The sequence below is a fragment of the Mobula birostris genome, chromosome 12 (genome assembly GCF_030028105.1).
Source record: "Mobula birostris isolate sMobBir1 chromosome 12, sMobBir1.hap1, whole genome shotgun sequence".
NCBI lineage: Eukaryota > Metazoa > Chordata > Chondrichthyes > Myliobatiformes > Myliobatidae > Mobula > Mobula birostris.
The window spans coordinates 73360640-73504818 of record NC_092381.1 but is presented as its reverse complement, the minus strand read 5'-3'; the positions used below and the strand labels follow the sequence as shown (position 1 = coordinate 73504818).

Sequence of the window (144179 nt, the reverse complement as noted above, 5' to 3'; positions counted from 1 at the left end):
CTGAGAAAATTGCAATCAGGAACCTAAAGGGATAATTATACAGCAAAAAATTGTATTTAAATTGTCAACCTTACTCAGAAAAGATACCAGATGGGAAAAATAGAACACTATTGCTGTCAGACTGTTTCATTGAGGACGAGGATAAAGCATGTTGCTCTAATATTGCTATTCCTATATTTTGTTGACAGCAATTTGTGGCATCTGCACATAACAGTTAAACATTGAAAGCTGAACATTGCTGCTAATGGTGCCGTGCTCCTCCATAATGTGCACTTTACAGTTTTCCTTAATACAGTCAGCACAGATTTCACTGTTAAGATGTGAGCTTAAACAATTATCCACTAACACTACGTGAAAATATGATGAATAATTCCTAATCTTAACATGAGTAACTGACAAATAAACTCTCCTCGAGCTTCCAGCCAATACAGTTATTGATTATAACCAACGTTTCGATGACAAACTCTGCCATCTTCACCAGGGATAATGCTTGGGCGTGGTATTTATACCCCCCATGTCCATCCCTTCTGATTAATTAGCCCTCATCCAATCAAGTTTCTGCTTTCCCACCTTGTTTACAATTGAATTCCAGTTCTTACTTAGAGTAAGAACTCTAACTTACTGCCACCATCATGACTCTTAATGTAGAGTGGTTCTTTCTACTTTGATTAACCGTGCAAAACCTATTATGGACTCAGAGAGTCTCCCCGAGGAAATAAGACAATTACACACAACATTCCTACAGAATGGCTGCAAGATGAAGGAAATGAATGGGGCTCTTAGAAGGGCCGATGGAAAAACCAGGAACCCTAACAGCGAGGAGGAACCTGTCACTACTGCCTATAGTCCCTATATTTCCACTGTTTCTGGAAGGATGGCCAGGATCCTGAAGAAATACCAGATTAATACCATCTACAAACCAGTAAGGAAGCTCAAATCACACATCAAAGTTGCTGGTGAACGCAGCAGGCCAGGCAGCATCTCTAGGGAGAGGTACAGTCGACGTTTCGGGCCGAGACGTTGACTGTACCTCTTCCTAGAGGTGCTGCCTGGCCTGCTGTGTTCACCAGCAACTTTGATGTGTGTTGCTTGAATTTCCAGCATCTGCAGAATTCCTCGTGTTTAGGAAGCTCAAATCGCTGCTTATGCGGGTCAAAGATGACCTGGGACTCAGGTTAGCTGGCGTTTACAGGGTTTCCTGTGAATGCAGAGCAGCGTATATCAGTCAGACAGGCCACAAATGGAAATGTGCATCAAGGAGCACAGGAAGTGTATCCATTTGGGTTTCCCAGAAAATTCGGCTATAGCAGAAATGGCTACAGGATTGACTTTGACGGCACAAAACTACTGTGCAGCGCCATTGGCTTTTGATACCACCTGGTAAAGGAAGCCATTGAAATAAAACTAGAGGAAAGGGATTTTAATGAAAACAAAGGTCTCACTCTAGGTAAGAACTGGAATTCAGTTGTAAACAAGGTGAGACAGCAGAAACCTGATTGGGTGGGACGAATCAATCAGGAGGGATGGTCAACAGGAGTATAAATACCACTGGACGAGACATGCCTAGGTATATTCCCTAATGAAGATGGTAGAGTTTTTCATTAAAACATCAGTTATGATTGATATCTGTGCCTGGCTGGAGTTTAGTCCTCATACACGCCGGGAAAGCACTAGGTTCTTTATCATGAGTAATGAGTTTATTAAAAAACTGGCATGGACTATTTTTCTGGGCCTGAAAAAATGATTTTGCAAAGAGTTGAGTCTCAGTACACTATAAAAAAATATAAATATTGAATACCAACAAAAAAGCATTAAAATTTTATTTGTTATATTTAAATTTATCTTTTCCACGTATATGCCCGAAATTTGAATTCACAGCATAAATGATTTAAGTATAATTTATTTTTCTTGTTCTTGTTTCCTGTGTCACCCACTCTAAAGATTCTTACTGTGATTCAATTCCGCTCTGCTGCAGATTGCCTATGGATGACACAAAGTTCAAATTTATATTGGAAAAGTGGAAGGTTGCCCTGTAGAAATTATAAAATTTTGAGATAGATGGCAATGATCATATATTACAGTACTCTGTGTGAGGATCATTTTTAGAGCAGTGTCGTCTGTTTTGTTTTTGCCCTGAATTTGGCTGTTCTGGGAATACTCTGTGTGCTTCACAATGATTCTTATGTTGAAATTAAGAGAAATGTAATTTTTCAAAATTCCAATAGATTAATGCAACTTTTCTGTAATCTTCAGAGAAATTGAAGGAGAAATATTTAGAATAGGAATGGCGCTGGAAAATATAAAAGAGCAAATTGATGAGGATATTTGTAATCAATCAAGCCTACCCAGTTCCTTCTTTACATCTGCTCCACACTCCATTCCTGAGCTGTCTTCGAGTCTTGCAGTTTATTCTGAGGTAAATATATTAAAACATTATTATTATTAGAAGGTATTATTCAGAAGGTGAGGAACTCAAATACGTCCCTACAAATTATATAAATAAGATTAGAACAGTAGCATGTATTAATATATTAAAAATAGCTGTGACTTTTTTTGAAAAGATAATTTCGGCTCTCAAATGCCCGAGTTTATTTATTAAATAAGTAATGCAAACGATGGAGACACAAGGGACTTCAGATGTTGGAATCTGAAACAGCACACAAAATGAGCTCGGGGAGCTCAGCCGATCAGAGGGAAATGGGCAATCAACATTTCAGTTTGGGATCTTTTATCTGTACTAGGCAGACCAGATGAAGAGTTTCAACCTGAAGTATTGACAGTCCATTTCCCTTCGTAGATACCCTATGATCTGAGTTCCTCCAGATCTTTTTGATGGGCCCTGTGACTTCATGACTGCTCATTTTTTAAAAGAGCATGAAAGCCTGTAAAGTTTTCAAGTTTGCATAACATTTGAGTCATTGTAAATACTGCAATTCATTTTCTTGACTAAAGATTATGCATTTTACATTTTCTTTAACATTAAAGAGTTCCATGACTACCATTACACAAGAAGGACTAAGGGAAGTACATGAGGGCAGCTTACTCAATGATGGAAGTGAAACACAGACCATTTTTCAAATGCAGATGATGACAAATGAGAACAATAATTCAACCTTATTAAAAGATGCATACAATCACATCCCACAAAGGTAAATAATAGTTTTTGTGTTAAAATGCAATATGCCATTTGTGACATTAATATGGTTATTAATTAAAGCAAGAATGAAGTCATGGACAAAAGATATGGAAGAGGTGTTGAGTTTGCAGAGAGTACGATTAGGATATGTGTAACCTTAGTGGAAATATAGTTAAAGTTTTCTAAAGGGGTTGGATGGGCACTTGTGGAAAAATGATCTGCAGGACTGTAGCGAATAAGTTGGGGAATGAGACATTTTCTCTGCTGTAATGATGTGATGATCGTAGATATCATTGTAAAAGGAAGCACAAAAATGCACAGAGCCATTAGTTAATTAAGTAAATGGGCAGAACTAGTAAATGGTTGCCAGTATAAAAAGATCTAAAATAAATGATGCTAAGCTAGAAACAGTGGTAATGTGAAAAGATTTTAGGATCAATATACTATGTCACGAATCAAAAAGTTAGTAGGCAGCAAATACAATAAAATGTGAATAAATTGCTATCTGATTGTTCAGAAATCCCAATGTCTGAGCATCTGGCTCACTGGATGCTGATTCTCACAGTACCTTGAACTGACAAAGACCCAATTTTCATGCTCCCTTTAAACTCTGTGGGGCTGTGTTCCCCAGTTTTGCTAGAAAATGTATTATACTACTCTGCCATGTCTTAAAGAAGTCAAATTAGAAGTGTGATCAGGTTCTAATTGCAACGACATCCAATAGTGTGGAAAATTTACCACTACAGCACCACCAAAATTCTGAAAATTATACTTTTACTGTGGTCAGGAAAGCAAATGGCGGATTACCCTTTCTTGCACAGAGGCTGGAGTTTTGAAATAGGCAAGAATTGTCATAATGAGCGGTGTGCTAGTGAGACAACATCTGGAGTATTGTGCAACGTTTTGGTATCCTTATTTTAAAAAGGATATACAATCATTGGTGCAAGTCCAAAATAGATACACTAAGCTCATTTCAAACAAGAGAAAATCTGCAGAAGCTGGAAATCCAAGCAACGCCTACAAAATGCTGGAGGAACTCAGCAGGCCAGGCAGCATCTATGGAAAAAAAGTACAGTTAACTTTTCAGACTGAGATCCTTCGGCAGGACTGGAGAAAAAAAGATGAGGAATAGAGTTAGAAGGTGGGAAGAGGGGCAAGAGAAACACAAGGTGAGAGGTGAAACCGGGAGGGGGAGGGATGAAGTTAAGAGCTAGGAAGTTGATTGGTGAAAGAGGTATAGGACTGGAGAAGGGGGTGCCTGATACGAGAGGATAGAAGGCCATGGAAGAACAAAAAGGGGGGAGGAGCACCAGAGGGAGGCAATGGGCAGCCAAGCAGATAAGGTGAGATAGGGAATAGGGGATGGGGAATGGTGAAGTGGGGAGGGCATTACCGGAAGTTCAAAAAATCGATGTTCATGCCATCATGTTGGAGGCTACCCAAACATGATGTAGACAGGAATAAGGTGTTCCTCCAGTTTGAGTGTGGCCTCATCATGAAAGTAAAGGAGGCCATGGATTGACATATTGGAATGGGATTCGGAAGTAGAACTAAAATGGGTGGACACAGGGAGATCCCACATCTTCTGGCCGCTGAAGTGTAGGTGCTCAGTGAAGCGGTCTTCCAACCTATGTCGGGTCTCACCAGTATACAGGAGGCCACACCGCGAGCACCGTACATGGTATATGACTCCAACAGACCCACAGGTGAAGTGTCGCCTCACCTGCGAGACTGTTTGGGGCCCTGAATGGTAGTAGGGGCAGATGTAGCATTTGTTCCGATTGCAAGGATAAGTGCCGGAAGGGAGATCAGTGGGGAAGAATGAATGGACAAGGGAGTTGCGCAGGGAGCAATCCCTGGGGAAAGCAGAAAGTGGGGGGAGGGGAAGAGACGTGCTTGGCAGTGGAATCACGTTGGAGATGGCGCAATTTCTGGAGAGTTATGTGCTGGACATGAAGGCCTGTGAGGTGGTAGGTGAGGCCAAAAGGAACCCTATCCCTGGTAGGGTGGCAGGAGGATGGGGTAGGAGCAGAAGTGTTCATGAAATGGAAGAGATGTGGTTGAGGGCAGCATTGATGGTGGAGGAAGGGATGCCCCTTTCTTTATAAAAGGAGGACATCTGCCTCATTCTGGAATGAAAAACTTCATCCCGAGAGCAGATGCGACGGAGGCAGAGGAATTGCGAGAAGGGGGTGGCAATCTTACAAGTAACAGGGTGGGAAGAGGTATAGTCCAGGTAGCTGTGAGAGTCCGTGGACTAGGTATGTCCATTATTCAGGCTTTTGTAACCCAGAGACGCCCTATATATAGATAGCAAATATTTTAGTCATCCAGTGTCATGTTTGATAATCTTTCTTTGTCCATTATAGGCAAGCTGCTATTGTATCAACAAAGGCAGAGAATAATATTCATTCTTCAGTGAACATTGCTGATTTATCTTTGAATAAAACATCAGAATTACAAAACATCTCATTCCAGGGACAGGAATTATTGAATGAACTTAAGGTGTGTATGACACAGTATGCCATTTTTTTCATGAGCATTTAAGGCTAAACTCAGTAATCTTGTGCACAGGGGGAAACTTTGCTGAACAACAGTGAAGATGTCAGAATGCAGAGTTTGTCACAGAATGCAGGGAATACATATTTCCCTCATGACTTTCATGCGTTCTGTTTATCCTCATTTTAGGCTATAGCACAGAGCAGAATTAGGCCATTCAGCCCATTGAATTAGCTCTGTCATTCAATCATGGCTGACTCATTCTCCCTCTCAATCCCATTCTCCTGTGACCTTTGCTTTGAGTAATCAAGAACCTATCAACGTCTGGATTAAATATACCCAATGACCTGACCTCCAAAGCTGCCTGTGGCGATGTGGGCATGTTATGTTGATGCCAGAATGTGTGATGACACTAGCAGGCTTTCTCCCGCACATCCTCAGGTTAACATAAACAACACATTTCATTGTATGTTTTGATGTACATATGATAAATGCAGATTCACCACCCCCGGCTAAAGAAATTCCTCCTCATCTCTGTTCTAAAAAAACTTCTGAGACTCACCAACTAATGGCCAAGAATCTTGTTAAAAATAAATTCTTAGAGGCCTTGCAGCCATGAATAGCTTGCACAAAAACAATGGAGATCTGTGAACTCTATAGTGTTAGAGTTATACTGCGTGGGAATGTGCCCTTTGAACCAACTGGTTCAGCTTGACCAAGACTCCCATGTGTTACTCCCATTTGTCCCACCTCCCTCTAAACCTTTCCTATCTAAGTACCTGTCCAAATATCTTTTAAACGTTGTTAGTTTCTCTACCTCAGCCACCTCCCCTGACAACTCATTCCACATGCTGACCGCTCTAGGTGAAAAGTGCCCCACAGGTTCCTATTAAATCTCTCCCCTCTCTATTCTGTATGAATACGTGTAAATTATTAAACACAAGCAGAAAATATAGCAAGCAGCAGCTGAAGGAGCCCCTATGAAGAGAATAGACAAGTTATTATTTCAACTGTTGAGTCACTATCTGGACTGTTATTAAAGATGAATAGCACTTAAATAAATGTAGATAGACAACTGACCATAACTGAGGAAGCAGGTGAATGACATGCATTAGTGATTTCTAGATTCCTTTGAAGGATCTATTAGAAAATTACAAATTTACCATGCTTTGTTTATGGTCTTTGTTCAAAATTTCAAATTGTGAGAGAATCTGCCAATGATCAGCTATTGCATGTGTAGGCTCCAGTTCTCATTAAATGCATTCCTTGAGATTTATTGGCCTCACTCCTTTTGTTTGTGTCTAATTTAATGCACACTCCCTTCTCACAGGCAAAATCAATGACATGTTAATGATAATCTTCTCATCAATTGTGACCTACTTTCCACTGATGTCTTATAAAATAAAATAAATTTTAAGTAGTTCTTGTGTTTAACCCATATATAATTTTATATATTCCACTGATAGCAGCAGATGCTCATCCCTGACAGAGGGGCTGGTACATTGGAAGGCAGCAGACGTACCATTACACACACATTGAATTCTGAGCAACCACAAACGGAAAGGTATTTATACAATCATCGTATCTACAACCACCAAATAAAATGCAACTATGTGTTTGATGTACAATGAAATAATCAAACTTTCTGTAAATGCTATTATTTCTAGCACTTTTGATTAAATTTTAGTTTTCTGCTTTCTTCAATACTTCACATTTATATTAGCATTGAATATACTTTGGATAAAGCTTGTATTTTACTCTGGCAAGGTATAAATCAAGATTTCTAGTTTTCCAAAATTTAGAAAATGTTCACTATGGTTTTAATGTGATATAATTTCTTGGTTAAAATGATAATTATTAATGACAATTAGAATTTATCTCTCTAGTTTTATTACTCAACTCGGTTAGAACACCAGATATCCAAGAAATTTATTAAGTGACCCAAACCCCCGCCATCCAGGACCTGCTATCTTCCTGCTGCTGCCTTCAGGTAGGAGGTACAGGAGCCTCAGGACTCACACCACCATATTCAGGAACAGTTATTACCCTCAACCATCAGGCTCTTGAACCAGATGAGATAACTTCACTCAGTTTCACTTACCCATCACTGAACTGTTCCTACAACCTATAGACTCACTTTCAAGGACCCTTCATCTCATCTTCTCGATAGTTATTGCTTGTTTATTTATTATTATTATTATTATTTCTTTATTTTGTACTTGCTCAGTTTACACATTGGTTATCTCTTTACCCGGTTGGGTGCGGTCTTTCATCGGTTCTATTGTGTTTCTTGTACTTACTGAAAATGCCCCAAGAAAATGAACCTTAGTGTTCCATATGGTGACATGTATTATGTACTTTGAAAACATTATGTGTAAATGTAGAAGACTAACAAGAAGTTTTGAAGAGTATTTCCACTGTGAAGAAATCATCTGCAATTGCCAATATTCCACATAACATTGTATTTTTAAAGAGTCAATCTGACCCAGTCGATTACTGACTACAGAATCAGAGTCAGATTTATTAACATCAACAGTGATCGAAATCATGATCATTAATTTGCAGAATATATTATGTTAACAATTTAACAAAATTACTGCCTGCATTGATTTCAAAGTTAAACGATCTTCCTGACAACCTCCCTTACTTTCCTGAGCACTTCTGGAAAGATTTTGAGGTCTCAGATGCAATACAATTATGAATAATACCAAGAAAAACAGAACATATATGTGATTGGAATATTTTTATTAATAATTGAGAAAATTATTGTAGTTGTGAGAGACAAGATTGATTCCTGAGACGGCAGCTGTGTTGTTTAGGAGATTAATCAAACTGGACATTCTTTATTTTAGAAGCATGAAAGATGATCTTGTTAAAATGTGCTTATTTTCTCTGACTGGGTTGCCTGGAACTAGAGATACAAATCAAGGTATTAGCCATTAAAGATTGAAATAAGGAAAAATATTTAGTAATCCAGAGGGTAGTGTATCTTAGAAATTCTTGTCCAAAGGGCACTGTGAATGTTTAGTTATTGAACATATTCAAGTCAGAGGTCCATAGAATTTTATGTATGAAAGGTATCAAAGGTGAGTGAATTATTTCTTTTCCTATTTCTAAAGGTAGGATGAACAGTCTTTGCAGTTTGTTCAATTTCATAATCAGATAGTGTCACATCGTTAATGGAATTCCATTCACTCTTCTTTGTTCAATATAAATACTAGTATCTAACAAACATCTTTCAGTCACTATTTGAATATATTAATTGGTCTAGGATCCTCTGATTTGAGGAAAGTGAGATCTGATCGTCATTACTATTTGCTAACAATGTGCTTCTTGTTGCATTACTGCATTACAGCTCAAATTGTAACATAATACCTTTTAAACTAGTTGCCACCTGAAGAGGAGATACTTTTCCAATTAGCACCTTTTGAGTTGTTCTGTCATTTTATAAACAACCTAAATTGATCATATTTTGACCTGTCCTCAATAGAACATAATGCACGTTTATTTAACCAAATAAACCCTGCTAGCATCCAAAGGAGTTTGCAGAGCTAATACATTTTTCCTGAGGCTACGTCCACAATCAAAGACTGTACTCCAGATGAGCTCTGGCCAAAAAACTGAAAGTAGCAACTTTTTAAAATTAATAACTTTTTGGATTTTTGTTTAGATTTTATGTCTTTGCACAGTACTGCAGCCACAAAACAACAAATTTCACATTATATGTCAGCGATAATAAATCTGATTCCAATTCTGTTTCCTCTGAATTAAAGTCAACATTTGATTAACATTTTCATTACTTGTACGTTTGTAATTTTGCGTCACCTTTTAGTGATTTATACTCCTCTAAAGATTCCAAACTGTCACTATCAATTAAACGTTCTGAAGGGCAGTGAGTGCCGGATGAAGTCCTGGCCTTGTATTTAAGATTAAAACTGATATGCTGCCTGTCAGAAGCCAAATAGTATCAATTTCTTCCAAATTTCAAGCATGATCGAATTCTACTCTTCTGAACTGGCATGTCAATCTTTCTGAGGTAGCTCATTGGTCCTTTGGATCAGCTTGGTGTTGCTGAATGCTGTGTCACAGGAGATAGAAAAAGCAAGACTAGAGTCATAGAGACGTAGAACACTACAGCACAGAAACAGGCCCTTCGGTCCATCTAGTCCATGCTAAGAAGAATTTCAGAGTTGTATACTTCGATAATAAATTAACCTTTGAACCTTTTGAACTATTAATCTTCCTGGTCCTATCAATCTGCACCTGGACGCAGCTCCACGTACCTCTCCCATTCATGTATCTATCCAAATTTCTAATGGAAGGAAAAGATTTGGCAGGACAAGACCAACCTTCATGGATGTGGGGCCATAAGCAATGCTGATAACTGACTTTGTGATTCGGAAAGGATAGTCCAGTTGAGATTGCTTTGCATTGCAAGAACATTACCTTGCCTCAATCCAGTTTAGAACTGGCAAAGAGCCAAGAATATAGAAAAATGTAGGTTTCACAGATAACAGTAAAATAAGCCTTTTCTTAAGTAAAATAATTGGAAGGTCTAGATTAATGTATAATGCACAATAAGGTTTTTAGTAGTATGAAATCAATTACATGCTAAACTTTTTAAAACACCCTTTCATATTCTATTCAGAAACTCAGGCCTCGGTGAACATATGCTTTCCTCTAAATCAAAATTGCATAATGCAAATGAGGAGCCTCCATCCTTGCAAACAGATGAAAATATAAATGAATTGGGCGATAATAGAGTGAGGCAGTTACTTCAGATGGCTGATCCTTTGGGTTGTGGTACTCCATTCAACTGGCATAAATCCATCACTGGTGTGGCTGAATCTCCAACACAACCAGGTAATAAGGCAAAAAAGGTTAATGTTTTAATTTGATGATCAAAACTTGCTAACATTTTTAATGTATTGTTAATTAGTCTGCTGATGTTGTTGGGTACACAGTTTAAATTGATTTAATATAACTTCAACAGATCCATAAAACCCTGACTGTAAATGTTTAAAAAAATAGCACTCTAGCAGGCTGCATCAAGAAAACTATGTAATGAAATTTGTCAGTGGTAAACAATTAAGTTTCCTTATTAATTTCTACAAAATACAATGAAACAGAATTCCCTGTTGTTTTTTTTTGCATTTTTTCTTTTACGAGGATTTTACAAGTATGAATTTTTAAAACTTTAATATGTTAACACTGCAAAATGTAGCTATTTAATGTTAAATAATTTTCATTATTGCATTAGCAAATATACTCCAGTTATTTGTAATATTTTCATTTTTGTGATGGAACTCTACTCTAATCCCACTTTTGTTTGAAAGAAGCTGTTGATTTTCAAGCTAAATGAATGAAACTAACATAACAAAAACAAGTAGTGAATGAATCATATTCACCACTATGGCAGCATAGACAATTAGATTATTTGACCTTCTACATAATACAAGAACGGTAATATAAGGAGTGGAAAAGTCCTAACGGTCATTAGCAACAACATTTTCACATCCTTTGTGTATGCCAGCTTTTTTCAGTATTATATTAGCTAGCATTAAAAAAACTTTTATTGCATTTCTGAACTGGAAATCAGTTTCATTGTATTTTAAATTATTACTGTAGGAGAAGCATTCCTACAACTGGATTTTCTTACTGAGTGCTCAGACGATCACATACCATTGCCAGACCCTCAACAGTGCACACCTAGAATAACTCTACAGCAGACTACCTGTGACACAGATGAAAATGAAAGTTTATCTCAGCCATGTTCTGCAAGAAAGTAAGTGGGATTTTATCAGAACTTAAAATTCAACTTGATCAACTATGTTTACCCTTGAACTGTAAAAGGCATGATATAAAATATATTTACCAATACATTTGTACTATGCCAAATAAATAAAAATATCAGCTACTTCAATTTTCATTTGCTGTAAGGATTCCTGGATTAGTGATTCAGTGGCCCAATAAAGTTGTTATAGTAGAAGTAATTAAATTAAGGTGGAAAATTTTAATTGCTTGATTAAATGAATATAATTAACTTGCTGTTGTGATTTTCAAATACAAATTCATATTGAATAGTCACATTTACTTATAGTTATGCAAAACTGAAGCATTCTCTATTGATTACTAGCTAAACTATAAAAACAGGAATCTAAATGCAATTATTATCTAGAATTTAATGCACACAAGGACTCTACAAATCACATCAACAGGTATATGTCCTTTCACAGAAAAGTAAATGTGTTAGTATTGTATCAATTTATACATTACATAAATTAGTTTGAGCATAGCATTGTTTGAGGAAACATTGAACTGGATGAATGTGCTGTGCACAAGTTGAAACTATGTGTATTTGAGTAACTATTTTTGTATTTATTTTCATGTGCAAAAATAATTAACACTTAATCCAGAGTCTAAGTACAGCCTCTAACAAGAGAACACATTGAAATTTAGCTCGCTGTGGGTATTGTGAAATTTAGCTCCCTGTGGGTATTGTAAATTCAATGAAAAGCCAAGAATGCATGATAGATTGCTTGGAGAGAGAAAAAGGAGCCATGTGGAGAGGAACACGTGGAGAACTGTGTGTAAGATTCAGCAGTGGGAATACTGGTATTTGTATTGAACAACAATAACCTCAAATAGTCAATGCAAAGTGATCAAATTGGCACCAAGTTAAGCAGAATAGTACTTTATAGGCTTTTAAAAACAATTGGATGAATTAAATAAGATATGTAGGTGGGGTTGAACAATTACAGATAAAATATATTGCAGACAAAAGGGATTGAAAATTTGGAAGCATATACTCTATGAACATTGTTAAAATATATTAAGATGCTAAAGACTCAAGTTGATTAAACGTTTAATATGTCAACTAAAGTGAAATAGCAACCTTTAAAACAAACGGATATTGACCAAATGGTTTCAGTAGTGTCTGCTTAATTTTCAATAATGGATTTTGAGGGGCATGGGAACCACTCAAACATTAAAAGTTGTGTGTATAGGATCAGTCACTATTACAAAAGATTGAAAAGACTCAGGATCTCAGCCTGGTACAGAGATATAGAAGAAGTTATTATATTGAAATGAAAATTCTTGAAGGAAATGGATAAATCTAATTGTGTACATTGGGTAAAGAAGATACCCATTTAATAGAGCAATTTAGGATTTGATTCAGAAAAGTTGCTTTTAATTCCTGCATTAAGTTACTGACAGCAAGAATAGATCGAAGCTGAGCTGTAAGAAGAAACAAGAATCATTTAAGAATTAATTAAATTTTACTGAATGAATGAAATAAGAAGGGTCCAATAATCTTTGTGATGCTTACCTTATGATTTTGCATTTCTGCTGTGCTAAATGCAAATCTTGTAGATGAGTTCATTTTACTTTCTTAGTTGAGCACAAACAGGTTAGCCTAACGTCGGTGGTGGGGAAACTGCTGGAGTCAGTTATCAAGGATGTGATAACAGCACATTTGGAAAGCGGTGAAATGATCGGACAAAGTCAGCATGGATTTGTGAAAGGAAAATCATGTCTGACGAATCTCATAGAATTTTTTGAGGATGTAACTAGTAGAGTGGATAGGGGAGAACCAGTGGATGTGGTATATTTGGATTTTCAGAAGGCTTTTGACAAGGTCCCACACAGGAGATTAGTGTGCAAACTTAAAGCACACGGTATTGGGGGTAAGGCATTGGTGTGGGTGGAGAATTGGTTAGCAGACAGGAAGCAAAGAGTGGGAATAAATGGGACCTTTTCAGAATGGCAGGCGGTGACTAGTGGGGTACCGCAAGGCTCAGTGCTGGGACCCCAGTTGTTTACAATATATATTAATGACTTGGATGAGGGAATTAAATGCAGCATCTCCAAGTTTGCGGATGACACGAAGCTGGGTGGCAGTGTTAGCTGTGAGGAGGATGCTAAGAGGATGCAGGATGACTTGGATAGGTTGGGTGAGTGGGCAAATTCATGGCAGATGCAATTTAATGTGGATAAATGTGAAGTTATCCACTTTGGTGGCAAAAATAGGAAAACAGATTATTATCTGAATGGTGGCTGATTAGGAAAAGGGGAGGTGCAACGAGACCTGGGTGTCATTATACACCAGTCATTGAAAGTGGGCATGCAGGTACAGCAGGCGGTGAAAAAGGCGAATGGTATGCTGGCATTTATAGCGAGAGGATTTGAGTACAGGAGCAGGGAGGTACTACTGCAGTTGTACAAGGCCTTGGTGAGACCACACCTGGAGTATTGTGTGCAGTTTTGGTCCCCTAATCTGAGGAAAGACATCCTTGCCATAGAGGGAGTACAAAGAAGGTTCACCAGATTGATTCCTGGGATGGCAGGACTTTCATATGAAGAAAGACTGGATGAACTGGGCTTGTACTCGTTGGAATTTAGAAGATTGAGGGAGGATCTGATTGAAACGTATAAGATCCTAAAGGGATTGGACAGGCTAGATGCAGGAAGATTGTTCCCAATGTTGGGGAAGTCCAGAACGAGGGGTCACAGTTTGAGGATAGAGGGGAAGCCTTTTAGGACTGAGATTAGGAAAAACTTCTTCACACAGAGAGTGGTGAATCTGTGGAATTCTCTGCCACAGGAAACAGTTGAGGCCAGTTCATTGGCTATATTTAAGAGGGAGTTAGATATGGCCCTTGTGGCTACGGGGATCAGGGGGTATGGAGGGAAGGCTAGGGCGGGGTTCTGAGTTGGATGATCAGCCATGATCATAATAAATGGCGGTGCAGGCTCGAAGGGCCGAATGGCCTACTCCTGCACCTATTTTCTATGTTTCTATGTAACACAGTTAAGGTGGACAAAAGTTTACAAATGAAACAGTTTTCGAATATACATAAGTTGTATGAAGTATAGTGCCTTTAATGAGGTCTCGCAAGGACTACATTTAGATATACTGATTTACTTCTTATTCTGTTTAAGTGAAGAAATCATGGAACTGCAACTTGAAGTTGCAGAACTCAAGCAAAAATTGGAGGAAAATCCCTCTCAGTTTTCCAATGATCCCAAGACAAAAAAGGCTTTTGATTCTGTGTTACAGAAACAAAGCTACAGCATCACATCATGTCATAGAAAGAAAACTTCATCCAGAAGGTAAAATCATTATTCATATTTCTTTGTTTTTATTAAAAAATATAATTTCATATCAACAGTCCAAAGATTAAAATTATTGATACAATGGAATAGTTTTAGGATAGTTTTTGGTTAATATTTTGATTATTAAATGTTTAATATTAAGATTTATATTAAGTTCTTTACTTCTGTTTTATGTTCATGTTCTTTTTCTTTCAATAGCGAAAGTGTGGAACATGTTAAATTAATGAACAATAGTTTAAAAGACCATAAAAGAAGGCATTCTACTTGGCTACAATCAGGTGATGATGCTTCAGATGCTGAACTATGTAAGTGTTAAAAATTTAAAAACTGCAATGCCAGAAAAATAAATTAAAAGTGAAAACAGAAAATAATGAAAACACTTAGCAGATCCAGCAGGATCTGTGAAAAGAGCAAGAGAATTAATGGTTCAGGTTCAAGACAAGGAGTCTTTAATCTGGAATGTTAATTTGGTTTTCTTATCCACAGATGCTGTTTGATCTTCTCATTGTTTTCAGCTTTTTCTTCTGTTATTTTAGTGCTTAAATATGCTATTTTTTATCACATAAGAGTCATAAAACACCACATCCCAGTCCATGCTGAACAATTATTTTGCCTAGTCCCATTGACCTGCACCTGGACTATATCCTTCCATACCTCTTATTCAAACTTCTTCTCTTAAATGTTGAAATCGAACCCACATCCACCACTTCCGCTGGTAGCTTGTTTCACATTTTCACCATCTTCTGAATGAAGTAGTTCCTCCTCATGTTGCCCTTAAACATTTCACCTTTCACCCTTAACCTCTAGTTCTAGTGTCACCCAGCTTTAGTGGAAAAAGCCTGCTTGGATTTACCCTATCTATACCTCTCATATTTTTGTATACCTCTATCAAATGTCCCCTCATTTTCCTAAACTCTAGGGAATAAAATACGAACCTTTTCAAACTCTCCCTTTATCTCAGGTTCTCAAATCCCAGCAACATCCTTGTAAATTTTCTTTGCGCTCTTTCAATTTTATTGATATCTTTCCTGTAGGTAGGTGACCAGAATTGGACACAATACTCCAAATTAGGCCTCGCGAATGTCTTATACAACTTCAAGATAACATCCTAACTCCTGTACTCAATAAACACACTCAATAAAGGGTCTCGGCCCGAAATGTCGACTGTACCTCTTCCAATAGATGCTGCCTGGCCTGCTGCGTTCATCAGCATTTTTTGTGTGTGTTGCTTGAATTTCCAGCATCTGCAGATTTCCTTGTGTTTGCGTCCTGTACTCAGTATATTGATTTATGAAGGCCAATGTGCCAAAAGCTTCCTTTACAACCCTATTTCCTTGTGATGCCACTTTAAAGGAATTTTGGATCTTTATTCCCTATTCGCTCTGTTGTACACACTCCTCAGTGTCCTGCTGTTCACTGTGTAAGATCTGCCCTGGTTTGTCCTCCCAGGGTACCACTCCTCACATTTGACTCTGCGTATTTCTGAATATATGATAAAACGCATTCCAAAAATCTCAGAAAGTAGTAATTTAATGAAAATCAGTATTATGTTTACTTAATTATTTCTCAACATTGTGAAGAACTTGATGGCATTTTAGGAGAACTGATTGATTTCAGGCACTTATTTAGTAATTTCAACCTTGTTAAAGTATTCACTCTTAAGACTAAAAGGCCAGAATTTCTGTTTATATGCAGTTAAAAGTAGTGCATTTCTGATGTAAAAGATTATAATTTATTGCATGTGAAAAAGAAGTTACGCCCATTCTAAAACACATAATAAGTTACTTTATTATTATCTAATTTATATGTGAGCAGTAAAATGATCTTTTATTTTCAATAAAGGCAATGGAATGGATTATTTTTCTGACGCAGAAACATCTGTGCACTCAAAACCAAGTTTCATAAAGGCATCAAGAACTGCACACCATAAACAAATTTACTCCAGAAACCACAAGTCAAACAGCACCTGGTCAGATGAAGGTAATATTTACTCAGAACTTACAACTACCTTTGATAAAGGCAGACAACATACAATATAAGATATTCATTTTAATAGGCTGAGTGCAGTGTCAGCCAATCGATTCTTTTTAATCTTTTAATTGAGCAAAAACACAATTAATGTGGGCAGGTGTAAAAATGAGTCCACAAACTATATGTTTTTAAGTTGTACTTTCATTTTGTGAAGTGTAGTAGCTTTAATGAAGTCATGTAATGTGTATTTAGATACTGCATGCTGATTTGCTTATTCTGCTTGTGAATAAGTCATGGATCTGCAACAAGAAATAGCAAATCTCAAGCAAAATTGGATGAAGATTTTAAGAGTAAGCAAAAACTGTAAAGAAGATAGTGTGGGAATTCCAAATGTAAAGGGCTTAGTCACTGAAGGTACAGCTGCCAAGTGTTGTAGTAGTGTACAGATTAAAGTTGGGTTGCTTAAGAGGCCAAAACTGGGGAAACAAAGATTTGGAAGAAAACATTTCATTGAATAAATGTCAAATGTACAGCTCATCATCAAGTATTTGTAAATGTTCTATTCTTTTTCAGTTATCTGAAAAACAATTATGGATACTTTATATATGGTATCCTGGCATACAAGGAAGCAAAAATTAGTGGGAAGACAGAGGATTGGGAAGTTTTTAAAACCTTACAAAAGGAAACTAAGAAGGTCATTAAGAAGGAAAAGATTAACTATGAAAGGAAGCTAGCAAATAATATCAAAGAGGATACTAAAAGCTTTTTCAAGTATATAAAGAGTAAAAGACACGTGAGAGTAGATATAGGACCGATAGAAAATGATGCTGGAGAAATTGTAATGGGAGATGGCAGAGGAACTGAACGTGTATTTTGCATCAGTCTTCACTGAGGAAGACATCAGCAGTATACCGGACACTCAAGGGTGGCAGGAAAGAGAAGTGTGCGCAGTCACAATTACGACAGAGAAAGTACTCAGGAAGCTGATTAGTCTAAAGGTAGATAAACCTCCCGGACCAGATGGAATGCACCCACGTGTTCTGAAGGAAGTAGCTGTGGAGATTGCGGAGGCACTAGCGATGATCTTTCAAAAAGTGGATAGATTCTGGCATGGTTCTGGAGGACTGGAAGATTGCAAATGTCACTCCACTATTTAAGAAGGGGGCAAGGAAGTAAAAAGGAAATTATAGACCTGTTAGCTTGACATCAGTGGTTGGGAAGTTGTTGGAGTCAATTGTCAAGGATGAGGTTACAGAGTACCTGGAGGCATATGACAAAATAGGCAAAACTCAGCATGGATTTCTTAAAGGAAAATCCTGCCTGACAAACCTATTACAATTTTTTGAGGAAATTACCAGTAGGCTAGACAAGGGAGATGCAGTGGATGTTGTGTATTTGAATTTTCAGAAGGCCTTTGACAAGGTGCTACACATGAGGCTACTTAACAAGATAAGAGCCCATGGAATTATGGGAAAGTTACATACGTGGATAGAGCGTTGGCTGATTGACAGGAAACAGAGAGTGGGAATAAAGGGATCCTATTCTGGTTGGTTGCCGGTTACCAGTGGTGTTCCACAGGGGTCCGTGTTGGGGCCGCGTCTTTTTACATTGTACATCAACAATTTGGATTATGGAATAGATGGCTTTGTGGCTAAGTTTGCTGACGATATGAAGATAGGTGGAGGGGCCGGTAGTGCAGAGGAAACGGAGAGTCTGCAGAGAGACTTGGAGACTTGGATAGATTGGAAGAATGGGCAAAGAAGTGGCAAATGAAGTACAATGTTGGAAAGTGTATGGTTATGCACTTTGGCAGAAGTAATAAATGGGCAGACTATTATATAAATGGAGAAAGAATTCAAAGTTCTGAGATGCAACGGGACTTGGGAGTCCTTGTACAGGATACCCTTAAGATTAACCTCCTGGTTGAGTTGGTAGTGAAGAAGGCGAATGCAATGTTGGCATTCGTTTCTAGAGGAATAGAGTATAGGAGCAGGGATGTGATGTTGAGGCTCTATAAGGTGCTGGTGAGACCTCACTTGGAGTACTGTGGGCAGTTTTGGTCTCCTTATTTAAGAAAGGATGTGCTGATGTTGGAGAGGGTACAGAGAAGATTCACTAGAATGATTCTGGGAATGAGAGGGTTAACATATGAGGACTATTTGTCCGTTCTTGGACTGTATTCCTTGGAGTTTAGAAGAATGAGGGGAGACCTCATAGAAACATTTCGAATGTTGAAAGGCATGGACAGAGTGGATGTGGCAAAGTTGTTTCCCGTGATGGGGGAGTCTAGTACGAGAGGGCATGACTTAAGGATTGAAGGGCGCCCATTCAGAACAGAAATGCGAAGAAATTTTTTTAGCCAGAGGGTGGTGAATCTATGGAATTTGTTGCCACAGGCGGCAGTGGAGGCAAAGTCATTGGGTGTATTTAAGGCAGAGATTGATAGGTATCTGAGTAGCCAGGGCATCAAAGGTTACGGTGAGAAGGTGGGGGAGTGGGTCTAAATGGGAGAATGGATCAGCTCATGATAAAATGGCGGAGCAGACTCGATGGGCCGAATGGCCGACTTCTGCTCCTTTGTCTTATGGTCTTATGGTCTATAGAGAAAAAAACAAGAAGGTAATAATTGTTCTCATTCTTTCAATCTTATTGATACCTTAATAGGGTTATAGACTACCAAGGTTGAACAAGTGCTTGACAAAGCAATCCCTTATCTGTGTCAGTTCTCACCAGTGAAGAGGAGGCTGTACTGGGAGCACAAGATGCAATAAGTTACACTGATGGACTCACAAGGAGTGTGTAGGGCCTGAATGTTCATGAGGGAGGAGGTTGTAGTTGTAGTTTCAGGTCAGAATCAGGATCAGATTTACTATCACTGGCATGTGTCGTGAAATTTGTTAACTTAGCAGCAGCAGCAGTACAATGGAATACATGATAGTATAGAAATTAAAAAAAAATAAATCGGTAGAACATTTTTCCAGTCTGAAAGCAATATATTCCTTGGAGCCACCTGCTGTCAACTCTCCCATGGTGCAGCAGAAACTGATGAAACCGATACTGCTCACATGGAGACAGAGGCCTTCCTAAGTCTTTATGCCTTGGTGGACCATCAGGCCATTCTAGTTAGAGCTCAGCTAGTTGTCCCCCTTCATCGGGCTGCTCTTATACATGAGTAGAGAGATATTTCTTGGAAAATGATTGTTGCCAAGGGAAGCAGGTGACTTTTCTATGAAAACAAATGAATAAGGACTGTGGGAACAGTTATCTTCATAAATAAGACCACAACAATAAAGGAGTTGAGTTGGATTTATTGCCCTTATCTGGTCTGCTTCAGATTTTACAGATATTTAGTTCATTGTGTACCAAGTCCCAAATTGTTCCAATAGAATTGTAAGGCTAGAAAGAGCCATTTCCCCTCAAGTTATCTGGATCATTCCTCTAGTTTTCTGGCATTCCCCTCTTATATATCCCAGACTGCAGCCTGTCAGCATAAGACAGTGCAATACCACATAGTTTTTATTGTGGCTAATTGCAGTGACCCCACTGAAAGCGGTCCTTACAAAATGCTGGAAGAAGCCACAAGGGATCATTGTACAGTATAGAATTGGTAGGGCCAGCCAACCAAGATGTAAGCTATTCACTAAGGGAAAATATTATCCCATAGTTAGAATGCTTCCTTTAGCATTATTAGGTTTAGATATACGTTCACCTGAAATGTTTTCAGTATTTTCCATCCTAACCTTATAAATGAAATTTGCAGATGCAATGACAAAAGAAACTTCATAAATTTGGGCACTGCTGGTGCAATGGTCTTTGTTAGTGTAACAAGTGACATTTAAAGATTAAATATGTGAAAAGTTAGACCCATCATGGAGGGCATTGTTCTGTTCAACTTTGATTAGCATCTTGGTATACCCCCAACAAGAAGATGGAAATGGGGCTGGTATAGTGAATTTTCTTGCAGATGTGTTTAAAGCTGTCTGTGTGCTTCTCAGTCACCATTACTCACATAATTGTATTACCTGAAGCAATCCTGCCCTGTGTTCTCAGGGTATAATTCTTAATGTTTCCCATGGGAAGCATACGTTGCAAAGAAGGAGAATGAATATTTATTTCACATGCGTCAACAATACACAGTGTATGAGTATGAGAAAGAATAACATTGCAGACATGAAACAACTTGAAATAGCTATTTAATAGAAATGGGATTATTACTTTTCGCTATAATACAATGAATTTGAGCCTGAATGAAGCCATCAGATTTTCAAGAGAAATTTCATTTCAGATTAACCACATGATATTTATATATTTATACATTTTTTAGAATTATTACTGTTTGTTGAAAGAACTTTACCACCACGCCCAAAATGCTTGAAATGTGCCACTTGCATCTTGCATCTAAACTACAAAAAGGCTTGTTTGGAATATAAGACCTAGAGAGTAATGAAATGGAGTTCTAGGGATTAAACTAGTTGAACTGCTAGGCAGGCTGCATTATTGTGCAGAGCTGAAGCAATTAGGATAGCGTACATACTTTCATGAGCCTGATCACTGTTGTTCGATCTGCTTTATCTACCTAAATTGTCTTGGTCTGTAGGCATACCTTCTATCAGATATATTTATATCTTATGAGTTGGAACTGAATACAGACTCAAATTTTAACAGTAGAAAGGAGATACCTTATTCCAGCAAACAGATTGCAGCAATTTTTCCTGGTCAAGAAATTATTAATATATATTTCTTTGCATGCACAGGCTTGTCCTCTTCATCAACTGGACAGAATTTGCAGAGAAGGAGAAGGAACACAAGTTCTTTGAATAACAAAATCATACCCTTTAGTGAGTACACAAAAGAATAACGTTGTGGAAATGTCAACCCTACCAATTAGATTATGTTGTTACAGCACAAGTGTCTATTTAATATTACTGGGATTAATGATTTTTTTCACCATAAACTACTGAATTTGAGCCATAATTAAGTGATCAATTTTTTAAAGAAATGTTTCAGGTGGATTAGCCACACGAGACCTTCAAGTGCATATGGCAGGAATACACATAGCTCGACGTAAATGGCAAAAGGATTGTATCATCTCCTAAACTATTCATGAACCTGCCCCATCTGGAGCAGAGTTTGTGACAACCCATAGTGGGAGCTCCAGAACGCCAGAAGCCACAGAACTAAAGCAGAAGCACATTATCCTCAACACAAATTCTGTAATTTACAGTGGTGTATATTTAGCTAGTCTAAGTTCGGTTTGTCTTTAACTCCCAAGATCATTCTTGATAGCTGGATTGAAAAATTAATTAAAACCTTATACACATACATAATTAAATGAATCTTAGTCTTTTGGATCCATTTAAAAAGGCAATTATTTAATATAAAAATTATTTTAAACACAACTAACTGTATTTATAGCTGTTGGCCTTGCAGCTGGTATAATGATGGGAAACTATATGATCAAAGTCAATGTAGAACACAGATTTGATTAAGGTACACCTAGCTGATACCTTTTACATTAACAAATCCAAGTACCATGAAAAATATTGAAAAAATAAACCTTTAAAAGATTTTAAAAAATAAATATTCAATATTAGAGTCAGATATTTAGAGCACATCTATTGAAATGATTATTTGAACAATATTGAGACTATTTAGAAGTACAAATGGAGATATCATCTTTATATTTATTACACAGAACACTTCTCCGAGAGTTCCTCACGACGAAGTAGGAGTAATTGCAGTTCTAGTGACAGTATTTCATCTTCTGCAGCAAATGAATATTCTGAAATGTTAAAATCTATTTTGCCAGTAAGGTGAGTGTATTTTTGTAAGTTATAGTATTGTTTTGTCTTTTATGTACTGCTGCCACAAAAAAACAAATTTCACATTAAATAAGACAGTGATAATACATCTGATTCTGACTCTGTCATAGGTTAATGCATAAACAATATGAATAGCTTTATTTTCATTAACAATCTAGTTGACCAATATAATTTTCTCCATGAGCAGACTATCATAAACTTTACAAATTGAATTTACCTTTCTTGCAGATCTACCATTGATTATTCACCAATGTCAAGGGTTTCTAAAAATTACTATGTACCATCATATGAAATAATCAAAAAAGGATTACAGTGTTTACCAAACCAAAACTATAGCACTAAGTATTTTTGGAGAAATTGCACTGATAAAAGCATCAGTATTCCAGAGGTAAGTAATGTACTACTACTGTATAGGGTCCATGACCTCGCTGTTGCATTGCATCACATAGAGATTGTCATCTCCCGAGTAAATACAGATGCAAATAATCCATTTACGATCTCCTCTATCTCTTTCAGTTCCACACATAGATTACCACTCTGATCTTCCAGAGGACCAATTTTGTCCCTTGCTATCCTTTGGCATTTAATGTATCTGAAAGAGCTCTTAGGACTCTACTTCCCCTTGTCTGTGAGAGGAACTCATGTCTTGGTTTAGACTTCCTGATTTCCTTCTTAAATGTTCTCTTGCATTTATTATGCTCCTCAAGTACCTCATTTGTTCCTGCCTGCCTATACCTGCTATACACCTCCTTCAATTTCTTAACAGGGCCTCAATATCTCTTGCAAAGCAAGGTTCCGTAAAACTGTTATCCTTGCCTTTTATTCTGACAGGTACATACAAACTCTGTATTCTTAAAATTTCACTTTTGAAGGCCTCCCAGTTACCAAGTACACTTTTGCCAGAAAAAAATCCACACTTGCCAGATGATTTCTAATACCATTAAAATTGGCCTTTCTCCAATTTAGAATTTCAACCTGAGAACTAGACCTGTCCTTTTCCATAATTACCTTGAAACAAATGACATTATAATCACTAGATGCAAGGTTTTCCCCTACACAAACTTCTGTCACCTGCCCTGTTTCATTCCCTAATAGGAGATCTAGAATCACACTCTAGTTGGGTCCTCTAGGTACTGATTAAGGAAACTTTTCTGAACACATTTGACAAACTTTTTCCAATTCAGCCTTCTTACAGTACGGGAGTCCCAGTCAATATGTGGAAAGTTAAAATCACCTACTATCAGAACCATGTGTTTCTTCCAACAGTCTGTGACCTCTCTTTGAACTTGCTCCTCTAAATCTTCTTGACTGTTGGGTGGTCTATAATATAAACCCATTAATATGCCCTGACTGAGTACTGCTGTGCCATTTTCCTGTCTAGTAATGCCATCCCTCCTGCTCACTCATATCTAAAACAACGGAACTCCGGAACATTGAACTCCAGTCCTGCTCCTTCTGCATCCAAGTCTCACTAATGGCTACATTGTCATAATTTCACTTGCTGATCCATGCCCTAAGCTCACCCGCCTTCCCTACAATACATTGGCATATATGCAGCTCAGAACATTAGTGCTGCTATGCTCAACCTTTTGATTCCTGACCTTGCATGTAGGCTTAACCACATCATGTGTTTAGAACATAGGACATAGAAGTCTACAGCACATTACAGACCCTTTGGCCAACAATGTTGTGCCAACCATGTAACCTACTATAGAAACTGCCTAGGATTTCCCTACCGCATAGCCCTCTATTTTTCTAAGCTCCATGTACCTATCTAAAAGTCACTTAAAAGACCCGATTGTAACTACCTCCAGCACCCTCGCTGGCAGTGCATTTCACGCACCCACCATTCTCAGTGTGAAAAACTTACCCTTGACATCCCCTCTGTACCTACTACCAAGCACCTTAAAACTATGCCCCTTCATGTTATCCATTTCAGCCCTGGGAAAAAGCCTCTGGTTATCCAAATGATCAATGCCTCTCATCATCTTATACACCTCTATCAGGTCACCTCTCATCCTCTGTCGCTCCAAGGAGAAAAGGCCAAGTTCACTCAACCTATTCTCATAAGGCACGCTCTCTAATCCAGGCAACATCCTTGTAAGTTTCCTCTGCACGCTCAATAGTAAATGTATCCTTCCTGTAGTGAGGCGACCAGAACTGAGCACAGTACTCCAAATGGGGTCTGACTAAGGTTTTGTATAGCTGTGACATAACCTCACGGCTCTTGAACTCGATCCCATGGTTGATGAATGCCAACACACCATATGCCTTCTTAACAACATCTATATATGTTTAATGATCCATTTGAAGAAGCCTTGTTTCTGTAAAGATATCAGGCTTCCACTCTAATATTTGTGCTATTTCTTTGTGGCTCGACTCGTTTGCATGAGTGTTCCTTTCAGTTTTGCTGTAACTTCCTTGCTTGTTTCTCATTGTCTTTCATACCACATTTCACCAGTCATCTGCTATGAGCAACAACCAGAGGGTTCCTCAAGCAGAATTTCAGTGGCATTACACTCCACTGATAGGATAGCATGTATATGTTTTATACTTCCAGCATTTTATATTCAAGCAAAATTTTTGAGTACCTCTTGGCAACCACCTTTGAAAGGAACAGCTCACTTGTCATCCCTCAATGACCCAATTAGCTCCCAGAGGCCAGTTCCCCGATTAGTCTCCGAGTCATATCTCTTAATTAGCATGTTATTGGCATTGTTATTACTACCTAAACTCTACTGATGTGAACAGTCGCCTATGTAATTGACTTGGGTTGTGTACTAGTTCTGTTATTTACCATTGACTTGGACTTGAGAGTCCTAATCAGTGTCACACTGTACATAACTAAATAACCCAGTAAATGTCAATATATTTTTTGTTTCAAGCTCTTATGGTAATATGTTGTATATTCTTACCATCTTTGGGTGAAGAAGTTTTCTTTATTTGATTTCTAGTGGCTATCTTACCATTATGTCGAGTGATAAATATGGCTCATGGATGGAATGTTTTCCTTACGCTTACCTTGCTAAGCCCTTTCATTAGCTTAAATGCTAAAGTTAATTCCTTTATTTTCTCCTTTCTATAGAAAAGGTCCCTCCCTCTTCCATGATAAATTAATCTCAGTTTTGATAACATTCTTTTGAATATTCTTTGTACCATCTCCTATGCCGTTATGTCCTTTCATTACTAAGTGGATCAGAACTATCCAGTACTCAACTGTGCTCTAACCAAAGTTTAATACAATCTCAATGTACATATGTGCTACTCAATAGCATCTCTCTAGAAATGAACCACATAACTTGGGTTGTTTTAATTAAGACCTTAGTATCCGGTGCCATTACTTTTAGTGACTATTGTCATTCGTATCTGAAGATTTGCTCCCTTGCACCCTTTGAACTCCAGTTATCTGGCAGCCTTATTCTAACCATCAAAATGCATCATACATTTCTCTATACTTAACTTCATTTGCTAAAAATACAACCACGTTGCCAGCTTATTTAAAACTAGTATTTTGTCACCTTCTTCCTTTGTATCAAATTAATAGTAGACTCAACTAGATCACAATCTTGATATACTAAAGAGAGAAACAAGTAGTGAATTGGATGGCCTAGCTTTATTCTGCAGATTCTTTCTTGCACAAAATGCAGGTCGGGCAGCATCTATGGAAACAAATAAACAGTCAATGTTTTGGTCTGAGACCCTTCTTCAGGACTGAAGAAAGGTCTTGGCCCGAGGTGTCGACTATTAAAGTTGTAAGTTGGAAATAGACGTGGATCCAGCTCATTGCTATCTCCCTCTCCTTTCCTTCTGGATGTAGCACTACATGCTGAGCTCACAATCAATTGCTGATTGAGTCATACCTTTCACTCTCAATGTGACAACATAGCCTGTAAGCATAACTCTTGGCTTGATCACGAGAGGGAAAGCAGCCAGAAGTTGTGATACATGTTGGTACCAACGACATAGGCAGGAAGAGGGATGAGGTCCTGAAGTGTGAGTTTCGGGAACTAGGCAGAACGCTGAAGAACAGGACCTCAAGGGTGGCGTTCTCAGGATTGCTGCCAGTGCTACATGACAGTGATGGTAAGAGTTGGAGGAGATGGCAGTTGAATGCGTGGCTGAGGAGTTGGTGCAGGGAGCAGGGTTTTAGATGTTTGGATCATTGGGATCTCTTCTGGGGAAGGTGGGACCTGTACAGATTGGATGGGTTGCACCTGAGCCCAAGGGGGAGCAATATCCTTGCAGGTAGGTTTGCTAGCATGGTTTGGGAGGGTTTAAACTAATTTGCAAGGGGGATGGGACCCGGAGCGATAGAGCAGTGAAAGAAGTGCATGGAGTAAAGCCAGATCTAACATATAGAGAGGCTTTGAGGAAAGAGAAGCAGAATAAATGGTGTAAAGGTAGTAAGGCAGGAGGGCTGAAGTGTGTGTACCTCAATGCAAGAAGCATCAGGAAGAAAGGTGATGAACTGAGAGCTTGGATACATACATGGAATTATGATGTAGTGGCCATTACAGAGAATTGGCTGGCACCAGGGCAGGAACGGATTCTCAATATTCCTGGATTTCAGTGCTTTAAAAGGGATAGAGAGGGGGGAAAAGGGGAGGAGGGGTGGCATTACTGGTCAGGGATACTATTACAGCTACAGAAATGGTGGATAATGTAGCAGGATCCTCAACAAAGTCAGTATGCATGGAAATCAGGAACAGGAAGGGAGCAGTTACTCTATTGGGGGTATTCTATAGGCCCCTTGGTAGCAGTAGAGATACAGAGGAGCAGATTGGGAGGCAGATTTTGGAAAGGTGCAGAAATAACAGGGTTGTTATCATGGGTGACTTTAACTTCCCCAATATTGATTGGCACCTGATTAGTTCCAAGGGTTTGGATGGGGCAGAGTTTGTTAAGTGTGTTCAGGATGGATTCCTGTCACAGTATGTGGGCAGGCCAACTAGGGGGAAAGCCATACTAGATCTAGTACTAGGTAATGAACCGGGTCAGGTCACAGATCTCTCAGTGGGTGAGCATCTGGGGGACAGTGACCACCGCTCCCTGGCATTTAGCATTATCATGGAAAAGGATAGAATCAGAGAGACAGGAAAATTTTTAATTGGGGAAGGGCAAATATGTGAGAAAAGCAAGAAGGGGGCATGAGAAGGCTTTGACGAGTAGGGTAAAGGAAAACCCCAAAGCATTCTTCAATTATGTGAAGAACAAAAGGATGACAGGAGTGAAGGTAGGACCGATTAGAGATAAAGGTGGGAAGATTTGCCTGGAGGCTGCAGAAGTGAGCGAGGTCTTCAATGAATACTTCTCTTTGGTATTCACCAATGAGAGGGAACTTGACGATGGTGAGGACAATATGAGTGAGGTTGATGTTCTGGAGCATGTTGATATTAAGGGAGAGGAGGTGTTGGAGTTGTTAAAATACATTAGGATGGATAAATCCCCGGGGCCTGACAGAATATTCCCCAGGCTGCTCCATGAGGCGAGGGAAGAGATTGCTGAGCCTCTGGCTAGGATCCTTATGTCCTCGTTGTCCACGGGAATGGTGCTGGAGGATTGGAGGGAGGCCAATGTTGTTCCCTCATTCAAAAAAGGTTGTAGGGATAGTCCGGGTAATTATAGACCAGTGAGCCTTACGTCTGTGGTGGGAAAGCTGTTGGAAAAGATTCTTAGAGATGGGTCTATGGGCATTTAGAGAATCATGGTCTAATCAGGGACAGTCAGCATGGCTTTGTGAAGGGCAGATTGTGTCTAACAAGCCTGATACAGTTCTTTGAGGAGGTGACCAGGCATATAGATGAGGGTAGTGCAGTGGATGTGATCTATATGGATTTTAGTAAGGCATTTGACAAGGTTCCACACGATAGGCTTATTCAGAAAGTCAGAAGGCATGGGATCCAGGGAGTTTGGCCAGGTGGATTCAGAATTAGCTTGCCTGTAGAAGGCAGAGGGTCGTGATGGAGGGAGTGCATTCAGATTGGAGGATTGTGACTAGTGGTGTCCCACAAGGATCTGTTCTGGGACCTCTACTTTTCGTGATTTTTATTAACAACCTGGATGTGGGGGTAGAAGGGTGGGAAGGCAAGTTTGCAGACGACACAAAGGTTGGTGGTGTTGTAGATAGTGTAGAGGATTGTGGAAGATTGCAGAGAGACATTGATAGGATGCAGGAGTGGGCTGAGAAGTGGTAGATGGAGTTCAACATGGAGAAGTGTGAGGTGGTACACTTTGTAAGGACAATCTCCAAGGCAGAGTACAAAGTAAATGGCAGGATACTTGGTAGTGTGGAGGAGCAGAGGGATCTGGGGGTACATGTCCACAGATCCCTGAAAGTTGCCTCACAGGTAGGTAGGGTAGTTAAGAAAGCTTATGGGGTGTTAGCTTTCATAAGTCGAGGGATAGAGTTTAAGAGTCGCTACGTAATGATGCAGCTCTATAAAACTCTGGTTAGGCCACACTTGGAGTACTGTGTCCAGTTCTGGTTGCCTCACTATAGGAAGGATGTGGAAGCATTGGAAAGGGTACAGAGGAGATTTACCAGGATGCTGCCTGGTTTAGAGAGTATGCATTATGATCAGAGATTAAGGGAGCTAGGGCTTTACTCTTTGGAGAGAAGAAGGATGAGAGGAGACATGATAGAGGTGTACAAGATAATAAGAGGAATAGATAGAGTGGATAGCCAGCGCCTCTTCCCCAGGGCACCACTGATCAATACAAGAGGACATGGCTTTAAGGTAAGGGGTGGGAAGTTCAAGGGGGATATTAGAGGAAGGTTTTTTACTCAGAGAGTGGTTGGTGTGTGGAATGCACTGCCTGAGTCAGTGGTGGAGGCAGATACACTAGTGAAGTTTAAGAGACTACTAGACAGGTATATGGAGGAATTTAAGGTGGGGGGTTATATGGGAGGCAGGGTTTGAGGGTCAGCGCAACATTGTGGGCCGAAGGACCTGTATGTGCTGTAATAAGGTGGATGAATTGAAAGTGCAGATTGTTATTAATGATTATGATATAGTTGGGATCACAGAGACATGGCTCCAGGGCGACCAGGGATGGGAGCTTAACGTTCAGGGATATTCAATATTCAGGAGGGATAGACATGAAGGAAGGGGAGGTGGGGTGGCGTTGCTGGTTAAAGAAGAGATTAACGCAATAGAAAGGAGGGACATAAGCCGGGAAGATGTGGAATCGATATGGGTAGAGCTGCATAACACTAAGGGGCAGAAGACGCTGGTGGGAGTTGTGTACAGGCCACCTAACAGTAGTAGTGCGGTCGGAGATGGTATTAAACAGGAAATTAGAAATGTGTGCAATAAAGGAACAGCAGTTATAATGGTTGACTTCAATCTACATGTAGATTGGGTGAACCAAATTGGTAAAGGTGCTGAGGAAGAGGATTTCTTGGAATGTATGCGGGATGGTTTTTTGAACCAACATGTCAAGGAACCAACTAGAGAGCAGGCTATTCTGGACTGGGTTTTGAGCAATGAGGAAGGGTTAATTAGCAATCATGTCGTGAGAGGCTCCTTGCGTAAGAGTGACCATAATATGGTGGAATTCTTCGTTAAGATGGAGAGTGACATAGTTAATTCAGAAACAAAGGTTCTGAACTTAAAGAGGGGTAACTTTGAAGGTATGAGACGTGAATTAGCTAAGATAGACTGGCAAATGACACTTAAAGGATTGACGGTGGATATGCAATGGCAGGCATTTAAAGGTTGCATGGATGAACTTCAACAATTGTTCATCCCAGTTTGGCAAAAGAATAAATCAAGGAAGGTAGTGCACCTGTGGCTGACCAGAGAAATTAGGGATAGTATCAATTCCAAAGAAGAAGCATACAAATTAGGCAGAGAAAGTGGCTCACCTGAGAACTAGGAGAAATTCAGAGTTCAGCAGAGGAGGACAAAGGGCTTAATTAGGAAGGGAAAAAAGATTATGAGAGAAAACTGGCAGGGAACATAAAAACAGACTGTAAAAGCTTTTATAGATATGTAAAAAGGAAAAGACTGGTAAAGACAAATGTAGGTTCCCTGCAGACAGAAACAGGTGAATTGATTATGGGGAGCAAGGACATGGCAGACCAAATGAATAATTACTTTGGTTCTGTCTTCACTAAGGAGGACATAAATAATCTTCCAGAAATAGTAGGGGACAGAGGGTCCAGTGAGATGGAGGAACTGAGCGAAATACATGTTAGTAGGGAAGTGGTGTTAGGTAAATTGAAGGGATTGAAGGCAGATAAATCCCCAGGGCCAGATGGTCTGCATCCTAGAGTGCTTAAGGAAGTAGCCCAAGAAATAGTGGATGCATTAGTGATAATTTTTCAAAACTCATTAGATTCTGGACTAGTTCCTGAGGATTGGAGGGTGGCTAATGTAACTCCACTTTTTAAAAAAGGAGGGAGAGAGAAACCAGGGAATTATAGACCGGTTAGCCTAACGTCGGTGGTGGGGAAACTGCTGGAGTCAGTTATCAAGGATGTGATAACAGCACATTTGGAAAGCGGTGAAATGATCGGACAAAGTCAGCATGGATTTGTGAAAGGAAAATCATGTCTGACGAATCTCATAGAATTTTTTGAGGATGTAACTAGTAGAGTGGATAGGGGAGAACCAGTGGATGTGGTATATTTGGATTTTCAGAAGGCTTTTGACAAGGTCCCACACAGGAGATTAGTGTGCAAACTTAAAGCACACGGTATTGGGGGTAAGGCATTGGTGTGGGTGGAGAATTGGTTAGCAGACAGGAAGCAAAGAGTGGGAATAAACGGGACCTTTTCAGAATGGCAGGCGGTGACTAGTGGGGTACCGCAAGGCTCAGTGCTGGGACCCCAGTTGTTTACAATATATATTAATGACTTGGATGAGGGAATTAAATGCAGCATCTCCAAGTTTGCGGATGACACGAAGCTGGGTGGCAGTGTTAGCTGTGAGGAGGATGCTAAGAGGATGCAGGGTGACTTGGATAGGTTGGGTGAGTGGGCAAATTCATGGCAGATGCAATTTAATGTGGATAAATGTGAAGTTATCCACTTTGGTGGCAAAAATAGGAAAACAGATTATTATCTTGATGGTGGCCGATTAGGAAAAGGGGAGGTGCAACGAGACCTGGGTGTCATTATACACCAGTCATTGAAAGTGGGCATGCAGGTACAGCAGGCGGTGAAAAAGGCGAATGGTATGCTGGCATTTATAGCGAGAGGATTCGAGTACAGGAGCAGGGAGGTACTACTGCAGTTGTACAAGGCCTTGGTGAGACCACACCTGGAATATTGTGTGCAGTTTTGGTCCCCTAATCTGAGGAAAGACATCCTTGCCATAGAGGGAGTACAAAGAAGGTTCACCAGATTGATTCCTGGGATGGCAGGACTTTCATATGAAGAAAGACTGGATGAACTGGGCTTGTACTCGTTGGAATTTAGAAGATTGAGGGGGGATCTGATTGAAACGTATAAAATCCTAAAGGGATTGGACAGGCTAGATGCAGGAAGATTGTTCCCGATGTTGGGGAAGTCCAGAACGAGGGGTCACAGTTTGAGGATAGAGGGGAAACCTTTTAGGACTGAGATTAGGAAAAACTTCTTCACACAGAGAGTGGTGAATCTGTGGAATTCTCTGCCACAGGAAACAGTTGAGGCCAGTTCATTGGCTATATTTAAGAGGGAGTTAGATATGGCCCTTGTGGCTACGGGGATCAGGGGGTATGGAGGGAAGGCTGGGGCAGGGTTCTGAGTTTGATGATCAGCCATGATCATAATAAATGGCGTGCAGGCTCGAATGGCCAAATGGCCTACTCCTGCACCTATTTTCTATGTTTCTATGTTTCTATTCTATGTTCTATCACTTGCTCCAGAACTTTTATTTTCTCATTTAACTTGCTTATTACCACATAAAAGGAATCCATGTTGAAAATTTTAAGTACATGCTTAATTTCTAAATTCAGAAATTTATTTGAAATTTCAGTTCTTTAATTGGCAGTCTTTTCTTTATCCAGATTTCACATCTGAACACAAATCTGGACCGAGCAATCGAGGCTGCGCGTAAGATGAAGAAAACAACCAGGAGAATGGTTAACATTTTGTCTGCTGACTTGGCTAGGACTGAGCACTATAAATATTTGTATGATTTTTAGTATTTTCTTTGTAGTGCAGACTTTCCTTGTGCAATGATGTGCAATATTATGTATCAAAATCTTGTAATATATAGAGTAAGAATATATCACCTTGATGAAATAATTTTCAGTATTCAAGGCTATTATGCAATTTTGGACTTTTTCCATTATTGTTTCAGTGATTTCTGATAATCATATAAGTACTAATATGCATCTACTTGTGCCTGCGTCTCTATAGCATTGGTAACTAGAGAAGGCACTACAACTAGACTTTGGGAGAGTTGTTGTAATTACCATAGTCAATAGGTGCAGGAGTAGGCCATTCGGCCCTTCGAGCCAACATCGCCATTCACTGTGATCATGGCTGATCATCCACAATCAGTATCCAGTTCCTGCCTGATCCCCATAACCTTTGATTCTGCTATCTTTAAGAGCTCTATCCATCTCTTTCTTGAAAGCATCCAGAGACTTGGCCTCCACAGCCTTCTGGGGCAGAGCATTCCATATATCCACCACTCTCTGGGTGAAAAAGTTTTTCCTCAACTCTGTTCTAAATGGCCTACCCCTTATTCTTAAACTGTGGGCCTCTGGTTCTGGACTCACCCATCAGCGGGAACATACTTCCTGCCTCCAGCGTGTCCAATCCCTTAATAATCTTAACTGTTTCAATCAGATCCCCTCTCAGCCTTCTAAATTCCAGAGTATACAAGCCCAGTCGCTCCAATCTTTCGACATATGACAGTCCCGCCATTCCGGGAATTAACCTTGTGAACCTCAATAGCAAGAATGTCCTTCCTCAAATTTGGAGACCAAAACTGCACACAATACTCCAGGTCTGGTCTCACCAGGGCTCTGTACAGCTGCAGAAGGACCTCTTTGCTCCTATACTCAATTCCCCTTGTTATGAAGGCCAGCATGCCATTAGCTTTCTTCACTGCCTCTAGCAAACTCTTTGATGAGGATAGCTGACATGGCTTAGGACAAACTTGTCAAAAAAAGATTACGTGCTTGGCAATTGTGTCTTTTGCAGATCAAATCACCCCAGAATGCCAATGTCCTTTTGCTGTTCCACCACAGGATTATCCAAAATGTTACTGAATGTTAACCTGCACTATACTGTAGAATATGATAAGTGTCCATTGCAAATGAAGCAAACTCTTTGATGAGGATAGCTGACAAATCTGTCAAAAAAAGATTATTAGCCATCATTGCCAATAATGAGGAAGTCAATCTAAATGTGATTGTGCAAGTTAGTACTATTAACCATTCTTAATAAGGGAAAGCTCACGTTTGGCCTCCATGGCACAATGAAAGTATTTTTCTAGCAAAAGTCATGTTATATGTGATTAACACAGCTCAATTCCCACCTTTCTCATCAGTTCTGTTCAAATCCCTTTAATTGGATTTCTGCCCTCTCCTTTGCACAAAGGATGCCCAGTTTAGTACTCTTCTGTGAAGTACTTGTTGTGTTATCCTGCCTTGCCCTTTTCAGTATCCTTCAGATGATTGACAATGTCATCCTTTCTGACTATGTAAAGTACCTCAATTATGCATTACAGTCCAGCTCCATTACATTACCCTCAACTTTACTCCTTATTTTATCTCTGCCAACCATGGTCTCTCAACATGTGGTTACCTTAAGAATGCACTCAAGTCATCATTGAGATTTTCCTCATTTACGTCATCACTGCCTCTGACTCTACTTACCTGTGGGTGCCAGAACATCACTGCCTTAGATAATGTTTAATATTTTTTTAGATTATGAGAACACTCAGTCCTTGTTTATTGTCGTTTAGAAATGCATGCATTAAGAAATGATACAATGTTCCTCCAGAGTAATATCACAGAAAAACAGCACAAACCAAAGACTAAAACTGACAGAACCACATAATTATAACATATAGTTACAGCAGTGCAAAACAATACCATAATTTGATGAAGAACAGACCATGGGCACGGTAAAAAAAAGTCTCAAAGTCCTCAGTCGATTGACTCCTGAGTCCCTGATAGCAGGTGACAAAGGGAGAAACTCCCTGCCATAAACCTCCACGCACTGACAACTGCCGATGCATTGGAAGCACCCGACTACAGTCAGTCCGAGAACTTCGAACCTCTGACCAGCCCCTCCGATACAGCCTCCCGAGCACCTTCGACCTCACCTGGCTGCCAAAACAAGCAAAGCTGAGGATTCGGGGCCTTCTTGTCCGGAGATTCCGGACCACACAGTAACAGCAGCAACAAAGCGGGCATTTCAGAAGTTTCTCCAGATGTTCCTCCGTACTCTCACGTTTGTCTCCATCAAATCAGAATTATGTACGGTCCCCTACTTGACAAATAACAGACATCACCACCGAAGTGGCCGCACGCGCTGCGTTGAGCCGCCATCTTCTCCTCCTCCTTATTTAAAATAGTAAATAGCTATAGGAACCCTCTTTGGAATTACCATCAACAAGTTCAAGAGACCCATGTTCGGTTCTGACCTACAGAAAGTTTGCACTTTCTCCCTGTGGGGTGGTTGTCCTCTGGGTGTTCCAGTTTCCTCCCACATCCCAAAGACTTGTGGGTTAGTAGGTTCAATGGCCACTTTAAATTGCCTTCAGTGTATACATGAGTGATAGAATATGGAGAGAAATAGATAGGATTAATGTAGAATTGGCGTAACTAGGTATTGATGGTTGGTGTAGCCTTCATTAGCTGAAGGGCCTGCTTCCACTCTGCATGATTCCTTTTGATTCTAAGCTGCAATAAATGAACTAAATTTTATACGAAAACTAAAATAATAAAAGAACATTTTTATAATCTCTGAAAAAACGTGTATTGAAAATAAATCTTAAAGGTGTTCTGTGGTGAAGAAATCTATGGAAGACTGCATGATTAACGATTACCTTTATTTGTCACATGTACATCAAAACCTCGAAATATCCAGTGAATGGCATCGTTTGCACCAACAACAAATACAGTTCAAGGATATGCTGGGGGCAGCCCGCAAGATCGCCATCCTTCCGACATCAGCGGAGTGTGCCCTCAACTTACTAACCCTCACCATATGTCTTTAGTTTGTGGGAGGAAACTGGAGTACCAGAAAAAACTCACGTGGTCACGGGGAGAACGTACAAACTCCTTACAGACAGTGTCTGTAATTGAACCTGGGCAGTGTAATAACATTACATTAGCCTGTACTGTACACTAACATGCTTCCCCAGAAACAATAATAAGATTTTCTACCTTAACTTCTACTAAACTGAGCAGTATCTACACAAAGTGACAGAACACACAGAATATGACACTGCGATAAAACTTTATTTTTAATTACATGATAAACATTCAGGACTAAGACCTCTTTTTAGGTGTTTTGTAATTATTAAATAATTTGGTAACATTTTCTTTTGTTAGATTAGATTATGAGGACACGCAGTCCTCCTTTATTGTCATTTAGTAATGCATGCATTAAGAAATGATATAATGTTCCTCCAATATGATATCACAAAAACACAAGACAAATCCAGACTGAAAAACTGACAAAAACCACATAATTATAACATATAGTTACAACAGTGCAAAGCAATAACATAATTTGGTAAAGAGCAGATCATGGGCACAGTAAAAAAAAAGTCTCAAAGTCTCTCGAAGGTCCCATCATCTCAAGCAGATGGTAGAAGGGAGAAACTCTCCCTGCCATGAACCTCCAGCGCTGCAAACTTGCTGATGCGGCACCCTGGAGGCACCCGACCACAGCCGACTCTTGAGTCCGTCCAAAAACTTCGAGCCTCCAACCAGCCCTCCGACACTGAGCACCATCTCGGCCGAGCACTTTGACCCCGGCCCCGGCAATAGGCAAAGCTGAGGATTTGTGGCCTTCCCCTCCAGAGATTCTGGATCGCACCCTAGCAGCAGCAGTGAAGCAGGCATTTCAGAAGTTTCTCCAGGTGTTCCTCTGTGCTCTCACGTCTGTCTCCATCAAATCAGGATTGTGCACAGTACCTACTTACAAATACCGATATCATTTCGGAGCAGCCGCGCGCGCTGCATTGCGCCGCCATCTTCTCCCCTCCCCTTTAATGTTAATATATTAATAGCTGGTTTGTTCTATAGATTTGTCTTTGTAGATTTAAGACTCATTTGGAATAAACAATATTGGTAAGGTTATTATTAGTATCTAGATTAATTTTTGTGTCATAAATTACACCAGGTCAATCTTGATTTGAGAGGCTTTATATGCAAAAGTTACCTGCCTAGTCAAGTTATATAATGGAGCATTCAGCATGAAGGATTGGAATATCCTGTTAGAGAACCTGAGGAACATGCTTCCCTCTAAGTTACTTCCACATGACTTAAAGATGAAAGGTGAGAAGTTTAGGAGGAACATGAAGAGAAACTTCTTCACTCAGAGGGTCATGAGAGTGTAGAGCGAGTTGCCAGCACAAGTGGTCCATGTAAGCTTGACTTCAATGTTTAAGAAAAGTTTGGATAGATACATGGATAGTAGGGATATTGTGGGCTATGGTCCAGGTGCAAGTCATTGGGAGTAGGCAGTTTAAATGGTTAGGACCAACCTGACATAGCTTTGGACAAAACTGTCAAAAAAAGATTATTAGCCATCATTGCCAATAATGAGGAAGCCAATCTAAATGTGACTGTGCAAGTTAGTACTATTAACCATTCTTAATAAGGGAAAGCTCACGTTTGGCCTCCATGGCACAATGAAAGTATTTTTCTATCAAAAGTCATGTTATATGTGATTAACACAGCTCAATTCCCACCTTTCTCATCAGTTCTGTTCAAATCCCTTTAATTGGATTTCTGCCCTCTCCTTTGCACAAAGGATGCCCAGTTTAGTACTCTTCTGTGAAGTACTTGTTGTGTTATCCTGCCTTGCCCTTTTCAGTATCCTTCAGATGATTGACAATGTCATCCTTTCTGACTATGTAAAGTATCTCAATTATGCATTACAGTCCAGCTCCATTACATTACCCTCAACTTTACTCCTTATTTTATCTCTGCCAACAACGGTCTCTTAACATGTGGTTACCTTAAGAATGCACTCAAGTCGTCATTAAGATTTTCCTTATTTACATCATCACTGCCTCTGACTGTACTTACCTGTGGGTGCCAGAACATCACTGCCTTAGATAATGTTTAATATTTTTTTAGATTATGAGAACACTCAGTCCTTGTTTATTGTCGTTTAGAAATGCATGCATTAAGAAATGATACAATGTTCCTCCAGAGTAATATCACAGAAAAACAGGACAAACCAAAGACTAACACTGACAGAACCACATAATTATAACATATAGTTACAACAATGCAAAACAATACCATAATTTGATAAAGAACAGACCATGGGCACGGTAAAAAAAAAGTCTCAAAGTCCCGAGTCGATCAACTCCTGAGTCCCCAATAGCAGGTGGCAAAGGGAGAAACTCTCTGCCATAAACCTCCACGCACCGACAACTGCCAATGCATTGGAAGCACCCGACCACAGTCCATCCGAAAACTTCGAGTCTCTGACCAGCCCCTCCGATACAGCCTCCCGAGCATCTTCGACCTTGCCCGGCTGTCGAAACAAGCAAAGCTGAGGATTCGGGGCCTTCTTGTCCGGAGATTCCGGACAACGCAGTAACAGCGGCAGTGAAGCGGGCATTTCAGAAATTTCTCCAGCTGTTCCTCCATACTCTCACATCTGTCTCCATCAAATCAGAATTGTGCATGGTCCCCTACTTGACAAATAACAGACATCACCACCGAAGTGGCCGTGCACGCTGCGTCGCGCCACATCTTCTCCTCCTCCTGCTCCTTATTTAAAATAGTAAATAGCTATAGGAACCCTCTTTGGAATTACCACCAAGTTCAAGAGACCTATGTTCAGTTCTGACCTACAGAAAGTTTGCACTTTCTCCCTGTGGGGTGGTTGTCCTCTGGGTGTTCCAGTTTCCTCCCACATCCCAAAGACTTGTGGGTTAGTAGGTTCATTGGCCACTTTAAATTGCCTTCAGTGTATACATGAGTGATAGAATATGGAGAGAAATAAAATGGGATTAATGTAGGATTGGCGTAACTAGGTATTGATGGTTGGTGTAGTCTTTATTAACTGAAGGGCCTGCTTCCGCTCTGCATGATTCCTTTTGATTCTAAGCTGCAATAAATGAACTAAATTTTATGCGGTGTCTTAATTATACAAGTACTCAACACGAAATTCCAAAGATTATCCACATTTCTATGTTTAGAAATATCTTCAAATCGCCTTCCTGAATGGTTACCCCTTTATTTTGAAAATAAACACCATAGTCAAGACACATAGCAAACTTGCATTGCCCTTTCAAGCCCAAAACAATCGTATACAATTAAAAGAGATCACCTTTCGTTCTTCTAAATTCAATCTGCTTGATCTCTCCTTGTAGGACAACTCGTAACTATTGCAGGAAATGTTTGGTGTATGATATAATTTATATCTTTTCTTATTCTGGGAGACTGAACTGCACAATCCATTACAGATGCAATCTCACCAGGGATTTATACAGCGTCTTCTATTCAAATCTTCTTGTAATATAGGCCAGTATACTATTTCCCTTCATAATTGTTTCTCATGCATGCTTATTAACTTTAAGTGATCCCTTTACAAGAAAACTTGGGGCCCTCTGAAACAAATACCTTTCAATCTCTCATTTTTCAAAAATATACATACATCACCTTCCTATGTTTTTCTACAAAAGTAGATGACCTTGCATCTTTTCATATTATATTTCATTTACTGCGTGCTTGGTCATTCATTCATTTCTCCATAAAACTACCTAACTTTAATCCTCTCATCTAAATCAGCGATATAAATTGTAACTGGTTAGGTCACTGCACTGGTCCTGACAGCACCCTACTAATTCAGCCTCCCAACTCAAAAAATTTAGTCCTATTCTTTCTTTTCTACCCATCTGTGAACAGTGAAGAAGCTAACTCTAAGTCTAACCATACAAATTAGCATTATCAGCTTCTTTAGTAACAGATCCTTCTCCGTGGATTGTCACCTTGTCGCGGTGGAGAAGCTTGTGTGGTCCTGTGATCCAGAGAGCAATGCTGCAACAAATCCATCAGCTCCAGTCGTTGTGGTTTCCATGCCATTGGAATCAGTTGGTTGATGTGTGAAGTATCATGTGCTTCTTGGAGTACAATATCAAGTACATGTTAAACAAATACATGCACAGGCGTCTTCACTTTGTGAGCCACTTCTTCAGAACGAAGACCATCATCCTCAACCTCGAGGGATAGCCACGACGATGACGAGTGATAGACACCACCACATTACCACCAATAAATATCACGTGCTCTCATTTAATATCAGTGGAACTTTTCCGGCTCCTGTCTTTATCCTATTCTCTACTCTTCTAAAATGTAAATATTGTGGCATACTTAACTTCCAAACTTTCTCACTTTACACCTGACCATGAATACCTGATCTGTGTGCCTTATCCAGCATTTTAAGGATCTTTTGCTGTTGCTGCATATTAATACCCAATGGAGGAAGTAGGCAATTGTTGACTCTTGTGCAGTTACACTCAGTAGCCACTTTATTAGGTGTTCTTCTACAGTATCCCATAGCCAGCGCAGTGGGGATTGGGTTAAATAGGATATTTTTGAGCCAGGGATTGGGCTAAAGTGCAACCTATTGGACTGTGTTGTTCGATGATAATACATTTATCAGGAGTTGTCATAAACTGATGCTAAACTTTTGTCAGAATATTACAGAAGAGAAAGATTTAAATTTCCATTCACACAATGGAGACATGAGATTGCAAATGCTTGAATCTGGAGCAACACACAATCTGCTTGAAGAACTCAGCAGGTTGAGCAGCATCAGTGTGCTAAAAGAAACTGTTGATGTTTCAAGTTGAAACCCAGCCCTAGGTAATTAGAATCAGAATCAGGTGAAATTTATTATTATGTGGCAGCAGTACATTACGATACATAATAAAAAAAAACATGTACACACATTAAACAGTTAAATTAAGTGGGGAAGTGTTCATGGGTTCAGTGTCCGTTCAGAAATCTGATGGCAGAGGGGAAGAAGCTTCCCTGAATCATTGAGCAATTTTGTTCCTCCCACTGATATAGCTCGATCTGCTGAGTTCTTCCAGCAGATTGTGTGTTGTCCCATTCACATAGTTTGAAGAAAAAAATGCACTGCGATTATGGAGTCTGAGCAGTAGATGGTGCAGCAATTCTGCTAACATTATCCAATTCAGGAATATCTGTTAGGTCTTTCTTTTGTTAAGCATGTAAACTTTAGAATGGGTTTAATTAAAAATAATGTTAAGGATAATGGCACCATCACTTTAAAGACACAAGAAAATACAAGAATCCTTCAGATTTCAAAAATAGCTCGAACCAAATTATATTTATACAAGAATGGTATCAAAATTCAAACTTATTAAGTTACTGATATTCCCATCTCAGTCTTCAGAAACTTTTGTAACCAAGTTGGCTTGACTTCCAACATTAGTTTGCAATGAATAAACATAATGCTACCTGTAACTCTATTCAAGTACTTTTCCAGTCAAATCAAGACAATAATTTTTTTGTACTTTAACATCTTTTAATACTTATCAGGTTTCCATAATCTTTTATGTGTCCATCATAAAATGAATGCAGTTATTCATGGGACTAATAACTCTATTGCTAATAGAATGTACAATGACTCATCCCACTTGCGCAATGAATTCAAAGACAACTAGGCCAGAAGAAGATTCCAATTATCACCTCTCATCTCTGATATTGCATCTCCAAGCCAACAACATGCTTTGGACACTTAAACAACATAAGTGTTCAAAAAGTGTCATTGCACATTGTGGGTCACATACCTTTATTTTTAAAGAGTGAAAAGAAAAGGACGGTGTAAATGATTATATTAGAAGTACATGAGATGATTTATCATGCAGCTTGTATAGTGTAAAAATTAATTACAGAGCCATCTAAGCTGCTCCCAGAATCATTTCAATACAGTTGTCAATATGAACAATGGCCCAATAATACCCTTTCATTAAAAGGTAGGACTAAATCTAATCTGGTTAATCACTATGCAATCAGCCTATATCACCAACAAATTGGTGGAAGGTGCCAATAATGGTGCCTTTGAAGAGCACCCACTCACCAGCTGGTTCACCAACACAGGATCATCCACCTCCATATCTCATAATACAAACATGGACCTAAAAGCTAAATTCCAGAAGAGAGATGGGAGTCACTGTCCTTGACATGAAGATAACATTTGACCAAGTGTGGCATCAAGGAACCCTGGTAAAATTGAAGTCAATAGTTATTGAGAGGAAAATATTCCACTGGCTGGAGTCATAACATGCACAGAGGAACAGGGTTGTCTTCTTCAGGATTCCATCTTCTCAGCCTCATGACATCATTGAAGAGTTCCTCGGGTCAATGTTTGAGGTCCAGCCATTTTTAGCTGCTTCAACAGTAACATTCCTTCCACCACTAGATCAGAAATCGGGATACTTACTGATGATCACTCAGAAGTTTTATCTTATTCACATCGACTCAGCAAATGAAGCAGCCCACGGCTGCATGCAGAAAGCCCGAGACAACACTTAGATATGCTGAAAATGTCCCTGCTATACAACTGCCAGCCAATGACCATCTCCAGCAAGAGAAAATCTAATCACTGACACTTGAAGTTCAGTATCTTTGCCAAAGTTGCCATTATCAAAATCCTGAGAGGGTCACCACTGACCAGTGACTCAACTGGGCCTCTTCTGACCTGCTATATAAAAATATGGCTACACTAGTAGGTCAGGAGTTGGGCTTCTTGCGATGATTATCTCACCTCTTGACTCTCTCTAAACCTTTGTTTCTACCATATTCAAGGCCAAAGTCAGAAGTATGAAATACTCTGCAAGTGTTCTGCCAATGCAGTATTAAATTAATTAATTAACCACTGAACGAAGGCATATCTAAGGCAGTATTTCCTTTCATATCAAAATAACCACCACTAATTTATATGCAAAAAATGACATTTAAAATTCATATAGTCTTCTCTCATAGTGGCGATCAATCATGAGATAAAAATTGGGACATGAACCCTGCCTAAATATTCAACCTTTCTCGATGTAATTTTAATTTTCAATGTGGTTTGGATTTATTATATGACTGATGTTTCTGCTGAGATTTGCTGGGTTCAGGGCTAACCAGAATGTCTTTGATGATTTGAGAAAATATACATTTTAAAATTAAAATAACAAATTTGATTCATAAAATATACTTAATTTATAATCACCAATAATCCACTGATTATTTGAAATCCTCATGGTTTGGCATGTCTAGCAGGTGGCATTTGGCATGTTCTGTTCAAACTCACTAGGACCCTATTTTCTGTACTCCTTTTAAACTCACCAAGGTCCCAGTTCCCAGACTTTCTTCAAATTCACTAGAGTCTCATATCTTGCACTCCCTTGAAACCTTTGGTTTCACTGTAAAAATTATTATAATAGTGTAAGATCTTAAAAAAACAAGTGACTTACAAGTTTGTTGCAGTATTAATAAGGATTGAATAACAGTCCAGAAAATCTGCCAGTCCAGCACCAAAGTCAAAGTTTTACTGCAATTTTTATTAATGTACACATTTTGAAGTATGTAAAACTAGCGAAACACTTGCCTTTTTAACTGAAGATTTACTATATCATTGAGGTAAACAGGACTGTGTTGGATTTACCAAACGTGGCTTGTATAATGTTGACAAACTAGGCCCAATGCACACAGTTCCTGGGCTTTTGCAAATAATTCACATTTGCACACTGCAGTCCACAGGCATGCAAGCCCAGATACATGTTCGCAGATCTATTTATTTACTATGTTATTATGATGGGTTACTATATTATTATTATGGATTTTTATTTAGTATTTGCAGTTTGTCTTCTTTTGCACATTGGTTGCTTGTTCAGTCTTTGTGTGTACTTTTTCATTGTATTTCTTTTTCCTCATGTGAATGTCTTGTTCCTTTTCACACCTAGTGGCCACCATTTCTGTAGCACTTGACACTTTTTTTTAACGAGACCAAGTTGCTAGCTCCACGCTCAACTCAGCACAGATGGAAAGTGTTCAAGGAACCAGCCGGATTTGAACTCGGGACCTTTCACCTCGGTTGGTGCCGATGCCACTACACCGTCACCTGGCACTGTGAGTGCCCACAGGAAAATAAATGTCAGGGTTCCATATGGCGATATACATACATACTTTGATAATAAATTCAATTTGAACTTTGTACAGATGAAACCTGGTGGGGGAGAGGGGAGATGAAGATAGTGGCAGAGGCTGAGATGTGATTGGTGGAGACAACGAAAGGGCTGCAGATTATAGAATGTAATAAGAAAGGAAGGTGGTGAATGAAACCAAATAAGAGAGGGATGGTAGTCAAATGTGAACAGTGGAGAAGAGGTGACAGGGAGAGAGGTGGCGGAGTGTGCGGGTGATTGGTGGAGCCGGTGAGGGAGACGGAACCAAGGGTTGGGTGGAGTGGGGGTAGTTTGAAGAAGGGGTATGTAAAAGGACTTGGAGACAGAAAGGAACACAACGTAGTTACTTAAGATCGGACATTTCAATATTCATGCCATTGAGTTGCAGACCACACAGGCAGACTATAACTTGCTGTTCCTCTACTTTGCTTTGGGCTTCATCCTTGTAATGGAGGATGCAGAGAACAAACAGTCTGGTGTGATAACGTGGAGGCGAATTGATCCGGCTTTCAAATGTTCAGCATGGCCACTGCAGACAGAGTACAGTGCTCGTGATGCAGCATAACAGTCTGCACTTTGATTCACCGATTACAGCCGGCCACATCAAGTGCACCAGATACAATTAGCAATGATGGAGTAGGTGCTCATGAATCCCTGCATTCCCTGGAAGGATTGTGGTGATGGAGGAGGTGCAGAAACATGTTCTGCACCTCCTACAGTTTATCTTGAACTTTGTTCTGTAAGCAGTCTGTAGTGTGATATCTAGGCACACCTGCGGTCATGGGTCTCGCTTTTGAAAAAAGGATAAATATATTTGCATGTTACTGAGAATTGGCAAAGATGGAACTTCAAATGCTCCTGCAACGTGACAATAAGAACAACGAGTTGTCTTTAAATATTTCTGTGGCTGGAGAATATTTAAAATCTTGTCCAAATGCAGGGTTGAACAAAATGGCCCCTTTCTTACCAGTTATTTACCATATAATAACTTGAACTGTAAGATTGACTTTAATAAAAATCTCCCAAACTAGACAACACTTTCTGAGAAATACAAATGTTTGTAGAAGACAGTCAAGTACCACCTATGCTTTTAACGCATATCACTTCTCAAATTAAATCAGGAACAGTGCCTTTGATAACTTCTCTTTAAGCTTTCTGTCTGTAAAAACCATTCATCCACTTCTCAGCATCTTCCAACATTGCTAGAATACAGAACTCAGTATACAGGGATTAAGTCACAATTTTATGTAACACTACATCCTAGCACAATACTAAACCCATCAATACTTTTTGTTGTTCAATTCAAATATTTCTAGTTCACCAAAATATGCCCTCTTGATACACCTCATTAAATATTTAAAGACTTGCTTGTGTTCTATTCAATTTTTTGGGTTCAGTTTTTCAGAAGGTATTTGTAGCATTACAAAACACAGTTGCCTCTTTGCAGCATTTAATTTATTAGCTTGTCAGAAGACATACAGTGCTTGGTAGTTGGCATTCTGTACAACAAAATGCTGAAAATATTCCAGTTACATACATTTCATAGCTAAACAAAAAATGGCAGTTGAAACATGCCTATGCAAATCGTCTCAATACACAGCCAGTATCTTTTCCGCCCTCTTATTTTGGCTCTACACACAAGTGACACTAGTACAGCTCAGAGAAGGAAAACTGCACACATTGGTAGACATCTTCCTGGATTAGCACCTGATGGGTAAGATTTGCATTGCACCATACAGGAACATAATGGCACACCTTTATTGATTACAGTGAAGTATTTCAGAATGCAACTGCACTTTAAGTGGCAAATTTGTTTAATATAATTCTTTTCAAAAATGTTTATCTAAAGTACATTCCTAGTTTTGATAAGGCGTAAATGCTTTTGCAAAAACATTTACAATGCAATATTAGATAGGATATAAGATTTTATTTAATAACAGTAAGTTGAAAATGTTACAACCCTATGTTAGACATATACAGCATATTATGGGCAATATATTCAAAACATAGCTACAAAATGTACAAAGCCTATAAGCAACATTACTCTGAAAAGACTCCTATATAGTCAACATTTTAAAAATACAAACGCGTTACTAGTGATCACCAATTACGGGTCAGAGTATGGTATCCTCATTGACTTACAGGCAATAAGTCAAAGCAGAAATAATTTACCAATATTGACTCTCCCAAAAGATTCATTACAGTATTAATAGTGTAACTAAATTAGAGTCCTTGAACTGGTCAATACATGCTGTGTACTTTGTTTACCAAAATACTTTAAACAAAGTTTCATTACGTGGATGTTAAGCTCTTGTTATTCACGTTAAGTGCAGTTGATACAAGTGGCCAACTTTAACTCGTATGTGGCACTTTTACTTGTTCAGTTTCTTGAGATCATCAAGTAATCTTGTGGGTGTAAGAATATGAGTTGACCCTAGAATATGAATAAGAAAGATAATTTCAGTAACATTTAACTGCATCTGTTATATCTAAGTCCACTGATTTTAAAATAGTATCATACTTTACTCAAGGTAAGGTTACTCTTTCATATGTATCCAATATGATAAATTAAATCATTATGAATCAAACATAAATTATATAATCATTTGATCAACATTTGAATGAACTGAATTGAATTGTGATGAATAAGTACTTACCAATAATGACATCACAAAGCTTATTGGCCTTAGAAACTTCATAAGCACAGCGTATTTCTGAATACGTTATACCTCCTATTACAAATACAATTAGTTTTAAACCACCTTTGCGGTCATCATGGAGATTGCTTTTGTTCCCCTGTCGAGCACTAAACAGGAAAGATAAGTTAATATCTAGTGTCTGAGTCTAGACAATTTGTAGAATTTATGTAATTCATACAGAAAGAGAAAAAAAAGTGTCCTGAACTTTAACAACCTAATGAAAAATAGTTACAAGTACTGTTCACAAAAAAACCCAAAGACCTCGAGGTAATTACATCCAGATATTTCCACTTACAAATGACCTAATTTATTTCTTTTTCTTAAATAAACTCTGACAAGAAATTGAAATTCAAAAATAAGTGCTGCAAAGGGCAATGTAAATAACAGGTTTCTAATTTTACTAAATTTAGGCGGCACAGTCAACTGCAAAGTCATCATCATCATGAGATAGATTTGGTAAGAAAATAAGATTACTTCTTTATTACATCCAACCCTTTAAAGGCTTTCTGTTCAAGATGATCAGAAAACATCAATAGTTTGAGATGTTGCAAGTTTTATGTTATTCTTGAGTCATTGTTTCTTGTAAATTTTATAGTGCTGTATTACAAGATTTCACCATACAGCTAAGAACACCTGTTCAGACATTCTATGGCATATTTCCAATTCTTTCACAATACACAAAAAAAAACAAAATACTGCAAAACGTGTATTTCTATTTTAATAGTCTAGAACAGAATATATTCCTATAGGCTCACCTGAAACAATATTAGTTGCATAATATAGGCAGGCACTGAGTAGAGTTAAGACATTTTTGAACACTAAAATATAGCAGCCTAATTATATTGGTAAATTTGGATAAAGACATAATCGGTTATTGTATGTGTTACTTACATTTGTGTTAATTTGATTTATGTCACAAAAAGATTGAGAGCACAGTTGAAGAAAAAGTGTACCTTACAGCCCCTGAGCCATTCCACGCAGCACTGCAGCCCGAGCAGTGAGGCCAGTCATGGGAATCAAGCTTGTTGGCAATGGAATCCTGTACAAAATATAATAAACAAATACTGCTATGTACACAACAATGTTTAAAGATCTTGTGTATTAAACAGGCGCTAAAACATGCACTTGTCCAGCTGGTGGTGTAGTGGCATCAGCACTGGATTTCGAGGCAATTGGTCCCGGGTTCAAATCCAGCTGGCTCCTTACATGCTTCCCATCTGTGCTGGGTCGAAGGTCAAGCTAGCAACTCGGTCTCATAAAAAACAGACAAAATGCTAAAGGGATAACAATGTTGCTGCCCGATGTGCTAAATTTAAATCTGAATTGAAAATATGCATTAAAAGTAACTGGAAAAGTTTGATACAGTAGAAATTAAGATTATATTTGAAACAAGTATTATATTTGAGCCACTTTGACAATGGACTAGTGCAGTGATTTAGGCTCATCTCTTCATCTTACTTTTAATGTCAGTTGTTTGGAGGTAAATTGGCAGGAAGGATGCATAGGTCTATTGGGAAATTCAAAGATAACCTGTTGTAAAACAAGTATGTCCATTTTAAGCCCAGGGACATAACGTTTCCCTCTACATTCAACATAGGATTCATTTCTCATTATGATCTTATGGATAATATGCATTGATGGTTCTTTGGCCATGAATGATACTGACCATTACTTATTTATTAAGTCTCCCGTTGCCATTTATACATTCCCTATTTTTTTTTAAATATCCTGTTAAATGTTCTAAAGATTGTGATCACCTTTGAGCTTGTTACTGTTGTGGGGTGGATGCAATCACCGGAGAGACAGTCACTGGTAGATACAAAGCAGCTTCTTTATTCGACACAACAAGGTACAGCAGGCATCATATGGACGGAGATGCTTTTGGTGGAAAGGTCTGCTAGCCCAATGTAGGCTCGATATTTATATGCTAAACACAAAGGCAATCGCTACTTACAAAGTTATAGACAATGCATAGACAATGCTTCCCTTTGACGCTACATACAAAACATCACACCTTCTAACTTCATCCTTTCCTCCCAACGCCAAAGTGTCTGGGTTAGTACTCACAGTCTTTAGGAGTGCAAGTCAAATCCACACCTCACTCTAACATTACCATAAAAAATTTCTTTCATTGTGCTGGCCAAGGTGCCCCTCTGAACCCCACATTTCAGCAAAGAGCTGCCACAACACTCCTAATTTTCTAAAAAAAATACTAAAACCAAAGAATACGAGGGAAGAGAATTACAACCCTTTAGTCAACACTTGTGAGATTACGTCCTTCTATATAAATTTACCCCATCTAAAATCCTCTTCTCACAAAATCTGTATATGGTATATTCAATAACCAGTTTAATCAAAGCAACAATATTAGGTGACTAACTACAAAAGTATGACTTGCCAATTATTCCCTCCAATGGGCTGTAAGAACAACAGGTAACTCGATCACAGGTCCCTGGCTATGACTGCCTGCATTATGAGAACCTAGTTCTGGGATGGTATTTTAAGGGTCTGGTATTTAAACAAGATACAAAACTTTACCCTTTCTCATGCAATTACACCTAGTGCATTCCCTCTTTCAGAAATTGCTTGCATTTACACTATCCTTAACAGAAGTGATTTCTCTAATCCTCTAATTAATGATCTTGCAACTTACATCATGAAAAGCAGCTATTAATTCTCAATTTATCTATCAGCTTCAAGTTCTTCACCAAATCCACAATAGCTCAATTGGCCTTCAGCAATGCAACTGGTCATCTTTCTAGTTAAATAATATACCTCCAGAATTTGACCTTTGAATGTTTTGGAGAGTCGTGTGTCATGAGCTTTTGCAGTGATTACCAAACAAGTTAGCAGTTGCTTTTTAACCAGATAATAGTTATTTCTATTGTTCATGACTCACTCGTTCAGTGCTATTGTTGGAACTTAATCCTTAAATTCATTTCTACCAATCCAGATGTTTTCTAGAGATCCTCATTCACCCCTCAGTGTTTGTTGGTATTTAGAATGAACACACATTCAACATTTGATAGTTCCTCTGATTTGCTAAGAATAGTGAACCATTCATTGGATCAAGTCATGCCTGATTTGGAATACCAATCTCCTGTGCTCTCCCCAAACCCATTCTAATCTTGTTATGACTACATTAGTCCGGTCACAATGGGGGTCCCAATTCCACAGTACGGGAGCCAGGACATAACTGCAATTACACCTCAGCTGACAGGCAGCTGAAGCTGTATATACACCTTGACAGCCATTGATAGAAGTATGCCTTGTTAAAATCCACTAAACTTAACAGCATTTCAAATGTCTCTAATATTGTTTCCTTCAACATCAGAAAGATTATTTTTAAAAAGTTTATTAAATACTAATAAATTAACCACAATTAAACACAAAAATAAAGTAAGTTTAAAAAGACTGAACTTACCTTATAGTCCTGGTCTAAACAAATGCATCATTAATTTACAGGACATGTCACTCAGAAACTTGGGCTGTATATATATTTTTGTGTGACTGTATGTTTATAGCTAACTTATCTGTGCTATATGTGCCTTGTGCTCTGTGTGAATGTTGGTGGTGTGTTTGGCACCTTGGCTGTTTCAGTTGGTGGCAATCGTGGGTTGAATGCCAATTAAACTTAAACTTGAAATGAACGGAGCTCCCCTGTACATTGCTGGAAAATTTCATCAACTCAGGTGATAGATGCTCACAAACCTGGGACTTATTTACCTGCAAGGAACTGAATGCCAGAAAGAGCCAGCTCAATTCAATCAGGTCTCCAAGAGAGCATGCTCTTGTGATGTACAACTGCTATTGATCATTATCTCTTTGATGTGGTAATCAAAATCTCATTGTATTCAATTTCAGTCGAACACAAAAATTCAAGTCCATATTATTTGCAACCCATGCTTAGGTTTTGACCATCTGAACTCCCAAAAGTAACTGAATCCACGGCACTTCTTCCCCACAGCAGCCGCAACCTGCCCAACAATTATTAACTACACCTCTTGCAGCCACTTTCACTGTGGTTTCCAAATAAGATAAAGAAAATACAAATAGGATCCCTCTCTGTAGTCTCCATCTTCATTTAAACCATTTCTGCCTTTGTTTCATTGTCATCAGGGTTAATTATGGCAATAGCGGTGAAAATGGAACAAGGTGCAATGTCTCTTGCTCCATTTAAGGGCATCAAGAATCTTGGACAGTTTTAGCTGCTGACACAATTTAAACAACTGAGAAAAAAAAAGACAGGTAAAGAAACATAGAAAATAGGTGCAGGAGTAGGCCATTCGGCCCTTCGAGCCTGCACCACCATTCACTACGATCATGGCTGATCATCCAACTCAGAACCCTGTACCTGCCTTCTCTCCATACCTCCTGATCCCTTTAGCCACAAGGACCATATCTAACTTCCTCTTAAATATAGTCAATGAACTGGCCTCAACTGTTTCCTGTGGCAGAGAATTCCACAGATTCACCACTCTCTGTGTGAAGAAGTTTTTCCTCATCTCTGTCCTAAAAGGCTTCCCCTTTATCCTCAAACTGTGACCCCTCGTTCTGGACTTCCCCAACATCAGGAACAATCTTCCTGCATCTAGCCTGTCCAATCCCTTTAGAATTTTATATGTTTCAATCAGATCCCCCCTCAATCTTCTAAATTCCAGAGAGTATAAGCCTAGTCGGAGCAGTGCTGCCAGGATAATCAAGGACACGACCCAACCAGCCAACAGGCTTTTCGTCCCTCTTCCCTCTGGGAGAAGGTTCAGGAGCTTGAAGATTTGTATGGCCAGATTTGGGAACAGCTTCTTTCCAACTGTGATAAGACTGCTGAACGGATCCTGACCCAGATCTGAGCCGTACCCTCCAAATATCCGGACCTGCCTCTTGGTTTTTTTTGCACTACCTTACTTCCCATTTTTCTATTTTCTATTTACGATTTATAATTTAAAATTTTAATATTTACTAATTTTAATTATTTTTAATATCTTTAATATTTAATATTTGTAATCCAGGGAGTGTGAAGCGCAGAATCAAATATTGCTGTGATGATTGTACGTTCTAGTACCAATTGTTTGGCGACAATAATTTATTATTATTATTATTATTATTAGTCGATCCAGTCTTTCATCATATGAAAGTCCTGCCATCCCAGGAATCAATCTGGTGAACCTTCTTTATACTTCCTCTATGGCAAGAATGTCTTTCCTCAGATTAGGGGACCAAATCTGCACACAATACTCCAGGTGTGGTCTCACCAAGGCCCTGCAGTAGTACCTCCCTGCTCCTGTACTCGAATCCTCTTGATATGAATGCCAGCATACCATTCACCTTTTTCACCGCCTGCTGTACCTGCATGCCCACTTTCAATGACTGGTGTACAATGACACCCAGGTCTCGTTGCACCTCCCCTTTTCCTAATTGGCCACCATTCAGATAATAATCTGTTTTCCTGTTCTTGCCACCAAAGTGGATAACTTCACATTTATCCACATTAAATTGCATCTGCCATGAATTTGCCCACTCACCTAACCTATCCAAGTCACCCTGCATCCTCTTAGCATCCTCCTCACAGCTAACACTGCCGCCCAGCTTCGTGTCATCTGCAAACTTGGAGATGCTGCATTTAATTCCCTTGTCTAAGTCATTTATATATATTGTAAACAACTGGGGTCCCAGCACTGAGCCTTGCGGTACCCCACTAGTCACCGCCTGCCATTCTGAAAAGGTCCCGTTTATTCCCACTCTTTGCTTCCTGTCTGCCAATCAATTGTCTATCCACGTCAATACCATACCCGCAGTACCGTGTGCTTTAAGTTTGCACACTAATCTCCTGTGTGGGACCTTGTCAAAAGCCTTTTGAAAATTCAAATATACCACATCCACTGGTTCTCCCCTATCTACTCTACTAGCTACCTCCTCAAAAAATCCTCAAAGAAAACATATTTATAATGCTTTCAAAATTATTCTATTAATTGCTAATTATTTTTAATTTGTTCTAATTACAGGGCTTCAAAATAGAGCAAACAAATAGAAAGTGACATCAGCTGCTTCAGTAATTTCAGGTGCCAACAAGACAATGATACTTTTCAATCTAAATTCTGTCGATTCTGTGTAAAAAATTGACAAGATAATTTTGAATACTGTCTTTAAATGGAACAAGAATGTGCATTCATGCAAGTTCAATTCAAATCAATATATCAACAGATTAAGCAAGAATATACTTTATACTTGAGCTAACATACCTCCATGATATCTTTCATGAAGGGAGTCCACCTGGAAAGCTGGTAACTCTCCTCGGTACTGCGATCCTTACGCACAGGTTTACGTTGCTGGGTGTTAGACTAAAAGTACAAAATCGTCAGCTGTTCAGCAGGTAAAATAGACCCTCACAGTATTATAGTTACAATTTCAAATCATAAACACAAGAGATTTTGCAGATGCTGGAAATCCAGAGCAACGCACACAAAATGCTGAAGGGCCTCAGCAGTTCAGTCAGCACCTATGGAGGGAAATAAACAGTCCGTGTTTCAGGCCAAGACTCTTCATCAGGACCAGAAAGCAAGGGGGGAGGTAGAGAGAGGAGAAGTAGTACAAGCTGGCAGCTGATAGGTGGAGTCACGAAGACAGCAATCCCTACAGAAAGCGGAGGAGGGGTTGGGGAAGGTGTGCATAGTAGTAGGATCCTGTTGGAGATGACCAAGTTACAGAGAATGATGTGCTGGATACAGAGACCATTTGGGGTGGTAGGAAAGGACAAGTGTACCCCATCTCTGTTAGGATGGTGGAAGGATGAGGTGAGGGCAGATGTGTGGGAAATGGAGATGCAGGTAGGGCATCATCAATGGTGGTGGAAGGGAAACCTTATTCATTTTTTTAAAAAACGAGGGCATCTCAGATGTTCTAGAATGGAACGTCCTGAGAACAGATGTAGCAGAGACAGAGGAACTGAGGGAGAGGGATAGCATTTCTTACCAATGATAGGGTGGGAAGAGGTATAGTCAAGATAACTGTGAGATTCAGTGAGTTTATAAAAGATATCAGAGATGGAGACAGGGGCATCAAGAAAGGGGAGAGAAGCAAGACCATAAGACATAGGAGCAGAATTAGGCCATCTGGCCCATCAAGTCTGCTCCACCATTCAGTCATGGCAGATACTTTTTTTTTCTATCCTCCTCAACCCCAGTTCTCGGCCTTCTCCCTGTAACCTTTGATGCCACATCCAAACAAGAATCTATCAAACTCTGTCTTAAATACACACAATGACCTGGCTGCAGGTGGCAACAAGTTCCACAAATTCACCACCCTTTGGCTAAAGAAATTTCTCTGCATCTGTTTTGAAAGGGCGCCCCTCTATCCTAAGGGCTGTGCCCTCTTGTCCTAGACTCTCCCACCATGACTCTCTCACATCCTTTCCACATCTACTCTGTCTAGGCCTTTCAACATTCAAAAGGTTTCAATGAGATTCCCCATCATCCTTCTGAATTCCAGTGAGAGCAGACATAGAGCCATCAAACATTCCTTGCATGATAACCCTTTCATTCCTGGAATCATCTTTGTGAACCTCCTCTGGACCCTCTCCAAAGCCAGCACATCTTTTCTATGATGAGGGGCCCAAGACTGTTCACAATACTCAAGGTGAGGCCTCACCAGTGCCTTCTAAAGCCTCAGCAATACATCCTTGCTCTTGTATTCTCAGCCTCTTGAAATGAATGCTAACATTGCATTTGCCTTCCTTACCACCAACTCAACCTGCAAGTTAACCTTTAGGGTGTTTTGCACAAGGACTCCCAAGTCCCTTTGCATCTCAGATTTTTGGATTTTCTCCCATTTTAGCAAATAGTCCAGACACTGTATTTCATTTGCCACTTTCTTTCCCATTTTCCTAATCTAAGTCCTTCTGTATCCTACCTGTTTTCTCAGCACTACCTCCCCTAGCACCAATCTTCGTATCATCTGCAAACTCGGCAATAAAGCCATCTATTCAATCATCTAAATCACTTACATACAGCATAAAAAGAAGTGGTCCCAATACCAACCGCTGCGGAACACCACTATTTACTGGCAGCCAACCAGAAAAGGATCCTTTTAGTCCCACTCACTGCCTCCTACCAATCAGCCAATGATCTAACCATGCCAGTAACTTTCCTGTAATACCATGGGCCCTTAACTTGGTAATCAGCCTCATGTGTGGCACCTTGTCAAAGGCCTTCTGAAAGTTCAAATATATAACATCCACTGCATCCACTTTATCTACCCTGCTTGTAGTCTCCTCAAAGAATTCCAACAGGTTCATCAGGCAAGATTTTCCCTTAAGGAAACCTTGCTGACTTTGTCATATCTTGTCCTGTGTCACCAAGTTCTCCATCACCTCTTCCTTAGCATTTGAATCTAACATCTTCCCAACCACTGAGGTCAGGCTAACTTGTCTATAATTTCCTTTCTGCTGCTTTCCTCCTTTCTTAAAGAGTGGAGTGACATTTGCACTTTTCCAGTCCTCTGGCACCACGCCGGAGTCCAATGATCTTTGAAAGATCATTTCTAATGCCACCACAAACTCTACTGCTACCTCTTTCAGAACCCGAGGGTGCAGTTCATCTGCTCCGGGTGACTTATGTACCTTTAAGTCTTTTGAGCACCTTCTCTCTTGTAATTGAAACTGCACCCACTTTTCTTCCTTCGCACACTAGGCATACTGTTAGTGTCTTCCACGGTGAAGAATGATGCAAAATACTCATTTAGTTCATCAGCCACCTCCTTGTCCCCTGTTATTATTTCTCTTGCCTCCTTTTCTAGCGGTCCAATGTCCACTCTCATTTCTCTTTTATTTTTAACATACTTGAAAAAACTTTTACTATCCACTTTGATATTATTTGCTATTTTACCATTTGAGTATTTCTTCATTTTTGGAATACACATGTCCTGCACCTTTCTCATTTTTCCCAGAAACGCGCACCATTGGTGCTCTGCTGACATCCCTGCCAGCAGCTCCTTCCAATTTACTTTGGCCAACTTCTCTCTCATACCACTGTAATTTCCCTTACTCCACTGAAATACTGCTACATCAGACTTTACTTCCTCCCTATCAAATTTCAAGTTGAACTCAATCATATTGTGATCATTGCCTCCTAAGGGTTCTTTTACCTTAAGCTCCCTAATCACCACCTATTCTTTATGTAAGACCCAATCCAGTATAGCTGATCCCCTAGCAGGCTCAACGACAAACTGCTCTAAAAAGCCATTTCTTAGGCATTCAACAAAATCACTCTTAAGATCCATTACCAACCTGATTTTCCCAATTGACCTGCATGCTCAAATCTCCCATGACTACCATATCATTGCCCTTTTGACACGCCTTTTCTATTTCCTGTTGTAAATCTGTGGTCCACCTCCCAGCCACTGTTCGGAGGCCTGTATGTAACTGCCATCAACGTCCTTTTACCCTTGCAGTTTCTTAACTCAACCCACAAGGATTCAACATCTTCCGATCCTATGTCACATCTCTCTACTGATTTGATGCCATTCTTTACCAGTAGAGCAACACCATCCCCTTTGCTTACCTTCCTATTCCTCTGATATAACGTGTAACCTTGGACATTCAGCTCCTGACTACAACCATCCTTCAGCTACGATTCAGTGGTGGCCACATCATTCTTGACAATATGTAATACTGCAACAAGATCATCCACCTTATTTCTTACACTCCGTGCATTTAGATACAACACCTTGAGTACTGTATTTGCTATCCTTTCTGATTCTGCATCCCTAAAGTTTTGATACTCAGCCTGTTGGCTGCACCTGCCTGCCCTTCCTGACAGTCTGACTGCACACTATCTTTACTTTTTTACTATCCATCCTATCCTGAGTCCCTTCACTCCAGTTCCAACCCCCCTGCAAAATTCATTTAAACCCTCCCCAACAGCTCTAACAAACCTGCCCGCAAGAATCTTAGTCCCCCTTGGGTTCAGGTGCAACCCGTCACTTTTGAACAGGTCAGACCTCCCCCAGAAGAGGTCCCAATGATCCAAGAACCCGAAGCCCTGCCCGCTGCACCAGCTTCTCAGCCATGCACTTATCTGCAAAATCATCCTGTTTCTACCATCACTGGCACGTGGCACAGGCAGTAATCCAGAAATTACTAACCAGGAGGTCCTGCTTCTCAGCTTTCTACCTAGCTCTCTAAATTCTCTTTTCAGAACCTCATTGCTTTTCCTTCCTATGTCATTGGTACCAATACGTACCAAGACATCTGGCTGCTCCCAGTCCCTCTCCAAAATGTTGTGGACACGATCTGAGACATCCCTGGCTCTGGCACCTGGGAGGCAACATACCATCCGGGTGTCCCGTTCATGTCCACAGAATCTCCTGTCTGTTCTCTTCCCTACTGAGTCCCCCATCACTACCGCTCCCATCTTCTCTCTTTCCCTTCTGCACCACGGGCCCATGCTCGGTGCCTGTAACCCAGTCGCCATGGTATTTTCCAGGCAGGACATCCCCCACAAAAGTATCCAAAGCAGTATACTTGTTTTTGAGGGGAATGGCCACTGGGTGCTCTGCTCTAACTGCCTATTTCCATTTCTCCTGACAGTCACCCAGCTACTCGCCTCCTGCAACTCTGGGCTGACTACTTCCCTGTAGCTTTGATCAATTATCTCCTCACTCTCCCGTACAAGCCGAAGGTCATCCAGTTGCTGCTCCAGATCCCTTACACGGTCTTCAAGGAACTGCAGCCAGATGCACTTCACGGGGCAAATGTAGTTCCCTGGGACACTCTGGGTCTTCCAGTTCTCCAACATCCAGCACGAAGAACACACCACAGCCATTTAAACGGTACAGTAAGAAAGGAAAAAAAACAAAAAGGAAACCTTAACAGATGCTTTACACAGAGCCGACATCTCTTCCAAGTTGAAGCCTCTTTTGAGCCAAAGCCTGTCGCTTCTACTCTCGCCACTGGCCTACTGCCGCCTAGGGCTGCCCCGACGATGGCCGCTCCGCTTATCCCTTCTGTACTTTTATTTAGTTCACAGAGCTCTGTTGATGCCACTGATAGGCCCGTACAATGGACAAACAACTCTGCCTTAGTGTCCGAAGATGGCGAAGATGGGGTGGAAGTTGGAAGCAAAGTTAATTAAATGAATGAGCTGAGCTAGGGTGAGGTAAGCAGCACCGATGCAGTTGTCAATATAGCAGGAAAAAAAGAGTTGGGGAGCATTACCATTACCAGCGGAACACGTAGTAAATTGAGGGTAGGGTGGAAGCTGTAGCAAATTTGAAGGGAGGACCTCAGTCCGAAACATCAACTGTTTACTCCCTTCCGTAGCTGCTGCCTGACTTGCTAAGTTCCTCCAACATTTTGTGTGTTGTATAATTTCAATTGCTTTTTTAAGAAACATTTGTGCTTAATGTTTCACTTAAGGAAGGCATCGGTCCAGCTGGGGAAAAGAAATCAGATAGGAAACACTTAATATCAATTCCATCAATAGTATTTCTCCCCAGTGATGAGAAAAGATTAAAATATTTTTAAAAATTTAATTTAGTGTACCAGTATGAAGTCTGACTTAAACCAGAGGCACAAAGATTAAGCAATTTAAACTTACAGAGAGAATGGGTACATCAAGAAATTTCCAGTTTTCAATGATGTCACGGTTGTTTTCAACTCTTCCATGCTGGATGAGCTTGCCAAGATTCTCTTCTGTCGTTCCTATAACAGAAAGTAAAAACATTTACTTTCCTCTTCTGAGTCATTGCTAGTTGTGTTAATTTAAATTTTAGCACATTCAATAATTATCATACCATTGCATCAGCTTTATTTTTCAAATTTGTAAGCTATGAACTCATCTATACATTTTTCCCAAAATACTATTGTACCAAATGCTTGAATATACCAAATGTCTGCTAAAACAGTTCCCAAATATGCCTTGCTCATTGAATTAGCAGATTAGTTCACCGTACTACAAAATTAGAGAGGTTAGAAGTTGAGGAAATGGAGAAGGAAAGGGCAAAAATTTGATCAAATGTTCTTCACAGTTTTTTTAAACAAACTGTACACATTAGTACAGACGTGCAGTTATCAGACTAAAATATTACTGTTTTATTGAAAGGATGAAGGAACAGGACTCCTAGTTATTGAAAATAAATAGTTTATTTGGCATTTCTGGTATGGGGAGATGTAAAAATAAAATTAAAATACTTTTGATCCAAGACTTATGTCCTAAGAACAGAACATAAAAACCCAAGGTCCAAGTTAAGTAATTCTACAATTTTTCCTTATTGAAGCCATTTGTTCTATTATTAGATATTTCAAAAGAGAGAATATTTGCAAATTTTCTTGAGTATATGCTCTTTAAATGAGGTTAAGACCTGCTTACAAACATTGCCAAATAATTACTAGGCAACATAATGGGACAACATAATGTTTCTTTAAAAGAATTTTTAAAAATTCTTCATTTGTTTTTCATCTGATTATAGGATTGGTAGTTGTACCTCTACAGTAGGGCAGTTTACACACGTACAGATGTCACTGACAACATTTTCTTCGTCTGTATCTTACATCAATTTGTATTCAGCAGTGAATAGAAACAAAGGACTTTTTTGCATTCTAAAGCATAAATTCACAATTCTACTTAAAGCATAGTAGAAATTTCAGTACATTAATTCTCAACACAAAATAATGTGTCAAAACTCCAGCATGTTTACTTAATGCATCTTAATTTTAAGGTGAGCATTAAGATATAGTATGAAAAATATTCTTACAACACTAAAAGGCTAATTTTTTTACAAAACAATTTATTTTCCACAATTTCTTAGCTTTCATTAAACTTACATAAAAACTTATTAGTGTCAGCTGTCAGAGCAATATATTAAGACAATATTTCAACAATCACATTATTATATACTGTGTAATATACAGCACTGCAGCAAAATACAGGCCCTTCAGCACATGATGTTACATTGACCTCTTAACCTACTAGTATCAACCTAATGCTTCCCTTCTACAAAGCTCTCCACTTTTCTATCACTCATGTACCTATCTAAGAGTTTTCTTAAATGTCCCTAGTGTATCTACCCCTACCACCAACCCTGGCAATGTGCTCCATGCACCCACCACTCTCTGTGTAAAGAACTTACCTCTTATGTCACCCCTTTACTTTTCTCCAATCACCTTAAAATACTGTGCCCTGGTATAAGCCATTTCCACCCTGGTAAAACGTCACTGGCTATCCCTCGATCAATGTTCACCTCTATTAAGTTATCTCTCATCCTCCTTCACTCCAACCTGTATTCATAACACACTGAATCTAATCAAGGCATCTTGGTAATTTTCCTCTGCGCCCTCTCTATAGCTTTTACTTTCTTCCTATAATGAGGCGACCATTATATTTTCTTGTAACAAACCAACTTCATTTAATTGGGTCTAACATCTTGATAAGGAAAATAAAGACACAGTAAAACATCACAAATTAGTGGTAGTGCCACAATCTTAATTAAAGATATATGCTAACGTGTAAAATTGTTTATCTTTCGTGAGATTTGGATTCACATGTAGGAAGCCAAACAATTACTGGATCTGTACTGCTTGTTACATTTACAGTACCATTTACATGGAAGATATAGAGCAAGATGATCCTCAATTTTTCATAATCTCCAATAGTCTTGTCCAGCAAAAAAGGCAGAATGATTCTCATGGGGTCCTTAATTTTCTGGCTTTGTGCATCTGTTCCAACAGCCAAGTCCTTAAGAAAAGAAACAGTGGTTTAACAATAAAAGAAATCAATACTCTGCAAATCTTTGGAAAACTCTACTCAAGATGATCAAAAAAAAAACATTTTTACGGTCCAACATATCAAAATATGTTATAGTTAAATATTCAGCATTTCAGAGCCCAAAGAATGCTGTATACCTGTTCGGCCTTGCATAGTTTTTCCACCATCCCGTGGAAATGCTTCATACAATCTTCAGCTAGAGTCAGGTGGACTGTTTGCTACAGAGAAGAGGGCGAGTGGAGGGAGGGAAAATATGCCACAGGTTAAAGAAGACGTCTTATTCAAAAGATTTACACAAAAGCGCTTCCAAATCTCTCTATAATTTCATGTTCAGTTGCTTATGGTCATATTGTGCAATTGACCCCTAACTCTTTAATTATAAATATCCCAGGCATCAAGACTTTTTTTCTTGTGTTTCATTAATATCACAACAGAACACTTAAGCAGTACATTTTAATACCAGTAGTGTTAGAAATTATATATGACTACTTTGTGTGATTTAAATTATCGTTACACCAATGTAGCCTTCAATCTATCATCCACAATTTATCATTTCAGAACAATGGTGTTAATATCATTTAAGTTGTGTCTTCCACCATACAGGTGTGATATTTGATCTTTCTTATTTTAAAAAGTAGCATGATTATAAAATAGTACTTCAAAATATAATATTCTTATTTGTCTATAACATAGTTGTTAAATAAGCAGCATTAATAGCACTAACATAATATATAATTAGCCATTCTCCCTGCTTTATTTCTTCCGTAAATTTATGCAGTTAACGACTTAAACCTGCTCTGCTCGTTCAACATCCAGCCGTCATCCATCACATTTGATTCTTGAACACTCTCAGGGTCATTCACCTTTCCTTGATATTCCACATCAATACTTGTTCTCTATCAAAACTCTGCTATCAAATTGTGATGCATTACTATATTAAATAAAGTACAGGATCTTTTTCCTAGGAGATGCAACTTAATCACACTGGAATTTAAAAAAAAACGTATTCATTTATTGTCTATTTTGCAAATGGAATTATAGCAATGGCAGCACATTGCAATGAACTAAGACTAAGAATAGCTACAGAGGAAGAAATGTGCTATGTAAATAGGCTAACCAGAAATGGCTGTAGCACAGGGTAGAATACACAAAACTCAATGCAATACTGCCTTATACCTTAGCCTTTTGTCTTCGGAAAGCAGGCAACTTCTTCATCATTTGAGATAAAGAACCTACGGTGACCTGTAAAATGAAGTGTAGTTAGAAAAATTGCTACCGAGTTTTAGTTCAAATTTGTATGCTGTCCAGGTAGAGCCAATCATATCCTGCGGCTGGCCAAACTTTGTAACAAGAATGCAAACCAACAGTTGGAATTAAATTACCTTTATTTCACAAAACAGTTGTTACTGAGGACAGTGATTTGGCCCATCTTACTTCACCCCATTTTGCTGGAGTGCTCCAGGATCACCTCCATTATCCTCATCACAAAACCAATTGCATAAGTGGACTACTGTTGAATAACACTCATTTATCTCTGTTCTTCATCATTTTCCTAGTTATTATAATGTTTCACTCCAAGATCACGGTCTATTTACTTTATTCAGAAGAACAAAAGAAATGGGAACAGGAGTATACTGTACCAGCCTCGCCACACCATTCAATACAACCTTGAATATGAAATTCTACACCTCTTCCTGCCCTATTCCCTTATCGCCCATAAATCTATCATTTTCAGTTTCAATATTCATAAACTGAAGGCTCATAGTGCTCTCTGGCAGAGAAGTATAATGATTTAAGTCTAAAGGGATTCCTCCTCATCTCTCAGGATCAACTGCTCACTTTCACTGCTGCTTATATACAAATATTCTCTGCTTCCAAAGTTTTGTTTGAGCATACTATGATTCCGTCCTGCAGAAAGAGCCTCTCAGTGTTGTCCATATCAAGCCAGCTCAGAGTTTTATGCATTTCAAAGAGATCAGCTTTCATTCTTCCGATTCCCAGAGACTACAAACCAATTCCACACAATCGTTAGAGGCCTAGCTCACATCAGAAGATTTCCCTATTGCTTAGATGCAAGGAGTCACCTGCTCTGGCTATTGTCTGCAAGGTCTCCAGCTCTTCACAGATTACCAACAGGTGACCTTCAATCATCTTTTGCAAGCCCCAATCCAGAGGCATTCGGCGAGAATATGGGGCTGTCAGGTCCACGTGAGATATTCTGTAACTACAGCCAGTGAAACCAGCCCTGAAGGAAAAAGCCCATGACTAGTTCTCAGTCCTGTTTCTTCTCAGCAAACTCACAGGGGAGTCTCTCTGTGTAATGATCCAAGATTTCTTGCATGTACAAAGGTGAAAAGAAAACTTACTTTTCCTTCTGTTGTCTTGCTACTTTTGGAAAGTTCCTTTACCAATTTTGGTATTTTCCTGTACAAAAGTAAGTATATAGAATGCTTATTTTTAATACATCAGAATAATTCATTCCTTCACACTTACAGCTCCTACAGTCAACAAATTCAAAGTCAATTTTATAGTAATCAACTAGTATGCAAGGAACTACGGAAAAAGTCCTCCATGGAAAAAGATGCTTCTCTTCCATTAACACAATTCATGGACTATTCTCTCCAAACCCCAATGTCAAAAAGATTTTCAAGTTTATCTTGATAATTTAAAAAATCAATCATATTTGTGATAATAATTTCACCTTCTCACAATACTTGGTGTTACTTAATTGTTATTGATTGGTTGGTATCCTGAAGCATCTATTTAGTCACCATAATACGTCTCCAGAATTGCAGTTCAACCCTGGCTGGAGCATTAATACACCTTTGACAAAATCACTGTAAACACCAAGTGGACAATTATGAGATAAACTATGTCAAGGTAAAAATGTTTACATCTTGGAAGGAACAAGTCAAAGTTCAAAGTCAATTTACATATAATCAAAGTACATTGATAGTACGTCAGCATAGACCCTGAGATTCATTTTCTTGCAGGCATTCACAGTAAATACAAAGAAGCACAATAGAACCAAAGGAAGAACACACCCAACAAGACGGGGAAACATCAATATGTAAAAGACAACAAACTATACAAATACGAAAAGCGGAAAGAATAAATAATCAATAAATATCAAGAATATGAGCTGAACAGTCCTTGATACAGGTTGTGGAAACAGCTTGGTGTTGAGGTGACTGAAGTTATCCCCTCTGGTTCAAGAGCCTGATGGTTGAGGGGTAGTAACTGTTCTTCAACCTGGTGATGTGAGTTCTTGAGGTTCCTGTACCACCTTCCTGATGGCAGCAGCAAGAAGAGAGCAAGGCCTGGGTGGTGGGGATCCTTGATGATAGAATTGAATTGAATTGACTTCACATACATAAGGAGTAAAAATCTTCATTGAAATGTGCAATCATAGTAACTTATAATAATCTAAAATAAATAGAACAGTCAATATAATATAGAGTACACTCAAGTCAGCGTGAGTTCATCAGTCTGATGGCCTGGTGGAAGAAGCTGTCCTGGACCCTGTTGGTCCTGGCTTTTATGCTGCGGTACCACTTCCCGGATGGTAGCAGCTGGAATAGATTGTGGTTGGGATGGCTTGGGTCCCCAGTGATCCTACGAACCCTTTTTACACACCTGTCCTTGTAAATGTCCTGAATCATGGGAAGTTCACAACTTAAGATGGGCTGGGCTGTCCACACCACTCTCTGCAGAGTCCTGCGATTAAGTTCCTATACCAGGCAGTGAATCAACCAGCTGCTTTCCTGCGACAGGACTCCATGTAGATGTGCTCAATGGTGGGGAGTGCTTTATCTGCGATGGACTAGGCTGTATCCACTAATTTTTGTAGGTTTTTCTGTTCCAGGACATTGGTGTTTCCATATCAGGCCATGATGCAACCAGTTAATATACTCTCTAACACATATCTGTAGAAGTTTGTCAAAGTTTTAGATGACATGCTGAATCTTAGCAAACTTCTAAGGAAGTAGAGGCACTGCTGTGTTTTCTTTGTAATGGTACTTACCTGCAGGACCCAGCACAAATCGTCTGAAATGATAACACCAAGGAATTTAAAGTTTCTGGCTCTCTCCACCTCCAATTCCGCAATGAGGACTGGTTCATGGACCTCTCATTTCCTCCTCTAGTAGTCAATAATCAGCTCTTGGTCTTGCTGACACTGAGCAAAAGATTGTGGCTGTGGTATTACAGTGACAAGCTAATAAGAACGAATCAAGTATCGCACTGTACTGCTGCTGGTGCTAACTAAACACATTTCATGACATACGCTGGTGATATTAAACCTGATTCTGATTCTAAACCGTTTACACCTTGTAGCAGATCTTTGTTTGCTCTTAGAATTTAGAAAATGGTATCAGAAGGAGATTTATTTATCTGCTGGCCTATGGAGCGGAGATGTACAGCAAGTTGCTTTTAAAAGGCTTATAAAAAAGAGGCACTTCAAGTTCTTCTGTGCCTGAGGCCCTCCAGCAGAAAGAAAATGATCAGTACTGTAGGATTTGGATGTGTAGTGTTCAAAAGTCAAAAGACACTTATCAAGCATATTTCTTGATCCATTCCTCCCAATTGACGCAGAAAGGCTTCAGCTCAAAGTTTCGAAGCAATGATGGAATGCATTTCCTCCAACATGTACAATTCCAGTGGTGGCTCTCCCCTCTTTACATTAAGAAAATGACCTGGCAACGTCACTTGCAGGCTTTCCAAGAAGCAAACCCCGGCCTCCCACAGCATTGGTGTTCCAACCCTTTGGAGAATGCTTTTAAAATACACTGTATATTCTAATAGTTGTGTGAGCAAGCTTTGCAAAATTAGGATTTATATACAGGGTCATTGATCAATGAATGGCTATATTTTCTGAGAAAATTTCTGAAGTCCCAACTAACGTGCAGAAGAACAGTAGATGAAAATATTCAGATAAAGCAATAAAGGGGCACTAAAGCTTTTCATTCTGTTCCTGTTGATGGTACTTGACAAAAATGTAAGTAAACATGCAAGTTTAAGTACTTCTCATACAGCATGCTCATGAATAAGTTGACTGCATTTGAGAGTTTCATGCCAAGGGCACAAGGGCAGAGAGATATCTGTTCAGCTGTTGTGGCACTGAAGAAATTACAACAGCCTGGAGATTATAGTTCACTTAATTATCACATGGTGAGCCTCTTCCATTACACTATTTGAAAGTTGCTTGATTTCAATACATTAATAACTGGATCTCAAATGATATATATTCAATTTCCTTTGAAAGTGCATTTATTTTAACTCTTTGGTTGATTTTTCAAGTTTTTGTCCAAAGCCAGATTCTGCAAGATACAGCAGCTTCCTTCGTGAACTTGCTTCACAGATTGTAAAGGAATTGCAACAAATACTGCATCAGCTTTTCTAACTGACAGGTACATATATCAGCTCCAAACAGATGCTGATACTTAAACCTTTTATTGATAGTGGAAAAAACATATTTTTAATATTTTAATATTTCAAGCTTATAAATGAAGAGAGCAAATACATACTCGCTAACTTCTGCAATATGTAGATGCCGCAAATTTACCCAGAGTGTGTCATCCTCATCCAAAAGAGCCTCTTTGGATGTTGACTCTTCTTTTGTTTGATATCTATTAAAATGAAAACAAAAACATAATGTCATGAACATTTTATAGAATAGAAAATCCAGTCCAGAGAGCCACACCCTATCAATCAATCAACAAGTGTACTGGTGTATCACTGCTTATAAGATGACAAGTGAGGAGAGTCAGACTCCATTATGATATCCCACATATCACCCAACTATCAGTGATTATGATCAAAGCAGAAGAATGATCCTTATGATTAAATGCTTTAAATCTCCTTACTCACTGCTCCAGAATGTGAAATTCCAGATTGAATCTGATCAAGCCAAAAACAGCATCTTTGGCACACTTAAGAAACACAAGAGATTTTGGAGATGTTGAAAATCTTGAACAACAGACACAAAATGCTGGTTGGCACACAACGACTTCAAGCATCTGAACCAAAAAGTAACACTGAAATTTTACCCAATTTTAATAAATATGTCATAGCAAGTCAGTAAATCATTCTTTTGCAGTACACAGAATCTCAGAAAGAGACTTCTAACTCATTTTAACATTGTAACTTGAACAAAACGCAAACACGAGGAATTCTGCAGATGCTGGAAATTCAAGCGACACACAAAGTTGCTGGTGAACGCAGCAGGCCAGGCAGCATCTCTAGGAAGAGGGACAGTCGACGTTTCGAGCCGAGACCCTTCGTCGGGACTAACTGGTCCTGACGAAGGGTCTCGGCCTGAAACGTCGACTGTACCTCTTCCTAGAGATACTGCCTGGCCTGCTGCGTTTACCAGCAACTTTGGTGTGTGTAACTTGAACAAAAGCTTGTTTTCTTTAAAGAAAATCTCTTAATGATATTGGTGTGTTACACAGGCACACAACATTGGAGGAACTCAGCACATCAGAAAAATCAACAGTTGTCATTCCAGGCTAAGACTCTCCAACTGGACTGGAAAGGAAGGTGGCAGAAGCCAGAATAAGAAGGTAGAAGGAAGTGGGTTGAGTACAAGCTGGCGGTGATAGGCAATTCCAGGTGAGGGAAGAAGTGGGTGTGTGGTGAAGGGGATATGATGTGAGAGGCTGGGAGGTGATAGCAGGAAGATGTAAAGGGTTGAGGAACAAGAAATCTAATAAAGGAGGACATTGGATCATGGAATACAGAGAAGGAGGTGAGGAACAAGGGAGAGATAATGAGCAGATTATGAGGGAAGGGGAGGGGAACAGAAGGGGATGAGAGGACCACCAGGATAGGGAATGAGGAAAAAAAAGAAAAAAATTGGGGCAGGGGAGCAGAGGGGAGTTGTTCCTGGGAGTCAGAGAAATCGATGTTCGTGTCATGAGGTTGAAGACTACCCAGACAGAATATGACGAAGGGTCTCGGCCTGAAACGTCGACTGCACCTCTTCCTACAGATGCTGCTTGGCCTGCTGCGTTCACCAGTAACTTTGATGTGTGTTGCTTGGATTTCCAGCATCTGCAGAATTCCTGTTGTTTCCAGACAGAATATGATGTGTTGTTCCTCCAACCTGAGTTTAGCTTCATCATGGCAGTGGACAATGCCATGGACAGACATGTTTGTATGAGAGTAGGAAGTCAGATTGAACTGGGGGAGGCCACCAGAAGATCTTGGCTGTTGCAGCAGACAGGATGAATGAACTTGACGGAGCGGTCCCCCAATCTATGTCGGTTTTACTGGCATAGAAGAGGCCATATCAGAGGCACTGGATACAAAAAGTACCCCAGCATAATCACAGGTGTCCATATTTTATTAAGTTTAAATCTGACAGGAAGAATAATTTTGACTTTTGACTGGGTATCTTATTTGAAACGGAACTGATGTTTAAGGAACGCCAATTTGCACATGCAATTTGGATGAGATAACCCCAGAAAGCAAACCGTAGGTGGAGCATGTCAATAAATTGAGGAAGGTATCGGGAAATTAAATTGGCCCTATATTTCCATATTTCCTGCATAATACAGTTAATAATTATTATCAATAATGCTGAGTGAAGGAAGACTAAAACAATCATGAGTGAGCATGAATTTAGAAGCAACTTAAGCAACTATTCCTAGAAGAAATTCCAACCTCCAATAAATGTTGTATCAAATCAGCACTGTGACATAAAGATTGTGCAAGCTTACCTATAAATGTTATTTTCAATTGGAACCAAGTCATAAGCCATAGCTTGGAAAGTCAGCTCATGCAAGAGTGTTGATACTGGATCAAAGCCACGGTCGATTACCAGAAGCTGTGACTGCGTTTTACCCTGAAATGTTACAAACCATACAGAATGGTTATCAACAACAGTACACACATAGCATCTCTTTTGTAGTAAAACATCCCAAAGCACTTTGAGGACATGGAATTGATAGTGAGTCACGTATGAAGAGATTTGAAAAAAAGGATGCAATTTATACAGTGATGGTGTTAGCAGGAATCCACAATATAGGCATTATAGGCAAGGACATGCAATTTTCAACAGTCAACAGAGTTTGAGGGTGTCTCATCCACTCAACAGAAGGCTATCAATGCAATGTCAATAAACATGTAGAATAAGGGTAGATATTGTTGGAAAATAAGGACATTAGAGAATATGGAAAAAGGCCAGGGACTGGAATGGAGGTTGAATTGTGGTAGCTCCCACCTCAGTGATGAGCTCAACCCACCTCATCTCATCTGGTTGATATGTTGCAAGAAGCAATCAGTAAACTTTCCCCAGCACTTTCACTTCAAAATGAGCGATTGTATTCTATCTGACTGAATTGCAATTTAGTAAATAGGTATTACAGTGTACGATTCAATTTATTTAAATATACCATACCTTTATATTGCAGTCCTCAGCCAGTTTGTAATGTTCTGCCAGCTTTTCCTCTACCAGATTTGCAAGATACTCTGCATTATTTCCAGTTTCACTGGAAATAAAATCAAAAATATCATTTCGGAAGAAGAAGAAAATGCTGATCCATTTTACTTTGCAACCTTGTCAAAAACGAATCATGAATTACATTATTGAAAGTTATATAAAGAAGTTATTAAAAGAGTTTCCCTTTTTATTAATCATTTATCATTGGGGGAAAATCTAGCAGATACTACACTATTCTAGTTGTGTGCAACAACAAAATAATGCATCATATAAGAAAGCATTAGAAAACAGATAGCTATTACATAGAGTCTGATATCTTGCAATAAATGCTCAAATTGAGAGCTACATTAGTTCTGTTAGAAGCTGGCAAGCTATGTGTAAAGTTCCACCCACTGATATAGTATATGTGCCTAACTTATTGGAAATGAATCATCATTCTTTTTACTTTGACTCCTAATTAAACTTATTGTCTCAAGGCACTTGAGTCATATACTGTCAAAGTTCAGTTTGCACAGGTCATAGTCTGTGTAAGAAATGTGCTTATTGTAGGCAGTGGCAGTAGGTAGTGAGATTGCCCCATTTTAATTTACACATCTCTTTGCCGAGTCACTTTCCTGACTGACAAAGTGGATCACCAGCCCCCTAATGCCTGCAGTGCAAGCCCAGTGATCATAAAAGGCATGGGGAGCAACCTTCCCCCTTTTGTGAATTGGCAAAAACCAGAAATGAACATCATGGACAAACTGTTTCACCTATAGCTCAGCAATTTTCCTTGAGATAATGTAATGCTAGTTACATTAAATCCTCTTCCACACACTCCAGTTATAAGACCATACGACATAGGAGCAGAATTAGGCTATTCAGCCCATCGAGTCTGCTCCACCATTTCACCATGGCTGATCCAATTTTCCTCTCAGCCCCAATCCCCTGCCTTCTCCCTGTATTCCTTCATACACTAACCAATCAAGGATGTATCGACCTCTGTCTTAAATTTACATAAAGACTCAGCCTCCACAGCTGCCCGTGGCAAAGAATTCCACAGTTTCACCATTCTCTGGCTAAAGAAATTCCTCTTCATCTCCACGCTAAAAGACGCCCCTCTATTCTGAGGCTGTTCCCTCTGGTCTTAGAATCTCCCACCATAGGAAACATCCTCTCCACATCTACTCTATCGAGGTTTTTCACCATTCAATAAGTTTCAATGAGGTCACCCCTCATTCTTCTGAATTATAATGAATACAGGCCCACAGCCATCAAACACTCTTGATATGACAAGCCATTCAATCCTGGAATCATTTTGTGAACTTCCTTTGAACCCTCTCCGGTTGTACCACTTCCTTTTTAAAATAAAGGGGCCCATAACTGCTCACAATACTCCAAGTGAGGCCCTACCAGTGATTTATAAAGTCTCAACATTATATCCTTGCTAGCATCCTGAAAGTTCTGACTCGAGCTAAACCTCATTTCTATAGACCAAGGTGACACTATCTTGTACGTGGCAATTCTTTATGTAAAACTGTGGATTGGCGAGTGTTAGCAGACTATATCAAGGAACATTAATAGGAATTACTACAATGTTTATGCGTACACAATCTCTAATCTGAAAGCATTCAGTATCTGGCAGCCTTGACAATGTACCATCCTAGATCAGGGATTCTAAGGTCAACAACAGCAAGTGAGCCATTTGAGAAGAGCTAACTTTACATCTTCCTTGCACTACACAATTGCACAGAAGAAACAACATTTACTAAGGGGCAATGGGAACTGGTCATATGTAGTGGCATCTAATAAACCTACCAAAATATTTGATAATGTTGCCGTAATAAATTTTTAATGGTTTCTTGAAGTCAATATGAAATATGAAAACATTATGCACCATAAAAACCCAGGAAACGCAATGGTGACAGTGCAATTCATTCATTGACTAATGGGATGAATAAAAAGATTAAACTGTAATGTAAACATATCAAAATGGACCTGTAATCATTTCCACGTTCCCTTCTGTAGCGGACACCAGGATTTTCATCCAAAGTTGCACACACGGTGGCAATTTTCTCTGCCATTATTTCCATAATGTTATTTTTGTCTTTTGATGTTGGACTATAAATTGAGGAAAATGCATCAGGAATGTCAAAGATGAATACCTAGATGAGGATGCGGTGGGGGAAGAAGAAAAGAAATTTTAAAGAATTAACTTTCTGAGTTTGATGTCACTTGCATAGTGGTGCAAACCTAAGGGGGTTAACATTCAGGGATGGGTGCTCCATCTCAGAACTATGCTAAGTGGTGTGAAGTCTACAAAGTACTAAACATCAGCAAGAAATGCAGGGTAGATCCTACTCATGGGAATTAGTACTTTTTAAACAATCAAACTGCAACAATAATTATAAACCCATTTCTTTTTCATCAATTACTGGGAGAATGGCTGAATTTACTACCATGATAAAAATTAGTGATCACACCTAGATGCACAGCATAGAATTCAAGTGGCAGTCAACCTAGATGTTTAGTTTTTACCCTGCAAAAAGTGTCCCAATGACCTACTCACATTAACCCACTGGACATTTGACAATTTTATAACGTACCCAGGTGTTGAACAAAGATTTTTATTTATCTAGTGTCTGCAAAGATAAGCTTAGATAAAACTTGTACTTTTTGACAGCTTAAAAAGATGAACTATAGCTAAACAATAACTACTCCTTCAATGTTCAGAAATACAATGCCCTAAGGAAACTGTTCTTATGATTCTGCTATGATTTCACTCAGCTCTCTATATGTTTCCTATTCACAACAACTATGTGTTATGTAGACAAATAAAACTGTAGACAGGAACTCATCATGCTTGTCTTTTCCTAAAAAACAATTTTCCTTCATGTTCATACTTCAGTCTCTTGAAATAATCTTTCTAGATTTTGTCAGCTTGTGAGGAAAGGTAAATGACATTTCCTTCTTATTTATCTATGACATCATATTTAGTGGAATGTAATTCCACAAAGTCTGATGCCTTAAGGTACAGGTATATGTAAATATCACCAGAAGTCTTGAATATGCCATCATTCAAATTAAGATGAATATCTTTCAGTATACATTTGCTAGCTATTAATTCTTCTGAAAGTTCTGTACTTTCAAAAGCATATTCAAAGCAATCAAGCAGATGTAGTTGAACAAAAACAAAAACAGATGCACCAATTGTATTCTGACAAAAATAAGAGTTTTTGCATTAACGTAAACTCACTGGGGTGGATTACACTGCATCATTCAAGGTGTAGCCTTTTTGCCTTTAGAGAAAGCAAAAGGTTATTTCACCTTCAGCTGAACAGCAACATCATATTTGTTTTTAGCACGCTGAATTAAACACCATAAATTTGAACACTTTTTAAAAACCACAGAAATATTTACCTGAGATTCATATGAAAGAAAGGAAATATTAACTTCTTTGCAACGTTTTATGGGTTTTGCACATGTAGCTTTTAACTGACTGAAGAGATTATCAGGACAATCTACAATTTAAAAAACAGGTTATTTCAGCAGCACTGAAGATCCACTCTTCGACATTTCACAGATCAAGTACTGTATATATTTAATAAAAGATTAAATTAGAGATATCAATATTCTGAGAGTCTATACCTCTGAACTAGTCTATCTCCACAGTCACACACCTTAGTTTCAGTCATTCTGGCAGTAAGTCAAAAGGGAGACACACTATTACTCTTCATAAAGGGCAATTGCAAATAAAGGCTAATTGCATTTAAAGGCTGAAGCAGCCATTCATGATCTCAAGGCTTTTAGCGTATGAGCAAACACTGTGACTAACAGAGACCTGAGCAATAAGAAGAATAAATTTACAATGAGAAATTGCCAATGAAGAGCTGTACTGAATGGGAGGACATGATGGTAGAGCATTTAAAACTGAGCCTCAAAACACAATGCAGCTACTCAACACAAGCCCAAGGTGGAAGCTTCCACTGGTGTGACATTTCTCTTTTAGAGCTTTAGTTCTAAGCTCCCTGAAATACAAAATTAGCTATATAGCTGAGGTCAGTATTAACACCGACAATTCCCAAATGGTTTGCAATAACCTTCCAAACACTATGGACAGACACTTAATGAGGTAATAACATCTCTTTGAGCATAGAGGTATCAAGCTCATCTGGGAGCAAAGCCTTGTTGTTATCTATGTTGCTTGGTTTCACTTTTTATGAGATAATAGGACTCAAGACCTACCAAAGCTGTTGAGCATCCCCCAGTGATTCAAGTTTTGTCCGGAATTACCATTTCGCACACGAGATGGCTTTCCGGAGATCATACCTGGACCTCTTGTATCTTACTTGGTTGCCAGATCTGAATACCACTGATCTGGCCCTTGGCAGATTGCAGATCGCATGGTCACTCAGGGCTTCTGGTTGAGAAACTCTCTGAATGATTTTGTGGCGCACACTCATCTATGACTGTTTTTATAAAGTCTGTGACAACCATGGTGTATTCATTCAGATCGTCTGATGAATCTTTGAACACCAGGCAGTCCACTGACTCATATCAAGCCCATAGCCTCTCCTCTGCTTCCTACAACTACCTCTTTGTTGCCCTCATCTCTGGAGCCTCGCTCTTTAGCCTCTGCCTGTGTGCAGGTAGGAGAAGGACAGCCAAGCAATCAGATTTCTCGAAATGCGGCCTGGCCATGGAGCGGTAGGCATTCCTTCTTGTACTACAGCAATGGTAGAGTGTGTTGGGACCCCTGGTGCTGCAGGTTAAGTACTGATGATAATTGGGCAGAGTTTTCAAACAAACAAGCCTGACTGAAGTCCCCGAGTATGATTTAAAATGCATCAATTTGGACTGTTTCTTGCTTGGTGATGGCAGCATTCGATATCTCGAGTTTTCTGAACCCGTTTATGCTCATTCAGGCTTTAGATAATAAAGCATACAGACTGATTTACTGAGTTGCCAATATGTTGACTTCAATTTAGAATGAAACACCAAACCTTAACATATGGGAGCACAACTGGAAAATGTTAAACACAAAATAATCTGCAGATGCTGGGGTCAAAGCAACACTCACAACACGCTGGAGGAACTCAGCAGGTCGGGCAGCATCCGTGGAAAAGATCGTTCGACGTTTCGAGCCGGAACCCTTCGTCAGGACTGTAGAGGGAAGGGGCAGAGGCCCTATAAAGAAGGTGGGAGGAGGGTGGGAAGGAGGAGGCTGGTAGGTGCCAGGTGAAAAACCAGTAAGGGGAAAGATAAAGGGGTGGGGGAGGGGAAGCAGGGAGGTGATAGGCAGGAAAGGTGAAGAAAGAATATGGGAAAACACAATGGGTAGTAGAAGGAGGCGGAACCATGAGGGAAGTGATAGGCAGCTGGGGGAGGGGGGCAGAGTGACATAGGGATAGGGAAAGGGAGAGGGAGGGAATTACCGGAAGTTGGAGAATTCTGTGTTCATACCAAGGGGCTGGAGACTACCTAGATGGTATATGAGGTGTTGCTCCTCCAACCTGAGTCTAGCCCTCATCATGGCAGTAGAGGAGGCCATGTATGGACATATCTGAATGGGAGTGGGAAGCAGAGTTGAAGTGGGTGGCTACTGGGAGATCCTGTCTGTTTTGGTGGATGGAGCGGAAGTGCTCGACGAAGCGGTCCCCCAATCTGCGTCAGGTTTCACCAACGTAGAGGAGGCCGCACCAGGAGCACCGGATGCAATAGATGACCCCAACAGACTCACAAGTGAAGTGTTGCCTCACTTGGAAGGACTGTTTGGAGCCCTGAATGGTGGCAAGAGAGGAGGTGTAGGGACAGGTGTAGCACTGGAAAATGTTAATTGGAACAAAATGACAATGAGAAAGTATACAGGAGTGTGATAGGTTGCCTGGTTGAGTGGTGTCACAACAAACAACCTTACATTCAACATCAACAAGAGCAAGGAATTGACTGTGACTTCAAGGTGGTGAAGGCCTTAGAACATGCACCAGTTCTCACTGAGGGATCAGCAGTGGAAAAGGTGATCAAGTTCAAGTCCAAGAGGCAGTGCCTCAAGAAGGCAGCATCCATCATTAAGGACCCTCACCAAAGGGGATATGCTCTCTCCTTGTTACTACTGCCAGGGGAAGGAGTCTGAAAACCCACACTCAATGATTCAGGAGCAGTTCTTTCCCCTCTCCATGAACACCCGCTCACCATTAATTCTTTACCTATTTATTAATTCTGTAACTTTATGTCTTTGCACTGTAATGCTGCTGCAAAAGTACAAGTTTCACATCATATACGACAGTGATAATAAACCTGATTCTGAAAATCAAGTTTTTTAAAACTGTACTTGGATTCTGATTATGTCCCAGACACAATAAATAAATTACTCAATCATATTAACAGTTTTAAGTCAGTTCAAGTCCCAGCTAAACTCTTAAATCTCCATTATTCAAAAGAAAATGCATTGGACTGAATAGTTCAGTCATCAATATTTCCTTCTCAAACAAAATAAATGCCCAAAGTATAATAATTCAGAATCCATAGCATTCTAGTTCCATCAGTTTAGCAATTACCACCTGAACCAAACAAATTGATTTAAAATTTTAACATCACTATAACTGGAATTTACAAGCTCTATCTCTCACTCCAACGTTGCTTACAAATTTACTTTAAAATATGATACAGGTTCCCATTGCATTTTGTTCAGATATCACTGGGCCTGAACTTGCATAAAAGTTCAACCCATAAGCTTCTGCTATTGAAGACCATAAGACATAGGAGCAGAATTAGACCATTTGGCCCATTGAGTCTGCTCCGCCATTTGATCCTGGTTGATTCATTTCCCTCTCATCCCCATTCTCCTGCCTTCTCCCCATAACTTTTCATGCCCTGACTTATGAGGATTTTTTAAATAGTACCTCAGAAATCTCTGCACTAATTTTAATGTGAGAAAGTCAAGTCACAGTTTTTCTCAGATGGGTCATGTAGCTTTAGCACTCAGTGACACTTCATTTAGAGAAATTTATATTATTCATACATCTGAAAGGCAGGACAGCACATTATATCTACAAAACACAATTGTTTGCTCCTCAGTATCAACAAAGCAGGAAACATTGGATTAAAGGGAAAGAAGTCCAATTCGGGACCTTAAGGAAAGACAAGTTTAAATCTATGTCTACGTAGTAGACATTAGCAAACTGCCAAATACTAATTTGGGTTTTATCCACCAACGAAACAGTAACAAAAACAACATCCATTAATAAGCCTTAACCAATGCATCAATACTGCTAGCTCAAGCCAACGCACATAAAATGCTGGAGGAACTCAGCAGGCCAAGCAGCATCTATGGAAAAAAGTACAGCCGACGTTTTGGGCCAGAACCCTTCGTCAGGACTAGAGGAAAAAAGCTGAGGAGTAGATTTAAAAGGTGGGGGTGGGGAGGGGAGAGAGAAACAGCAGGCGATAGGTGAAACCTGGAGGGGGAGGGATGAATTAAAGAGCTGGGAAGTTGATCGGTGAAAGAGACAGAAGGCTATGGAAGAAAAAATAAGGGGGGAGGAGCACCAGAGGGAGGGAAGGGGTTAGCAAAGAGGTAGAGTGAAGTAGGGAAAAGGAGATAGGAAATCGTGAAGGGGGTGGAGGGTGGGGCATTACCTGAAGTTTGAGAAATCGATGTTCATGCCATCAGGTTGGAGGCTACCCAATCGGAATACAAGGTGCTGTTCCTCCAACCTAAGTGTGCCCTCATCATGACAGTGGAGGAGGCCATGGAAGGACATATTGGAATGGGAACAGGAAGTAGAATTAAAATGGGTGGTCACTGGGAGATCCTAATTGTTCTGGCGGATGGAGCAAAGATGCTCAGTGAAGCGGTCTCCCAGTCTATGTCAGGTCTCACTGATATACAGGAGGCCACACTGGGAGCACTGAGCACAGTAAACAACCCCAACAGATTCACAGGTGAAATGTTGCCTATTGCCTCCCTCTGGTGCTCCTCCCTCTTTTTTTTTCTTCCATGGCTTTCTGTCTCTTTCACCAATCAACTTCCCAGCTCTTTAATTCATCCCTCACCCTTCAGGTTTCACCTGTCATCTGGTGTTTCTCTCTCCCTTCCTACCACCTTTTAAATCTACTCTTCAGCTTTTTTTCTCCAGTCCTGCCGAAGGGTTTCGGCCCGAAACGTCAACTGTACTTTTTTTTCCATGGATGCTGCCTGGGCTGCAGAGTCCCTCCAGCATTTTGTGTGTGTTGTTCAGATTTCCAGCATCTGCAGATTTTCTCTTGCTTGTGATTTGATTACCAGTTCCGGCCATATAAGTCTCAAAATGACAGTCCAGTTATGTTTCGGCTAAAACATATCCGATATAGCAATGAATTACTTTGGAAAGGAATGACACCAAATAAAATGAAATGACTTACAGTCAGTGAAGTAAACGTAAGCTGCTTTATAATTGTTCTTTTTTCTGAAGTCATTTATAAGTGCATCTACAGACTGAAACGTAAAAGAATTGCTTGTACAGATAGAGATCATTAAATAGGACAATTTACGGGTTATTCATACATAATACACTTTCCCCTTTTATATTCAAAAGTTTCAACATTGAGTTTTGAACATTTGCTTTAAAATCAATATAAAGATTTTTGTAAATGTTCAAAAGAGCTTGTAAATATAAAGGTTTATGTAAATATTAATATCTCTACAAATAAAAATAGTGTATTCTGCATTTATTCATTAAATTTTACACCAATAATAATGCATATAGCTTAACAATAAAAGTTCAGCACACTAATGAAGACAATCTCCTTTACTGCATTTCTATTTTTAAATAAAATTATACATATTTTCCCTCCATGCCAAAATTAAAATGTTCTGAAGAGGTAGTGAAAATAAATTCTTTGAGCTACAGTTCCGTAATGCTGAATCAGGAACATGCCTTCCTCATTCTGCGTGCTTTATTAAACATTAGGGAAAAATACCTTTTCTGTTGGAGTAATGAAGTAGATAGCCTTCATGTTTGGAACTGGCTCACGGATTTTGTGTAGGTCTTCAACAACTAGAATCAAAGCATTTATAGTAAGTACAATTCCAAAATAATCACTGGAAATGTTTATATCATGGGCAAACACAAAAATCCAGCTGTCACATTCTTGACAGTAGACAACAGGATTGGAACTCCCCCTTAATACTTGCACATAATATGGCAACTTAAAGTTTGGGCTTTAGTGACCAATGGACTGTGCCCACCATGCATCTTCACCCAAAGAACAAGGAGAATGAATAGAATAAATTAGTATGCAACAGTAACATCATTGCATATCTACACAAAGTGTTGTCACAGGAAAGCAGCATCTAGCATCAAGGACTCACCCCGCAGCATCTAGCATCAAGGAATCACCCCTACTCTCCAGGTCATGCTCTCTTCTCACTGCTGCCGTCAGGAAGAGGAACTGTTATTACCCCTCAACCATCAGGCTCTTGAACCAGAGGGGATAACTTCACTCACCCCATCGATGAAGTGCCCACAATCTATGAGCTCACTTTCAAGGACTTTTCACCTCATGTTCTTGGTATTTATTATTATTATTACTTTTTTTTGTACTTGCACAATTTGTTTTCTTTTGCACATTGATTGATGGCAGTCATTCTTTGATTCTACTGTGTTTTTTGTATTTACTGTGAATGCTCACAAGAAAATGAATTGCAGGGTTGTATATAGTGAGTATTCTGCCGTTCAAGCAATTCATTTATGTTTTTCTATGCAATTAACCGCATTCAGCTTATATTGAGCAGTTTAATTAACAGTTTCTGATCTATATTAGGTCACTTCCTGTATTGCCAGCAAGTCATAAAATAGAAAAGCACATTGGCTGGCAGAAGGTCAGAGGTTTATGCTAGGAGCGAAAGAAGTTTCTACCTAAAGCCATCCTGTTGCTTCCACAACAGAAGCATTGCTTGTAGGTTGATGTTATATTGTTTAGAAGTTAATCTAAAGATGTCAATAAGATTTTGCTGAAATAGAATGTTATTTTTGAGTTTATTGGACACTAACCAGGATGCTAATGGTTCACATACTATTTACCTGTAGTATTTATTTGTCAGAATCCTGCAGGAAACTTCACTAAGTTCTTACTTACCTGTGCATATTTACTTGTGTGAATAGAACAAGGTGATAATTGTACTGTATTTTGTTTTTCACTTTCACTCCTTACTCTCAATGTCATGCCACTGAGTCTGCAATAAACCCAAGGAGCTTGGAGGTTATACCCTGACTCTCGCGTCATTTTTGACTGGAGTTTGGCTGGGACTGTCTAGTTGATGTTACAACATCTCAGCCAGGACAGTACAGTGACATACATGTACTTTGATAATAAATTTACTTTGAACTTTTCAATAAAAGCAAAGAGTTCTAAGTGTTTTTTTTTTGTTGCTCTACATCTGTGGCTTTAAAAGACAATTAATTCAAACAATTTATTTCATTATAAGGATGGATCAACTCATCACATGGACTATTGGATCACTCAGTGTAATAAAATACTCAATCCAAATAGCAATTGGGAAAATGTATGTAATAATTAGTTTTCCATCTATTTTTTGATGACTAGCATAATCATTGAAATTTTACTCCTATAACATGCCAGCCCTTTGTACAGGAATTTTCTCGATCCCATCCCTCCTCCTGTTTGCTACAGCCCTCCAAACTTTTCAAATACCCTTTCAAAGCCTTGAATAACTGCGTTCCCACCTTCCTTATGGGCAGTAAATTCCAGGTCACTACACACTCTGCTCAAACAAGTTTTTCTTCACAAATTCTTATTAAACTTTGGCCTGTCATTTTAAATTGGATTGCCCTGATCTATGAACTAGTAAAGTCATCAACTTCTATTTACCACCATCATCTTCCACACCATTATTAAATTTCCCCTCAGCCTTCTACACTTCAAGAAAAATAAACCCATATTCACTGGTGTCACACTGCAATCTCTCGGCCCTGGAATCATTCCTGTAAAATCCGTTTCATAACTCCTCCAATGATCTCAATACCCTTCCTGAAGACTAATGGCCTTACCAGTTTTATAATCTCCTCACTAGCATTCTTCCCTTTAATTATAAAGCCCAGGATACCAAATACTTTGCTAACAGCTTTCTTTACAAGTCCTGCCACTTACACACAGGTCCCTCTGTTCCTCAACAGTCTTTTTAGTTCTTATATAATATTTTCTCTATTGTTTGATTGGATTTTTGTATCATCCAGGACAGAACTAGCAGTTTTTTTTAAAATCACAATAGGAGCACATCAAAACAATTTGCATACAATAGTGATGTACATTTGGAAAGATCTCATTAAATCCACATGGGATCAGACTGTAATGTTAGAAAAGTGACATCTGTGCATCACGTAATAACCTTTTTGATGATCCAAAATTGGATTTGAAAAATCTGATGGTGAATTCTAATCATTTTGTGTGTCATCTGACATCATGTTTTTCTCTAGTTAATTAAACTTAAACCATTATCATTGAATGTTCAACGCAGAATTCAACAGATTTTCATCTCTCAATGTACATGATGACAAAACATTGCTAAACTAAGAATGCAAGTAGAATTATATCAGATTTACCATTTCTATTGTTTCTACGGAATATTTTAAATGAACGGAGAATTTGTAAAGCTGAGGGAACAGTCAATTATAAAAAGGAAATTCATCTTATAATGTACTTTTATTTCCTTTGTAACGTGATTGAATTATTGAAAAGACTGGGTTTAGAAATTGGGAAAACAGAGATAGGCAGAAGGGAGAACTCAAATCACAAAACTATGATATTTCGTTACTTTATAAGTCATGGCACAGTTGAGTTTACAAATAAACTGGTAATTGAAATTAAAAAATGGAAGGTTATCCAGCATCGGTCATAGTACTCTTAAGTACATACCACTGATCTTTTCAGCCATAAGTGTGGATATTTTGCAGCAAGACGAAAGAAGCCTTGTGGTGTAATGGTCCAAAATAAGTATCTGTAAGTAAAAAATGACAGCTTGAGATTCTTCCCAAACAAGAGAAATCTGCAGATGCTGGAAATCCAAGCACACACACAAAATGCTAGAGGAACTCAGCAGGCCAGGGAGCATCTATGAAAAAGAGTATAGTCCACGTTTCGGCCCAAAGTGTCAACTATACTCTTTTCCATAGATGCTTCCTGGCCTGCTGAGTTCCTCCAGTATTTTGTGTGTGTAGCTTGACATCCTTGCAGTGGCATAGTTAATTTCATCTGGTTTATACCATAGTTGCAATAGAAAAACAAGCTAAATATTTATGAAACATTCTGCTTATTGACTACAATAGTATTCTTATGCCACTTACCCTTCTATTCTTCTTCATAAGGAACTAACTCTACTCTGGATGTGGTTCAACACCACTTAGGGATGGCCATTTCTAATATGTATATATCAACAAGGACGTAAACTGTTGACTATAGAGCATGGGGGAATCATAGTACAACTACATTTTATCCCAGTAAACATTTTTGGAAAGCAATCAAGTGGAAGGGTGGAACCTCTCCCACTCCTCCCCTACCCCCACAACACAGCACATTTGGTTACCATAATGTTTTATGATTGACTTAGGGTCAAAAAACTGAAATACCCCAGAATGCAAATTTGATGTATTGCTACTGATGTGTTGGGTTGAAATATGGAGAGAAGAGGGATGAAAAAAGAAGGCAAATTAAGTAAACATTTAAGGTTCTGTTGTGATCATCTTCATAACCCTCAACATACATATAAGGAATATACTGTAATATTTGGAAGATAAATTTGTTGGTTTTGATCTGAGATCACTTAAAATTTAAATTTATACATAAACTACAATCCTAGCATTCCCAATAAAAATGTGCAAAATATAAAAAATTAACATATAAATTGTGCAAAGGAATTGATACATTTGCAAAAGACCGCTCCCACGTATATTGGAAACTTCCTACAAAAAGTACTTTTAGCATTTCCTCCTTAGGAGGTCAGAGATCCTGGGGACAAATTGAGACAGAAAAATGTCAGTAACCTAAAATGTTAAAGATAGTATGGAAACACTTTAAGATTATCAGTACTATACCATTCAAGAATATTGTATGATGGGAGTTACTTTTTTCCATCTGTGATCCATTAAAACAATCTAAGTTATTCATTTACCTCTGTTTCCACAATGTAGGCATTACAGGCTAGGCATTTATTGCTCAGTGCTAATTGTCTTTGAGAAGGTGCTGATAAGCCACATTCTGCAATCTTTCTGGTGAAGCCACTCATATAATGATGTTGGGACCATGACTGAGACCAGCAATTTATTTCCCAAGTCAGGACGGTATGTGCCATGGAGGAGAATATCCAACACTCAGTGAACCTTAGTTTACCCTGGACCTTCTTTGTGACACAAGTCACAAATTTGGTCAGCATTGGCCTTATGTACATCCCATTGCCCTTATGTACTTCCCATTGCCCATGTTCTGGATCCTCCTGACTGGCATCTTTGGAATCATTATTTTGCCCGTATTTATGTAATAATGAACTCACTGCTTGGGGTCCAATTTATGTATTGTTATGAACCCTGAAGTTCTGCAGAGCTCTGAGGAACATAACCCAGATCAGTCACTTGCTCCATCTTCTGTAACCTTCAGCAAACCCTTTAAATCTTTGATAGGGTAAAGCATTAATCATGCCCTGATACCAGCACAATGATCACAAGTAACAAAGGATCAAACAGATGAACATACAAGAAATTTTTTATTTATACTTGAAGCATTATGAAAGCCTATTGAAAATTAATGAGGTTTCAAAGACAAGTGTCATTTGATTACAGCACTGTTTACAGAAGTAATTCTTATTTAAATTCTATAAATTAACAAGAGAAAAGTACACATCAATTTTCATAGGACCCTTCATATTTAAATGACTCAAATTTGTTAACACAATTTCAGGAGGTACCCAGACAATGATATTATGCAATTATACAGATTTTTCTATCACTGAAGGATACTTAAAATTGGTTAGTTTGCTAGCAACCTCTTTGCAAAATGTTCAGAAACAAAAATCCCAACCTTCTGACACAAGGTCTTCAATAAGAAACATGATTTTCACATTTGCTACCTGACTTGCTGAGTTTTTCCAGCATTTTCAGTTTCATTTCACATTCCCAGCATTAGCAGCATTTTTTTTTTGCTTTTTCAACTCTGAATTTGCTTTCATTTCTTTATACAAAATTTCTTCTTTTAAAAATAATGCAAGACAAATCAAGATGTTTGGAAACTATGACCTACTGGAATTACACTGGACAACAAAGACCTTGCTTCCTGTACACGTTTGGGTGTATCTTATGGATTTTGGGCTGCTAAGCATGAATTTCCCAATCATGCACCATTTTTTAAAAATCACCTATATCTGTTATTTCAATTCATACTTCAAGTCAATTAAAATGTTACCCACAATGTAAGCTGAAAAGATTTCTATCTTATCCAAGCATGCCTGGCCATGCTTAGGCAAGGCAGATGCTGCCTGGCAGGATAGATTTTGGAAAGGCTACAAATGTATCACACACACACCGTTCTACGCACTGTGCTTACATGTATATCAGTTTGCGATCATGTTGGTGTATGTTCTACACGCACAGCATATTGTGTGTACTCATTACAATAAAGTAATTCTACTTTCAGGAGTATTTGCAATAGCAAAATCTCTCGCCAATGTAGCTACAGCTATGATACTTTCTGCTATATTTGTGGCAAGTATACGATTAAATCTCAATTCGGACCTCCTCTTATTAAGAAAGTCTATGAGCTCTACTTCATGTGTAAAATTGCTGACCAAGACAAAGCCTGGGCTCCTCACATTTGTTGCACAACATGCGCTGTCAATATTAGAGCTTGGCTCAAAGGTACTCGGAAGTCAATGTCGCTCTCTGCCCTGATGGTATGGCGAGAGCAGAAGGATCATATGACAGACTGCTACTTCAGTCTGACCAGTGTGTTCCGTTTCTCTGATAAAACAAGAAATCCATTGAATACCCCGATCTCCCTTCAGCCATGAGACCTGTACTGCATGATGATAGACTTCCAGTACAGAAGCCACCATCGACATGGAGTTTAGAGGAGGCAGACAAATGAGCTAGGAATGGAAAACAACAGTGGTATTGATACAGATTTTGAACCCTTTATGTCAAGTGAGCCTCAACTGATAACTCAATCTGAGTTAAATGACCTGGTCAGAGACTTGGATTTGTCAACAGTAGAAGCAGAATTACTGTGTACAAGACTGCAAGGATGGAATCTGTTGTCACCAGGCACAAAAATTTCCGTCTTTCGAGCCATCAAGGAGATTTGACGCAATTCTTTGGTCAGGTTGATAATCTGTGTTTCTGTGCTGGTATTTATGGCCTTTTGACTGCTTTGGATTGTCAGCATGACCCACTATTAAAGCATCTTTTTATTGATTCCTCAGTGTTAAGCCTGAAAGCTGTGTTCTACACCACGGCAATATCCACCCTTCAATACTGTTATTTCATTTGCAAATTGGACAGCCATACTAAAGAATCTCATTATTACAAAAAGGATTGGCCACTCTGTACACAGTTCATTCCAGGGCAGAAACGTGTGACACGTAAGCCTCTTGTAGACCCAACAAAGGTATTTTTGCCTCCTCTTCATATAAAATTGGAGCTTATGAAAAATTTTGTGAAAGCATTAAGCGAGGAAGGTGAAGGATTTTGATATTTGAGACAGATGTTTCCCAGAATAACTAGTGCCAAGATTAAGGAAGGCACTTATGTTGGTCCACAAATCAAACCGGTCATCGACAAACTTCTAGTGAGAGCAGAGAAAGTTGCATTCAAGGATGTTGTTCAAAATTTTCTTGGCAACTACAGAGCACCAAGCTACATGCAGCTTCTTGACAACATGCTTCAAGCATGCAAAACCATGAAGAGCAACATGTCACTAAAGATTCATTTTCTGCATTCCCATTTAGACTTCTTTCCTGCAAATCTTGGTGCTGTGAGTGACAAACATGATGAAAGGTTTCACCACAACATAGCAGTCATGGAGAAATGGTATCAGGGCAACTGGGATCCATCAGTGCTGGTGGATTATTGTTGGACACCTAAGCAAGAGGTCTCACACACTGAGTACAAATGAAAATCATCAACAACACATTTTTAGCTTAGTTGAACTATTGCAAGATGTCAACACCATTATGCAATGAAATGCTTTATATTCAATAAAAATTAATTTCTTGTTTCTCCAAATTCCTACGTGATACTAGCATTGTGAATTACAATTGTGTTCAGCTTCAAGCATTCTGTTATTCCCACAAGCAAATTTCTGAGAAAGCAACACTTTTGAAAAATGTGCTGTCCAGTTATACATCTACAGAGTTTACAAAAACAGTGCACTCTCTTGTTGCTCATGACTTGTCAGTTTATAGGTGTACAAGAGTGGCTTACTAGAAGTCATTTTAATTAGGATGTAGGGACATAACATATAACAGATGGAGGTGATTCAGTCTCTTGTGTCTACCCTGTAATTTAAAGGGAATCTGCTTGATCATTTACTTCCATGCTATGTCCCATACAAACCCGCAATCATTCAGTTACTCTAAAATCTAAAAATCTACTAATCTCTCTTTTGGATATACAGTAAACAACAGCTGAGATTCAGAACTCTCATGGGTAGATAATTACAAAGATTAACTATGTTTTGGGAGAATGGGTATTCCTCTTATTCTTCTAAATTTCAGTCACTAAAATCTAGTCTGCTCATACATACACATCTGCTCCAAAAGCAACCTGGTATATCTTTGCTGCACTGTCTTATAATTATGTTCTTCCCTTGGCAGGGAGGCCAGACTTGTACACAATATTCCCAATGTTGTCTTACCAGGGTTCTAGAAAATTGGAGCAGGATGCTCCATTATATAGAGCTTAAGTTCTCTTTGCAATAAATACTACACAACTTCCATTTTAATTCCTTGTTAACTTTTGATAAAATCATACAAGCCACAAATGCTGGAAAGCTGAAATAAAAGCTTGAAATACAGAAAGCACTCAGCAGGTCAGATAACATTTGTGGGAAGAGAAACAGTCATCATGGTCAAGGACCACAATTATGCTTCTATTTTGTTAACTTTCAATGTTTTTTTCCAGGGACACACAGGTTCCATGAATCTCAACTCTTTCCAATCTCTCACTATTTAAAAGCATTTTCCTTCTATTTTTTTCTACCAAGGTAACTGACCTTACATATATCCACATTAAATTCTGTCATATCCTTGACCATACATTTCATCTATCTGTATTACCTTGAAATTTCTCCACATTTGCCTCACAGACTGCCACCCAAGTTGGTGTCATATAGTAAGCTTTACACTTCAATCTCTTATCCATCTCATTGATATAGATTGTGACAAACTGAAGCACCAACACCACAAGACCATAAGACATGCGAGTAGAATTAGGCAATTCAGCCCATCGAGTCTGCTCTGCCATTTCATCTTGGCTGATCCCAGATCCCACTTAACCCCATACACCTGCTTTCTTGCCATGTCCTGTGATGCCCTGACTGATCAGAAAACAATCAACTTCCGTCTTAAATATAACCACAGACTTGGCCTCCACTGGTCTGTGGCAGAGCATTCCACAGATTTACTACTCTCTGGCTAAAAAAAATTCTTCCTTATCTCTGTTGTAAAAGGTCGCCCCTCAACGTTGAGACTGTGCCCTCTAATTGTGGATACCCCACCACTGGAAACATCTTCTCCACATTCACCCTATCTAGTCCTTTCAACATTCGGTAGGTTTAATGAGATTCCACCCCCCCCCCCCACTGCATTTTTCTAAATTCCAGTGAGTACAAGCCCAAAGCTGCCAAATGCTCCTCATATGTTAACCCCTTCATTCCTGGAATCATCCTCATGAACCTCCTCTGGATTCTCTCCAATGACAATACATCCTTTGAGATATGGGGCCCAGAACTGTTGACAAATACTCCAAGTGCAGTCTGACTAGTGTCTTATAAAGGCTCAGTATTATCTCCTTGCTTTTATATTCTTTTCCACTTGAAATAAATGCCAACATTGCATTTGCCTTCTCTACCACAGACTCAACCTGTAAATTAACCTTCTGGGAGTCTTGCACGAGACCTCCCAAGTCCCTCTGCACCTCTGATGTTTGAACCTTCGCCCCATTTACCTAATAGTCTGCACTATTGTTCTTTTACCAAAATGCATTATCATACATTTCCCAACACTGTATTCCATCTAACACACTAGTCACAGCTTCCCAACCTGAAAATTACCCTTTTCTTACTTTCTGCTTTCCATCTATTAACCAGTTTTCAATCCACTCCAGAATATAACTCCCAATTATTGTATGCTCCAATTTTGTTTAATGTTATGTGGTGTCTCATGGAAGTCTGAATATACATCATCAACTATTTTGCATCTAGTCAGCTACTTACTACCTCAAAACACTCTCCTCTTTCTTCCATCTATGATGATGGTATAGAGTCTTATTCTTACTTTCCAAATGCTGTGTTAGAATTCTTTAAGAGTAGATTCCAGCATTCTCCCTATTACTGACGTCAGCCTAACTAGGCCACAGTTCAGTTTTCTCACTCGGTTTAAATAATGGCGACATATTGGCAACCCTCCAGTTACAGAGGATGTTCTAGAATCTATGATATTCCAGAAGATGACAAATGTGGTTTTCTTTCTCTTCTTCTATGAAGACAGGCAGAAAATATTTAATTGCTCTGCTATTTCTTTATGTCCTACATAATTTCTCCTGTATCATCGTATAAAGGATCTACATTAACTTTTGCTAATCTTTTCCTTCTTACATACCAATCAAAGGTCAAAGGTTTTAAATGTTTCTCTACTCCTGTGTACTATTTTTATTTTCTTTATCAATACCTTAGTTTTCCTTTGCAAAATTGTGAAATACAGGTTTCCCCCGCCATCCGAAGGTAGAGCGTTCCTATGAAACGGTTCGTAAGCCGAAATGTCGTAAAGCGAAGAAGCAATTACCATTTATTTATATGGGAAAATTTTGTGAGCGTTCGCAGACCCAAAAATAACCTACCAAATCATGCCAAATAACACATAAAACCTAAAATAACAGTAACATAAAGTAAAAGCAGGAATGATATGATAAGTACACAGCCTGTATAAAGTAGAAATACTTCTCTACTACGACTGCCTACACAGATTTCCGTAGCGAAAATCTCACGCAAGCACTCTCGGCAGAAACATACTCTCCAATAACCTTTTGAACTATGAAGCTGCCAAATCTACCAAATAACACGTAAAAATACACAGCCGACACAAAGTAGAAATAATGTATGTACAGTGTAGTATCATTTACCAGAATTGGGAAAACAGCTTGCCCAGCACACTGATGGTGTGCTAGACTGAGTCGTCGCAGGTTGGGGTGGTGCAGTGGCCCCCACCCTCCAGGCCGCCGACTGATACATTGCCACGAAGAACGCAGCGGTAGCCGGGAGGCACACAGCACATCTTTAAGAAAAAAGCCGAAATAAACATGCTAATTAATTAGGTGCTGCCCGGCACGTAAATGTTGGTGCAGATCAGAGGTGATTGCCGATTGCATTGTCTCTGATCCAGGCCGACAATTACGTGTCGGCAGCACCTAATTAATTAGCATGTTTATTTTGGCTTTTTTCTTAAAGATGTGCTGTGTGCCTCCCGGCTACCGCTGCATTCTCCGCGAATCGGTACAGTACCTGTCCAGGGCCCGGGGGTTGGGGTGGTGGGACACGGGGGTGTCATCTCATCCATTGCTTCACTTTCGCTACTGCATTCGGTTTCAATTGTTACCCTTTCCTCTTCCAATTGCATCAGCTCTTCATCTATCAGTTCTTGGTCATGAGATGCCAAAACCTCTTCAACATCAACTTCGTCAGCTTCCACAAGCCAAACTCACTTTGTCCTTGCTTCATTCACCACGATCGAAATGCTTAATTATGTCTAGTTTTACGCTAAGTGTAACACCCTTACGAGTTCTTTCAGGCTTTTCCGACACCTTAGAGCTCATCTTGCTAACGGCTGCTCAAAGCAACGTGTTTAAGCAATGCCGGCGAGAATCCGGGGAAGAGCGGCTGCTTTTTTATCGGGCGCTGATTTTTTATCGCGCGCTGCCTTTCTTTGTTACAGTGAAAACACCTTCTGAAAGCGAAAACAGGGTACTAATGAAGGTGTTTTGTAACAGTGAGGTTTCGTAAAGCGAATGTTCGAAAAGCGGGGGACACCTGTATTCACAATCCTCAGATTTGCTGTCTTCTTTGGCAGTGTCATCAACTTTTAATTTTGATCTAGTAATATCATTATCTTTTTACCTCATCATTCAACTTAGTATCTATTCAGGAGATAACTTTAAATTCTTCTAGTCTATGTTTCACTCTTTTAGTCGCAGTCAGAAAAGAATTACATATTAAAAAAGATGATTAAAAATTGAAATGATTGTGCTCAAACATGACATCAGTTAACAATGACGTGCTGCATTCAAGCATTTGACTTACCTTCCATTCTCCTGCTTCCAAGCAGTCATCCAGTATGAGTTTCTTGATCTCTGCAGGAAAATAAAATTCCAAATTAAAAGTAAAATCAAATAAAAACATAATTCATGAGTTAGGTTCTTAATCCTAACAGTTCACCAGTGCTTCTAATTTTGTGTTTTATGTATATTTACAGGTAATTGCACAAATCAGAATTTCAAAAGCAACTTATAACAGAACCTAGTCCACGTGCCTATGTGATCACTTTGAATTATATCTTTCAATTGGCTCTGTATTCTTAAAGTTCTTGATCTTTGAGAAGTCATACCAGAAATGCCTACCTCACATGGTGCGCTTGTCTTCATCAACTGAGGCACTGAGTACCAGAGTTAGGATGTCACGTTTGTCAGGCCTCACCTAGGATATTCTGGCTACCATACTATGACTAAGCTACAGAGGGTGCAGAAAGGATTAATGAAGATGTTGTCAGGACTGGAGAGCTTGAATTACACGGAGAGACTGGAGAGGCTGGGGCTGTTTTCCCTGTGGTGAAGAAAGGTAAGGAATGACCTTACAAAGGTTCATAAAATCATGAGAGGCATGGTCAAGATGGATTGTCACGGTCTTTTTCCCAGCTTAGGAAAGTCTAACACTTTAAGTCAGAGGTTTATGGTGAGAGATGAAAATTTTAAAGGGGACCTGAGAAGCAATTTTTTTCCACATGGAATGGAGTGGGTATATGGAATGATCTGCCGGAGAGGTGGTGAAGACAAGTACAATGATATTTAGACAATGCAATAAAATGAGTTAGAAGAACATGGGCCAAAAACAGACAAACGGCACAAACCCGAGAAGGCACCTTGGACAGCATGGACAAGTTGGGATGAAGGGCCTGTTTCTGTGCCCCATAACTCTCCCACTCCACATGAAATTTATGTGATTATTTTAGCTGATGATATATTATTGTTTCTGCTTAAACATTACTCAGTATGGCAATGAAAATATGGCAGTGTAGATAAAATCAGCATGAAAATATGGTAGCATAGATAAAATTGGTATGAAAATATGGTAGCGCAGTTAACAAATTTCATGATAAAAGCCAGTGATAATAAACCTGATTTTGATTCTGAAAATTTTAAAATAGCTTCAAACTACTACTGCGATTATAAAGCTCCATTTCACTTCACACAGATCAGCAGATTCACTTCGCAGGTGAACAAAATTCAGAGGAGGAATAGCTTAATGCACTGTATCATTAACTTTTTAACTACTGCTTAAGCCACTTAAAAAGGTAAGTAAAAGAAACACACTATTGCTCAGAATATTAACTTCTTCATTAACAATGCTGTTCAAGTCTTAAGTGATGGCAACGTGGCTTCTAAAAAAATGTTCGTGAATACTTTTCTCAATACTGGGTTTGCACAAAACAAATCTGGCTGGAACACAAAACCAACCTAATATCATTAATTGAAAATTACTCAATGCATTCCATAAATTGGTAGGGCTAGGTGAACATAAAGAATTTTAAAAAAAACAAACTGCCTCTACAATATGTACGAAGTGCTGGAAGAACTCAGCAGGTCAGGCACCATCTATGGAGGGGAATAAGTCGTCGACGTTTCAGGCTGACACACTTCACCAGGATTCATCAAAACGTACAGACGCTGTTGGATCTGTTGAGTTTCTTCAGCATTTTCTGTGTGTTGCTCTGGATTTCCAGCACCTGCAGAATTCCTCACATTTATGATTTGCTGCCTTTACAATGTCTCTCTGCTGTCTCTGCTTATCATGAGATGCAATAACAGTATGAGATATAGGAAGAAAGTTAGGCCACTTGGCCGATTGAGTCTACTTTGCCGTTCAATCAACATTGATTTTAAACTCCTCCCCTCCAATAACACTTAAACTTCTGACCAATCAATAAGCTATCAACATCAGTCTTAAATTCACCCATAGACTTAGCCTCCACAGCATTTTGAGGTTAAAAATTCCACAGGTTCACCATCCTCTAGTTGACAGAATTCCTCCTCATCTCAGTTTTAAAGGGACGTTCCTTTATTCTAAGGCTCAGCTCTTAAACTCTCCACTCTCTATCCAGGCATTTCAGTATCTAGTACGCTTCATTGAGATCCCCGCTCATTCTTCGAACTCTATGAGAGGATCATGGGACGGTATAAACATTGACTTCTCTAACTTCCGCTAATGCCCCACCTCCCCCTTGTACCCCATCCGTTATTTATTTATATACACACATTCTTTCTCTCTCTCCTTTTTCTCCCTCTGTCCCTCTGACTATACCCCTTGCCCATCCTCTGGGTTTCCCCCCCCCTCCCCCTTTTCCTTCTCCCTGGGCCTCCTGTCCCATGATCCTCTCGTATCCCTTTTGCCAATCACCTGTCCAGCTCTTGGCTCCATCCCTCCCCCTCCTGTCTTCTCGTATCATTTTGGATCTCCCCCTCCCCCTCCCACTTTCAAATCTCTTACTAACTCTTCCTTCAGTTAGTCCTGACGAAGGGTCTCGGCCTGAAACGTCGACTGTACCTCTTCCTAGAGATGCTGCCTGGCCTGCTGCGTTCACCAGCAACTTTGATGTGTGTTGCTTAAGCATCACCACTGCCAAGTCCCCTAGAATCAACATCATGGAAGTCATCATAGAGCAGTAATTAAATGAAACCAAAGTCTCTCTGTCTCTGACTTTATGACAGCAGAGTACTCAGCAGCAAATTACTCACAATTCCTCTCCAACATCAAGGTTTAATTCAAATATATAACGGAATATTGAACTTTTGCTTGCAGGAACATAGCAAACAGAACACTCAAGAAGCTACATACATGTGCATGACTGGATGCACTATGCAAATATATTGGCTGGGTTATCGCGAGGTGTACAGGGGTGACACAGATCAGCTGGTTGAATGGTGCTGCTCTGTATGAAGTGAAGTGGAAATTTGTGATCACTTCAGTGGTTTGGAACTATTTTTTCAACTTTGTCAACCCTGCCATATTTTCAGTGCCATACTGAAAAATGCTTAAATTGGGATCACAATATAGTAATATGGGGACAATAATATAAAGCTATCTAAAACAATTACATAAATTGCATGTGGAGTCAGGGAGCTTTATGGCACAGAAACAGGCCCTTCAACCCAGCTTGTCCATCCTGACCAAGTTGCCTTGCTGGGCTAGTCCCATTCATTTATCTGTATTTAGCCCACATCCTGCTAAACCAGGGGTGTCCAACCTGGGGTCTATGGAACCCTCAGTTAATGGTAAGGGTACATGGGATAAAAAGAGGTTGGGAACCCCTGTTCTAAACCATTTCTTTCCACTGATCTTTCCAAATTTCTTTTAGATATCATTGCACTCGCCTCCTATTCAGACGTATTGCAGCTCCATATTCAAAGTACATTTATTATCAAAGTATGTATACATTATACAACCTTGAGATTCAGGCAGCCACAAAACAAAGAAACCCAGGAGAACCCATTAAAAAAAGACAGTCAAACACCCAATGTACAAAAAAAAACTAATCATGCAAAAATAAAAGTAAGCAAACAGCATTCAGAACCTCAGAAGTGAAGTTTTACAAAAGACATGAGGCCAGGCATCACTGCAGCTGAAGTAGGTCACAACCTCACTTCAACGCGGAACTGTTCTACCCAAGACCACAAGAAACTGCAGAGAGTTATGACTGCAGCCCCACACAATAGGCAAGCCAGCCTCCCTTCATTGGCTCTGACTATGCTTCCCACATCCATGGGAAAGCAGCTAACGTAAACAAGGACCCTTCCCATCCCAGTCATTCTCCTTTCTCCCCTCTCCTATCAGGCAGAAGACAGAGAAGCTTGAAAGCACAAACACAAAAGCAAAGAGCAGCGTCTATCCCACTGTTAGCACTCTTGAATGGACCTCTCATATACTAAAGATGAAGTCTTGATCTCCCATTTGACTCTACTAGGGCTCTTGTCCACCTGCACTGCACTTTTCTCTGTAACAGTAACACTATATTCCACATTCTGTCTTCCTTTTGTATATCAGGATCACTCTGGATAGCATTCTAACATGGTTTTCATTATCATCGTCATACACATGACAATAACAAACCAATTCCACTGAAAGGAGACTGGTAAGTCACAAACAATAAAGATTCTGCAGATGTTGGAAATCCAGATCAATACACTCAAAATGCTGTAGTAACTCAGCAGGTCACACGGCATCTAGGGAGAGGAATAAATAGTTGATGCTTTGAGCCAACAACCTTCATCGGCACTGGAAAGGAAGAGGAAGAAGCCAGAATAAGAAGGTTGAGGGAGGGGAAGGAGACCACGATGGCAGGTGAGAGGTGAAGGCAGATGACGGGGTAAGTAGGTGGGCAGGGGAGGGTTGAAGTGAGAAGCTGGGCAGTGATAGGTGGAAGAGGTGAAGTACTGAAGAAGGAATCTGATAGGAGAGTGGAATATGAAAGAAAGGGAAAGAGGGTAAACAGAGGGAGGTGATACACAGGTGAACAGAAGGGGTAAGATGGGAGCCAGAAAGAGGAATGGTAAAAGAAAGCGGGGGTGAAATTACTGTAAGTCAGAGAAATTGATGTTCATGCTGTCAGGTTGGAGGCTACCCGGCTGGAATATAAAGTATTGCTCCTCCAACGTGAGAATAGCCTCATCTTGGCAGTAGGGAAAGCTATGGACTGACATGTCGGAATGAGAATGGGAAGTAGAATTAAAATGAGTGGTCACAGGAAAATCCTGCCTGTTGTAATAGATGAAGTGAAGGTGCTCAATGAAGCAGTTCTTCAATCTACACCCCGCCTCACCGATAGAGAGGAGGCCACATCGGATACTGTAGATGACCCCAAAAGACTTTCAAGTGGAAGGGTTGGCTCACCTGAAAGGACTGTTTGGGAATGGTGGTGAGTGAAGAGGGAGGTGACGGGGCAGGTGCAGTACCTTGCAGGGGTAAATGCCAGGAGGGAGAGACCAGTGGACAAGAGAGTCACAGAAAGACTGGATAAACTTTTGGTTAGCTTTCTTTGGAGTGGGTTTTTACCTGACAAAGGTATATAAAATAACAAACATAATGTACATGTAGATAGGGAGAATCAAAATTAATCAGACGTGGTGTGCAAACGGACTCTGTTTCCCTGCTGTCCAGGATCATGCTTATAAGAATCCAGACTACCAGCCTCATGTTTTATGCAACATAGGTGCACCAGGACGCTCCCGGTTTAGCTGTTCGCCTTATCATTGGGGCTATAAGCAGCAAGGCTGGGTAAAAAAAATGTCGAACTCCCTAATTCACCACTGGGCCCGATGCCCCCCCTCCCCTCCCCTCCCCTCCCCTCCCCCGAGTAAAGGAGCGACGATCAGCCACAGGCCGCAGGGAAGATCTGACGCCCAACTTCCCGAAACAGCGAGCAGAGGCTGCGCGTGCACGCCGAAGCCAGTCGGTCCGGTTGCTCCACGGTAAACCCTCCATTAACACACCTAAAGTTGTGTAGTTGAGGTCGACCGGGGCCGAATATTCCCAAAGAGACGACGGGATTTAGGTTTTGTTATTTTCACGCTTCAAGTGGAGACTTTAAATGAAAAGGCTGAATTAGTCGAATATTATCCGAAGATTTATTTCATGAGTTATTCTCCCCACCTACCCATACGCGCTTATTAAAGCTGCCATTTACTATCTTCTGCTGTTCATAAAATAAAACTGTTCCTCCTTCCCAACTTAATTATGCGGATTGCAATCATGGGGTCAGAGCCGACATGTTTTCCAGATCTCGGCGCCGCGACACGACCTGTTGCTTCGGACCATGCCACTTCCGCGTTCGCTCGCCGGGCCACCGACAGAGCGGTCCCGGCGCCTCCGGTAACTGCAGCCGGAGAGCGGCGGGAGGCCGCCGGCGCCGGGCGCTGCTGAACTTACTCTGCCACAACACTCGCTTCAGGCTGTACTCCGGAGTTGCCATCTTTACCCTCCCGGAAAACTCCGCCAGTGACGTGCGTCTACGAGCGAGTAAGCAGACTTCAGTCAGGCAGCAGTGCGCTGCTTTCGGGGAATGTCACTGAATCCAGAGGCGGTGCATGCACCGAACCGGCAGCTCCAGAGGGGGGATCCAATGCCGGCTCTGAACCAGTAGCTCTAGAGCGAAAGTCCAGTGCCAACGTCAAACCAGCAGCCCAGAGGGGGGACACACAGATACTGGAACCGGAGCAATAATCAAACTACTCAGCAGAGCAGATGATATCTTCGGAAGGAAATGAATAGCTGACATTTTGGGGCTGGACGAAGAACATATCCCTCCTGAAATTCGGTTTTACCCACCAAGTTCCTCCAGCAGTTTGTCGCTCCAGAGGCAGAGCACAAAACTAGCAGGTCTAGAGGGTTGAACCCAGGGCAAACACCAATCCAGTATCTACAGAGGACTGCAGATGGAAATCTGAAATATAAATGGCTATTTCCGGAAATAGAGTCTGTAAGGAAGTATCTGTGGAGAGGGAAACAGAGTTAACATTTCATCTCCAATGACAGGTCATCAACAGAAGGATTTGGAGCAGGACTCTTTGAAAGTCTGCCCACCAGAGCGCTATGGAAGAGGTTACTGAATATACTAGGGTGAAAGCTGCCATGTATTTAAATATCTTTAAACCAAAAATAAAACTTAAAGGAAAATGATTTTGAAGTGAAGATTGCATTAGCCATTGTCTTATTAAATGGCAGGGCCGGCACAAGGAGCCTCTACTCTCCTCCCCCTGTTCTACTCACTTTACATCTATGAGTGTATGGCTAAGTACAGTACCAATACCATATACAAGTTTGCTGATGACACCACTGTTGTGGGCTGTATCAAAGGGGGTGATGGATCAGCATATAGGAGGGAGAGTGAAAACCTGGCTGAGTGGTGTAATAACAACAACCTCTCACTCAATGTCAATAAGGCAAGGAACTAATAACCAATAACTTTAAACTAGAATGGTTGGGGGGGTGGGAATCAAATTAAAGAGGCTAGGCGTGAGGAGGTTAGTTCACTACAGGGGGATGGGAACCAGTGCAGAGAGGCAGAGGGGTGTAAAGTGAGGGTAGAAACAAAAAGTACTATGGAGAAAAGTAAAAGTGGCAGGCCGACAAATCCAGGGCAAGCATTAAAAAGGGCCACTTTTCAGCATAATTGTATAAGGGCTAAGAGAGTTGTAAAAGAGCGCCTGAAGGTTTTGTGTGTCAATGCAAGGAGCATTCGTAATAAGGTGGATGAATTGAAAGTGCAGATTGTTATTAATGATTATGATATAGTTGGGATCACAGAGACATGGCTCCAGGGTGACCAGGGATGGGAGCTCAACGTTCAGGGATATTCAATATTCAGGAGGGATAGACATGAAGGAAGGGGAGGTGGGGTGGCGTTGCTGGTTAAAGAAGAGATTAACACAATAGAAAGGAAGGACATAAGCCGGGAAGATGTGGAATCGATATGGGTAGAGCTGCGTAACACTAAGGGGCAGAAGACGCTGGTGGGAGTTGTGTACAGGCCACCTAACAGTAGTAGTGAGGTCGGAGATGGTATTAAACAGGAAATTAGAAATGTATGCAATAAAGGAACAGCAGTTATAATGGGTGACTTCAATCTACATGTAGATTGGGTGAACCAAATTGGTAAAGGTGCTGAGGAAGAGGATTTCTTGGAATGTATGCGGGATGGTTTTTTGAACCAACATGTCGAGGAACCGACTAGAGAGCAGGCTATTCTGGACTGGGTTTTGAGCAATGAGGAAGGGTTAATTAGCAATCTTGTCGTGAGAGGCCTCTTGGGTAAGAGTGACCATAATATGGTGGAATTCTTCATTAAGATGGAGACTGACATAGTTAGTTCAGAAACAGAGGTTCTGAACTTAAAGAGGGGTAACTTTGAAGGTATGAGACGTGAATTAGCTAAGATAGACTGGCAAATGACACTTAAAGGATTGACGGTGGATATGCAATGGCAAGCATTTAAAGGTTGCATGGATAAACTGCAACAAATGTTCATCCCAGTTTGGCAAAAGAATAAATCAAGGAAGGTAGTGCACTCGTGGCTGACAAGAGAAATTAGGGATAGTATCAATTCCAAAGAAGCGGCATACAAATTAGCCAGAGAAAGTGGCTCACCTGAGGACTGGGAGAAATTCAGAGTTCAGCAGAGGAGGACAAAGGGCTTAATTAGGAAGGGGAAAAAAGATTATGAGAGAAAACTGGCAGGCAACATAAAAACGGACTGTAAAAGCTTTTATAGATATGTAAAAAGGAAAAGACTGGTAAAGACAAGTGTAGGTCCCCTGCAGGCAGAAACAGGTGAATTGATTATGGGGAGCAAGGACATGGCAGACCAATTGAATAATTACTTTGGTTCTGTCTTCACTAAGGAGGACATAAATAATCTTCCAGAAATAGTAGGGGACAGAGGGTCCAGTGAGATGGAGGAACTGAGCGAAATACATGTTAGTAGGGAAGTGGTGTTAGGTAAATTGAAGGGATTGAAGGCAGATAAATCCCCAGGGCCAGATGGTCTGCATCCCAGGGTGCTTAAGGAAGTAGTCCAAGAAATAGTGGATGCATTAGTGATAATTTTTCAAAACTCGTTAGATTCTGGACTAGTTCCTGAGGATTGGAGGGTGGCTAATGTAACTCCACTTTTTAAAAAAGGAGGGAGAGAGAAACCGGGGAATTATAGACCGGTTAGCCTAACGTCGGTGGTGGGGAAACTGCTGGAGTCAGTTATCAAGGATGTGATAACAGCACATTTGGAAAGCGGTGAAATGATCAGACAAAGTCAGCATGGATTTGTGAAAGGAAAATCATGTCTGACGAATCTCAGAATTTTTTGAGGATGTAACTAGTAGAGTGGATAGGGGAGAACCAGTGGATGTGGTATATTTGGATTTTCAGAAGGCTTTTGACAAGGTCCCACACAGGAGATTAGTGTGCAAACTTAAAGCACATGGTATTGGGGGTAAGGTATTGGTGTGGGTGGAGAGTTGGTTAGCAGACAGGAAGCAAAGAGTGGGAATAAACGGGACCTTTTCAGAATGGCAGGCGGTGACTAGTGGGGTACCGCAAGGCTCAGTGCTGGGACCCCAGTTGTTTACAATATATATTAATGACTTGAATGAGGGAATTAAATGCAGTATCTCCAAGTTTGCGGATGACACGAAGCTGGGTGGCAGTGTTAGCTGTGAGGAGGATGCTAAGAGGATGCAGGATGACTTGGATAGGTTGGGTGAGTGGGCAAATTCATGGCAGATGCAATTTAATGTGGATAAATGTGAAGTTATCCACTTTGGTGGCAAAAATAGGAAAACAGATTATTATCTGAATGGTGGCTGATTAGGAAAAGGGGAGGTGCAACGAGACCTGGGTGTCATTATACACCAGTCATTGAAAGTGGGCATGCAGGTACAGCAGGCGGTGAAAAAGGCGAATGGTATGCTGGCATTTATAGCGAGAGGATTTGAGTACAGGAGCAGGGAGGTACTACTGCAGATGTACAAGGCCTTGGTGAGACCACACCTGGAGTATTGTGTGCAGTTTTGGTCCCCTAATCTGAGGAAAGACATCCTTGCCATAGAGGGAGTACAGAGAAGGTTCACCAGATTGATTCCTGGGATGGCAGGACTTTCATATGAAGAAAGACGGGATGAACTGGGCTTGTACTCGTTGGAATTTAGAAGATTGAGGGGGGATCTGATTGAAACGTATAAGATCCTAAAGGGATTGGACAGGCTAGATGCAGGAAGATTGTTCCCAATGTTGGGGAAGTCCAGAACGAGGGGTCACAGTTTGAGGATAGAGGGGAAGCCTTTTAGGACCGAGATTAGGAAAAACTTCTTCACACAGAGAGTGGTGAATCTGTGGAATTCTCTGCCACAGGAAACAGTTGAGGCCAGTTCATTGGCTATATTTAAGAGGGAGTTTGATATGGCCCTTGTGGCTACGGGGGTCAGGGGGTATGGAGGGAAGGCTGGGGCGGTGTTCTGAGTTGGATGATCAGCCATGATCATAATAAATGGCGGTGCAGGCTCGAAGGGCCGAATGGCCTACTCCTGCACATATTTTCTATGTTTCTATGTTTCTATGTAAACCAGAGGTCCATGAGCCAATAGTCATTAGAGGATCAGACGTGGAGGGGATCAGTAACTTTAAAATCCTGGATGTCACTATCTCAGACAACCTGTCCTGGACCCATCATATAAATATTATTGCCAAGAAAACATGACAGCACCTTTACTTCCTCAGAAGTCTGTGAGGTTCAACATGTCATCAAAAACCTTGGCAAACTTCTATAGATGTGTGGTGGAAAATGTGATGACTGGCTGCATTATGGCTGGTATGAGAACACCAATGCCTTTGAGTGGAAAATCCTTCAAAAGGTAGTGGATTTGGCCCAGTACATCACGGGTAAAAATCCTCCCAACCATTGATCACATTTACATGAAATATTACATAGAAAAGCAGCATCAGTCATCAGAGATCCTCACCAACCAGGCCATGTTCTTTTCTCACTGCTGCTGTCAGGTAGAAGGTACAGGTGCCTCAGGACTCTCAGCACCAAGTTCAAAAACAGTTACTATCTCTCAACCATCAGGCTCTCGAACAAAAGGGGATAGCTACTCTCATTTACTTGTCGTATTGTTATTTCACACTTGTTATTTATTACTATTACTTGCGTCTGCATTTGCACAGTTTGCTTTCAGTTAAAAATTCCTGATGTTTACAGTTACTGTTCTATAGATTTGCTAAGTACGCCTGCAGAAAATGAATCTCAGGGTTGTATGTGGTGACATGTATGTAATCTGAATATAAATTTTGACTTTACTAGTTTACTTTGTAATGATTAATTCCTGCTCATTATGTTTATTGGCTATCAGTCTGTTCGAGCCTGAAGCAACTTTCACCAAGGTCAGGACTCATCTTCATTTTCCTGCACTATGCCCATAGCCTTTGTTGAATTGTTCTTATTATAAAGGAATCAATCTCTGATTTGAATGAACACATTGGCCAGCCTCCACTGCCCTCTAGTTAGACAATTGCAGAAGATTCACCACCCTGTATCTGAAGGCATTTGTCTTCACCGCTGCTCTCTGACATTTCAAAGTACAAAGTAAATTTATTATCAAAGTACCTATATGTCACTATATACAATCTTGAGATTAATTTTCTTCCAGGCATACTCAGTAAATCCAAGAACCATAATAGATTCAATGAAAGACCGCACCCAACCAACATGGGCAATCAATGTGCAAATACAAAAGAAAAATAGAAGATATCATAATAAGTAAATAAACAATATATATCACGAACATGAGATGAAGAAACCTTGAAAGTGAGTCCATAAATTGTGGGAACAGTACAGTGATGGGGCAAGAGAAGTTGAGTGAAGTTATCCTCTCTGCTTCAAGAGCCTGATGGTTGAAGGGTAATAACTGTTCCTGAACCCAGTGGTGTGAGCCCTGAGGTCCTGTACCTCCTTCCTAATGGCAGCAGTGAGAAGAGAGCATGATCTGGCTGGTGGGGGTCCCTGATGATGGATGCTGTTTTCCTGTAACAATGCTCCATGCAGATGTGCTCAGTGGTGTGGAGGGCTTTACCTGTGATGGACTGGGCCGTATCCACTACTTTTTGTAGGATGTTCTGTTCAAAGACTCCCAGTGTTTCACTACCAGGCTGTGATGCAGCCAGTCAATATACACTCCATAGCAGTTAGCCTAAGTTTTAGATGTCATGTCAAATCTTTGCAAACTTCTAATGGTGCTGCTGTGCTTTCTTTGTATTGGCACTTAGGTCTGGGCCCAGGTCAGATCCTCTGAAATGATAACATAGGAATTTAAAGTGGCTGAACCTCCCCACCTCTGGTCCTTCGATGAGGACTAGCTCATGGACCTCTGGTTTCCTCCTATTGAACTTAATACAGTCATCAGTTTCTTGGTCTTGCTGACATTGAGTAAGAGGTTGTTGCTGTGGCACCGCTCAGACAGATTTTCAATCTCCTTCCTATGTGCTGATTCATCTCCACCATTGGTTTCTCTTCACCTCAGTCTTAAATGCTCTATGCCTCCATCTGCTACTGTGACTCTACTCTGCCATTCTCAACCAAGGGAAACATCTCCCATGCAAAAACCACAAGGAGTCCTGAAAGAATTTTATACATTTCAATGAGATTACATCTCGTTCTTACACACTTTAAAAGATATAGGTCATGTCTCCTCAATCCCTCATGAAAGGACATCTCAGGTATCAACATGTTCACTCTCTGTGGAACTACCTTTAAGCAAATATAAAGATGAAAACTGTGCACAGAAATCCAAATGCTGACATACCAAAACTGTAACAGCCTCAGACAACCGGTCCCTGTGAGGATGAGAGTGGGGCTGTGGAAAAAGTGAGGATCCAAACTGTGGCACAGTTGCTCAGGGAGCCATGAGGGGGGAGGAAGACAAATGTAGTTGTAATTGGGGATAGTATAATCAGGGAAGTACCTGCATCAACAGTCAAGAGTCCTAAAGGCTGTTTTATCTGCCTGGTGCCCAGGTTTGAACATCTAAACTGACCTGCAGAGGAATTTGGAGTGGGAGGGGAAAGATCAAGTTGTTGCAATCTATGTGGCAAGGGAGAGGAAATTATAGGCCAGTTAGTCTGGCTTCAGTGGTTGGTAAGATGTTAGAGCCCATGAGTAAAGATGAGGTTTCAGGGTACCTGGGGCACACAATAAAATAGGCTGAAGTCAGCATACAACATAGGATATTGGAATGAGAACACAGGAACAGGTCATTCAGCCCACAATACTGTGCCAAACCAGCTAAAAAGCAAACCAAAAACACCCGAACACCAATCCCTCCTACCTACACAAAGCCCATATCCTTCCATCTTCCTTACATCCATGTGTCTATCCAAATGCCTCTTAAGAGTCTCTAATGTATTTGCCATTACAGGCAGTGCATTCCAGCCAGCCACCACTCTCTGAGTAAAAACCTTAACTCTCACATCCCCCTTGAACATACCCCCGCTGGTATTAGATATTTCAAACCTGGGAAACAGATAGTCTATCCACTCTAACTATGCCTTTCATAATCTTATAAACCTCTATCACATCTCCCCTCAGCCTCCGGCACTCCAGAGAAAACAACCCAGTTTTAGCCAGCCTCTCATGATAGCACATGCACTCTAAAGCAGCCATCGTCCTGGTGAACCTCTTCTGCACCCTCACCAAAGCCTCAACATCTTTCCTATAGTGGGGCAACCAGAAATGTACCCAATACTCCAGAAATGGCTTAACCAGAGTTTTATAAAGTTTCAACATAACTTCTTGACTTGGAACACAATGCCTCAACTAATAAAGGCAAGCATTCTACAAGTCTTCTTCATCACCATAGCAACCTGTGCAGCCACTTTCAAAGAGCTATGGACTTGGATCCCAAGATCTCTCTGCTCGGCAATACTGCTAAAGACCTTGCCCTAAATAGTGTAACGTCTCCTTGCATTTGTCCTACCAAGGTGCATCACCTCACATTTATCTGGGTAAACTCCGTCTGCCATTTCTCAGCCCATATCTGCAACTGATCTATATCATGCTGTATTCTTTTGCCAGTCTTCTACACTATACACAACTCCACCAATCTTGGTATCCACAAACTTACTAACCCACCCATCTACATTTTCATCCAGGTCATTTATGTATATCACAAAGAACGGAGGCTCCAGCACAGATCCCTGCGGAACACCGCTAAGTACAGACCTCCAGCTCGAATAAGCCCCTTCAACCACTACCCTGTCTTCTATGTGCAAGCCAGTTCTGCATCCAAACAGACAATTCACCATGGACCCCATGCTTCTTAATCTTCTGGACAAGCCTCCCATGAGGGACTTTGTCAAACGCCTTACTAAAATCCATGTGGACAACATCCACTGCCCCACTCCCATCAATCTCACTCATCACCTTGTCAAAAACTCAATTAAGTTGGTAAGTCCCGCACAAACCCATGGAAGCTCTCCCTAATTATGCCATGGGTTTACAAACACATATATCTTATCCCTAAATATTTTCCCCAGCAATTTCCCTACAAGTGATGTGAAACTCACTAGTCTATAGTTCCAAGGATTTCCCCTTCTTAAATAGAGGTACAACATTAGCCACTCACCAGTCCTCCGGTACCTCACCTGTGAAGGTATTGGTGAAGGCACCAGCAATCTCGTTTCTTGTCTCCTTCAATAATCTGGGATAAATTCCATCAGGCCCTGGCGATTTATGCACCTTAATACTCATTAGGAGGCCTAACACTTACACCTCCTTGAACTCTAAACACCCTGGCGTATTTATACATTCAGTACTGACCTCCTGGTCCTCCATATCCTTTTCCTTGGTAAATACTGAAGCAGAATAACTCATGAATTACTTCAATCACATTCTTTCCATCCAATCAAATGTTCTCCCCTTTATCCTTGAGTGGTCCACACTCTCCCTGGTTATCCTCTCGTTCTTGATCTATAGATAAAATGCCTTAGTATTCACCTTCAATCCTACTTCCCAAGGACTTTACATGGTCCCTCCTGGCTTTCCTAATTCCCTTCTTTAGTTCTTTTCTGGCTTCTTTCTACTCTTCATGTCTTTGATTTGATCCTAACTTCCAAAGCTTTACATAGTTCTCCCTTTTCTTCCTGACTATATTCAACACCTCTCTGGAACCTGTTGCTACCACCTGTCTTCCCCATATTTCCACAATTTCTGGAAAGATTGCCAGAATCCTGGAGAAATACCAGATTAGTACCATCAACAAACCAGTAAAAAAGCTCAAATCTCAGCTTATACGGATCAAAGATGACCTGGGACTCTGGTCGGCTGGCATTTACAGGGTTCCCTGTGAATGCAGAGCAGTGTATAACGGCCAGATGGGATGCACAGTGGAAACCCACATCAAGGAGCACAGGAACTGTATCAATTGGCAGTAGCAGAACATTGCATTTGCAATGGCCGTAGGATTGACTTTGACGGTGCAAAACTACTGTGCCATGCCAATGGGTTCTGGTGTGCCTGGTAAAGGGAGTCATTGAAATATAACTAAAGAAAAAGAACTTTAACAAAGATGAAGGTCTCGCTCTAAGTAAGAACTGTAATTTGATTGTAAACAAGGTGGGAGAGCGGAAACCTGATTGGATAAGCACTAAGCAATCAGGAGGGACGGACTGAGGGGGTATAAATACCACCGGATTTGACATGTCCAGGCATCATCCCTGATGGAGATGGAAGAATTTTTCAATGAAACGTCAGTTATAATTGATGCCTGTACCCAGCTAGAAGCCCAAGAAGAGTTTGTTCAAATCAATACTTTTATGTTTCATGTCCCAAAGTACAAGCTGTCCTTGAGATACAAACACACAACTTATGGCTGCCGTTACATACAGATAAGGTCCCATAATATTATTAAATTCTAAAGCCTATACTGTATATACACATACATTCATTCCTATAAATGCCAGTATCAGTTTCCTCTTTCTCTCCACTTTAAATAATCGTTCTTTCTTATCAGTCTTGTGTGCTTTTGATATCATTCATTTCAATACTATAGAAGTATGGTTACTGTATTGAGTGTTTTTTTTATGCATTTGGTAAATTGGTTTGTTGTTGTCATGTGTTCCAAGGTACAATGAAAATCTTGCATTGCATGCAATTCATACAGATCAGCTCACTACAATAGTGCATTGAGGTAGTACGAGGTAAAGCAATAACTGAGTGCAGAATAAAGTGTTACAGTCACAGAGAAAATGCAGGGCATGTAGACAGTAACGTGTAAGGTCGTAGCAAGGCTGATGGTGAGCAAGAATATCCATCTTATCAATAGTCTTGTAACAGTGAGATAGAAGCTGTCTTTGAGTCTAGTGGCACGTGCTTTCAGATTTTTGTATCTTCTGCCTGATGGGAGGGGGAAGAAGAGAGAAAGGAGTAAGAGAAGGTCTTTGATTATTCTAGCTGCTTTACCAAGGCAGTGAGAAGCAAAAAGTGTCCATGGAAAGAAGATTGGTAACCAACACACAGAAGTCTCTATAATTTCTTGCAGTCACTGGCAGAGCATTTGCCATAGCAAGTCTTGAGGCATCTGGATTGGAATCTTGCTATGGAGCAAAAATAAAAATTGGTGAGGATCAAAGGGGACGTGGCAAATTTGTTTACCCTCCTGAGGAAGTGGAGGTGCTGGTGAGCTTTCTTTGCTGTGGCATCATTGTAGTTGGACAGCCTACTGGTGATGTTCACACAGAGATACTCGACGCTCTCAACCCTTTCAACCTCTGCACCACTGATGTAAACAGAAGCAGGTACGCCACCCCTTTCCTGAATTCAATGACCAATTCCTTAGTTTTACAGACACTGAGGGCAAGATTGTTGTCATGACATCATGTCACTAGGATCTCGCTGTCTCTCCTGTACTCCAACTTATCATTACTTCAATACAGCCCACTATGGTGGTATCATCTGCCAGCTTAGAGTTAAACCAGAGTCTGGAGAAATAGTTGTGAGTGCACGGAGAGTAGAGTAGGGGACCATGGACACAGCCATCTGGGGCACCAGGTTTAAGAATAATCATGGCAGAGGTGTTGCTACTTATCTTTACTAGCTGTTGTCTGTTGATCAGGAAGTCAAGGATCCAGTTGCAAAGGCAAGTGTTGAATGCTAGGTCTAGGAGAGTGGAGATAAATTTTCTTGGAATTGCACTATGGAGGTGGGGCTGTAGTCAATAAACCATTGTCTACAATAAGTATCTTTACCGTTGAGATGTTGCAGAGCGTAGGACCAACAAGATGGTTCTGCCATAGACCTGTTTCTATTGTAGGCAAATTACAGTGGGTTGAGTTTGACTGGGAGGCTGGAGTTAACCGTATAACTATATAACAATTACAGCACGGAAACGGGCCATCACAGTCCTTCTAGTCCGTGCTGAACTCTTGCTCTCACCTAGTCCCACTGACTTGCACTCAGCCCATAACCCTCTATTTCTTTCCTGTCCATATACCTATCCAATTTAACTTTAAATGACAACATCGAACCTGCCTCAACCATTTCTGCTGGAAGCTTGTTCCACAGGGCTACCACTCTCTGAGTAAAGAAGTTCCCCCTCATGTGACCCCTAAAATTTTGCCCTTTAACTCTCAACTCATGTCCTCTTGTTTGAATCTCCCCCACTCTCAATGGAAAAAGCCTATCCACGTCAACTCTATCTATCCTTCTCATAATTTTAAATACCCCTATCAAGTCCCCCCTCAATCTTCTATGCTCCAAAGAATAAAGATCCAACTTGTTCAACCTCTCTCTGTAACTTAAGAGATGAAACCCAGGCAACATTCTAGTAAATCTCCTCTGTACTCTCTCAATTTTATTGACATCTTTCCTATAATTCGGTGACCAGAACTGTACACAATACTCCAAATTTGGCCTTACCAATGTATGCCACAACTAGCCTCTCAAAGCACTTCATGGGGGTGGATGTCAAAGCCACTGGGCAGTAGTTACAAAGGTATATTACCTTGTTTCCCTTAGGTACCAGGATGCTAATGATCTTTCCAACGTGAAAGAGCATGATCATGCCTAATCTTTCCCAGGACTCAGCTCATCTTTTGTGCAGGTTCCCATGGCCCTAAATTCTCTGATCTTTCAAAAATTCATATACTTCCTCTTTAAATATCTTCAGTAATCTACCTTTTAGGGTTTGGGATTGAGAATTCTAGAGAATCATCAACCTCTGCGAAAGAAATTATTATTCACCTCAATTTTAAACGACTCCCCTTTACTCTTGTTACTATATCCCCTCATTTGAAGCTCACCCTTGTACAGAATCATCTATCATTCCCCTTTAAGATTTAGTATGTTGCAATAAGATGACCCCTCATTCTTCTAAACTCCAGACAACACCAATCCAATCTCTTTAGCTGCTCACAACAGGGCAAACGTCCTACCCAAGGAATTAAATGAGTATATTCCTTTTACACTGCCTCCAGTGTTTTTACAGGCAGTCACCAGGTTACAGCAGGGTTTCATTCCTGAGAACTGTTCATAGCATAAACTGTTTGTAAGTTGGGAATAAACAGAAACAATTTTGACGGAGTGAGGGGGGTGGTGACAAGAGGGACCCTTTTCCAATTCAGCAGAAGATTCATTTAGTTTAATTTGCATCATATAGTTTAGTTGGTGCTGAAATGTGATTTGTTGAAGAGATTTCTGCTACGATATTACTTCAAAACACAATTGTTTTTATAAGTTTTATAACCAAAGTGCAGTTGTTCCTTGTGTGTTTAAAGTAACCATAGTAACTGCAGTTCAGTCTACACCTCCAAACATGTGATACTTTGCCTCAAGTTGTTACCTTTGTATGTGAGCTTGGAGAGGGGGGCATCCGTAAATTATTCACCATACAATCAATCTATTTAAGGACCCTCAGTCTCTATAATTTCAGTGCATAGAGATGTTGAATATTAAAAGACCTAGTTAGGATGAACATAGAGAGGATGTTTCCTATAATGAGGGAGTCCAGGACCAGAGAGCACTGCCTCAGAATGGAAGAATGTCTCTTTAGAACAGAGATGAGTAAGAATTTCCTTACCAGAGAATGGAGAATCTGTGCAATTCATTGTCATGGATGGCCAAATCATTGGGTATATTTAAAGGGAAGGGTGATAGGCTCTTGATTAGTAAGGGCATCAAAGGTTATGGGGAGAAAGCCAGGAAAATGGAATTGAGAGGGATAATAAATCAGCCATGACAGAATGGCAGTGCAGACTTGATGGGCTGAATGGCTTAATTCTGCTCCTGTGTCTTATAAACAGTATTTGTCTCCAAAATTACAGCGGCTGATTGAACAATACCACTCCCTCCCAGAAAATTTCTAACACTTATGTCTATACTTTGCACATCATACTGAGGGATTGGAGCAGGGGGCAGGGATTCAAGTTTTTGGATCATTGGGACCTCTCTTGGCGCAGGCGTGACCTGTACAAAAAGGACGGGTTGCACTTGAATCCTAGAGGGACCAATATCCTGGCAGGGAGATTAGCGGGGGCTACTGAGGTGACTTTAAACTAGAATGGTTGGGGGATGGGAATCAAATTAAAGAGGTCAGGCGTGAGGAGGTTAGTTCACTACAGGGGGATGGGAACCAGTGCAGAGAGACAGAGGGGTGTAAAGTGAGGGTAGAAACGAAAAGTACTATGGCGAAAAGTAAAAGTGGCAGGCCGACAAATCCAGGGCAAGCATTAAAAAGGGCCACTTTTCAGCATAATTGTATAAGGGCTAAGAGAGTTGTAAAAGAGCGCCTGAAGGCTTTGTGTGTCAATGCAAGGAGCATTCGTAATAAGGTGGATGAATTGAAAGTGCAGATTGTTATTAATGATTATGATATAGTTGGGATCACAGAGACATGGCTCCAGGGTGACCAGGGATGGGAGCTCAACGTTCAGGGATATTCAATATTCAGGAGGGATAGACATGAAGGAAGGGGAGGTGGGGTGGCATTGCTGGTTAAAGAAGAGATTAACGCAATAGAAAGGAAGGACATAAGCCGGGAAGATGTGGAATCGATATGGGTAGAGCTGCGTAACACTAAGGGGCAGAAGACGCTGGTGGGAGTTGTGTACAGGCCACCTAACAGTAGTAGTGAGGTCGGAGATGGTATTAAACAGGAAATTAGAAATGTGTGCAATAAAGGAACAGCAGTTATAATGGGTGACTTCAATCTACATGTAGATTGGGTGAACCAAATTGGTAAAGGTGCTGAGGAAGAGGATTTCTTGGAATGTATGCGGGATGGTTTTTTGAACCAATATGTCGAGGAACCGACTAGAGAGCAGGCTATTCTGGACTGGGTTTTGAGCAATGAGGAAGGGTTAATTAGCAATCTTGTCGTGAGAGGCCCCTTGGGTAAGAGTGACCATAATATGGTGGAATTCTTCATTAAGATGGAGGGTGACATAGTTAATTCAGAAACAGAGGTTCTGAACTTAAAGAGGGGTAACTTTGAAGGTATGAGACGTGAATTAGCTAAGATAGACTGGCAAATGACACTTAAAGGATTGACGGTGGATATGCAATGGCAAGCATTTAAAGGTTGCATGGATGAACTACAACAATTGTTCATCCCAGTTTGGCAAAAGAATAAATCAAGGAAGGTAGTGCACCCGTGGCTGACAAGAGAAATTAGGGATAGTATCAATTCCAAAGAAGAAGCATACAAATTAGCCAGAGAAAGTGGCTCACCTGAGGACTGGGAGAAATTCAGAGTTCAGCAGAGGAGGACAAAGGGCTTAATTAGGAAGGGGAAAAATGATTATGAGAGAAAACTGGCAGGAAACATAAAAACGGACTGTAAAAGCTTTTATAGATACGTAAAAAGGAAAAGACTGGTAAAGACAAATGTAGGTCCCCTGCAGGCAGAAACAGGTGAATTGATTATGGGGAGCAAGGACATGGCAGACCAATTGAATAATTACTTTGGTTCTGTCTTCACTAAGGAGGACATAAATAATCTTCCAGAAATAGTAGGGGACAGAGGGTCCAGTAAGATGGAGGAACTGAGCGAAATACATGTTAGTAGGGAAGTGGTGTTAGGTAAATTGAAGGGATTGAAGGCAGATAAATCCCCAGGGCCAGATGGTCTGCATCCCAGGGTGCTTAAGGAAGTAGCCCAAGAAATAGTGGATGCATTAGTGATAATTTTTCAAAACTCGTTAGATCCTGGACTAGTTCCTGAGGATTGGAGGGTGGCTAATGTAACTCCACTTTTTAAAAAAGGAGGGAGAGAGAAACCGGGGAATTATAGACCGGTTAGCCTAACGTCGGTGGTGGGGAAACTGCTGGAGTCAGTTATCAAGGATGTGATAACAGCACATTTGGAAAGCGGTGAAATGATTGGACAAAGTCAGCATGGATTTGTGAAAGGAAAATCATGTCTGACGAATCTCACAGAATTTTTTGAGGATGTAACTAGTAGAGTGGATAGGGGAGAACCAGTGGATGTGGTATATTTGGATTTTCAAAAGGCTTTTGACAAGGTCCCACACAGGAGATTAGTGTGCAAACTTAAAGCACACGGTATTGGGGGTAAGGTATTGGTGTGGGTGGAGAGTTGGTTAGCAGACAGGAAGCAAAGAGTGGGAATAAACGGGACCTTTTCAGAATGGCAGGCGGTGACTAGTGGGGTACCGCAAGGCTCAGTGCTGGGACCCCAGTTGTTTACAATGTATATTAATGACTTGGATGAGGGAATTAAATGCAGCATCTCCAAGTTTGCGGATGACACGAAGCTGGGTGGCAGTGTTAGCTGTGAGGAGAATGCTAAGGGGATGCAGGGTGACTTGGATAGGTTGGGTGAGTGGGCAAATTCATGGCAGATGCAATTTAATGTGGATAAATGTGAAGTTATCCACTTTGGTGGCAAAAATAGGAAAACAGATTATTATCTGAATGGTGGCCGATTAGGAAAAGGGGAGGTGCAACGAGACCTGGGTGTCATTATACACCAGTCATTGAAAGTGGGCATGCAGGTACAGCAGGCGGTGAAAAAGGTGAATGGTATGCTGGCATTTATAGCGAGAGGATTCGAGTACAGGAGCAGGGAGGTACTACTGCAGTTGTACAAGGCCTTGGTGAGACCACACCTGGAGTATTGTGTGCAGTTTTGGTCCCCTAATCTGAGGAAAGACATCCTTGCCATAGAGGGAGTACAAAGAAGGTTCACCAGATTGATTCCTGGGATGGCAGGACTTTCATATGAAGAAAGACTGGATGAACTGGGCTTGTACTCGTTGGAATTTAGAAGATTGAGGGGGGATCTGATTGAAACGTATAAGATCCTAAAGGGATTGGACAGGCTAGATGCAGGAAGATTGTTCCCGATGTTGGGGAAGTCCAGAACGAGGGGTCACAGTTTGAGGATAGAGGGGAAGCCTTTTAGGACCGAGATTAGGAAAAACTTCTTCACACAGAGAGTGGTGAATCTGTGGAATTCTCTGCCACAGGAAACAGTTGAGGTCAGTTCATTGGCTATATTTAAGAGGGAGTTAGATATGGCCCTTGTGGCTACGGAGGTCAGGGGGTATGGAGGGAAGGCTGGGGTGGGGTTCTGAGTTGGATGATCAGCCATGATCATAATAAATGGCGGTGCAGGCTCAAAGGGCCGAATGGCCTACTCCTGCACCTATTTTCTATGTTTCTATACAGTGATCCAGAACAGAAAAGGCCCTTTGGCACAATTTGTCCATGCCTACCTGAGCTAATCCCATTTGTCTTCATTTGGCCAATATCCCTCTGAACCATTACTATCCACATGCCTGTATAAATGTCCTTTTGTTAAGTACAGGCTCTCCTCAGGCTACAGCAGAGTTCTATTCCTGTGAACTGTTTATTACCTGAACAGTTTGCAAGTTGGAAATGCAATTGCTAACCAAGTTCCCATATACAAGAAGATGTCTGTTTAGTGTAAGAATACTTAGTGTAAGACTCACCGCTGCCAGTAAGGAGTTTGAATGTTCTCCCCATGACTGCGTGGGTTTCCTCTGGGTGCTCCAGTTTCCTCCCACAGTCCAAAGACATAACGGTTGGTAGGTTAATTGGTCATTGTAAATTGTCCTGTGATTAGGTTAGGATTAAACCTGGGCGATGTGGCTCGAGGGTTGGAAGGGCCTTTTCCCCGCTATATCTCAATAAATAAATGTGCACGTGAGATAAAATGTGTAGGCATAAAACGGAGACATTTGAGATGAATGCTGGAAGAGACTACATTTTAAAATCCCAAGGGAGGGAGAGGGGGAGGATGACCATAGAGTCTACTGGCTCAATGGATGGCCTTTTAGGACCAATGGGCACCGGCCTGGAGTGGGTTCATTTATTTGAGTTGCACAGCCCAGCAACTCCTGACTTAACCCTAGCCTAATCATGGGACAATTTACAATGATCAATTAACTTACAGTCTTTAGACCATGGGGAAAAAACTGGAGCACCCAGAGAAAACCCATGCATTCCACAGGGAGATGTAAAGACTCCTTACAGACGATGTCAGAATTGAACTCCAAAATCTGACACCGTGAGTTGTAATTGTGTTACACTAACTGCTACACTACCATGGTGCCCAAGACAAGGCAGATAATGTTTGAAAATACAATACTTATTTTAAAAGCAAAAGGAACAAATCAAAACGGTTTAAGCACAGCGTAATGCTTCCTATTTTCCCTGTAAAAACAAAACATAGGAAAAAAGTTTCAGCACATTTCTGCACTCTACACTGTAAAAGAAACAATGAAGCACTGCAAAACTGCAATAACCAAAATATAACACTGTTATCAAAACAGAAAGATCACTGCTATCAGGGAAGACTAAATGTAGGATAAGATTTTACCACTATGAAAGATGAATCTGGACCAAAGTAGTCCACTTAAATGAAAATCCGAAACTCGGCCATAAGTACTAGATTATTATTAATGAAGCAAATGCACAAATTTCAAGGTTGTCAAGACGAGGGGTGGTAGTGGGGACAAGCTCCCACTACCTAAAAGTGCTCCTCACTGCATGCGCCTCAAATAGCCTCTGACAACCAAGCCCAACTCCTGGCCTTCTCATGTGGCTTAGCCTCTAAGCCTGGCTGAACTGTTTCTACTGACAGGAGAAGGGGCGAAGGCGGGTCCTGGCGCCTTAAAACCAGTGCTTCGGGTAGATGGAGCTTGTCAGCCTGGGAAGTCAGTCCATCTAGAGAGGGAAAACTCTGGTCTCAAACCTCCACTGCCTTGCGGCCATACCCACTCATGGGAAAGGCTTTGGGAGTAAACCCTGAGGACAAATCCAGAGCTGGAGTCCCTAAGGCAGTCCGACATTTCCTTCAACCTCATTCTGGAAACTCCTACAACGCCACCAGTGCCAAGCTGTATCAGCCCCTGCCCTTCCCTTGGACAACATCGGTGGCGTGGAGAGGGGAGACTTGCAGCATGGGCAACTGCTGGTCTTCCATACAACCTTGCTCAGGCCTGCACCTTGGAGAGGAAAGACTTTCCAGGCGCAGATCCATGGTCTCGCAAGACTAACGGATACCACCACCACCACCACCAAATGCACAAATTAGAAATTGATTTCTGAAATGTTAATAGCAAACCACTGTTATAGATCAGACCTTGAAACACAACTCTTACATTATCCTGTGAGACAATAGAATATTTTAATTCCAGTTTATTTTCCAAAATGGACTGAACCTATAGCTATGGGTCAGAAATCATTTATGGGGGACCATGGTAGTAGGAGAGACCATCAGACTTGGGTTGTAGTTATCAATCAAAATGTGCAATGTTGGCCAGTGATGCTACGCCACAGATGTGGAGAGATAAAGTGTGCGTGCCGCTTTGTTTTCTGACGTCTGTGCACACAGACAGTAGCAAATCATTCTCATCTTATTCTTATCTGGAGAGCAAATGAAGAACGGGAAATCTTTACATCCACCTGAGAGAAGTCAGGGCTTAGTGTCTCTAAAAGATGTTGCCTAGCACACGTATGTCTGGAGAAGGCCTTGAACCACAGTCTTCTGATTGTGTGGCAAGACAGCGACCAGCTAAGCATACTGTCATTAGAAGGGCACAGGGGCGTCAGGGGTTTACATTGATGGGATTCAACCACCAGATAATTTAGAACAGATGCCTCAGATAATTCATCTACAAATACACTGTGGCCACTTTATTAGGTACACCTGTACACCTGCTGGTTAATACAAATATCTGGTCAGCCAATCATGTGGCAGCAACTCAGCCTGCATGAAAGCATGCAACTGTCGGTTAGAGCAAGCATCAGAATGGGGAAGAAATGTGATCGAAGTGACTTTTACAGGGGAGTGATTGTTGGTGCCGCACGGCGTGGTTTGAGTATCTCAGAAACTGCTGATCTCCTGGGATGTTCACGCACAGCAGACTCGAGTTTACCGAAAATGGTGCGGAAAATAGAATCCGGTTAGCGGCGGTTCTGTGAGCGAAAATATTTTGCAAATGAGAGAGGTTAGAAGAGAATGGCCAGACTGGTTCCAGCAGGCAGGAAGGCGACGGCAACCACGCGGTAAAACAGAAGAGCATCTCTGAATGCAGAACAGGTCAATCCTTGACGTGGATGGGCTACAGCAGAAGACCACGAACGTACACCCAGTGGCTACACTATTAGCATACATTGCCAAGGGCGACTATTGGCTGAAGCAAACTACTCAAAATTAGGTATAATCTTTCAGACTCGAAACAGTATTTCACTTCAGAACATCAAGATTTTGCTCCAACAAAACAAAAGTGTCGCCAGCCCGCTGTAGGATGTAATAAGGCAAACGGGTGCAAATACCAAAATCGGACTGTGGTGTGTCATTGGTTAAATTGCGTAAAAGGGGCGGTGTCAGACTTCAGGATTTGTAGTTATTTCGCGCAGTAAGGCAGTTCTTATAAAGTGATATTTCGGATGTTTGTCCACAGTGAAACTGTACGCCGCTTTCGCACAAATCTGGTTCCAAACTGATGCTGGGGAAATCCATCAAATAATGAGCACTGGAGGATTGACTTATGTGCTGCTTGTCTGCATTACAAACGTGAGTTACAGCGTGCGCACATTGGAAAGATAAGTTTCAAGTTTCGATAAATAAAGTTACTTTGCCAACTATCCAATTGGTATGGTTTCTGACAGCACTTCTGTAACATATGATGAAATTGTTTTAATATTCCGATAATAATTAGTTTTTTTTTGCCTGAAAGGACCGCTGAGGACTTTAAATATATACATGTGAATGTTAATGTACCAGGACGTCTCAGTTGGCTATCAAAAGGGACCCTTTTGAGTAGATGCTGCATGTTAGAACAGTGGTTCTTTCAATAGCTGTCAGCGTACCCCAGGCGGGAGCTCTGAATCAATGGGGAGATTCAAAAAGGGAAATTTGAAATAGAAACGTGATATTTAAATTCTATGGCAAAAGCCATGGCAAGATTAAAACTCGCGAAAAAAATGCTCCATCCTGTTGTCACACTTTTGTGTCTGACCCCTTTTGAGTGGGAGGGAGATAGTAGGAAGATAATTATTTGTTTTTTTTAAAAAACGAGATTCCTTTATTTTAACTGTAACATTCTTTGAGCCGTATTAGAAAAATGAAAACAGTATCATAATGAATTCTGTGCTTTTATTCTGTTCAATTTTTTTCCAGATGTCCTTGGCAAGCGTGGGTAAGATGATTCTTCTTTCAATAGATACTCGTAATTATTGCTGTCTAATGGAACTGTATTCTATGAAGAGCAGATAAATCGCATGAAGTCACGCGGTACTCCAGCTACAAACGAAAAATATGGCTTTGTCCGTAGTATATTAAAGGATAAACTTAAAGATTAAAAATATTTACATAGCCAGCAATAATCTCAATTGTAGTATAGAGTATTACTTGTGCACGTCTGCATTTACTACCCACACAAACAGCGACCAGATTACAAAAACACACTCGTTAATCCGTATCCTTTCTTTTTAAGATTTCACCCTATCGATTTACACCGTGACTTCCAGGAGTATTTCAGCTCGCTGGAGCCAATGCGTAGGAGCACATTCCTACAAGCTTTCCGCAGCTTCCAATACTGCCACGCAACAGCCCGTATTTGTTCTCTTCGACAATCGATTTGTTCTCGGTACTGTGTCCAACCTGTTGCCTGCAACTCAGTACAATATCAAAGTAGAGGCTTTTGATTCAAGCGGGAACGTACTGGCTGAAGCTGAACTACAACACCAGACAGGCGAGTTTTACAAAATTATATTCCACTCCTTCAAATCCGTGTGACTTTACCTGTAACTTCCTGTCACGGCAAAGGTGAGATCGATTATTTTTGCAGAAACCAAGCGGCAACTTCAGGGGAGAGCAAATGCAAAGTCAAGGGCAGAAATCTCAATGAATTTTTTACTTGTTTGTCTTGTCGGGAATAGGTTTGAAAGATTTGCACTTGGGTAGAAATGAATTAAATTTCCTGCAGAAAGTTTCTTGTCAGTTTTATGTCCTTGTATAAGTATTACTTATTGCCAATCAACATCCAAGAACTAAAAATTTAATAATAATAATAATATCGTCTTTCAATTGGTGGAAATATGAAAATATAGGATTTTTTCAACTTTCATTCATTTTTAATCAAATCTTTCCATGTCGCTTCTAGTTTCAATTACCTTACCTGATTTAACGATTTAGTTTCATGATCTTCAATCTGATTTGTGAGGGTCAGGCACAGTTGTCAGTTTCTCTCACCTCAAGACAAAGAGTGCACATTAGTCTTGTTTTACCATTACCAGTGCTTAATTATTGTAACTTTCATATAAAAAAATTAAACAAAAATGAAAGAGAAGGGTAAATAACAACAGATTTCAATTCACTCCTACAGAAAATAATGGTTCAAAATATTTTAATGGTGACTTATTTTACTGTGATTGCGCTCGTTCATTCTCCTTTTTCAAAGTTCGTTGTTGAATCTTAAAGCTATAAGTTGTGATAATTATTTACAAAACATTTAAAAAATTATGATTCCTTTATTCAATACAAAATATTAAACTAGTTATCTTAAATAAGCTAGTAAATGTACACGAATGGCAAAAAATGAAAACAAATAATTGCTTATTAATACAGATACCGTAATACTAATTTCTGAACTATGGAACTATATTCATTATTAAAATCACAAAATGTACAGTAAGGGATTATTTGAAACCATAAATTTACATTGCTGAGGTCTGCTCGCACTAGTTTAAGGGAGGTAATAAATTATTTTCTATATAGGCACTACTGTATCCTCTAAAATGGAGTTATGAGGGGTATTTCAGAAAATTTCATAGCCTGAATGACTATACTCAAATATCTAAATTACTCAGCTTTTTTTCTGATTTCACTATTTGGAAGTTGCTGGTGATTTACCTTTTCTTAAGGCTCTGTGTGAGTGTAAGGTTCTGATATTACTTTCTGGACCAACGGTAACAGGTACGTGACTGGAGACCCAACCTTGGAGTCCAAAAAGATTTCCTGAGAACGAACGCAAACACGAGGAAATCTGCAGATGCTGGGATTTCAAGCAACATACATAAAAGTTGCTGGTGAACGCAGCAGGCCAGGCAGCATCTCTAGGAAGAGGTACAGTCGACGTTTTGGGCCGAGACCCTTCATCAGGACTAACGTAAAGAAGAACTAGTAAGAGATTTGAAAGTGGGAGGGGGAGGGGAAGATCCGAAATGATAGGAGAAGACAGGAGGGGGAGGGATGGAGACAAGAGCTGGACAGGTGATTGGCAAGAGGGAATGAGAGGATCATGGGACGGGAGGCCTAGGGAGAAAGAAAGGGGTAGGGGGAAACCCAGAGGATGGGCAAGGGGTATAGTGAGAGGGACAGAGGGAGAAAAAAGGAGAGAGAGAAAAAGAATGTGTGTATATAAATAAATAAATAACGGATGGGATGCGAGGGGGAGGTGGGGCATTATCGGAAGTTAGAGAAGTCGATGTTCATGCCATCAGCTTGCAGGCTACCCAGACGGAATATAAGGTGTTGTTCCTGAGTGTGGCTTCATCTTTACAGTAGAGGAGGCCGTGGATAGACATATCAGAATGGGAATGGGACGTGGAATTAAAATGTGTGGCCACTGGGAGATCCTGCTTTCGCTGGCGGACAGAGCGTAAATGTTCAGCGAAACGATCTCTCAGTCTGCGTCGGGTCTCGCCAATATATAGAAGGCCGCATCGGGAGCACCGGACGCAGTATATCACCCCAGCCGATTCACAGGTGAGGTGTCGCCTCACCTGGAAGGACTGTTTGGGGCCCTGAATGGTGGTAAGGGAGGAAGTGTAAGGGCATGTGCAGCACTTGTTCCGCTTACAAGGATAAGTGCCAGGAGGGAGATCGGTGGGGAGGGATGGGGGGGGGGGGGACGAATGGACAGGAAGTCGCGTAGGGAGCGATCCCTGCGGAAAGCGGGGGGGGGGGGGAGGGGAAGATGTGCTTAGTGGTGGGATCCCGTTGGAGGTGGCGGAAGTTTCGGAGAATTATATGTTGGACCCGGAGGCTGGTGGGGTGGTAGGTGAGGTCAAGGGGAGCCCTATTTCTAGTGGGGTGGCGGGAGGATGGAGTGAGAGAGAAATGGGGGAGATGCGTTTGAGAGCAGAGTTGATGGTGGAGGAAGGGAAGCCCCTTTCTTTAAAAAAGGACATCTCCTTCGTCCTAGAATTAAAAGCCTCATCCTGAGAGCAGATGCGGCGGAGACGGAGGAATTGCGAGAAGGGGATGGCATTTTTGCAAGAGACAGGGTGGGAAGAGGAATAGTCCAGGTAGCTGTGAGAGTCAGTAGGCTTATAGTAGACATCAGTAGATAAGCTGTGTCCAGAGACAGAGACAGAAAGATCTAGAAAGGGGAGGGAGGTGTCGGAAATAGACCAGGTAAATTTGAGGGCAGGGTGAAAGTTGGAGGCAAAGTTAATGAAGTCAACGAGCTCAGCATGCGTGCAGGAAGCAGCGCCAATGCAGTCGTCGATGTAGCGAAGGAAAAGTGGGGGACAGATACCAGTATAGGCTTGGAACATGGATTGTTCCACAAAGCCAACAAAAAGGCAGGCATAGCTGGGACCCATACGGGTGCCCATAGCTACACCTTTAGTTTGGAGGAAGTGGGAGGAGCCAAAGGAGAAATTATTAAGAGTAAGGACTAATTCGCTAGACGGAGCAGAGTGGTGGTACAGGGGAACTGGTTAGGTCTGGAGTCCAAAAAGAAGCGGAAAGCTTTGAAACCTTCCTGATGGGGGATGGAAGTATATAGGGACTGGACATCCATGGTGAAAATAAAGCGGTGGGGGCCAGGGAACTTAAAATCATCGAAAAGTTTCAGAGCGTGAGAAGTGTCACGGACATAAGTAGGAAGGGATTGAACAAGGGGGGATAAAACAGTGTCGAAGTATGCAGAAACGAGTTCGGTGGGGCAGGAGCAAGCTAAGACAATGGGTCTACCTGGACAGGCAAGTTTGTGGATCTTGGGTAGGAGGTAGAAACGGGAAGTGCGGGATGTGGGAACTATAAGGTTGGTAGCAGTGGATGGGAGATCCCCTGAGCGAATAAAGTCGGTGATGGTGTGGGAGACAATGGCCTGGTGCTCCTTAGTGGGGTCACGATCGAGGGGTAAATAAGAGGAGGTATCCGCGAGTTGTTGCTGTGCCTCGGCAAGGTAGAGGTCAGTACACCAGACTACAACAGCACCCCTCTTATCGGCAGGTTTTATAGTAAGGTTAGGATTAGTGCAGAGGGAGTGGAGAGCGGAGCGTTCGGAAGGAGTGAGGTTGAAATGGGAACAAGGTGCGGTGAAGTCGAGACGGTTGATGTCCCGTCGGCAGTTAGCGATAAAGAGATCCAGAGCAGGCAGAAGACCAGAGCGGGGTGTCCATGAAGAGGAGGAGGGTTGAAGACGGAAGAAGGGGTCATCGGTGGGGGTGGGAGAATCCTTGCCGAAGAAGTAGGCTCGAAGACGGAGCCGACGGAAGAAGAGTTCCGCGTCTTGGCGAACGCGGAACTCGCTGAGGTGTGGGCGCAGAGGGACAAAAGTGAGGCCCTTACTGAGAACAGAGCGTTCTGCCTCCGACAGTTGAAGGTCGGAGGGGATGGTAAAGACCCGGCACGGATGAGAGCTGGGGTCAGAGGGGGGAGGGGGATGGAGGCTGGTGGTGTCAGTGGAGAGGGGAGGGTTGGGGTGAGAGGAAGATGGAGCCTCTGAGGGCCCAGGAGCTGACGGTGGGATCTGAGGGAGACGGGGTTGCAGAGTACTGCTGGGGGAAGGGGAGACGGGAGTCACAACAGCAGCACGTGAAGACCCGGCCTGGAGTTCAGGGCTGGAATCTTGAGAGCTGGGATCAGAGGGAGAGGGGAGGGAGGAGGCTGGGGGTGTCAGGGTGTCACGGCCTCCTCTACTGTAAAGATGAAGCCACACTCAGGTTGTAGGAACAACACCTTATATTCCGTCTAGGTAGCCTCCAACCTGATGGCATGGACATTGACTTCTCAAACTTCCGCTAATGCCCCACCTCCCATCGTACCGGAATCCGTCATTTATTTATTTATTTATTTATATACACACATTCTTTTTCTCCCTCTGTCCCTCTCACTATACCTCTTGCCCATCCTCTGGGTTTCTCCCTCCCCCTTTCTTTCTCCCTGGGCCTCCTGTCCCATGATCCTCTCATATCCCTCTTGCCAATCACCTGTCCAGCTCTGTCTCCATCCCTCCCCCCTCCTGACTTCTGCTATCATTTTGGATCTCCCCCTCCCACTTTCAAATCTCTTACTAGCTTTTCTTTCGGTTAGTCCTAACCAAGGGTCTCCGCGGGAAACGTTGGCTGTACCTCTTTCTAGAGATGCTGCCTGGCCTGCTGCATTCACCAGCAACTTTGATGTGTGTTTCCTGAGAATGAAGTTGTCTTTACACCAGAAGTACATTTTTTAAAAACCATGATAACTCAGTAATCAGATGAAAGCTCAAATCTGTATTCAGGCTTAAACATGTGCCCATTCTAATATGATCAATTTCTTTTAAAATAGAGGGTTTAACTGAAAATTTCTGAATTTTAAAATCACAAAATAGGTCATGGAACATGAATGTGTTGAATTTTGGAAGCTTTGCTCACTGATGTTATCAAATCAAGCTTGAAGTGAGGTGGTGGACAGTTGTGGATGCTGGACTTTAGTGCTTGGCCCCTAACACCCTCAACATTTTATAGTGGGGGATGGGGAGTGTGTTCTCCATTTGATCCAGCTGGTTTGTAGAATCTGTGGAGGGTGCGAGGGGAACATGGGCATTCATGAAGTGCCTTCTTTAGGAGACTCGATAGGAGATTTCAGACCTTAGAACCTTTTCGGGAGTGAAGAGACTCCTGATGATTAGGATCACTCTGAAGATCACAGGAGTTCAAGAATGCTGATTGGTGCAGAGTCGGGAAGAACTCACAGGATTTGGATTCAGAATAAAGTTCTCCGAACTGGAAGTGGCAATGCTCCAGCCAAGTATTCCACTTTATTTACTTCAGCAGTATTTGGAACTTGTCTGTTAAGGCTCAAACAGTCCTGACACTGGCTGCCACCCTGCATAGAGAGTCACACCAGAGACAAGATTTGGGCCTTGGACCATTTAGTTCTTTTTTGTATAAATAGACTAACGGTATCTTCAAGTAGAGAATGTTTTTCATTGTCCTTTACTGAGGTGGTATCCAGCACCATGTTTGTGCCTATCAAAAGCCATTTTGATTCCTACAACACTTAGAAACCAAAGGGTATGATCAATCCCAATTAGTTGCCAATTAGCCTTAATGATGTGAGTTTTGACGCAATTGTTAGTGCTCATTTCTGAGCCAGAAAGTCATGGGATTAACTTGCATATCAGTACAAACTTCAAGAAGATGGGGAAATAATGCTCAAGTTATGATGCTAAACTAAGTCACTGCCATGCTTTGCATTTGGAGATAAAATATTCAAAGGCATCGTTCAAAGAAGTACAGGTTAGTTTGATTGTTGTGCCACAAGTTAGGAATTATTTAAATGTTGAATACAGTCAATAGAGAAATTCTTTCCCTTCCTGACCTCCTCAATTATTTGCAGTTTGTTAACTACCATGCAAATATAGAATCAAACTATGTGAGACCATTCAACCCATCTAGCTTTGCCAGTCTTTGAAACAGCTACCAATTGGTTCAACCACTCCTTTCTCTCGTAATGTCACACATTCTTCTTTCAGCTAAGGAACAAAACTTTTTGGACGTACTATTGAATCCACAACTCTCTCAAACAGCGCTATTCAAATAATTGCCTTAAAATAATCTCCTTCTCCTATTGGTCTTTATTACCAGTTATGTTAGTTGAATGCCCTCCAGTTACTGAATCTCCTGCTAGTAGAAATAGTTTCTGCTTACTTGCTCTGTGAAATCCACCCCCTGGAATATTGAATATTTAACCTTCATTAAATATTTCCTTGGCCTTCTCTGCTCCAACCTGAAGAATCCAAGATCCTCTAGTTTTCTGAATACTAAAGTCTCCATTACACTGAGGGCAGTTTATTTAACCATTCTGTGGACAGAATCAAATGCACCCCAGAGAAAATCTGCAAACCAAAGGTCCAATATCCAGGATATTCAGATCATGTCCGATGAAACATTTGGTGCATCATTTTCTGCTGGGAGATGAAGGTGAGAATATTGTTCATTTTGTACACAATAATAACAAATCTTGCTTCAATATTAAATTGGGTGAATTAGAGAGTGCAATCAGCTCATTCATATCTAAATCATTTGATAACAGAACCAAAATGGTTTATAGATATAAAGATAATGCAAGGCATTGTTGCCACAAGGCTTATTTAAATTAACTTGTTTATGAAAATGGAACAGTTTCATCAGCTAAGGTATTGGGAAAAAATATTCTGAATTAACTCTCATTTTGTCTTTAATAGCTCCTGATATCCCTTTGAACATAAAGGCTTATTCAAAGTCCAGCAACAGCATTACTGTGAATTGGTCTGCAGTTCCCAAAGCCACAGGCTATATTGTGAAAGCCAAAGCTGGCAATTCAATCACTAAAATAGTCGTCAACGATGCATCAGGAACCCTGACAGGTCTACAGCCATATACTTCATACGTCATCTCTGTGCAGTCTTCAAATTCTGGAGGAAACAGTCAGCCATCACTACCCATAGAAACAAGAACAGGTATCTTTATAGAATCCTCACTAGGGTGGAGAGAAGCAAGGGGTACCTACTGTGCCACAGGACAGTGCTGACTCTCAGATGCAAGCAGTTCCTGTACAGTTGCTAATAGTGTAAATGACAGGTGGCCTTGGAAATTGAAGACTGCTTCAAGGAAACTTGTAGACTTGACACAGTGTCAGTAAGATATTTAACATAGATTATACTGTGCAAAACAATCACGAACTTAATTGAATTTGAAACTCTGTAGGCATTTTCAGTGACAATTCATTGTGACCGGGTTCATTGTATTTTGTGAGAATGGCTTTAATTGTGCACCATAAATTGTAGGAAATTCTAGGCAGTTTCTAGAGTAGGTTACACGGTCGGCACAACGTTGTGGGCCAAAGAGCCTGTAATGTGCTGTAGATTTCTATGCTTCTATAAGACCTGGTGTGAATTCAATACGTAACAAATTTAAATATACCCCTATTTTTAATTAATGTTGTTGCAGAATCATAAACCATAGAATTGAGGTGAAATAAATAACAACAATTAGTTGATGAGGAATCTAAAATAGTTAATGAGAATTACATTTCAAGTTCTGCCATATATTGCTTAAAAAGTTTTGTCTATTAATGCAAATTCTAAGAATAATTGTCCGTTTCCAGTTTTAGATGCCCCAGTCATCCACTCATCTTCCACAAGCTTTAATATCATCACTGTGAGTTTGGAGCCTGTGTCCCAAGCTGTGAGATACAGCTTCATTATCATCAGGTCAGATGCAATGGGCAACAAAGTTAAAAAGACCACAACCTCTACTAATGTAACCTTCACCGACTTGGACCCAGGCACTTGGTACACTATAAAAGCCCATGCTCTGGATGCCAATGGCATATCTGGAGATGACAAGATAAAAGAACAAGTGACAAGTAAGAGAAATTTTTATTTTTAAAATGTACTTTTTCATAAAGAACTCTAATTCACTATTGTAACGTTTATATTTTTTAATTCTAGGAAGTTTTTATGTAGAATTTTTTTAAGTTGGTTTGTTTTGGTAAGGGAAGAACAATAAATTCTTTCTTTTAATTCTATAAAAAATTCTTTTGAAGAAACATTATATATTAAAATCTTTTGGTAGCTAAATGAGCACAGACAGGAATTGTGAAATGGATGTATTCAATTTTGCAGCAAGAAATGGGGAGGGAAGAAACGTGGGGGAAGTTGAAATCAAAGCGAGAATTTTGTCATCAAGGTGCTGATTAATATGTCAGCATTCAGGGTGATGGATGAATAGTATCTGGTACAAATTTGCATACAGAAGCAGATATCTGGAAGATGCCAAGTTTACAGTGGGTAGGTTAAGAAAGTTAGTCAGAAATACATTGGAGTTCTCAAGCCTAGATGTAACAAAGACAGGGCTGATGATTTTAGAAGCAATTAATCCCACAAGCAAGGTATTTCTAAATGCTGTAAAGGTTAGACAAGTATACCATTTCAGATGCTGTTGACAGCAGGTGGGGATGGGGTGGTGTGGGGAATGATGACTTGGGGAGAACAGCAGAAGTGAGATCAGTAGTGTTATGATTGGTTCTGTTGGTCAGCAGGAAAGACCTGACAAGGAAAGTAACGGGATATGTGATTCAATAGTCTGCGGGGTGGTCATACAGATGTCTCTGTGATGGTGAGCATGACTGCCGGAAGGTGTTTTACATCTCTGGTGCCCGGGTAAAAGATGTCACTGCAGAAAATTGTGAAAAGTAAGGGTGTGCAACAGAAGTCATGGTATTAATGACATAGGCAGAAAGCAATGACAGGGCTGAGGATTTTAGCAACAATCAATCCCCCACGGAAGATGTTTCTCAACAGTGTAAAGGTTAGACAAGTGTACCATTTGGAAGATGAATTGGGGAAGATGATGACCTGGGGAGAGCAGCAGAGGTGAGATCGGTAATGTCTCTAAGGTGGTAATCTCAGGATCATTCCCTGTTCCATGATGTAGTGACTACAGAAACACGAACTTGGAACCACTAAATACATGGCTAAGGAGCTGGTGCAGGGGCAGCGCTTTGTTCCTGGATAACAGGAACCTCATTTTTTTGGGTGGAGGGGTGCTGATCAACCTGTGTAAGGATAGGTTGCATCTAAACTGGAGGGGGTATCAATATTCTGGCAGGGAGGTTTGTTAGTGCTGCTTGGTGTGATTTTAACCTTGTGATGCAAGAGGGAGGCCTCAATATGTCAATACAGTAGTGGGGGGGGGAGAGGGAGACATATAGTTAAGTGGGTGGAGCAGTCAGAGATGGAGTAGGTGGGGAAGCACACAAGGGCTGGTACACTTAGCTGATTTACTTTAATGCAAGGAGCCTTGCAGGTGAGACAAGAGAGTTAAGATTGTGGATCAGCACATGGGATTATAATATGGCAATCATGGAAACATGGCGAAGGGAAGAGCAGGAATGGTAGTTTGATGTTCCTAATATTATGGGGATATTGGTTTCGAGTGTGATGGGGGTAGGGGAAGGGTTCCAAAAGGGGAGGAGGTGTTGCACTGGTCATCAGGGAGGGCAATACAGCAGTATTCATGGAGGATATCCCAGAGGGATTGGCAAATGAAGCTATAGGGATAACACATAATGTATTTTGGCTATAGGGGTGTAATTTAGAAAAAAAAAGAAAGGCCAGTTACTTTATAGGTCTTACACTCTAGGCTTTCAAATGTGAGTGTGAAGAAAAAATATGTACACAAATAGTCGCAGGATGTAAAAAGAATTGGGTTATAGTAGAGGGTGATTTTAACATTCCCACCCAATATTGATTAGGATTACCTTAGCATAAGGGGCCAAGTTAGAATGTAACAAATAAATCTGTATGAACCACCCCCCCACCCCCCAGCGATTAAGTCCCTATCCCCTGCTACTCTCTTAGTCTGACCTTAGCAGCAGAGCTATTCACAGTGCTTCATGCCAAAAGGCAAGAAAATGGAACTGGTCTGGATGGGAATCCCGGTCTTCATGTACGAGTTGGGCCAAAGGACTGGTTTTCATGTGATATGACTCTAAAACATGGAAATCAGCAGTATGGCAAATTAAAGCAATAGATTTGCAAATGGTTTGGTTTGGTTCTGACACATAACAAGGGGAGATGTATGGTGAGGAAAGATAGGGATTGAAGATAATGACTTCCTAAGATGTAGTTGGATAAAAGTTTTGCTTATCCAGTATTGGACGTTGGACAAACAATCAGACACTTTGGGGACAATTGAAGAGTTAAGAGATGGGGTCTAAGATAAATCGGGGCATCAAAAATTTATATGCAGAAATCAACAGTGTTTTTTTGAATGACGTTGCTCCAGAATCTTTTTTTGGAAAATGAAAGGGGATAAATTATGTAATCTTTGGTTTATCAATGGCAATGGCGTTTGACTTGGTAGATAAGAAAGGAACTGAATGTGTGAGTGGTCATACCCTGCTAAACAAAATGGGACCAACAAGACATCTGCACTCTTCTACTAATGGCTTCCTGTTCATATAACTTAATTTGTTTCACCATTGTTAATTCTGCTGTGATTGTTGTACCAAATAGGCATTAAGAACATTAGGAAATTTGATCGTTTCAATTTTACAAAGGACCGTAGGGAGAGACAGTGAGATTTGAAAACCAAAAAAAGATTAACTGGGAGCCAATATAGGTCAACAAGTGCAGACTGATGGTTGAATGAGAATTAGTACAAATTAGGAAATGAATAGCAGAATTTAGTGCTGTGCCAAGCCCTAAACATTGGAATTTTCCTCATAAATCTCCCTATCTTTGTCTCTTTTAAGATGAACCTTAGAATTTAATTCCATAACCACGTTTTAGTTCATATCTTCTAATCACTTCTCATGAAGGTTGCTGTGAAATTTTGTTTAATAACACTCCTGTAAGTTAGCTCATCTTCAAAGTACAAAGACAAGTTGTTATAGATTGGTTAAATTAACAGATTTTTAAATATGTGAATGACTTTAGAAATGCCACACAATCAGGAAATCAAAGAAAAAAGGTTGTTTCACTGAAATTACAATTATTTTTCTGGAACAAAACTAATTTACTTGGATGTTTTTATTTCAGGACCACTTGCTCCAAAAGCAGTACGTGCAGTTCTCACAGTTGATTCACTGAGTAAGTCTCTGGGAGTTATGGTTACTTGGAATGCCTCAGAAGGCTCAACTACTTATGTTGCTGTACCCATTGAGAAATCTCGCCATGTTGTCCGGAACTGCACATCAAAATCCACGTCCTGTGTCATCTCTCCTATCCAGTGTAGTATACAATATAATGTCACTGTTGTCGCCTTTAATGAAGCGGGACCTTCTGACCCTGCATGGCCTACTGAGTTCACTAGTGGTAAGTACACAGATGCAGTGAAAAAATTCTGCTAAACATTTTCAATGAAACCATAGTTGGGTTGTATCTTTTTTCTTTCATATTCGCCATTGTTAAGTATTTTAACTTTCAATTACTTAACAATTAAAGCACTGGCAATCTGTAAACCACTTAATTTGTACAAATAAGATTGATTATCATTTGGAAATAAACAGGTATTTGGAAATAAACATGTAATAGATATACACGGTTTTAAAAAAATCAGCCTATTGAATTTTTATTTGTCCCCACTTTTTTTAACCTTCTCTGCAGACCTTCTGCATCAATAGGGTGAAAATATTACTGCCATGGGCATTTCTACAAACAAGGCGTTGAGGTGTTGGTGGGGAATGCTGATCTAACAAGTAACTGGGTCACTGGAGTATAGGAAAATTAAATATCCATGGACACAAGAAGAGTAAATGAAATATAAGTAGACATATTTCCTTATCTTTTTCTACCAGAAGTAAAATTAACGCAGAAAAGAAACCAATCCTGTATGCATATAAAGAAGATGGATAATAGATTTCCCCCTTTGAGATTGGACAAATGTGGTCTCTATTGGAAAGCAAACTGAAAATGATATTTCAGACTGGTGGCCTCAGAATATTGAGAGTTCCTCCATAATGGAGAAACATACTGCATTAGAAATTATTTTCCTGTCAGAGTCTTGTTGCTAAAGTAGGACCCCAACTGGCATTTGTCCATTGGCTTTTGCCTGAGTTTGGCAGAGTCCTCAGCCCTCACTGACAACAATGGCAATATAAATCAGATCGACAGAAATGCAGTGAGATTACTTACCTACTGCATTCTCAATCAATGTTAAATAATAGCTCAGATGGAATATATTGGACTTTTACTAATAGGACATAATATGCTTTGAGTATATTTTTAATGAGACTTTCATTTACTCTTTGTTGCAGTACCTTGTAGTCCATATGATATTACAATTAAGGAGATGCATCCAGGGAACTTAACTGTATCCTGGTCCCCATCCACTCTGATTGATTACTACACTGCTTTTGTGAAAAGGGATGATGGCCTGGAGGTTACCTGTAACACTACATTTAAAAGATGTTACTTCCAGTCAGAATGTGGATTCACGTACTTTATCAGTGTTTTCTCCTACAACAAAGCTGGTCAGAGTCCTCCAGGCAATGTTTTAAATTATACAACGAGTAAGTCTTACATTCATAGTTATTTATAGCTAGAAAACATCATACTAATTATTACTCTGTGCCTGTTAACTTTTTGAAGGTGTCTTGCCATTGCTTGGACTAAAGAATTTATTCTTTCTCTCCTAGTGCCATGTTGTCCAACAAACGTTAAAACATTATTTGTCTCGAGTGATACTATCGAGGTGAAATGGGATTCAGTTCGTGGAGCTGAAATGTATGAAACCAAGGCACAAGATAAAGGCTCAACAGTATTCTGTAATGACACTTCCACAATCTGTACCTTATCTGGATTGAAATGCAATACACAGTACAATGTTACTATATATTCTTACAATGATATCAGGGGATTCAACAATTCATGTCACAGAAAGTCAATCACAACAGGTAAATGTACAATGTGTGCAAAAGACCACTTAAAATTTATAATTTGGGTCCCATAAACAAATTAATTGAAAGTCCTGTGATATGTAGAATATAATTCTTGAAGAGATCCAAAAATAAAATCCTGCAGATGTTAGAAATCTGAAATAAACCTTATAATTCTGAGAATGTTCATTCAAACGTTGCTGTTATGCTTGACTCAAAATTGAGAGGTGAAACAAAATTTGAAATGAATGATAATAGATTTCCCTTTAGGTATACACACTGATTGTAAGAATCTGTAAACGTATATATTACACTGAGTTTAATTGGTGATCGCTGAAGTTAAGCGATGTGAAATTTATGTGAATATCTAAGTTTTAAATTGCTGTATTCTTTAAATAGGACCATGCAGTCCCAGAATTCTGAATATTACAAAGATAAATCCGAACACAGTTAATATTTCATGGGAACAAAATAACATTAATGCACAGTACAAAGTGTTTGTTTTCGGAAAGGCTGGAATCAGATACTGCAATAGCTCTGGATGTTCTTGTGAAATCGCTCACCTACCCTGTGGATCCACCTTCTCCGTCAGTGTAGTAGCCACTGCTCCAGAAGGAAGGAGTTTACCCAGCTACAGCATGCCAGTGGAAACAGGTAAACAACATTTGGGTGTTTGGAAGGTAAGCTTTGTGTGCAGTGTCGGTAGCCGAAGTAGTATTCAATATTCTGTATGAACTAGTAACTGGATTTCTAAATTACTGAACTATAGAATAGGAACGTCACCTTGTTGCAGTTGATGCCTTTTGGGAATTCAGGTCCTGGTAGGGTCACTCATGGCAGTAAGGTCAACAGGGAGTTTCTAGACAAAGAGTAATCCAACCAATGGTGGAGCTGGTGGAAGATGATGACACATCACAACTGCAGGAGAGGAGGAAGGCTGCAGCAGTGAAGGGTCTCCAGTTGCCTTGATCGTGCCACTGGGCTCTGCCCCAATCTGCCAAGAGCCATAAGAGCATAAGAAATAGGAGCAGGAGTAGGCCATCTGGCCATCGAGCCTGCTTCACCATTCAATAAGATCATGGGTGATCTGGCCATGGACTCCTCTCCACCCACCTACCTTTTCCCCATAACCCTTCACTCCCCTACTATGCAAAGATCTATCCAAACTTGTCTTAAATATATTTACTGAGGGAGCCTCCACTGCTCATTGGGCAGAGAATTCCACAGATTCACCACCCTCTGGGGGAAAGCAGTTCCTCCTCATCTAATTCCCCAGATCTTGAGGCTATGTCCCCTAGTGCTAGTGTCACCTATCAGTGGAAACAACTTCCCTGCCTCTATCTTAGCTATCCCTTTCATAATTTTATGTTTCTATAAGATCTCCTCTCATTTTTCTGAATTCCAGCGAGTACAGTCCCAGGTGACTCAATTTCTCCTCGTAGTCTCACCCCATCCTCTCTGGAATCAGCCATCTGGTGGCTGTCCATGCACCAATCTCTCCACCTTAAACAAAGTCACACACCAGTGTTTTCCATGAAGGGAATCTACCCTAACAACCTAGATTAAGTTTTGTGGTGATTAGGAAGTTCTGCAGGGGCAGGATTGTGTGCTCTGGGCTCATGGACTGAGGCAGAAAGAACACTTTCCCCAGTGGCACCCAAAACTGAGCAGCCCTATTTACGATCCACTCTGCTCACCCTACCTGGGGAAGGGGCTGGAAAAGGCACTCTGAAAATAGCTCCCCTTGAAATCTCCACACTGGATCCAGAGGGATCACCATGTGCAGTAAGAAACAATGCAACATGACCTTTGGAGCCTGGAATGTGTGCTCTCTGAAAGAGAGTGCAATCACTGATCAACCAGAGGGCAAAACTGTGATCATTGCCAATGATGGCCAATTGACTGAGCTGCTCTTTCTGAAACCCGTCTGGCAGACAAAGGACAGCTAAGGGAAGAAAAGGTTGGTTACACCTTTCCTTGGAAAAGGAAGGCAGCTGTCGAGCTGTTGCAATAAAAAAAAAACAGCTTGCTGGTCAACTCTCTGAACTTCCCATGAGAATCAGCAAACATCTCATGATGATCCATTTGCTGTTTGCCAAGGGCCAGATGGCAACCGTTCTGGGAGCTTATGCACCAGCTCTGGACTCGCATGACTATGAAAAAGGGGTCTTCTACACTTACCTAGACACAACACCGTTGAGCATCCCCAAGGAGAGTAAGGTAATTCTCTTAGTGGACTCCAATCCCAGGGTCAATCAGGACTTCATCCTTTGGAAGAGTACCACAGGAAAGGAAGACATTGGGAACGTCAGCTCATGGAGTACTACTTCACACCAAGTGTGCTGAGCACAGTCTTATCATGAGTACTATCTTCTGCCAGAAAAAAACAAATTCATTGCAGCACCCATGATCTAAACAGTGGCATCTCATTGAATATATCATCGTCTGATCCAGGGACCACCATGATGTGAATATCACAAGGGCCATGATTGGCACAGTTAGCTGCTGAACAGATTCATCACCATTTCCATCTCTCCAGGTCCATCAGACTCAGGAAAAAGAGGAGGGTTCATAAGAAGCAGACCAGGCCAAGACTAAGTTGTGAAGAGCCTACTTGACTCTGCCACCCAGCATCACCTTCAGGCCTTGTTTGGGGAAACCCTCCAACAGGAATATCTGGAGGATATCAAAGAATGCTGGGGTCTGCTTAAATCCACCATCCTTGATACCTACAAAAATATCCTTGGGTACAAGTCCAGAAAAACATCAGGATTGGTTTCATGATAACAATATGAAGATAGAACACCTTATCTTCAAGAAAAGGAAAGCCTTTTGTCCCTGGCAGAATGGCCTCAGCAGCAAGGCCAAAAGAAAAGCTTACTCCAGAACCAAGGTAAATGTCCAGCACAGGATGATGGGGCTAAAAAACTCAGTGGATTGAGAAAGCCCTGGAAATACAGAGACTGGCAGAATTTCATGACCTGAGAGGCTTCTTCAGGGCCACTAAAGCAAGTGACTTTGGATAAACCCCCTGAACCCAGATGATGGGCAGAACTTGCTAAAGGATTGGAAGGAAATTGATGGAGAGAACCCTCTCAAGAACTTAACTACAACAATCCTGCTGAACCAGTGGTTACTAAACAAATCCTCCAGAAACCTGTGAGAAAAGACATGGGAGAACCTCCCAGTATGGAAGGGGTCCATGATGCTGTTAAGAGCCTGAAAAGCAAAATATCATTGGTCCTGATGGGATCCCAGCAGAGATCTTTAAGGAAGGAGGACCAACACTCCTGCACCACATATATGCCTTGCTCCTGAAGGCCTGGAGAAAAGAACAACTGCTCTCAGCTCAGGAGTGCTCGAATAGTGATAATATTCAAGGATGGAGACAGGGCAGATTGTGACAACTACAGAGGCATCTCCCTCCCATCAACAGCGGGCAAAGTGCTTGCACGTATCCATGTCATCTGACTCCATCCACTATCTGGTTAAGTACTCCCTGAATCACAGTGTGGTTTCCACCTGTCTAGAGGTACTGCAGACATGATCTTCACAGCATGCCAATTGCAGGGAAAATATCATGAAACAGCAACCCTTGTACTTGGCTTTCACAGATCTGACAGAGGTATTTGCTGCACCAGACCTCCGAGCTCTCTGGTGTATACCATGACTGTCCTGATAATTACTTGCTAATACTGAGGCTAATGCATGAGGTGTGTCAGCCACTGTACTCAGCAGTAGTGGCTCTGAATTCGAACCTTTTCACGGTCAAGACAGGAGTCACATGAATGCATCATTATCATTGCACCCACCCTATTTGCCAACTTTATTGCTGTCATTCTTCATCTCAATGGCCAAGACCTGCCACAGGGAATCCCAATCATCCATAGAATGGACAACAGGCTTTTCAACCTCAACCAGTTCAAGGTCAGCACCACCACTATCATGGAGCTTCAGTAAGCAGATGACAATGCCATCATTGCACACTGAAGAATTCCTCTCATGTATCCTGAATGTCTTTGCCAAAGCATATACGGCCCTGTGTCTTGTTTTGAATAAATATAAAAGCGGACACAGGTCCTATAATAGCCACTGCCTAACCAGCCATTTATCCAGCCCTCCATTACAGTTAATGATATCATCCTTGAAATGTAGACCACTTTTCCCCTCCTTGGCAGCACTCTCTCCTCAAAAGTGGACCTCGGCTCAGAGTTCAACCACACTTAAGCAGTGCTAGTGGAGCCTATGCAAGATCAAGGAAAAGAGTCTTGAAGACTGCAACCTGCAGGCCCAAATAAAACTTCTGGTCTTTCCCTCATTACTGTATGGAGCTGAATCACGGACCACCCACAATAGACACCTGAAAGCCCTGGAACAATACCACCAAAGAACCTCACAAAAGATTTTGAGAATCACTAGAATGACAGACACACTAACAAAACTGGAAGAGGCCAATCGAACAGCATTTCCACCACAATGAAACAACACCAACTCTGATGAATAGGTCATGTCATTCAGATGCCTACCTCGTATCTCCCCAAACAGATCCTTTACTCCCAGCTGAAAGAAGTCCCTGGTGGGCAAAGGAAATGCTTCAAAGATAACATCAAAATCAGCCTTGAGAAATTAAACATTACATCTAAAAACTGGGAAGACGTTGCTCTCAATAAATGCACGTGGAGGAAATCTGTTCAAGAGGAAGCTATACTACATGAGAGCAACCTCCGCTGTGCCACAAAGAACACGGCAAAAGGAGTGAACGAATGATCAAATGACCCAACTGCTAACCATAGCCACCGCTTACTCGTGCCCACACTGCACCAGAATATGTGGATCCTGGATCAGCCTCAACAGGCTCCTGAGGACCCACCAATGGACAACCCATTGCAAAAACACCTTGGTCAACTCAGGTGATTGCTTCAACAACAACAGAGTTGGAAACGCTTATCCGAGTTGATATTAAGTAAATTGAAGAAACAGAGCTGATCTCACCTTTGCTGTATGAAAGGAGAAAATTATCCCAGGATTGCTGCTTCTATTGGTTTGCTAAATAGCTCAGGGCAGCACAGTGATATAAATATAATATAAATATAACTGATGCTATTGCATTAACTAAGGAATCTGTAATGCTCAAAGTGAAAACCCATCCTCGATTTGTTTGCACTAAACATGAGAAGCTGTGTCATTTACTCTATTGTACCAGTTCTGCTGATAGCAATGTAAATGGATCTTGCTGCTGCTCACATAGTCCATGCTCAAGGCAAGCTACTGAGGATGAACGTCTATGCATTTGTAATCCAACGTAAAATCTTCCAAAGTGGGCATTAACAATTGCTCTGCTTTCCTCCCACACCCCTTGGATAGGCATAAAATATTCTATAGCATTATCTGAAAAAGATCAGGGAGGTTCTCCCAGTGTCTGCCCAACAAGTTTCCCTCCACCAACAACACTGAAATCACTTGTTACCAATATGGGACTACACTTTATAGAAATTGTATTTTATATTTTGCTACATTTCAATAATTATAATGTTTTTAAGTAACTTTGTATGGCCTCAAGACATCATTGGACCATTGAAAGTGCTGTACAAGAGGGCCAGACAAAGTGAGAGCTGTTCAAATTTTGAACATGTTCACTAGGTTTATTCTGAATAGCAAAATGAAAAACTAACATTCCGAAAAATTGTTTTATGCTTGGATATTAGTTTATTACCAGCGTGATTTTTATCAGGAAAAAATGAGTACGTTTCATAATCAATTTTTATGAACACTTAATTAATCTGGACTGAAATATTGTTGAGTCAAAATCAATTAATCCCTTTCGTGTGCAATAAGTCTGAAAATAAATTTCAAAGGCAATGTAAAAAGCTCTGATGCCACTACAGTGCCTCTTACTAGGGCTGAATTTCCAAACACTTGCACTTCAATGTTTAATTTCATCAACCTGACTTCAAAGTATGATTTAAGAACCTCAAAGGAATTTCCTAGTATTGAATATTAGGGGGAAAAATAATTAGAAGTAGAAAGTTGCAACTTGAGCTGTAATTTTTCTATTCTTCTAGCACCCTGCTGCCCTAATAACTTAACGGCAGTACAAGTTACACAGTCAATAACCAATGTTAGCTGGACCCCTGCAACTGGAGCACTGTCATATACTACACTCTTGGAGTCGCCCAAAGGACAAGCCAAGTGCCACACTGGAGAAACCCACTGTCTTCTTGGATGTATAACCTGCAGCACCAACTATACAGTGTCTTTACTTGCCATTAGTGAAACCGGAATGGTATCAGAGTGTAGGTACCAAGGATATTCATCCAGTAAGTAACACAAAAATTCGACTTGTATTATTTAGATATTACTTTCAATTATTCACCATGTAGATGTACTGTATGTTGTTTGAAAAGCAGTCCATTTTAAGGTCATAGCCTGTCGGGTGGCTTCATTGAGATTGAACTTGGTGATCGCCATTTGCAGTTCTTTTTATAACTGCAGTTCTAGTCAGGCTGCCTGAGCTGAATATTCCATTTATACCCATGGCAGATCTGGGTCAGTACCACTCAAAGCTGAGTGTTGATGGAAAGAGAACCAATGATCCTAGTCTCATAGATGTCACTACAAGATTGTTGCCCAACATCCATCACTGCTCTAACACAGTCAGGCTGTGTGTCCATTTAAAGTTCAGATTGAAGTCCTATGACAGCAGAGGGGCTCTAATCACTATTCATGTGCTGAGCTATTGCAGTGTGCATCGCGTGCCAGGTGCTGCACAAGTTTGGGTCAGACATCGATGGTGGTGTGACTCAACAGGACCAGAGAGATGCACGTCTTCTTTAATGTGGAACTGGAAGGATGTGATCACAAAGCAGCCACCTCCTTGTCGTTCTTCCCAGAAATGACACTCTCCGCCCCCCAACCCCCCATCCCTAGGAACCTGCTTCCCTTCCAGATTGGAGACAATCTAAGATGCCTGATGTTGGTGCAACACAAAACGACAGGCTGCCCGGATGGCACAGCACAAAACAGGCTTGGCTCACAAAATTAACATGTCCTCATCACATGGCTGTCACTGGCTGGCTGGTGAGTAGACCAGATGTCTGTCTGAGGGAAAATCAGTCTCTGTCATTTTCCTTCAATATCAAAACTTCTGTGGAAATTTGATTAAGTTAAGTAAATTGAATTACTCATTGAAGGAAGTAAATTGCTCTTGAGGCAAAAAACAGGCATCTAGCATTTACACTGGGAGTAAATTTGGTTCAAATTGACAATACCTTTCTTAGCTTTATCATGTGTCTATAGTGATTGCACTTCCAGATTACATATGAAATAGTTTAAGGATTTCAATACATGATACAGGAGCATGTGCCTATTGTACTTTCCATTCCAACTTTAGATTTTTGTGGGGTTAAATTTCAGATTTGATGTCAATGTCTGCTTGCTTCTATATTGTGGTAAATTTCTAACCTATGACTTTAATGATTTCTAATAGTTAATATTTGAATTATTTTAAGTAAATTTGGTTATTACTGAGATTTTTTTCCTATTTCTATTTCAGTTTAGTAAGTTCTTGAATCCTTTGCTCTAAGTTTAGAAAACCAGTTAGCTAACTTTCATTGTATGATCTAGTGTATATGGTGTTTGTAAAGTCAATGTGTAAAATGAACTTGTATTTGTATCTTGTGTTAGGTGGCTGCTGTCCATCTGCAGTTAAACTTTACAGGCTAGGGAGCAATGCTTTACGAGTTTACTGGCATGCCTCGTCCTCTGTGAATTACGTAGTAAATGTCACCAGCGACAATGCAAACTTCACCTGCTCCCCCACAACCAGCGTCACGTACTGTGACATAGATGAGATTTACTGTGGGGATCTCTACACTGTTGTCGTTTCTCCAATTTCCACAGATGGATCAATAGTCACATTTTGTCTGATGAAAATGTATTCAGGTAATGTTATTATTTGAAATAGAAGGAAACTGAAATCAGTTTGGTCACTCCGTTGTATTTAGGAATTTTAGAAATCCTGAACATTGCTAGTTTTAGTGACAATTAAAGCAAGTAAGAGTTTGTTTATGTACTTTGTTCTTTGTTTTCTTTTAGTCTCCTGTTCTATGAATTCGGGTGCAATGGGTAAGAACTATTTTCCACAGTTGGCTATATATTGAATCCAATTTCCATCTGTAAATTAAATAACAAGATTTTAATCAATGATTTGTGTTAATTTATACATTTATGAATTAAATATTATTAATATTCAAATTTTTCAGTAATTTATCGAGGGAAGAGAAACTTGGAAGTGCCGAGGTGACAATTTATTTCTGGTATTTAACATAATTTACAAAACATATGGAATTGCAATACTTTCTAATACATGTTTGTTTTATAGGACTTGAAATCATCAAAATCAGCTCATTCTGACAGAAGGCAATAAAATGATTCCTCACATTATATTTAGACAACACAATGTGAAAACAGCTTTATGATTATTTGGGAAATGCCTTGATGTACATTTTTCACAAGTTGGAAACTAGACCTTTGATTTGATAACCCTCCGATGTATTTTGTGTGTTCATATTTTTAATCGAGTGAAATTTAAATTATATAATTAATAAACACTATATCATATAAAAATTAAAATAGTGAATACATTTTGAAATAAGAAGCACTATATAGCATGTTCAAACATTTTAGTTTTTAGAATTAAGATAACAAATCTGAAGAAACCACTGAAAATAATGTGAGCAATGATCATTGGCAATCATTAACTTTCTTGTTGCACACTTATTAAAAATAAGGGTAATCCTGATGTGGTTCTCTATTATTTGCAATTATAATTTCTGTCCTTGAAATCTTGCCAAACTGATAAGAGACAAGGGAGGAGATTCCTCAGGCTCAAATAGGAAGCAGGAAAGAGTCAAGCAAATAAAATACCATACCCATATACTTCCTCTCTTGCTCTTTACGTACATGCAAAATGTGTTTGGATTGTTTCTTTTTATTTTAATTGCCAATATGTTCTCATACCTTTTTGTGTTCTTATTTCCTTTACTATGCAAGATTTTCTATTGTGATATATTTTGGCATCTCACAGAAGCTTACCATTTCTATCCTTTCTTAGCCTCAAGGCGCTTGGAAACCAGAGGAGTCAAGATTTGGTCCTCTTTCCCTTTTATGCTGCAAGAACTATTTGCTCTGAACACATATAATCTTCTTGAATGTTCCACGTTGCTCTGACAGTGACTGATTTACCTACATGTAGTTGTTTTGAATCTTTTCCAAAACCACTTCCCAGGCTGGTAGCGTTTACCTTTTCGCTAATTCAAAGTTGTTACTTGTATGTTATCCTTGTCCTTTTCCATAATTGTGCCAAACTGATTAGAATAATGACCCTAATCAGAGAAATGCTCTCGTTTCAGCAGCTCAGGTGTAGTCCATTAAGCCAAATTCAGAATTCTGTGTTCTCTACACTGACAATATCTTAGTTAATATCGAGTTAATTAAAATTTCCCACATTGTGAGAATTTTGTCAGAAATGTAATAGAAAATTTAAAGGCACATCTACCTCAGGACAAATAGAAATCTAATGCATACTTCCATCAGAGAGTCCTTTTCTTTTATTCAGTTCAACCACGTGGCTTCAATTTATTATCCTTTTTAATGTTCATCTATTCTCACTGTTATGTGTGATTATTTCCATAATCAATATTGCAAGTTCTTCTATTTCCCGTCCAAAGACATACGGTTGGCGTTCTGGAGTTGTGGACATGCTGTGTTGGCACCAGAAATATGGGCGCACGTGAGGGCTGCTCAGTGTGATCCCGGCTGATCTGATTTGATGCAAATGACAAATTTCAACATGTTTTAATGTACATGTGACACTAAAAGCTTATATATTTAGTCTATCCCTGTCTGCCCATTATAAAGCCTTGTATCCAGCAAGGTTAGGCAGCCACTCCCGTCCTTCCTTAAGCCAGGACTCAGTAATAACTGAAATATCATAATTTCATAATGTCAGTTCATGTCTTTGTCTCAGCTACCCTATTCATTAAACTTTGTATGCAGCCTTTGCTCAGTTTCCCAAATACTGGGTAAGCTTTGCCTTCCATCTTCAGCTCTGATTTTCTCCCTTTTGAATTTATGTTCATTTTCCCTCCTCCACCAAGCTAATTCAAACTCTCCTGAACAATACCACCAAGTCTGCCAGTAAGGATACTGGTCCTGTCCCCTCTAACCTTTCTGCCACCCATTCATTGGCACTGATCTCTTATTTCTACACTAACTGGTATGAGGCACCAGTTGTAGTATGGAGATTTATTAATTTGAGGTCTTGTTTTTTTTAAATTTCTTTCGTAACTCCTTAACATCTGTCTGCAGGACCTCATTCCTTGTTCTACAAATGCTCTGGCTGGTTACCCTTCCTTTCCAATAACACTCAACTGCCTTACATTAATATTTTTAACAATTGACCTCAGGGAGGCAACATTGCATCCTGAAATACTGCCTGCTACTGCAAAAGGTTTTTCTCCCCCCCGCCCCCCACTGAACTATAGAATTCCCTGTAACTACAGCTCTATTGGCTTTTCCTTTCAATTCCAGCACAGCTGACTATCAATGATGTAATAAAATTGGCTCTGGCAGCACCTGTAAGGGGAACCCTCCTCAACATCAGTGTTAGAACCAAATGCTAGTCTGGAAGCTAGATATCTACAAGTCCTGATAAAGGGTCTTTAATCCTAACCTGCTGAGTGTTCTCAGAATTTTCTGTTTCCATTTTAATTTTTTTTTAAATTCATGATCTCCTGAACTATCTTCCTGCATTTTCTTAACTTCTCTGGCATCACCCATGTCTCCTTCTACCTGCTCTCTCTTGGAAAAAGTTCTCTTTGTGACCACTTTCCTGAAGCATTACTGGTCAGAGATACTTTTACAGCTACAGAAAGGGTGGTTAATGTAGCAGGATCCTCTTTTGAGTCAGTATGGATGGAAGTCAGGAACAGGAAGGGAGCAGTTACTCTATTGGGAGTATTCTATAGGCCCCCTGGTAGCAGCAGAGATACCGAGCAGCAGATTGGGAGGCAGATTTTGGAAAGGTGCAAAAATAACAGGGTTGATATCATGGTTGACTATAACTTCCCTAATATTGATTGGCACCTGATTAGTTCCAAGGGTTTAGGGGAGGCAGAGTTTGTTAAGCATGTCCAGCACGGATTCCTGTCACAGTATGTGGACAGGCCGACTAGGGTGAAAGCCATACTAGATCTAGTATTAGGTAACAAACTGGGTCAGGTCACAGAGCTCTCAATGGGTGAGCATCTGGGGGACAGTGACCACTGCTCCCTGGCCTTTAGCATTATCATGGAAAAGGATAGAATCAGAGAGGAAAGGAAAATTTTTAATTGGGGAAGGGCAAATTATGAGACTATAAGGCTAGAACTTGCGGGTGTGAATTGGGATGATGTTTTTGCAGGGAAATGTACTATGAACATGTGGTCAATGTTTAGGGATCTCTTGCAGAACGTTAGGGATAAATTTGTCCCGGTGAGGAAAATAAAGAATGGTAGGGTGAAGAAACCATCGGTGTCAAGTGAGGTGGAAAATCTAGTCAGGTGGAAGAAGGCAGCATACATTAGGTTTAGGAAGCAAGGATCAGATGGGACTATTGAGGAATATAGGGTAGCAAGAAAGGAGCTTAAGAAGGGGCTGAGGAGAGCAAGAAGGGGGCATGAGAAGGCCTTGGTGAGTAGGGTAAGGGAAAACCCCAAGGCATTCTTCAATTATGTGAAGAACAAAAGGATGACAGGAGTGAAGGTAGGACCGATTAGAGATAAAGGTGGGAAGATGTGCCTTGAGGCTGTGGAAGTGAGCGAGGTCCTCAAATAATACTTCTCTTCAGTATTCACCAATGAGAGGGAACTTGACAACGGTGAGGACAATATGAGTGAGGTTGATGTTCTGGAGCATGTTGATATTAAGGGAGAGGAGGGTGTTGGAGTTGTTAAAATACATTAGGATGGATAAGTCCCCGGGGCCTGATGGAATATTCCCCAGGCTACTCCATGAGGCGAGGGAAGAGATTGCTGAGCCTCTGGCTAGGATCTTTATGTACTCTTTGTCCATGGGAATGGTGCCGGAGGATTGGAGGGAGGCAAATGTTGTCCCCTTGTTCAAAAAAGGTAGTAGGGGTCATCATCATCAGGTGCCATGCCCAGTTTGAGCTTTGACTGCCATGGCCCACACACTCCTGTTTCGGGTCAAGTGGATCAATTCACTGGTATTCATTTCCAATTCTCTGGCTGCTGTCTCCATCATCATTTGTCTTTGTCTTTGTCTTCCTCCTGCTTTCTTCCCTTCAATCTTTCCCATAATTACCGTGCATTCTAACTCCTCTTTCCTACTCACATGTCCGATGAAGTTAAGTTGCCTTTTCATGATCTCATAAGTTATTTCTCTTTGTGTTTGCTCTGTTCATGACATCCTCATTAGATATTTGTTTCATCCATGATATTCTTTGCATCCTCCTCAAAAACCACATTTCTGCTGCTACAATTCGTTTCCTCATGTTACTAGATATTGTCCAACATTCTGAGCCATATAACATAATAGTAGGGATAGTCCAGGTAATTATAGACCAGTGAGGCTTATGTCTGTGGTGGGAAAGCTGTTTTAAAAGATTCTTAGAGACAGGATCTATGGGTGTTTACAGAATCATGGTCTGATCAGAGACAGTCAGCATGGCTTTGTGAAGGGCAGATCGTGTCTAACAAGCCTGATAGAGTTCTTTGAGGAGGTGACCAGGCATATAGATGAGGGTAGTGCAGTGGATGTGATCTACATGGATTTTTCGAAAGGCATTTGACAAGGTTCCACACGGTAGGCTTATTCAGAAAGTCAGAAGGCATGGGATCCAGGGAAGTTTGGCCAGGTGGATTCAGAATTGGCTTGCCTGCAGAAGGCAGGGGGTCGTGGTGGAGGGAGTACATTCAGATTGGAGGGTTATGACTAGTGGTGTCCCACAAGGATCTGTTCTGGGACCTCTACTTTTCGTGATTTTTATTAACGACCTGGATGTGGGGGTAGAAGGGTGGGTTGGCAAGTTTGCAGACGATACAAAGGTTGGTGGTGTTGTAGATAGTGTAGAGGATTGCAGAGAGACATTGATAGGATGCAGAAGTGGGCTGAGAAGTGGCAGATGGAGTTCAGCCTGGAGAAGTGTGAGGTGGTGCAGTTTGGAAGGACAAACTCCAAGACAGAGTACAAAGTAAATGGCAGGATACTTGGTAGTGTGGAGGAGCAGAAGGATCTGGGGGTACATGTCCACAGATCCCTGAAAGTTGCCTCACAGGTAGATAGGGTAGTTAAGAAAACTTATGGTGTGTTAGCTTTCATAAGTCGAGGGATAGAGTTTAAGAGTTGCGAGGTAATGATGCAGCTCTATAAAACTCTGGTTAGGTCACACTTGGAGTACTGTGTCCAGTTCTGGTCGCCTCACTATAGGAAGGATGTGGAAGCATTGGAAGGGGTACAGAGGAGATTTATCAGGATGCTGCCTGGTTTAGAGAGTATGCATTATGATCAGAGATTAAGGGAGCTAGGGCTTTACTCTTTGGAGAGAAGGAGGATGAGAGGAGACGTGATAGAGGTATACAAGATATTAAGGGGAGTAGATAGCCAGCGCCTCTTCCCCAGGGCACCACTGCTCAATACAAGAGGACATGGCTTTAAGGTAAGGGGTGGGAAGTTCAAGGGGGATGTTAGAGGAAGGTTTTTTATTCAGAGAGTGCTTGGTGCATGGAATGCACTGCCTGAGTCAGTGGTGGAGGCAGATACACTAGTGAAATTTAAGAGACTACTAGACAGGTACTGTATATGGAGGAACTTAAGGTGAGGGATTATATGGGAGGCAGGGTTCGAGGGTTGGCACAACATTGTGGGGCGAAGGGCCTGTACTGTGCTGTACTATTCTACGTTCATGGAGGTCTCAGCCTCACAGATGGACTCAGTGGCTCGCGTTCCAAAAGCTTCAGCCTGAGACCCTCCATCTGACAGTATTTCCTCCATCGATGGTTGTTCAGGACACGAGAAGCAATCTGGATTTTCCACATGACACGGGATATACATTTCTTGGAGGCAAGTTGTCCTGCCGTGCTTCTATTTATGAAATTACCTTATCATGCAGCAATAAAGTCCCAAAATAGTACATTCCCCTCACCTCACTGATCTCAAGTTTCATGCTTTGTAAAAGTAGTACACCACATACAATAACTGGGCTGTATTGCTTGATTCTTGCCGAACTTTATTGTATTTCTACTCACTCAGACCTGAATCAGTCCTGTTGAGAGTAATTATTAAGTAACTAATTCCAGTTCGCCAGTTAATTAGCTTTGTCAGTGCTATCAGCAAGCAACCTGTGTACCACTGACTAACATATCAATTAGACATAGTGAGATATAAAGAGCCTTCGCAATGGGAGAAAATTGGACAAAATTACTGCTTAACGTGATAACAACAAAACAGAGTTTAGATCTAAGACCACTATTAAATGGTGCATGATGCACATTTACAGATATTTCTCATTTTTATATCCCCATCATATTCAAAGATATTGCAGTAATTTAATTTGTAATGATAATTATAATTACAAAATAAATCACCTTGAAGAATTTGAAATAGTCACATGAAATTGCAGTCCTGATAAAATTACTTTCTGATTTGGGTCATTTTTTATTACTAATATCACTCTTGATGTTCCTTCATTAGCAAATCAAGAACAGAAGAGTAAGGCACAGATTACAACAACTTTCAATTGTACCTCCAGTGTAGGGCATTACACAGAACTGAAAGAGTCATGAAGCAGTACACACTCAATGCTGAATTTATTAGGTACATAAGTGGAATCCAGTGTGGTGTTCTGCTGCTTTAGCCCATCCACCTCAAGGTTCGACACGTGCATTCAGACATGTTCTTCCGCACACCACTGTTATAATGTGTGCTTTACTGTTGCTTTCCTGTCGGCTTAAACCAGTCTGGCTATACTCGTCTGACCTCTCTCATTAACAAGGCATTTTGACCACAGAATTGCTGCTCACTGGATGTTGTTTTCGTTTCTCGCACCAACTCCAGAGTCTGTTCTGGATGAAAATCACAGGATATCAGCAGTTTCTCTCAAGGTCACTTAGATCACATTTCGTGCCCCCATTTTGATGTTTAGTCTAAACAACAACTGA

General features: G+C 40.4%; 3 protein-coding genes across 6 annotated transcripts in view; 2 read left to right on the top strand and 1 right to left on the bottom strand.

Moving 5' to 3' along the window:
* The window catches only part of LOC140206055 (uncharacterized), a 56451-nt gene extending 21002 nt beyond the window's left edge, over nucleotides 1-35449 (top strand). For 2 of the 3 annotated variants that reach the window (XM_072274131.1, XM_072274130.1), the window contains exons 9-21: nucleotides 2254-2416; nucleotides 2986-3149; nucleotides 5506-5641; nucleotides 7102-7199; nucleotides 10284-10498; nucleotides 11264-11420; nucleotides 14579-14749; nucleotides 14951-15057; nucleotides 16595-16732; nucleotides 21478-21561; nucleotides 22419-22536; nucleotides 22774-22933; nucleotides 32542-35449. In XM_072274131.1, the coding sequence (XP_072130232.1) occupies nucleotides 2254-2416; nucleotides 2986-3149; nucleotides 5506-5641; nucleotides 7102-7199; nucleotides 10284-10498; nucleotides 11264-11420; nucleotides 14579-14749; nucleotides 14951-15057; nucleotides 16595-16732; nucleotides 21478-21561; nucleotides 22419-22536; nucleotides 22774-22933; nucleotides 32542-32679 (1849 nt within the window). In that variant the 3' untranslated portion in view covers nucleotides 32680-35449. The remainder of the gene's footprint in view (nucleotides 1-2253; nucleotides 2417-2985; nucleotides 3150-5505; nucleotides 5642-7101; nucleotides 7200-10283; nucleotides 10499-11263; nucleotides 11421-14578; nucleotides 14750-14950; nucleotides 15058-16594; nucleotides 16733-21477; nucleotides 21562-22418; nucleotides 22537-22773; nucleotides 22934-32541) is intronic. The other variant, XM_072274132.1, reaches the window with a different exon arrangement.
* A 9857-nt stretch (nucleotides 35450-45306) lies between these two features.
* Nucleotides 45307-95626, bottom strand: stxbp3 (syntaxin binding protein 3). Its single transcript, XM_072274129.1, has 19 exons — nucleotides 95219-95626; nucleotides 89324-89373; nucleotides 80684-80765; nucleotides 77729-77805; nucleotides 77171-77243; nucleotides 72188-72288; nucleotides 70766-70932; nucleotides 68747-68837; nucleotides 68067-68191; nucleotides 65871-65972; nucleotides 62712-62769; nucleotides 61522-61587; nucleotides 60483-60563; nucleotides 60177-60315; nucleotides 58180-58283; nucleotides 52828-52926; nucleotides 47542-47627; nucleotides 46547-46695; nucleotides 45307-46323 (listed from the first exon to the last, which is right to left on the bottom strand). Exons 1-19 carry the CDS (start codon nucleotides 95259-95261, stop codon nucleotides 46262-46264), a joined length of 1755 nt encoding a protein of 584 aa, XP_072130230.1. The 5' UTR covers nucleotides 95262-95626; the 3' UTR covers nucleotides 45307-46261.
* LOC140206053 (fibronectin type III domain-containing protein 7-like) lies at nucleotides 94736-137536 on the top strand. 2 transcript variants are annotated; one of them, XM_072274128.1, is made up of 15 exons: nucleotides 94736-95308; nucleotides 114782-114894; nucleotides 115501-115519; nucleotides 115817-116074; nucleotides 122783-123037; nucleotides 123685-123945; nucleotides 127124-127399; nucleotides 128341-128595; nucleotides 128722-128979; nucleotides 129361-129615; nucleotides 135024-135278; nucleotides 136645-136902; nucleotides 137056-137085; nucleotides 137223-137259; nucleotides 137342-137536. In XM_072274128.1, exons 1-15 carry the CDS (start codon nucleotides 95059-95061, stop codon nucleotides 137346-137348), a joined length of 2787 nt encoding a protein of 928 aa, XP_072130229.1. In that variant the 5' UTR covers nucleotides 94736-95058; the 3' UTR covers nucleotides 137349-137536. The 2 variants fall into 2 exon arrangements, with proteins under 2 accessions (XP_072130229.1, XP_072130228.1); XM_072274127.1 differs by lacking the exons at nucleotides 94736-95308; nucleotides 114782-114894; nucleotides 115501-115519; nucleotides 115817-116074 and adding an exon at nucleotides 122197-122519.
* The last annotated feature ends 6643 nt before the right edge of the window (nucleotides 137537-144179 follow it).

Bases quoted from the DNA above. Each gene is read 5' to 3' on its own strand.
- LOC140206053 (XM_072274128.1), top strand. From the start codon at position 95,059: ATGTTTTCCAGATCTCGGCGCCGCGACACGACCTGTTGCTTCGGACCA. The intron at 128,596-128,721 runs GTAAGTCTTACA...TTTCTCTCCTAG, and splicing joins TGTTTTAAATTATACAACGA to TGCCATGTTGTCCAACAAAC. The intron at 128,980-129,360 runs GTAAATGTACAA...TTCTTTAAATAG, and splicing joins CAGAAAGTCAATCACAACAG to GACCATGCAGTCCCAGAATT.
- stxbp3 (XM_072274129.1), bottom strand. From the start codon at position 95,261: ATGGCAACTCCGGAGTACAGCCTGAAGCGAGTGTTGTGGCAGA. The intron at 77,244-77,728 runs GTATTTTTCCCT...TTTACGTTTCAG, and splicing joins TCATTACTCCAACAGAAAAG to TCTGTAGATGCACTTATAAA. The intron at 68,838-70,765 runs GTCCATTTTGAT...TTTTATTTCCAG, and splicing joins GAACGTGGAAATGATTACAG to TGAAACTGGAAATAATGCAG.